At 42.4% G+C, this 133,437-nt stretch overlaps 3 protein-coding genes across 4 annotated transcripts; 1 reads left to right on the top strand and 2 right to left on the bottom strand.

Annotated features, from left to right (window-relative positions):
* The first annotated feature begins 31,344 nt into the window (after nt 1–31,344).
* On the top strand, nt 31,345–45,272 carry TMEM263 (transmembrane protein 263). Its single transcript, XM_004589574.3, has 3 exons — nt 31,345–31,705; nt 42,749–42,815; nt 44,384–45,272. Exons 2-3 carry the CDS (start codon nt 42,755–42,757, stop codon nt 44,668–44,670), a joined length of 348 nt encoding a protein of 115 aa, XP_004589631.1. The 5' UTR covers nt 31,345–31,705; nt 42,749–42,754; the 3' UTR covers nt 44,671–45,272.
* Nucleotides 45,273–51,325: 6,053 nt separating this feature from the next.
* Nucleotides 51,326–58,060, bottom strand: MTERF2 (mitochondrial transcription termination factor 2). Its single transcript, XM_012928283.3, has 3 exons — nt 57,960–58,060; nt 56,342–56,427; nt 51,326–52,636 (listed from the first exon to the last, which is right to left on the bottom strand). Exon 3 carries the CDS (start codon nt 52,603–52,605, stop codon nt 51,421–51,423), a length of 1,185 nt encoding a protein of 394 aa, XP_012783737.2. The 5' UTR covers nt 52,606–52,636; nt 56,342–56,427; nt 57,960–58,060; the 3' UTR covers nt 51,326–51,420.
* A 2,249-nt stretch (nt 58,061–60,309) lies between these two features.
* CRY1 (cryptochrome circadian regulator 1) lies at nt 60,310–113,239 on the bottom strand. 2 transcript variants are annotated; one of them, XM_058673479.1, is made up of 13 exons: nt 112,205–113,239; nt 83,774–83,882; nt 71,605–71,747; nt 68,665–68,849; nt 68,155–68,243; nt 67,486–67,626; nt 67,089–67,400; nt 65,852–66,003; nt 65,071–65,273; nt 64,867–64,962; nt 61,841–61,912; nt 61,663–61,762; nt 60,310–60,938 (listed from the first exon to the last, which is right to left on the bottom strand). In XM_058673479.1, exons 1-13 carry the CDS (start codon nt 112,360–112,362, stop codon nt 60,875–60,877), a joined length of 1,824 nt encoding a protein of 607 aa, XP_058529462.1. In that variant the 5' UTR covers nt 112,363–113,239; the 3' UTR covers nt 60,310–60,874. The 2 variants fall into 2 exon arrangements, with proteins under 2 accessions (XP_058529462.1, XP_004589630.2); XM_004589573.2 differs by having other exon boundaries at nt 61,663–61,766; nt 112,205–113,235.
* Nucleotides 113,240–133,437: the final 20,198 nt, after the last annotated feature.

Raw genomic sequence — 133,437 nt, 5'->3', positions numbered from 1 at the left:
CTAATTCACTTTCCACACTGTAGCCTTGTGTAGCTTAAGGAACAACAGAACCACATCCCCTCTCTTTTCTTTATGATTTTTTATTTTTATTGGAAAGGCAGAAACAGACAGAGAGAAGGAGCGACAGAGAGAAAGATCTTCTGTGTGCTGGTGCACTCCCCAAGTGGGTGCAACAGCTGAAGCTGAGTTGATCCAAAGCCAGGAGTCAGGAGCTTCTTCCAGGTTTCCCACATGGGTGCAGGGTCCAATGCTCTGGACCATCCTCTACTGCTTTCCCAAGTCACAAGCAGGGAGCTGGGTGGGACGTGGAGGAACCAGGACACAAACTGGTGTCCATATGGGATCTGGTGCATGCAAGGCAAGGATTCAGCAACTAGGCTACTGTGCTGGGCTCCACTCCATCTCTCTAACAAGGACACTGGTCCTGCTCACAGGGGTGGAAACCTGCTGATGTGACCACTGCTAGGGTCCTGCCTCTTCCTGCCAGTGCAGGGGGATGTGGGTCCAGCACACACTTTAGGGCAGTACCAACACTGGGACCAAGGCAAGGTGATAAAAGATTAAGCAGCCCAATAATGAAGAAAAGGGATTATAACTGAGGCTAGCAAGCAGTTTGTAAAGACACTGGCAATTTTTCTGAATTCTCTTCATAATACTGGATTTTTTAAAAAAGATTTATTTATTTTTAAAATTATTTATTTTTATTGGAAAGGTGGATATACAGAGAGGAGGACAGAGAGGAAGATCTTCCATCGGATGATTCACTCCCCAAGCCACCACAACAGTTGGAGCTGGGCCAATCCGAAGCCAGGAATCAGGAGCTCTTCTGGGTCTCCCACATGGGTGCAGAGTCCCAAGGCTTTGGGCTGTCCTCGACTGCTTTCCCAGGCCACAAGCAGGGAGCTGGATGGGAAGCGGGGGCCACCAGGACTAGAACCAGCGCCCGTATGGGATCCCAGGCATGCCAGGTGAGGTCTTTAACCACTACACTATTGGCTATCGTGCCAGGCCCATAATACTGGAATTTTTTTTTTTAAAGATTTATTCATTTTATTACAGCCAGATATACACAGAGGAGGAGAGACAGAGAGGAAGATCTTCTGTCCGATGATTCGGGTGCAGTGTCCCAATGCACTGGGCCGTCCTCAACTGCTTTCCCAGGCCACAAGCAGGGAGCTGGATGGGAAGTGGAGCTGCCGGGATTAGAACCGGCGCCCATATGGGATCCTGGGGCTTTCAAGGCGAGGACTTAGCCGCTAGGCCACGCCGCCGGGCCCAATACTAGAATTTTAAAAACTGTGTTTAAGCATTCCCTTTCATGTCCAACTTTGTATTCACGCTAGGAGAACCACCAATTACATATGTTATCAGATGTGTCCTCGGTATCAGAAGGGCATGACTTGCCTGTTAACCTTTCACCTCCCATCCCCCATCTAGCATACAAACCCGCCAGCAACACTCTGGGCACTTGGTGAATGTCACCTCACCGGGTCATCAGACAAACCTTCAGAGCTAGGTTCTACTTTGATTCCCAAGGAAGGGATTGATGCGGACTTTGACCCCAGCTAGTTAGAGAAGAGTATCCTACTCCTACCCACAGCACTTAATCACCTGTCCATGTTGACCCTCTGGTCTTAAACTTGACACAAGAGCTTATTTCCAACAGGGTTAGAGGCACAGAGGCTAGAGGGTAAGGCTGCCAAGGTTGGCATGGGGCCTCACTGTGTTAAGAAAGCAGACCTCCCATCCAAGCACTAACCAGGCCCGACCCTGCTTAGCTTCCGAGCTCAGACGAGATTGGGCGCGTTCAGGGTGGTATGGCCGTAGACCATCCACGGGTCTTTTCTATCTCAGAAACCCCTCCCGTCAGTAGGGCGGGAGTCTCCTTTCTTAGCTTTTCTAATAAATCTTACTTTAAAACTAAACAAAACAAAAAAAAAAAGTAAAGAAAAAGAAAGCAGACCTCAGCAAACACCACCACGTGGAACAAAGCCCAAAGGAAGCTGACGAAAGTAGAATGCAAACGGACCCCTGGCGCTGGGGGAGGGATGGGCACAGGTGGGACACCTGCCTGAGAACTCATGTATGGGGGAGTGGGAAAACCAACAAGGAGGACCACGGGGAAACGAGCACCTCCCATCTTAGGCCTCTCTGGGCTGCTGTGCCAGCATGGCTCCAGCTCCTAACCGCAGCAGACACAGCTTGGGTACCTGCCCTACCTGCACCTGGCTCTCCGTCCATCTCCACTCAGGACCTTCTGGTTAGACCTGTACACTCAATGCCGACCCAGTCAAGCCACCGCAGAGATGAGTGCGGACACAGACACCACGGTGGCTGCAGATTCCAGGACCTCATGACCTTTGCATTAATTTATTTTGCTCTCTTTTTTTCTGCTTAAGCCAGGTGAGTGGTTTCTAGCAATGTTTCTTGACCTTCCTGGCAGCTCATTCTAGGCATGGTAAGGGGACATAAAGCCATTCCACAGAGAAAGGCACATGTGTGCATACAGTGGGACAGCCAGGGTTGACCTTTGCAGCCCTCTGAGAGAACAGCTCAGGGAATCGGAGACAACACCATGGTTGAGAATTGGCACAGTGGAAGACTCTGGGAGACCTGGGTTCAAATTCTGGCCCCATCTCACAATAGCCAGGGCTAGGCACCTCAGAATGGCAGATTTGGGGGTGAGAAGGTAGAAGGAAGACCACCAAAGCAGAGAAAGTTGGTTCAGCCAATCATCACACACATCCCTGGAATACCAGGAATGAAGAGGGCATGAGGAGTATTTCAGAAACTCCCTCGGACCCCTCCTGTGAATCACACCTCCTCCGGGGTCATCACTGACATCCCAAAACCCCACCCACTGCAGCTTGCTTATAGTGAACTTTGTATGAATGAAACAGCTACAGCAGATTCTTTTTGGTCTGGTTTTTTTCCCTTGTTGGGACTCTGGAAGCCACACCCCAATGTGATGGCCCCAGAAGTAGAGTTTCTCTCTTCTCCTCCAGGCCTGTTTCCTGGACCCTGGCTTTCTTCTCCCAAGTCAGACCATAGCAAGTAGGATCTCTCCTCTCTGAGGCAGTTCCTACAAACCCAAGGCCCTGGGGCCCCGAGCAGCAGCATGATTGGTAAATCTACCACCTGCATCTCTGGCATCTCCGGTTGGCACTGGTTCGAGTCACAGCTGCTCTACTTCTGATTCATTTCCCTTCTAATGACCTGGGCAAGAGCACAAGATGGCCCCAAATGCTGGAGTTCCTGCACCCACATGGGAGACCTCGAGGAAGCTCCTGGCTTTGGCCTGGCCCAGACCTCACAAAAGGATGGAAGAGCTCATTTTTTTCTACCTTCAGATAAATTAGCTAAAAATAGAAAACATCTGAGTCCCTTTCCACAAACCATCCACAGAGCCTTAAAATACTCTTGTCATCCTCTAGCTTTCCATCTCAGAGCTGACCATAAAGCAGTCCTCTCGTTTACCATGTCTGATTGATCATCATTTTGGAAGGGGTCCTCCCACCCCAGCTCCTGCAGGACAGCTGGGCCTGGCTGGGCTTCACCACTGAGCCTGTTCCTCTTAGGTCATCATGGAAGCATTCATGCTGGGTCTTGAGAAGGTTCACTGTAATGGCTAGTGTCAGTCTACGAATGAGTGGTGCGTGTTGTGGCACAACAAGTTAAGCTGCCACTTGTCAATGCGAGCATTTCATATCAGAGCAGTGATTTGAGTCCCCACTGCTCTGCTTCTGATCCAGCTTCTAGGTGATGCATCTGGGAAGGCAGTGGATGACAGGCCAGGTACGTGCAGCTCTGCCACCCACGTGGGAGACCTGGCTTCAGCTTGGCCCAGCCCCAACCACTGTGACCATTTGAGGAATGAACCAGGAGATGAACGATCTATTACTCTATCTCTCCCTCTGTGTCATTCTGCTTTTCCAATAAAATATTTTTAAAAAACTTATTAAATACATCTTAGTGTGATTCTCTTGTTAACCTATCTTTTTGTTGTAGAGACATTGGTTGACCTTGAGCCCCGATGATGAGGTTTTGCAGATTGGTGTTAACAATACTTGTGTAGCAGAGTAGATAATGGCAGATGATTTTCCAAAGTAGACGTACCTTCTAGGACAGAGGTACATTCAGCAGGGAGAGTAGGACCTGGCTTCCTGCAGACACGGGGGCTGCCATCTGGCCTAGTACCTCATACCTCACTTGGGTTGCCTGCCTTGGAGTGCCCAGGTGGAGTCCCTGTTACACAACTCACGCCAGGGTCCTGCGCCGGAGTTTCTGCCAGCCACACAGGAGGTCTGGATGGAGTTCCTGACTCCTGGCTTCAGCCTAGCCCAGCCTTAGTTGTTTTGTTTTCTTTCTCTCTCCCCCTGGCTCTGCCTCTCCCTCATTCTGTTTTTCAAATAAGCACAATTTAAAAAAATACACAAACAAAACAACCCATTCTTTCATCTCTCCCTTTTCAGAAACGTTCATGTTCATGAACTCTCGACACTGACGTGTGCCTGATTAATCAAGGCGGGACATGCTGTCCTTGGACACGGTGTCCCTGCACACACGTGCTCTGTGTTGGATCACATGCACCCAGCTGCTTTCTGGGGTTGCCAGAAGCACAACCTCTAGTGGAGGAACTTCATCTCCGCAGCAGGGCATGGCCCGAGTCCCGGCTTGTTCGCGAGCATCTCCACCCCCGAAGCCCAGTGAACGGGGATACGGCGAGGGCTGCACAGAGCCAGCACACAGGAGGTCTGCGTGCTAGGTCTCGCTCTTTCCCGCAGGCTCTCAGAGCTGCTCCCTGCTATGGTATTCTGTTGTTCACACCACCTGTGGCCTCATCCTGCACATGTTGCTATCCTGGCATCCAAGAGGCATTCTCCCTAAACTGAGGCCTCTTGTTTGCTTCTGCTTTGTAATCTGCCATCTCAGCCCATAGGAGCTGGGGCCCGAGGAGGGAGCAGTGGTAGCGGTGGCAGTCGGTGTAATCACTTGCAGGCTACAGAACCCTGCTTTGTGATTAGGGCCTCTCCAAGCAGGCAGCATTGTCTCTGTTGCCCCAGGGTCATGATTCAGGGCCCAGGTGTGGCTCTGCCAAGCTCTCAGAGAGCTTGAGACCTGGATCCTTGGCCCTCACTGCCTGCTGTGCCTTTTGCTACAAAGCATCAGTTGGTCTCACTCCTAGCTGGAACACACTAAGCTCAGGAATGGGAAAAAAGGATTATTTCCTAAACTCCCCATCCCGCTTCCTGACCGCGCAGCTGTCTTCAACCCAGATGAACACATAGCAACTCATCTTGGCCACCCCTGCCCCCAAACCCTATCCTTACTCCTGTTCACCTGCCAAGAAGCTCTGGCCTGCAGGTGCTGGTGGAGGCCCATGAGCTGCCAAGAGAGCTCAGACCCATTCATGCCGGTGGCCAGCTCCGTGCCAAGTTCCAGCCTTGGCAGCTCCATCTGAGGGCCTGGTTCTTGTTGGCAGCACCTGTCAGTCCAGGGTCTCAAGCACCATCTACCACTCCCACAGCTTCCACCAAGGCAGGGGACTCTGAGACTTCTCGGCTAGTGATATTTTTCAGTATTTTGGGATTCTCAGCTTTTAATGATCTCAAATTGGTTCTATTTCTACCATCTCTAATTTTCTAGATTCATCATGGCATCCCAGCACTCAAGCTCATATTCCTAAGAACGGCACAATCCAGCTCCAGCTTACCTATTCAGGAATACCACCCTCATCCCCTGCCAAAGGGGCCACTGCCTTTGTCCCTTAACTTCAGAGGATCACCCAGGTCCATTGTGGCCATAGGGTGAGGGATCCCTTGGGTGGCAGAAGAAATGCTCACTTGATCCAGCCCCTCAGAATAGGCCAAGTTCACCTAGAGAGCAGGTGCGGGCCTCTTCTCTGGGTCTAGACTTCCAAAAACACATCCCACCAACCCCTCACTCCAGGCCTGAAGAGTGGCCCTGTGGCAGCTAATCTTGAAAGCTTGAGGAAGAGAGGGAAGGTGGGAAACTGGGCATGGAGGATGGGCGCCCACACCCTCTTGAATACATGCTTTAGCCTGGAAGCGGGTCCCTTTAAGCTTAGCAGCATCCCTGAGTTCTAAGCTCACATGTTGCTTTCTTGTGGCCACCGTGGCACAGGTGTGAGGATAGCACATGTTCCCCTATTGAGTTGTCCTAAATGGGCCTCCATCTGAGCCCTTGTTTTGACCCAGTTTGGGGTAGAAAGGTGTCATTTGGGGTCTTGCCCACTCCTCAGCCAGACTCCTCTAGGGGGAGGCTTCAGGTCTCCGGCTCCCAAGCAGTGCCCACAGGGCTCCCAGAGGCTAGTGACCACTGTGTGACTCCAGTAAGGACAGGAGATGGACAGTCTTTCTGATGGAAGCCAAGTGGCTCGGCTCTGCTGTCTGTAGGAGGTGACTCTGGCTATGCCCCGAGGGAGTCAGGGCTGCACTTGAGTCAAAAAGAAAGTCTTGGCATGACATGGCACTAGGAAGTAGAATCCCCACATAGGTCTGTGCTTCCTTCCTGCTGTGCACTTTTCCCAAGGTCTTTTGGAAGTTCAAGTCCAAAGCTGCAGTCTCTTTTCAACAGGATTTCTGTGGAACTTGTAATGCGAACACCAGGAACAGGACTGCTGGGTCTGGCGTATCTCAGATAATGATTTGCCTAAGTATTCCTAGATGGTTCTTTGGAACAACTGCACCTGTCTAGCTCAGCGCCCTGCCTATGCTAAGAGTCCCCCATCTATGCAGCCTGCCCATCCTGGATATGATTTTGGGCTCTTTGTTTCAGCCAGATCACCAGCAGGAGAGTTCAGTTTCATTGCTGCTCCAATTTGTGATTTTTTTTAAATCACTGACGGTTTTGAAGCTGTCCTCCTGTGCTTGTACGCCTGCCTCAGGCAGCTCCACGCTCTCTCACCTCTGTCACCCAGCCCACCTTCCTTAACACTTTCTCAGCTGGGACAGCTGGGCACACAGGCACCGACCTGGCCTGTGACACTGAGCCGAGGATGACCGGCTGACCATCGCGTTTGCCATTCCTGTTTATTCTCGTCTCTACAGGGTTCCCTGTCTTTGCTGTTCCCCTCCACCTCGCTGTCTGTCTGCAGGAGCCTGTATACCCACTGCTCTCGCCTCCTGCTCCCCACCCCAAGGTCAATGTGTCCCCTCCCCGCCTTGAGTTTCTGCTCGAGTTTGCTCCATCCATGAGTTCTTCCACCTCTATGCCACTGTAACTCCCCATACCACCTTCAAACTTCACACCCTCACCACTGGCCACCCATGCTGCCTCCTGTGTCGTCACTGGCTTGCTTAAATATTTCACCCTCTCTAGAAGCCACAGAGGCTAGCAGTGTATGTGTTCATGGCTGTGTCTCAGCACATAGTAGGCACACAGTAACCATTCATTGAACTGAATGAATTCTTAGTAGTTGCCCACCCTTTAACCTACTTGCACATGTAAACATGTAGACATTTATCCATTTTCTTTTTTTTTTTTTTAAGATTTATTATTATTGGAAAGCTGGATATACAGAGAGGAGGAGAGACAGAGAGGAAGATCCTCCGTCCGATGATTCACTCCCCAAGTGAGCCACAATGGGCTGGTACGCGCCGATCCGAAGCCGGGAACCAGGAACCTCCTCTGGGTCTCCCACACGGGTGCAGGGTCCCAATGCCTTGGGCCGTCCTCGACTGCTTTTCCCAGGCCACAAGCAGGAAGCTGGATGGGACGTGGAGCTGCCAGAATCAGAACCGGCGCCCATATGGGATCCCGGGGCGCTCAAGGCAAGGACTTTAGCCGCTAGGCCACGCCGCTGGGCCCCATTTATCCATTTTCTTTGGGAAGTTTTCAGATCCTTGGAACCATAGACAAGCATGACAGACAAAACCAACAAGCAGATGACCAAGCTGGTGGGGACTGGCTTATTTCCTGGAGGAAACATGTTAGCTTGCCACAGTTTTCTCAAACTTTCTCCAAACTCTCTAGCTCTACTGCCAGGTCGGCCTCCAGGGAAGAAAGGGCATTTGTGCCAAGTGCATTATTATTCCCTGAGCTTTATATGGCACAATGTACTGATATCTGTTTTATTTTGTGTTCACTCTATATTATGTCTGTCTTCAGCACTGAACATTAATTCCTTATTTATATAAAAAAATTATGCCATCAAAGTGAATCTTTAAGGTTTAAAATTTGATTCTGACATGACAGTTAGAGAAGCACCAGGCCTAAGTTCTATAAATGTTCATAAAAACCACCACCACCACCACAACAAAAAACCCTCACTCTATTCGTTTTTACCAAAACTGGCCTGAAAAAAAGAAAGTCCTTAGGAAATACTAGGGCTAGAATTTAGCCACGTCCTTATAAAAAAAAAAAGGCAATTGGAGTGCCAATTGTATAGGGCCTCGCCTTTGTTTAGGGGGAAGAAGGTTTCAACTTCCCAGTGGAAAAACTAACATTGTCACTAGGATATGGAGAAACCATGGAGAAGCACTAGGGTCCGCCAGGCCTCGCAGAGCCGTCGGCAGCATCTGCTCCGAGGGCCTTTATCAGCAGCCTCGTATGCTCTATTCAAGACTCTCAGAACGATTGTTGGCATGATGTAGACAAATTGACGCAAATTAGTTTAGCACGGGCTATGCAAAGTTTAAGCTTGTTGAGCAACACACGTGGACCACATAGCAACAGAGCCCCAACACCATGCAAAAAAAGTATGAGATGCAAAGCAACTAACCACCCTGGTAAGACTCTTCTTTCTCAGACTGAGAGCAGAATTTGCAAACTGCTGGTGGGGGCTGGGAAAGATTGTAGGATGGGAACGGGGCAGGTGGGGGGTGAGGAAGGGGATAGGAAGCCAGCAACAAAGGCTGGAGCCCCATGCTGTCCCTGAGGGCCAGTGATGGCTAAGGATGCTTTCCTAAAAGTGCCCCTGGCTCTACCCTAAACCCCACTGCCTGTTACTTCACCGTCACAAATCCTCCAAAGACTGCCCCCCAAGATGAAGGGGATTCCGCCACTTGGCTCTTTACTTGTGGTTCAAATCTCTCAGAACAATTCCTTTGGGGTTGGTGTCACACAGACCACCTAGCAGGACTTTCTAATTGTATTTACAGTAATTTAATTACAGCAGTCCAAGCGAGCTTCAGAAGGCAGGATTTACCAAAATCGATACCAACGGGTGCTCCCAGCAGAGCCCAAGCTGTTGAATCAACAGAGAAAAAAAAGAAAGCCACTCCAGGCTTTGGAAACCACTTCGTGGATTTTTTTTTTTTAATGGGAGACTGGGAGGGTGAAGGAGATATTTTCCTGGGGTCCACAGCTCAGTAGGATTATTTATGTGTGCATTCTATTCATCTGGCCAAATGCACATGTACACACGGTTTAGATACTGGAAATGCACCACAACTGTGTGTCATTAAAATATTTCTGGGTACTTGTTATTCCAGAACTTGATAGTGAATGTCCCCTCTGAGAAGACCTGTGAGGGAGGTCGGAAGGGGACCGACTTTTCATCTCATTTCCCATTGCTTTGTATTGCTGCATTTTCCACCTCCTAGACATTTATTAATACAAAAAGATTTGAAATACTTTTTTATAGGGTGTGTCCTGAAATTACAAAAAATCAGAGATCAGCGACTATATACAATTCCATTTTAGATCGCTTAGCCAATTATTTATCCAGCCTTGACGCCTTTGCGGGGGCTGGGGAAGGCAGGGAGGCCTGCTCTACTTTCCCATCTGTAAAGTGGGAGGGAATAAATCAGCCCCTTCTCAGATTTGCTAACCTGTGCCTAACACTAGTATGTGCTGATACTGCCCTCTGGCGGTCACACAGGGGCTGTACGGCTCCAGTTTCCCTGGCATTGAGAGATCAAGCAAGGGTCGGTGAGCATACCACAACCCTGTAAGTGCAGTGTGACAGAGTAGAAATAGATACACGGATCCCTAGACAGTTAACAAATCAATTTGGAGCCTGTAATACCTTACAAGGTAAAATCATCATTGTAGATCTGTGGTGACATTCCCAGGCTGCCCATTATCAAGGTGCTTCCAAAAGTTTCCAGAAGTTGGAAATAGAAGTAAATTTTGGTACCAAAAAAAAAAAAAAAAAAAAAAAAAGTTGAAATCCATGAACTTTTTGAAGATCCCTCTTGTAGAAGGTAAGCGTTGGCTGTCTACAGTGTGGTGAGACATTGCCTGGGTGTAGGGTTTTGCTGTCACGCAGCTCAGACTCTAGGGCCCCATGAGGACAGAGGTTGTGACCTTCTGGAAGCAAGTTTCCATGCGCTGTTGGCTTGTGTATTCCTACAGGTCACCAAGTACAGGTACCTGACAAGTGAATGAATGAACCAATACTCTGGATCTGAATTCAGACAGTGGAAACCCTTAGCTGTGCTGGGAGAACCCAGGGATGTGACAACGGCTTCTGTACAGGGCAAGTACTTGAAATAGGGGATGAGGGCAGTCTGCACACTTAGAAGCTCATCAACCACTTGTTGTGCATATCTGGATCTGGGAGTGGGTTCTTTGCTCTCCAAATTAGTACTTCCATTTGAGAACTAGAAAATGTTTTCTTCCATCTGGAGGGATGGGATCACTAACCACAGAGTTACATAATCCATTCATATGGATAACCTTTCAAAGGTGTTTTTGAAAAAACCATTATATTCTAAAACTATGCCATGCTTTCCAAGAGCACTTGGCTGGCTAAAAGGGAACTTGCAGAAATAATGCCAACTGAGCAGGAAGCACACAGGCGGTCGATCTCCACAACTCTGCCCCGAACATGGTGGATGCCTGACCATAGAGCGTGCTCTGATTTCACTTCATTCAGGATTCCCTACATGCAGGTTGAAAGAGCTGGATCCCATAAACTCTAAACTCTCATCTTTTTGAAAACAGATTCTAGTCGCCTGGAACCTAGGTGCCTGAGCCGTGTGTGGGCAGGGGTAGTTCAGGGGTGCTGCTGCTTGTGCCCCCTCCAATTCCCAGAGCCTCTTCACCCCTCCCAGGAATCCCTGTCTTAATCAGATCTGCTCTCAATCCCACTGCTGACCTTTGGCATTGGTGATTAGCCCACACTTTCATATCTGGTTTACTTGAGATGTGTAGGGATGTGGCTGCCCCAACGTCAGCGCACGCAGTGTCATGTGGGGCCTCAGCAAACACTTGTGCAAAGGAGAGGAATATACCCAGTGTATAGGAAGACAAGCCTGCCTACTCCAGTGAACTGAGCAAAGACTTCAAATACCTCTCTGAAAGGCGAAAAGAATCCAGCAACTTCCCAGAGTAATGAGGACCGTATATGGTGGCGTAATCAGCCTGTCGAGCAAGTTCTTCCGCAGACCCAGATTCTGTCTCACCAGTTTGCATCAAAGACTAAGCAACAGCGCTCGACTGGTCCTGCCTCCTTGCTCATAGTCTGGGAAAAGCATCAGAGGATGGTCCAAGTGCAGGGCCCCTACCACCCAGGTGGGAGACCAGGCTGAAGTTCCTGGCTCCTCACTTCAGCTTGGCCCATCCTTCTCTCTCTTTCTTAAACTCTTTCAAAGCAAAATCAACCAACCAACAAACCAGATTCTAACAGGTAAACCTGTCCATGGACACAATTTGCCTGTTAAAAAGAAACTACAACATACTGCCACCTATTGGTGATGAACTAAATTATTTTAAATTTAAGCTAAAGTGGTTTAAGCCTTTAGATATTAATGACAACCCAATTATATTGCACATCTTCATACTAGAAAGTACATAATATCAAAAGCAGCCAATGTTTTCTCTAAAGCTAGTCATAATAAGAGTTCACAAGCAATCACTAAGACCACATGAGTAGCTCACTTAATTTTAAGAAGCAAAAGGCTTATTTGGTCATCCCCAGTTTATAGTCCAGGAAACCAATGGTCAAAATTAAATAAAGACTTGCCCCAGGTTGCATGGGTGAGGAGCAGCAGAAAACTCAGAGCCATTCCTTCTGATTAGTAATGATGCTCCCAGTGGAGTACATTCCACAGGGTTGATTTGGTTGCTCTGATTTGAAAAGTACTTAATGCACTTGCAAAATTTTTTTAAATTATCAAAGGCATAAAAATAACCTGAGCCCATCAATCAAATGAACTGAATGTGAACATTTTGTGCACATCTATCCAGTATCTTCAATGCTTCTCTTATTTGTACACTCAGATTTGGTCTTTTAAATACCATTTTTGGCCAACAAAAGAACTCCCATTCTTTTTGAATCCATCCATTTCTCCATTCATTCATTTAGCCAATTCAATTTAGTAAATGCTTAGTTTGTGCCAGGTAGAGATGCAATGGATGAACCTGTTTTTAAAAAGACCCAACAAGAATGGATACATAGCCATGAAGCAGACAAATACTCCATAGGAAGAATAGTTTTAGAAGAGGTCATCAGCGAAGCTCATCTACACTGGGCACAAGGAGCGTCCTGGAGAAGCAGAGGCTGCGAAAGACAGACAGCTCAGGTGTCTCTGCTTCTCACACCCACCACCAGCTTTCCAGGGAGTTTCAGCTTCAAGAGGGAGGAGCCTGTCCTTTTCACTCTCTTCCTGCTGCTCATGCAGACACAGACACAGATAGGTTAGCCTGTCTGAGCAGGTGGGGGACTGGGAGGACGGCATCACTCTTAGGGCGGACACACAATTCCAAGTCCCAGCTGCACATGAAGATCATCTGCTCTTTGGTCCACATCCTCGGACAGTCTGATCTGAAATGTAGCCTTGCCCAGGACTGCCCTGCGCTCTTAAAAATACTGTCAATGTGCAAGGCATGCTGACATTATTTAAAACTTCTCCCTTCCTTCTTTCTCCCTCTTAAAACTTCTCTGGGTTTCTTATGTGGCATGACTTTCTGATTACGTGGCACCTCTCTGACTACTCCAAATTGTATATTGGTTGCATTTGCACTCTCCTCTTGAAATCTCAACATAAGCATTCCCCATGGCTTCTCTACTTTCTCTGTTCACACTTATTTCCTGGGACTCACACACATTTCCAAGGCTTTGGGTATCTCCTTCTGATACTAGTCTTTTTGCCCAAACTCAAACTCATTTCATTTAACCACCAGACAACAAAAGCTCAGAATTCCAGAATTGTGACTTCTACCAAAAAAAATGTCTTTTTAGCATGTTTTCCCAACGTTGCTTTAGTGAATGACCACAAACTTAGTGGTATAAGCCAGCACAGATTTATTCTCTTATATTTCTAAGGGTTACAAGTCTAGATTGGTCAGTTGTCAGCAGGGTTGTGTTCCTCCTGGACACTCTAGCTCTTGCCCCCTCCAGTTTCTTGGGGTTGTTGCATTTGTGGCCAACCTTGGCTCACGGCTTCTTGCCAAATAAAGACCAGCAGTGACCTACTGGGTCACTTGCCCTCTTCACTATTTAAGGAAGCTTTGAACACCTTGGGTTCATCCAGAGAATCCAACCTAATCACCCTATTTAAGGCCAGCTGATGAGCATCCTACTTCTGTCTACAACCCAGTTTGCCATGTAACAGAACCTACTCCCAGGTTCTATAAATTAGGGTGTGTGCATCTTGAGGAACATTATTCTGCCTCCTGTAGTCCTTTTCTCTCCTCGCTGACATCATAACTTTCATTTCAGTCTTTAATATCCTGCAGTCCTTCATTATTTCTCCTCTAAATAATTGATAAGGAGCCTCCTAATTGGTTTCTTTCAGCTTCTCCTCCACCTAGCTTACAATGGGCTCTAGCATTTGTTTCTGAAAATAGATTCACCAATGCAATTAGGTCGGCCAAACTTTTCAACCAGATCAACTCCAGATAATTGCTTCAGCTTTTTTTTTTTTTTTTTGGCAAGACAAATTTACTGATTCTTTCCCTTTGCTTTCGTCCCCAATTCCATCTTCTTCCCTTACTCCTCAAGGAGAACTATAATCCATACGCCCTCTGCATTAACATCCACGACAGCATATATAAATATAAGCATATCATTTACCTGTATGTACCAGCACACATAGTGCTATGGTTTGAATGCAAATCCACCACTGCGGACTCAATCCTCTGCAACAGTGCTGGGAGGTGAGCTTAGTGAGAGGGGTGTATTAGGTGTGTATTTTCACCACTAGAAATAGCGGTGATGGAAAGAAGGAGGTTTATTTTGGCTCACAGTTTTGAAGGCTCACGGTTGAAGATCTGGCAGGTCTCAGTTGTCCAGCTGTCTGGTGGGATCAGAGGGTGGAGATGACGGGCACGTACAGAGGCAGGATCCCACAGTTAGCCAGGAGACGGCCAGCAGCTAGGTCCGAGTCTTCTAGAACAAGCCTTCTGCGCGCCACCTTCTGAGGGCAGACAACTAACAACCTAAGGCCCGCCCTCTAGGCTCACCTCCTAAGCATCACAATTGGATCAAGTCTCCACCCTCCCAATGCCACTAACTCATAAACCTGGGGGTTTAAAGTCCTTGAGTTCCAGAGCCAAATCTGGGATAAACTTCATGGTATTCCAGCCCCTGTCTCCTCAAAACACACATCCTTCTCCCTTACAAAATACACTTATTACATCCTCGATAGTTTCAAAGTCTGAACTTAGTCCAGTGTGATTAATGCAAGGTTCCAAATCCTCATCAGGGAATCAAGGCAAACTCCAGCTGGGAACCTACAAACATCCAGGTTCGAATCTTTCCAGCTGTGTAGGTGGGACAGGCAGGGAGCACGTGTTTTCATTCCTGAAGAGGGGGTGTGGAAACAGCAAGACAGGAGTCAGCAGAGCCCCCTCCGCTCTGGTGAGGAATGGGTTTCTGGCAGCCCAGAGAGTCTGGCCTCTCCACTTACGCTGGTTGCACACCACGCCTCAGTTCTCATAGATTGGTCTCATCTGTGTGGCTCAGCTAGGCATTGCCCTGGTTCCTAGGCTTTTCTTTGAGATATTGGGGGCAATCAGCATGACCTTCTAATTTCCACATTTGGCATGACTGTAAAAATAGCATCACGTGGACGCCATAGTCCGCTACCAGCACAAGCCACACCTGACCCACTTGCACCACAGCTGAAGCCCTGAAGAGCAGTGTCTGTGTGAGAAGTTTTGCTCTCCCTGAGGCCAACACAAGGAAGGTCTCAATTGTTAGTCTTTTTCGGTGGTAAATACTGTTTTTGAAGAGACGTTTTACATGGAAGTTTGACTTTTAATGCATGTCCATAAAGTTCTTTACATTTTTTTCCTGAAATTGAGTTTTAATTAGCTTTCAGATGATGAATTTAACACATCAAACTGTCTACTCATTTAAACTAAGCTGCCAGAAATGTGGCTTCAGGCATACATGAGAATACATATATTTGTTTATATCATACACAGTATGCAATCTGTAGAGATATTAAGTTTTATCACTCAGTTTTATATTTGTAAACAAAGACAAATGCTGCCTGCATAAGCAATTATGTCGGGAATAGGCTATGAATCTGACACTTGATTATTTTTAAAGGAACAAACACTGCTTTGCTATTGTGTTATCCTCAAAACACTACTTATTTATTCAATTAAAAAGATTTATTTATTTTGAAATTCAGAATTGAAGAGAGGGAGGAAGGGACAGAGAGAGAGAGAAACAGAGAAAGGGAGATAGATAGATAGATAGATAGATAGAGATAAAGAAAGAAACAGAAAAATCTTCTATCCACTGTTTTACTCTGCCACAATGGTCAGCTCTATGCCAGGCCAAAAAGCTGCAACAGAATCTCCTATTTAGGTGGCAGGGTCCCAAACATCTTCTGTTGCTTTTCCAGGCCATTAGCAGGGAGTTGAATTGGAAATAAAGCAGCCAGGACACAAACCAATACCTATATGGGATACTGGTGTCACACAGGCAGGGGCATTTCCTGTTATGCCACAATGCCGGCTCTGAAACCATTCTTAAGAACACATCCTGGGGGCTCAGCGGTGTAGCCTAGTGGCTAAAGTCCTGGCCTTGAATGCCCCGGGATCCCATGTGGACACCGGTTTTAATCCCGGCAGCTCCACGTCCCATCCAGCTCCCTGCTTGTGGCCTGGGAAAGCAGTCGAAGACGGCCCAATGCATTGGAACCCTGCACCCGCGTGGGAGACCTGGAAGTTCCTGGCTTCGAATCAACGCAATACCAGCTGTTGTGGTCACTTTGGGGAGTGAATCATCAGACGGAAGATCTTCCTCTCTGTCTCTCCTCCTCTCTGTATTTCTGACTTTGTAATAAAAATAAATAAATCATTTAAAAAAAAAAAGCCATTTCCCCCTGAGCAACTTGATTCCAGAAACTTAAAAAAAATAAATAAAAAACTAAAAAAACAATAAAAAAACATATCCCGGGCTTAAAACCTGAAGGGGGCAGGCTTTGGCACAGTGTTTAAGACACAGTTGAAGTGTCTGGGCTTGAATGTTTATTCTGCTGCCAATTTTAAGTTCTTCCTATTGGTCACAAGTGATAGCACAAGTGGTTATGTCTCTGGCATCACTTGGAGACCCAGATTGAGTTCTGGCTCAAGCAACTGCAGATACTTGGGTCTAACCTAGCAGATAGAAGATCTTTGCAACTCTCTTTCTACATTTAAAATATGAAAAAAAATTTTCAAAGAAAATACAATAGGAAGAAGTTCTCTTTGTCACTCCAGATCCTAAAGTTTCCTTCTTAATTTTATTAATTAGCAGAAACTTAGAAGTTTCAATATAATTCCATTTGTTTAATTTTGCTGCTGTTGCCTATGCTTTTGGAGTTTACCCAAGATGTTATCACCTTAACTGCTGTCTTGAAGTGTTTCCCCTATGGTTTCATTTCTCAATTTCAAGCTCCCAGTCTTAGTTAGGTTTTAATCCATCTTGGGTTGATTTTTGTATCTGGTAAGAGGCAGGGAAATAATGTCATCATTCTTTTACAGTTTCAAGTTTACCTTGCACGTCCCAAGCAGGTCCCCAGCGAGGAAAATGACCTAAAAGAAATGTGGGGGGGAAGAGCTCTCGTGAGTTACTGACAAAGTTTATTTCCAGGGTTCCAGTTTATATACACTTAAAACAACTGCTCAAACACAACTCAGACTTAGGTCACGTCTGTAACCAGGGAGTTCAAGGAAAGTTAACAAGGCACCATGGTCAAAGCACTATTGAAATGGGGAACAGATAAGGAAAACTGCCTGTCGTTGGTTAGCTGACTAGACAGAGCACAGATGTTCGCCTTTCATCGAGGAGTGCACGAAAACAGCTCCCGGACTTCCTGCAGGCAGTATGCACGCTGGACGAGGGCCCTGTGTCTCCTCTTCCCAACAGGTTCCCAGCCCTGCATCTGTCACACTAGCTTTTCTTGTTGGATGTGTTTCAACAACACAATTATACATTCATTCTCTTTTGCCAACACCATTAATCAAACATTATTCTTTTGCCAATATGTTCCTGGCAGCTTTATCAAAAATTAGCATATGGATTAATTTTTGGACTCTCCAGTCTGGTCTATTGATGTGTGTGATTTTTATACCAGTATACGCTGTTTTAATTACTACAGCTTTGTAGTATGAAATCAAGAATCATAATGCCTCCAATTCAGTTTTTTTCTGCTAAGATCACTTTGAATCTTCTGGGTCTTTTGTAATCATACATGAATTTTTGGATTTTTTCTAATACTGCTAAAAATGTCATTTTGATAAGAAATGCACTGAATCTGTAAATACTTTTACTACTGGCATTTTAACATCATCGATTCTTTCAATTCATGAGCAAGAAATAAATTTCCCTTTTAATGATATCATTGATGATTTATTTCAACAAACTAAAAAATTATTATGGATATCATTTACTTCTTTGGTTAAACTGATTTCTTAACATTTTGACTTTCAGGACCCTGCACGATGGCTCAGTGGCTAAATCCTTACCTTGTATGCTCCTGGATCCCATTATGGGCACCTGTTTGTGTTCAGAATGCTCCACTTCCTATCTAGCTAGCTCCCTGCTAGTGGCCTGGGAAAACAGTAGAGGATGGTCCAAAGCCTTGGGACACTGCACTCATGTGGGAGACCCAGAGGAGGCTCCTGACTCCTGGCTTTGGATCAGTCCTCTCTGTCTCTCCTTCTCTGTATATCTGCTTTTCCAATGAAAGTAAAGAAAGAAATCTTATTTATTTATTTATTTAACTTTCTGTACCTATTGTGAATGGGATTTCTTTTCTGATTTCACTTTTAGCAAGATCATAGTTGGTGCATAAAAATGCTGTTTTTGCATGCTGATTTTATATTCTGTGACTTTACTGTATTGGTTTATCAGTTCCAACAGCTTTTCGGTATGCTGTTTTAGGGTTTTCCACATACAATATCATGTCATCTGCAACTGGATATTTTTATTTTCTTCTTTCCAATTTTTAAAAAAGATTTTATTTACTTTATTGGAAGTCAGATTTACACAGAGAAGATGACATAAAGATCTTCAATCTGCTGGTTCATTTCCCCAAATGGCTACAACAGCTGAGCTGATCCAAAGCCAGGAGCCAGAAGCTTCTTTCAGATCTCTCCTGTGGGTGCAGGGCCTCAAGGTTTTAGGCCATCCTCCACAGCCAAAGTAGAGAGCTGGATTGGAACTGAAGCAGCCGGGGCATGAACCAGCAATCATATGGAATGCCGTCACTTGCAGGTGAAGGATTACTCAATTCAGCATCACACTGGCCACTTGTTTTCAATTTTGATGCCCTTTATTTCTCTTTCCTAATTGCTATTGCTAGTGCTGAAAGTGCACATTTTTATCTGGTTGCAAGTATTTCACTTTTGCCTTGTTCGGTTCTATATTGGTTGTTGGTTCTTCAATTTTCAGGTGCATTCCTTCTTATTCTTTAACATGAACAGATGTTGAATTTATCAATTTTTTCTCTGCACATATTTAGACAATCATATGGTTTTTGTTCTTCATTCTGTTGATGTGCTTTTTGATATTGATTTTTTTAAATGTAAAATCACCTTTGGAACTGTGAGATAAATCATAGTTGACAGTGATGTGTGATCTTTTTATGAATTATTTGATTGGTTTGCTATAATAAGAGAAGAACATCATTACATATAAAAGAAAGCCAGTTGGAATAACAGTAGACTTTTCAGGAGAGAATCCTAGAGGCCAGAGGAGTGTGATGACATATTCAAAAGTCTTGCAGGTCTCTTCTAGGTCTCACAGAGTATTTCCTGATGACTCTTAGGAATATATCACTAATAGTCACAGTCCTGGTCATAGGATACAGCGGTGTCCCTAGTCAGGTGTCACGGTGTGTGTGCCAGTTATTTCAAGGAGTATAGACTGTCAATCACCAGTTTGAACGAGATCCCAGAAGTGTGACTTCTAAGGATACCAGCACGAGCAGCAACAATCCCAGAGTGGCAGGGTATAGAATGGACTGCCTCTAGTTTCCATAGGGTATTCAATGATGACGCTGGGGTTTGTGCTCTGGGCTCTTGGGAGCAGAAGAGCAGCAGAAGGGACTCCTTCAGGTCTGGTCCTCTGGGATTGTGTATGAGCTGCTGCTGGCATTTGGCTGTTTACAAGCGAAAAGCAACTGCCCTAGTTGGCACCGAGTGAGTGTAGCTTGGAGCTTGTGTCCAGAACTTCAATGGCTGCAGGATTCACAGCAACCTTCTTTCTTCCTTGGGAAATGCCCTTGATGTCTCGCGGGGGGGGGGGGATGTTGGGGGGATTTACTGCTTGCCTCCTAAGACAAGGTGGCATTTAGTTGCTTCTCAGCAGCATCTTGGGTCTAGCACTGTGGATTCCTTCTTTGAAGTCCTCACTCAGACCCCTGTCAGCACCCCAGATTTGATGTAAAGTCAACCAAGGACTGTGGACTTCCCTCACATTTAGGGATGTTCGTGACAGTGGCAGGGATCATGTTGCTCTCTGCTTATCATTTCCTAGCAAAATGGTGTCTTTGGTAGTGGAGCTGGAGGAGCAGTGCATTGTGGCAGCATGTTTTGCTCCCCTCTCTATTGGCCTTCAGTCACTGTGCCATTTGCAGCTTTGTCACTTCTTGAGTGCTCCTTCAGCCAGTCTCCTCAGTTCTAATATTTTACTTGTAGAACTCTTTTCCGAGTAGAATGGTATACCCAGAATCAGGGGAGCCAGGATAGGACTGGACAGATGGAGGTGGCAGGCAATGGCGCTGGCTGTCTCTCTCTATATACTGGTTTTCAGTCCCTGTGTCATTTGCAATTCTGATTACTTCTTTATGAAGTGTTCCTCCAGTCACTCTCCTCAGCTGTAATGTTTTAAATGTAACCTTTAACCTGTGAATTTGCTGTCCCTTAGCTAGGGTGCTGGGGTAGGAGTGGTGGCAGCCTCCTTGTTTCTCTTTCTACAAGCACCTTGGATAAAGTATAATATATACTGTAGGTCCATTTTAAGTGTATGATGCAATAATTTCTTTTTTTAATGGAAACTGGTTCTAATTTAGATTTATTACGTTTTACACTCATGAAACTAGGTACAGAATTTTCTGACTTTATCTTTTATTTATTATTCTTATTATTCTTATTATTTTATGATACAGTTCCATAGGCCCTGGGATTTTCCTTATCCCCTCTCCAATTCCCCCCCGCCGAGTTCCCCTATATCATCACTAAAGAATAGTTCTTCTTACACAGTCATATGTCCATTATCGTGAGCTTGGACAATGGCAGAGAATCCAGCATCCTATTGTCAAGATATAGTAAGCAGTTTCATTGGGACTCCATCTTTAGTCTGAAGTAGAGATGCATACTGCATTGTATCCTCACAAGTGGATATGTTAGTCTCCATTTCACAGTTACTGTACATCTCTTTAAATGAAAAGCCACAATACAAAATCAAAACAGGGAGAAAAATAGAAATTTACAATGCCGTGAAGTAACATTTTACTAGATATGAGTCTCCATTGCACAGCTACTATACATCTCCTTAAACGAAAAGCCACAGAACAAAATCAACAAGAAAAAAAGAAATTAACAACACCATGACGTTAAATAACATGCTACTGAATGACTAATGTGTTGCTGAAGAAATGAAAAAGGAAATCAAGAACCTTCTTGAATAAAATGATGCTACTGTATGATCTATGAGTCACTGAAGACTTTAATCAGAAGTATTTTGAAGAGATGAAACTAACAACCAAAAAAAAAAAAAATCAAAATCCATGAAATATAGCTTCCACTGATTTTTGTTGGTAAAATGTGTCTCCTGTAGGCAACAGATGGGTTTTGTTTTTTAATCCATGTTTTTTAATCCAAACATCTATGATGTTTGATTGAGCTTAAGCCATTGACATTCAGGGCTACTATGAATGTGAGGTAATTTGGTCCTGTCATTTTAGCAATGGGTTGTTCATTTAATGTTCTGTTGTCATTTTACTGGGATGTTCTTCACATTTGCCTTTGGTTTTTGTGGGTGCTATTCCTCTTCTCTGTCAAGAGAACATCTTTAAGTATCCTTTGTAGGGCAGGTTTGAGAGAGGTAAATTCTTTTAACTTTTCTTTACTGTGGAAGAATTTTATTTCATTTTCAAAGACAAAAGAAAGCTTTGCTGGATATGTTATCCTGGACCAACAAATTTTTTCTTTTAGAATCTGGAAAATGTTGTTCCATTCCCTTCTGGCCTGTAGAGTTTCCTGTGGAGAGGTCTCCTGTACAGGAGTTTAATTGGCACTCCTTTATATGTCAATTGATTTTTTTCACATGCACATTTAAGGATATTTTCCTTATGTTCGTTTGAAGAGAGCTTGATTATCATGTGTTGTGAAGATCGCTTTTGTTCAACCCTGTTGGGAGTTCTGTGACCCTCCTGGATGTTGTTTCCCAATTCTTTCTTCAGATTAGGAAAATTTTCCCTTATTATTTCATTGAATACATCTTTAATCCCAGTATCTCTTTCTGTGCCTTCTGGGATTCCCATAACATTGATTTGGTCTTTTAATAGTGTCTTTCAATTCTTGAATACTTTTTTTGGCCTGATCCATCTCTGCTTCCATCTTGTTGTTTGTTTCCCCCTGTTGACAGAAAATATCTTCCAATTCTGAGATTCTTTCTTCTGCTTCTTTCATTCTATTTTGGAGACTCTCCACTGTACTTTTAATTTGTTCTACTGTATTCTTCATTTCTAATGTATCAGCTTTCATTTGATTCATTTCCAGTCTGTCATATTCCTTGAATTTTTTGAATGCCTGCATTACATACTTCTCGTTGTTGATAAGAAGTTTAATAACAAGTGTTTTGAATTCTGTATCCCCTATTTTCTCGATGTCTTCCTCAGTTAACTCTGGAGTTGGCATATGGTTTGCTCCTTTGCAGGGGAGTCTTCAGTAATATTCATTTTGCCTTTGTCTCTTCTTTTGCTGTTGGTCATTGTACTTCTGGTTAGTAGAATCTTCTCCTTGGGGCAGGTTTCTAAGCTGTCACTCACAGGTCTACAGTTTGATTTTACTTATTGCAGTTGGTATATGGCTCTTTGTTTGCACTCAGTTGTGCCACTCCCTCCAGCGAGTTCCAGGTCTGGGTTCTTATGTTAGATTTCCACCATGGTCTCCGTAGCCCCAACTCCTGCCTCGCCACTCTCCACCTCCTGTTATACTGTGCCAGGGCTGCACCATTGTCTGTACAACTTTTCCTCCCACTTCCTGTTTGAGCAGGTCCCAGGATTAGGGAGATACCAGGAGTCCTATTTAGCTAGGTTGTTGTTGGTGGTAATCGTGCCAGAACCTGTTGGCTGTTAGGTCTGAGGGCCACATGGACCAAAAAAATATTTTTCGCCACACTAATATCATTTGTAAATGCTTATCTTTTTCAAGTATAAACCCTTCAAGGTTTAGCTAATTAAAGCTGGAGAATATACTAGCTTTTAGCCACTTACAGGTTCCTACATGCATTCTGCTACTTTTTGCTCAATAGTGAACTTGCAATTTTATTCAATTATTTTGCTCAATGTTAACAATTACCTTGCTCAGTACTGTTACATACATTACATTAATTCGGTTCAATAATGTAATTACTATCTAGTTCTGTATTTGTGGACTTGCACATTTCTTTAGTACACTGACTCTAAAGTTCATCCCTGTTGTAGCATGTTTCAGTAGTTTGACTTTTTTGTTGCTGGACAGTACTTCATTGTATGATTATACACCTGATTTTCATTATTCCCAATGTTATGTTCAGAATTTGTTGTGAACACTGAGTTAGTAAATACTGAATTATTGCTTCTGGGGAAATACAAGGTTATAATACAGCAAAATTGCATTTTTTAATCAACCCATCAATACATAACCTCATCATTATTTACTTTTGTTGAGTCAATAATACTGACCTCATAACCAATGGCATTGATTGTGTACCTCAATGAAATGTCTCCAAAACATTCATTTTCTCTGTAAGGCACATCATAATATTCCTGTCCTTAGAAGACTAAGTATTTCAGGTATTTCAGTGTGATGCTTAGATGCCATTCTAAACAATAAAATCAATGAAAATGAAAAAAATTGTTACACTAAGTAGACTGCAAAAAGGACAGCTGTGTGCAGTATAAGAGCTGAGACAAGAATATAGAGCATTGCGGTAACCTCAGCTGGGAACACATGTTGGGTCACTCAGTTTCCTTTTTTTTGCCACTCTGTACATGTGTATAAATGACACAAAAGAATATTATTGATTTGAGGTTACAAATGTTAGCTAGTAGGCAAATATGGAATCTGTAAATGAGAATTGCCTATCCTGTATTTTATCTATGCACCAAATGTTAGACATTCAAGTTGTTTCTACTTCTGGTATAATATTGGTATAATAATGATAATATAATAATACAATATAATAATAATATATAATAATATTATTATAATATAATAACATTGGTATGACTGCTATCTGTATAGCAGTCTTTGTGTAGATTTCTTTTTTTATCTACTTGAAAGGTGGAACAAAGCAGAGTCATAGATTTTTCTGTTTGCTGGTTCCCTCTGAAAATGGCCACAAGAAGCTGAAAATCCCACCTGAGTGGCAGCCTCCCTTGATTCATGGGTAGGAAGCAGATTAGTCAGGACTTCTAATGGCACTCTGCTATGGGATGTGGGAGTCACAGCAGTAGCTTAGCCCACTCCGCCACAACATCCATTCTAAGCATTCATACTCTCTCCAGAAATAGTTTAGGATTCCACTTTCTCTGTATATTTGGCAATATTCACTGCATTTTTAATTAAGAGACTCTAAAAAGGCACTATATGTTAGAAAGAGACTAAGCCAGTTACTGACAAATTTAGAATTTTACTCCTCTTGTCAGTAGTAATGTCCAATTATAAAAAAATGTTATTATACATTTTTACACATTTGGCCAGAGATTGCAAAATTTGTATTCTGTCACACTGATCAACATTTATCAAGGATATTCATGTTCCTCAGCTCTCCAGGAAATTCTAACAGTCTCAGCAAACCCAACGTATCCTCAGGCATACAATTCGCTACTGTACATTGAGTGCTGACTCTGTGAGTGACCAGAATAATACATTGTTACTCATCATCACCACAATCTTAGGAGGCAAGGGTTGTTAGTTCACATTTCAGAGATGGGAAAAAAAAAAACCCATGTAAGTTAAAGAACTTTACTAACTTTACATGATTCAAATGCAAGTCCTGTCACATGGCCTGGGCTTTGAGCTGTATCATATTGTCTAGTCATGTTACCTTTAATCTGCTCATCTCCAGACATCTTGAGGCAGTGGCCCACGATTAAAGTAACCTACCAGACACCAACTCAAAGGCACAAAGGCAATCCTGTTCAAAATTTACCATTCCCATAATCTGTCCTAGGAAGCAACTGACAGCAGGACTAATGCATTTAGGGATTAAATAAAAAATAATTATTTTATAATATAGAATAAATGATTAGATCTATGAAAGGATGTGCCCTGAAAGCAAGGAAAAGTGGGTCAGTCAAAGATAGAAATTTTAGTTTGGCAATTATAGGTGTAGGGAGAGATTAATGCTGGCTGAATTACAGTCTGATAAAGGATTGGTTCCTACTTCCCTCACATACATTGTGACTAGAAAGGATATAATTCAAAAGATTCCCTAAAACAGGCTCTATCCGTTTTAGAATTTATTTGCCTTTTCAACGTGTCTCAGGTCACTGTTCCAAATTAGGAGAAACCCTGCTATGTTGGTAACAGAAGCCTTGGTTTTTCTCCTGGAAAAGAAAAACCATGCTTCTCACCGTGCATACAGTATCATCTAGGGGGCAGGCAACTGTTCCGAAACACAAACCAAGCTAAGAAACTCTGTTATTTATAGTTTGCACAAATTCCAAACAAACCCTATTGTGCTGTGGGGACATGTGGAAAATTACTCATTTAATCCCACCTTTCTATGGTAAACATACATTTTCTTCCATTTAAGAGCTTTGGGATGTTTTTTTAAAGCTCTACCTTGCCTATCATTATTAATCTCCATTTAACTCTGTACCCGTGAATAAAGGTTTAGGTGGGTGAGCAACTACTGTGGGTGTTTTGCTCCAAAGTGAAAAAGATTTATTATTAATCCCCCTCCTGGTTTTAACCTTTGGAAAACAGTAATTGTTCCTTTCCAATAATTTATAAACTTCCAGCTCAAGTCCTTATAAAAATATGCACTCAATACTTGTGAAAAGGTCTTCCTGCCCAGAAGCCTTCCCGTGCCTACATATGCACATCTTTCCTTTCATGCAGCCTTCATTTTTGGACTACTTGCTCTGGCATTTATTTGTGTTGTTCTTGTAAATACTTAATATGAATACTTGCTTAAGTACAAACTGCTTAAGGTTAAGATTCATGTAGTTTATCTTCTGGCACTAGACACATGGTGGTAATAAAAGCACCTGGTGTAGTAGTAAAATTCTCCCAATTACAAGAAATGCTACAGATCCAAGCAATGGAGGAAACTAAGGGGAAAAAAAAATCCAGAAAAGCCAAAAGCCCTTAGGAAAAATGGGAGTTGCAGCATATTTAGCTTCCCTGATTTTATAGGACAAAATCAGGGGAGAAAACAAGACTCAAGCTGAAGTACTCATGTGACTCGACTGATTATACAGAGGGAGGGATATTTGAGAGTTAATAATCAGCCAGCAGTAATAGTGTGAAGAGCAAACTGACAATCTTTAAACTGAGTTGTGGGAAGTGCTACCCATTAGGAGTGTTGAGTGGCTTTAGACCAGTCCACCCATTTCAGGGTACAGGGGGAAAAACTTCATCTCAACATTTTTTTCTCTCATTTCAACATTTTTCTTTTTTTTTTTTTTAAGATTTATTCATTTTATTACAGCCAGACATACAGAGACAGAGAGGAAGATCTTCCATCCGATGTTTCACTCCCCAAGTGAGCTGCAACGGGCGGTGCACGCCAATCCGATGCCGGGACCAGGAACCTCTTCCGGGTCTCCCACGTGGGTGCAGTGTCCCAATGCATTGGGCCATCCTCGACTGCTTTCCCAGGCCACAAGCAGGGAGCTGGATGGGAAGTGGAGCCGCCGGGATTAGAACCGGCGCCCATATGGGATCCCAGGACTTTCAAGGCGAGGACTTTAGCCGCTAGGCCACGCCGCCGGGCCCTCAACATCTTTCTTTTTAAAGTCAGACCTATTAAGGTATAATTTATAAATGTGCAAAACATGCACTAAAATTACAATTTTTAGTGCACAATTTAGTGGACTTTGCCAAATGCATGCAATGATTAGCCCATGTCATAATTAAAATTCAGAATAGTTCTATCATCTACTCCCCCAATTTTTTTTTTAAAGATTTATTTTTATTGGAAAGGCAGATATATACAGAGAGGAGGAGAGACAGAGAGGAAGATCTTCCATCCAATGATTCACTCCCCAAATGACCACAACAGCCGGTGCTGAGCCGATCCGAAGCCAGGAACTTCTCTCCGGGTCTCCCACGCGGGTGCAGTCTCAAGACTTTGGGCCATCCTGGACTGCTTCCCCAGGCCACAAGCAGGGAGCTGGATGGGAAGCAGGACTGCCGGGATTAGAACCAGTGCACACACTGGATTCCGGTGTGTTCAAGGTGAGGACTTTAGCTGTTAGGCCATGGTGCCGGGCCCTACTCCCCAAATTTATTAAGCTCCTTTACAGTCAATCCTTCCACCTACCAGGCAACCACTGGTGTTTTCTCTCCCTGTGGTTTTGCCTTTTTTCAAATGTCACATAAACGACATCTTACAGTACGTAGGCTTTTGTTTTGCATCCTTCATTTACCATGACACATTGAAGACTTACTTGTGTCTAGCAGTAGTTTGTTCCTTTTGTGGCTGACTAGGTTCTACTGCATGTACAGACCACTATTTGCTAATCCATCAGCCAACTAAAGGTCCCTGCATGTTCATAGTTTCTGGCAACTACAAAACGTGTGTCCAGGTCTTTATGTGAATTAGTTTTCATTTGCCTTGGTAAATGTTTAGGAGTGGAACTCCTGGGTCATGTGGTAAATGTCACTTTGCAAAAATGTGCCAAACCATCTTCCCAAGTGTTTGTATCATTTGGTATCCCCACCAAGCACATCTGAGGGTTTTAGTTGCCTAAAGGCAACTGAAAATATTTTAATTTTAATGAAGCAGTAGTCTTCCTTATAGTTTTAATTTCCATTTCCCTAACGACTATGATGCTCAGCAGTACTTCAAGTGCTCATCTGCAATTCATGTATCCTTGTTAATGTGACATCTCAATTGTGCACATATTTACAAAGTGGATGGTCTGAATGAGTTGTAAGTTTTTTCTAAAAGCTTTATTTATTTTCTTTTTGAAATGCAGAGTTGCAGAAAGGAGACATAGATCTTCTGTCTGCTGGTTCACTCCCCAAATGGCTACAAGGCTGGAGTTGAGCTGATTAGAAGGCAGGAACCAGGGGCTTCTTCCTGGATTCAGCTAGGCTCAGCTCTGGCTACTGTGGCCCTCTGGGAAGTCAGCCAATGCATAGAAGATTTTATCTTTCCTTTCTCTATAAAATTTGCCTTTCAAAAGAAATAAATCTTAAAAAAAAACGACGTACATTAAGACTTGGATTCATGTTATGTGATTGAGTGGAGGGTTTAAGGAAGGGAACTTTGCTTTAAAACCAAATACTGAAAGAAAGTGGAAGTAATTCTGTGATTGGGTGTTTTAATCTTATCTACAAAAAGTAAAGATTAGAATGAGGTTAAAATATCTGGCAAAGAAACAATAGCTGCTTCCACAAGTTTTGGGTTTCCTTTCTGTCTATTCCATTTGGCAGCCTGGACAACATTCATAACTTTGTCTATGTCCTACATTATATTCTTATTTTTGTTTCCATCCATCAATATCATGGAGTGGCCTTGCCCTGATGTTGGTGTTTCCACACTGTTTTTGCTCAATGGAGCCCCAAGGTCTAGCTATGCAGGTCAATTCACACCCTCCCTAAGGCATGGCTGTCAGCACTAGGTCATTGGCTGTTTTTCTTGCTCAGAACACAGTGGTTAAGAGCTTGTGATTGGGCATTGTAGCACAGCAAGTAAAGTTGCCACCTGTGATGTTGAAATCCCATATGGACTCTGCTTCATATCCTGGGTGCTCCATTTTGATCAAGCTTCCTGCTGATACCCCAGGAAAAGCAGTGGAAGATGGTCCACATGTGTGGGCCCCTAGCACCCACTTGTCAGATCTAGATGAAGCTCCTGGTTCTAACCTGGTTCTGTTCTGGCCATTATGGCCACCTGGGGAGTGAACCAGCACACAAACGATCTCTCCAAATATAACTTTTGAAATAAGTAAACACACACACACCTGTGATTTAGAATAAGACAAAACTGTGTTTGGCTCCAGGGTCTGCTCTTGAATAGGTACAGGACCTGGCATAAACTACCTAGCTCTTTGCGCCTCAGTTTCTTCATATGGACACTAATAGTACTTGCCTTTACTGGACTGCTATTACAGTAGGAACAGGAGGCTGGCACTGCAATATTGGTATCCCATTTGACCACCTGTTTATGTCCCAGCTGCTCCATGTCCTATCCAGTTTCCTGAGATGGCTGGAAAACGCAGAAGTAAATGACCCAAGTCCTCGGACCCCTGTACCCACATGGGAGATCTTGAAGAAGCTCTTGGCTCCTGGCTTCAAACTGGCTTAGCTTTGGTCATTGTGGTTACCTGGGGAGTGAACCAATGGATGGGAGATCTTTCTTTCTCTCTCTCTCTCCTTCTTTCTCTCTAAATCTGCCTCCCCCGCCCCAAATTCTTAAAAAAAAAAAAAAAAGAGTTTATTCTGTTAAAGTTCAACCTGAAGGCATTAAGGATTTGCAAAGACGCAAAATTTCCTAAAATAGATGTGTAAATAGAGCTTCATTTTAATAATCTAAGAAAGGATTTTCACTAAATGGGACATAAGAACTGTGATGAATTCTGCTTATAAAATAATAAGGCATGTCTTCCTGAAGCTCCTTTTGTTGCAGCAAGATACTCAAGATAGCACCCCTTTATAGAGGTCATTCCATTGTGACTACCACATTTGTTCTCATGTTAGCCCTAGAAGTGGGTGGGCACTGAGTTGTGCTATTTTTATAGGTAAGACATTTGAGGCAGGCTCAGACTTACAGGAAATACATGACTATCTATCTATACTGGCAGTATCAAATGGTTCTGATGAACTCAACACCTTCCAGAGCTTCCCTGGGACTCCCACATGGGTGCAGAGGCCCAAGCACTGAACTAGCTTTTGCTAATTTCCCAGGTCATAAGCAGGGAACTGGATCTGAAGTGAAGCAGCAGACTCCAATCTGTCTGCAAAGTGGGTGGAGGCTTGACATGCTATGCCAGGCTCAGGCACTTACACTTTTAGAAATTCTCTTGCAGGAAAGAACTGCAAAGACAAGAGGAAACAAAGTGTCATGGTATACCTAACAATTCTGCCTAAATTTCAGCTCTGAAAGGTCAGTCACATGCTAAGAAGTACTGAAGAAAAGTTTCTGTTGTAACAAGAAAATCAACGAAATATGCATCACTTTCCAGGCAGGAAAAACAGAACTTAATATACAGATTCTGTAAGTCAATGACTCCATATACTGAAGTAACAATATTATTTTGCCTTTAAATTCGGGAACGCTAAATTATCTGCATAGTCTTAGTACAAGTGGGCTAAGTGGATTCACCCCTGATTTTATAAATGATGGAATGAAACTATCAACCGTATTTACTCCATGCTATTTCAGAACTGGATCAAAGCAGGCTTCTCCAGGATGCGCTCTTTGGTTAGAGCCTCCCTCCGTATTGTTCAGTTACACCACTTCATTATTCTGAATTACAGAAAACATCTTGTGAGGAGTTTGCTTCACGCGTGTCTGTTTTGACTTGCTGATTAGGTTGCGAAAGAAAAAAAAGTCACCTTTGTAAAAGGCCTTTCTTCCTTTATAAAGCCCCCTCACCTCCATCACCTTCTGAGTCTCTCAAAAACAAAACACCAACTCCAAGGGGAATCTGCTGCTACCTGCATTATACAGATGTGCAAACAGTCCAGGGAAAGTTCCTAGCATTTCCTTAGTTAGGCGGCCCCTGCACAGTTTAGTCTCTAAAGGACCTCCCGAGGTGGCGGTGGGCGCCCTGTCCCGATGCCAGCTGCCCCACAGCGCAGGGGGTCTGGGCACCTCGTCCTTCTCGGCCCTCCGGGACAAGGAGCGCCCTGGCCAGGGCAAGAAAGCCTCCGAGTCCGTAAGCCACGCAAAGTCTCATCCCCAATTCTCTTTTTACTACTCAGCACTGACGCTGCTCTTCAAGCAAACTTCGCGCGCCGGGCTCTGGGCGACCGGGACGAACCAGAGGGGCTTTTATTCCCTCAGAGAGCTCAATTCTAGGACATGGAAGAGTAAAAATAGCCAAAGACACAGAAATCGGCAAAGTCGCTCCTCACCCCATCACTCGGTCCACAAGGGCGGGTGGAAGGCACCGACGGGGAGGGCTGGGAGAGGACCCGGCTCGTGGTCAGTGTCCTGAGGGCGGCAGGTAAGGGGAGGACGCTGCAGCTCCTGGCCGAAGAACGAGCTGAGCTGGAGGAACCGGCGACCACCTCGCCTTGCCAACGGCGAAGGTTCTGGATTGCGGTGCCCGTTACTCGGCGGGCGGCAACCAGCACCTCAGTCAGCCCGGGCCCAGCAAGCTCTGGGCTTCAGGGAAGACGACTCGCGGGCTTCGCGCCCCTCGCTCCATCCGATTGGACGACGGAGGAAAAGGGGCGGGGAGACCCCGGCAGGAGGCGCGCGCGCGCACACAGGCAGCCCGGCAGGGGCTTCCCGCGGAGATACCCACGAGTCCGGAGGGGGTGGGGGTAGGGCGGGAGCGGCGCGCGTGCGCACGTCGGGAGGTGGCCGCGAGGTGCTGCTGGGAGGGCTGGGCGGTTCGAGAAACGGGTGGGCGAGTGCCGGGTGGGCACAGGAGGGGGCCTCGGGTGCGCGAGCGCGCGTGCGCCGGAGGAGCCGGAGCAGCGGGAGGAGGCGGGGGCTGAGGAGGCTGCGGAGGGGGCGGGTCGCGCCGGGCGCCACGTCCGCAGCCAGAGGCCGTCGCTGTCGCCAACCGAGCCTTTTGCCTCTCGAGCCTGAGGAGAAAGTCTTCGGAGCCCGCATCTGCCCACGGCTGTGTCAGCTGCCTCCGCTGCCAGGGCCGCTTCGGCCCTCGTCCGTGGTCCGTGCTGTCCGCTCTTTCCGCCCGGCCCCAGCCGCAGGCGCCGGCCCGCGACCCCGGCGGTGAGTCGGGATGGGAAGGCGGGGGGCACCGCGGCGGCTTCCTGCCTTCCTCCCTCGCCTCCTTCCGTTAGCTCCCCGCCACTTCTCTGCCAGCCTCGCGGGCCTGGCTGCTCCAAGCCGGGCTTTTCCGGGGGCGGGGGCGGGAGACGCCGAGCGGAGTCGGGGGCGGACGAGGGGTTCGCTTGCGGGGGATGCTCCTCGACTCCCCTTGGAAGCCTCCGCCGGGGTTCTAGTACCTTGGGGATCAGGTTAAGAGGAGTTGGAGGGTCTGCAGGCGTCCACGGCCCGGGAGAGGGATGCGGCTGGGGTGGGGGGGTTGGGTGCAGGGCTTCCTCATCCCACTCATTCCTGACCTGTTGATAAGACACCCTCTTGGGCATTTTCCGGGTAAGAAGGCACCCAAAGGCTCCTCTCCTACGCCCGCCCTAAATCTCTAGTATGGAGATGGAGAGGGGGCGTCGGCGGTATCTGGGGGTGTTTGGGGAGCGCTGGAGCACCCCTGGGGTGCCGACAGTGTCCGCCTCTTCAGTCTCGAGTAAAAAAAAAACAACAAAAAACTGCCTGCCTGCTTGGCTTATGCAGCTTCGTGGCTAGTGTCCAGGTCCTCACTTCCAGTCGGATCTCGCCCTCCCCCAGCCAGCCCTTCTCACATAGAAATTCTGGAACCCCAGGGAGTGGGGGTGTGCGGGGTGTCCAACGTGGAGCCGAGGAAGGCGGTGCCGGGCGCAGCCCTGGACACACGGCGCCTCCAGGGTCATTTTCTGCCTCCTGCCACGTCACTCCCTCTGCCAAAGGAGAAAGACTTGCTAGTCGCCTCTGCAGGGACCAGTGCTTGGAGGACGGGCCCCGCCTGCAAGGGTTAAAGACACCTAGAGAAAGCACAGAGTTGCTTTTGCATTTACTGCATCCTTGTGACAACGTGCCCAATTCCAAGAGAAAATGCTTTATTTGCCTCTCGGTGGTTTTTGTTAGATGCTGTTGTTTAACCTTTAAGACGTCCACTGGTGCGGGTGCGAACCCTCAGGTCACACGAACGCGTCTGTGCGCCCTCCCAGGCCTGCTCTTGATATGGAAGGGCTTAAGTCATTTTTAATAAACCATATGCATCCTGTTTTTGCTTTTTCCGCTGTCATTACTTTAGTCTGTTACAACAAAAGTACCAGAAACCAAGCGCAATAGAGAATTTGCCCATACGTAGGAAGCATAGTAGGAAAAGTTTTGAAGTGGTTGCTGCATTAGGAATCAATACACAGATATGTGTGTGCGCTGTTTTTTTTTTTTTAAACTATGAGAAAAGCTTTCCCTTTCTTTGTTTCAATCATTGGGTATTTGCTCTTTTCCACTTCCTGAAGACACCTGACTGGATTTTGTGTATAAACACTTTAAGAATAGAGTCTTTGTGTGCCTGTCTGGCATACCTCTGACCTAGACAGTAGTCTGTCACCTGATGGGAGTGCCAGTGTTGTTGAACCAATGAGTAATGTAGTGAAGCTGATGGACTTATTGGTCTTCTAACTATTCTTGTAATTCTTGATGTTTCATTTCAAGACAGCTCTTAAGACTTGCTATTTGGACACTGACAGGTGTTACTTGTCACTGGATGTGCACTTACATGGACCTTATACTGGCAGATTGCCCTGTCTTGTTTCTTGCAAGTCAGTTTGCTGTTGACTTAATGGGCATGGGCGTTTTAAAAGTAGCCTGTTCCGGATTATAACTTAACTAACTAGAGAAGGCTTAAAACAGTGAACTGGTGTTCTGATGGGCACTGCTTACTAGAGTAAGAAAGAAGTAAGTTCTGTGGACATACATTCTTGAGTTTCCTTACAGTTTTGTAGCAAAGAAGCTAGAACATGAGAGTGAGGATGTGGCAAGGTTCCTGTAGATAGACGATATAGAAGAACTTAGTGAATTCATTTATAGTCCTTTTTCCTTACCTAAGGACATTGGTACAATGTTGTCTAATGACAGATTGTGAGGCAGCTTAGAAGGCATGCTGTTGTGCTCTGTACTTTGTAGTTAGACCTTAAAAGCGTGTTATACCTTATACCTTATTTTGATACACGTGAATAAAGCCTTTTAACCGACACTTACCAGGTGTTTGTTTACTGACTTTTAAAATGAAAATGATACATTTCTGCTATGTATGGGTTTCAGTTATTTTTTAAATTTTATTTATTTTTTAAAAATAATTTATTTTTATTGCAAAGTCAGATATACAGAGAGGAGGAGAGACAGAAAGGAAGATCTTCTGTCTGATGACTCACTCTCCAAATGACTGCAGTGGCCAGTGCTGCGCTGATCTGAAGCCAGGAGCCAGGAACTTCCTCCAGGTCTCCCACCTGGGTTCAGGGACCCAAGGCTTTGGGCCACCTTGACTGGTTTCCCAGGCCACAAGCAGGGAGCTGGATGGGAAGCAGGGCTGCCAGGATTAGAATCAGTGCCTATATGGGATCCTGGGGCGCGTTCAAAGTGAGGACTTTAGCTGCTAGGCCACCGTGCCAGGCCCTCAGTCATATTTTAATATAGAAACTTAAAGGTTTTATTCACAATGACAACAGAATAATACAAATTTGCCTATGGGTGTTACCCCTCTATGTACCAAAGGAATTTATTCAACACTGACACATTATATAAAGCCTAACTACAAAATACAGAGCACCACAGTTTACCTTGAGAGTTGCCTCAAGAGCTGTTGTTAAAGAGTAAGTACCAGTTTTTTTTTTTTTTTTGTAAGGAAAAGACAATAAGGATTACATAAATTCTTCTATCCATTCTATATAAACTTGGCCACATTCTTAATGCTCATGTTCTAGCTGCTTCATTAAAAAAAAGCTTCAAGTCTCAAAAAAGATGTTTATACAAAACTATAATTGGAATAAATTGCCCCTTTGGGAATAGTGTTGGTTATTCTTGCTTAATATATTTACCATCATATTTGTACCAGACAAGAATTATTTCTCCTTAAAAAGCTAAAAGTAATTGCTGATGAATTTATAGTTATGCTGTTCAATCTGTAGCAAAGAAGTGTTATATCTTGTAATTTCTTAAAAAGCTGCTTACAGCTAGTTTTAATTGGTATTGTAATAGAGCTCATACACCAGCACCAAAAGCTAGAACTTATTTATGTCCATAGACTGTTGTCCTGGTCTAGGACTACTTATCTGTAATTATTGCCTTTCTTGGGAGTTTATTTGTGTACACACACACAAAAGTTTATATATAAACTTGTGAATATTATGAGCTTCTAGATACCAGATATATTTTGTTACTTGAATGAGTGAATGACTGAACTGGTAAGTACTAAACGTATACTCATGCCCTGTGGTTTATAAACTTGTTAGGACAGTTCCTCTGTATGTTTAATCACACTGAAATTTTTAGTGTAGGACAGGGTAATAGTACAGTTTAAGTATATGTTGAAGTAATGTTTCAATTGATTGCAGATAGTTTGGCATATATAATTTAATCTGTTTAATGTATCATTTGAAGGTGACATTTACAAGTTGTTTTGACACTTTCACTGTCCATTGGCACTTGTCCCTCACCTATCATTTTAAGTTTTATTATCTGGTTGTTTACCTTGCACAGTTTTAGGACACTGGGGTTGTATCGGTCTTCAGGATCTCGTTGAGTGGTGATGAGCAGGGTGGTAATTTAGTGGTCCCACCTTACTCTGGACTTTGCTTCTCATAGTCCCTATTGCTATCAACTACATTCAGTGGAGGCCTGAGAATATGAAATGCAAAAGTCAAGAAATAAAAAAAAATAAGTTTTTTTTAAGATTTATTTATTTTTATTAGAACGTGTGATTTCTAGAGAGAAAGATACACCGAGAAAGATCTTCCATCCACTGATATACTCCTCAAGTGGCTGCAATGGCCGGAACTAAGTCAATCCAAAGCCGGAGCCAGGAGCTCCTTCTGGATTTCCCACACAGGTGCAGAGTCCCAAGGCTTTGGGCTGTCCTCGACTGCTTTCCCAGGGCACAAACAGGGAGCTGGATGGGAAATAGAGCAGCTGGGACATGAGCCAGCGTCCGTTTGGGATCCTGGCACGTGCAAGGTGAGGACTCTAGCCTTTAGGCTACAGTGCTGGGCCTTAAAGTCTGCAAGTTTTAAGTAGTTATTCAGAACAGTATAGAGATCTCATGCTTTCCAGTTTTTTCTCATGATCCAGCACATCCTTGCTTTATACACTACCAACCATTAGTCACTTAGCTGCCTCAGTTACCAGGTGGTGTGTTGTGTAGATTGTTGACTGTCACAGTGCTTGTGTCGAAGAACCTTTATTGTCTTAATAGTGATCCCAAAGCACGAGAGCAGTGATGCTGGCAGTTTGAATATGCCAAAGAGTGTTCTTTAAGCGAGGGTGAAAATATAATAAGATGGCTGCAATAGCCAATGATGGAGGTTCATCAGGGTCTCCCATGTGGGTGGCAGGGCTTTTCCCAGGCTGTAAGTAGGGAGTTGGATTGGAAGTGGAGCAGTGGGGACACGAAGCACTGCTCATGTGGCATGCCCACATTGTAGGTAGCAGTTTTACATGCTGTGCCGCACTACTGGCTCTTCAGGATGACTTTTGATCTGGCAGTTAAGATACCTGCGTCACCCAACAGCTCCACTCCTGACACCAGCTTCCTGCTAATACTGCAGACCCTGGAAGACAGGACTGCGTAGGGAACTGGGTTGCTGCCTTCCATGTGGGGGACCTGGATTATGCTCCTGACTCCTGGCTCCCAGCCCTAGGGGTGGCCCAGGCCTGGTTTCTTGGGCTTTTGGTGGCAGTGTACAAGTGGATGGGAGTATTTTTTTCTGTCTATTTCCTCTTCCCTCTCTCCTTCTTCCTCTCCCCACTTACAGTAATTCAAAAAGATCAGAAAAAGCCATTTGCTAATTTATTTTATAGCATGGCTTTGGCTTAGTATAAAAAAAATTAAAATTTGGGCTGTATATTAGATAGATGTTTTTTTGTAATGCTTCTGGGTAATGTGGATGTAGACATTTTTTATTCCACAAATACAGCATGGTAGCTTACAGCAAAGTCATACACCAGCAAAACTGTATAAATAAGATATGCAGATACCAAATGAGTAAGAGTGGACGGCATGAAGGGGTGGGTGTGAAGGGACAGAGGGACACAGGTTGTAAGATTCCTGGAAGCCCAAGGGAAATACCAGATTTTAAATTTTATTTTAAAATGTTTATTTGGGGCCCGGCGGCATGGCCTAGCAGCTAAAGTGCTTGCCTTGAACGTGCCGGGATCCCATATGGGTGCCGGTTCTAATCCCGGCAGCTCCACTTCCCATCCAGCTCCCTGCTTGTGGCCTGGGAAAGCAGTGGAGGACGGCCCAAAGCTTTGGGACCCTGCGCCCGCGTGGGAGACCCGGAGGAGGTTCCTGGTTCCCGGCTTTGGATCGGCGCGCATCGACCCGTTGGGCTCACTTGGGGAGTGAATCATCGAACGGAGGATCTTCCTCTGTCTCTCTTGCTCTCTGTATATCTGACTTTGTAATAAAAATAAATAAATCTTTAAAAAAATGTTTATTTGAAAAAGTGGCAGAGAAAGAGAGACACAGATCTCTTTTCTGGCTCACTTCCTAAATGACTCCTGCAGCCAGAACTGGGCCAGGTCGGAGTCAGGAACTCCGTTATGGCAGGGGTCCAAGTGCTTGGGCCAGCTTCTGCTGCTCTCCTATATGCACTAGCAGGGAGCTGGATTGGAATTAGAGCAGCTAGGACTTAGATGACACTGATCTAGGATGTGAGCATTGCACGCAGTAGCTTAACCCACTGCACCACAGTGCGGGCTATACTTTTTATGTGATTAAAAAAAATCTCTGAAAGAAAACATGTAAAATATTTGGGAGCATTGAGTTTCTGAATAATTACCTTTAAAGAAAGATTTCTTATCAGAAGTATCAAGTGATGGAGTGGGTAATGTCCTTAATTCAAGTAAATAACTTGTGTAAGGCTGTTTGTCAGGGTGTCCTTACCAGTGACAAGCTGAAACACACTGCTCTAGCTTTCAAGTAAGAGCAAACCTAGGGATGTCATTTTCTTAAAGCATTATGTGACGGAAGTATATTAGTTTTGGGATAATTAACTTAATCTGCAGATAAAAGCCTAGAATAGCTAGGACCAGATGAACTGCATAAATTTTTAAAATGCAATGTATGGACCAGGCATTGTGCAGTGGGTTAAACTGTTTCTTGAGATATCTCTGTCCATGGGCCCAGTGCAGTAGCCTAACAGCTAATGTCCTTTCCTTGCACGCACAGGGATCCCACATGGGTGCCGGTTCTAATTGTAGACGGCTCAGAGCCTTGGGACCCCGCACCCACGTGGGAGACCCAGAGGAGGCTCCAGGCTCTGGGCTCATGGCTTCAGATTGGCTTAGCTCCGGTCATTGGGGCCACTTGGGGAGTGAATCATTGGACGGAAGATGTTTCTCTGTCTCTCCTCCTCTGTGTATATCCAACTTTCCAATAGAAATAAAATAAATCTTTAATATATATATAATGAGATACCTCTGTCGCATGTTGGAGTTCCTGGGCAGTCCTGGCTGCTCTGCTTCCAATCCACTTTCCTGGTAGCACACCCTGAGAGGCAGGAGATGATGGCTAAAGTTACAGGGTCTTGGCCTCTCGTGTGAGGCAGTTTTTGTGAACACTTTGGTATACTTCTTCCAATCTTTTTGTCTTCATATTCCTTAAAAAATTAGATCAGTGTCACATGCCTTTTATACTGGTCTCTAAGTGTAACATTAGCATTTTTCTCTAGCCTAAACATTTGATCTTTATAAGTTATAACATTTTCACTGTATACATCTTTTAGGAAGCTTATAAATCTTTTGTTTTCTGTGAAGCTATTCCTTATTTCACTATTAATTCTCAAGTGTTACATTTTTGCTTTTTTTTTTCTGCTCACCTTAAAAAAGCAGTCTAGCTGCGGTTTTTTGATTACTGTTTTTCTTGATCCTATTAGATACTAGTCTGTCCAACTCCTCTCCCTCCACTTCAGACCACTCTCAGACTCTCAACTCTGGCTGGCCCCTTAAGTCCACCTGGATGCTCTGAAGGCATCTTAAAAACAGATTGTTCAAAAACAAGTCCTTATCTCTTCTGATGTCTCATCATCATACTCTGTCTGCTCTCCCTTAAATGTCTGCCATCCTAGAGTCTCCCTTTCTCACATTAATACTGAGGTCATATTCTAGAATCAAGATGGCGGCAGAGTGCAGACACGTTTGAGATGATGGAGAAACATTAGGGTAAAGAACAGAGAGCAGATTACAGAAAAAGATAGGAAGTCAACAGGGAGGTACCTGGAGAACCCCTGGACACAGAGAAGAGGCGATGACAGCAGAGTGGTGTTACAGGGAACAGAAGGCTCACCAGCCACCAGTGAGCTGTGGTCCAGACTCCAGCGACAACCAGGGATCCAGTGGCAGCCACAGATCAGCCCTTGCAGCAGCCAGGTGGGAGCTTGGGTTCCTGCGGGGAGCTTAGGAGGTGAAGGCAAGCTGGCCAGCAACGAACCCAAGGGGAGCTGCGGACTCCATGAGGCGGACTGGTGGCAGGTCGGAGCTAGCAGCACAAGGATCAAGCGCCAGAGTGGGAGCGTTTCCAGCTAGTCACAATGGATGATCTCATGGGGAGGACAACACCAGCCTCGTGTCCTGCAGGATCTGTGTGGTCCACGGATGGAAAACCAACAGCCCTGGCTCTCTGGCAGTGCTCCGCTGGGCACCATTTCGTGTGTTTAGACAAGATCAGTGCCGCGGATAAACCAGTTATCTGGGACAGTTTGTGTCTTCCTAACCCAGTACACTGACTGAACATAAAAACTGACTTGTAGACCCGCAGGTAATACATCTTAGAAATCTGCACTAAGGAAAAAAAAACACACCATACAGGATTGCAATGTCAAATGTTAAAAGAAGAGACAGAGGCACAATGAATGTTAGCAAAGACTCCCCCGTAAAGGAACAAAAGTCTCTAACACCCTCAGAGATAACTGAGGAAGACATTGAAAAATGGGGAACACAGAATTCAGAAAACTTATTATAAAGCTTCTGACCAACAATGAGAAGCACACAATACAAGAATTTAAAGAATTTGTTACAGGAAATAAATCAAATGAAAGCTGACATTTCAGAAGTTAAGAATACAGTGGAGCTAATTACAAGTTCAATGGAGAGTCTAAAAAGTTGAATGAAGCAGAAGAAAGAATATCATAATTGGAAGATATTTCCTGTCATGGGGGAAACAAACAAAATATTGAGGTTATATTCAACTTTAAAGAAATTCAGGGAATGATGGTCACACATCAGACATTGATTAGGCTCTGGAAATGGAACAGTAAATGAGACAAGCCCTTGTTTTCATGGAGCTAACATTCTAATTGGGAACACAGAAAGATAAATATACAGGAATTTAAAAGACTAATGGAAAATTGAATTAAAAAGTGTATTTTTTGCCAAAAAAATCCATGTAGTTTTTTTCATCATACGCATTTTCATGAAAATTTTTAAGACCCTTGTATGGATGGACTGTATCAAGTGGTAGCGAAAGCTAAAAAATCATAGGGATCTTAGAAGATACTCATTACAGGGTCACCAGGAAATGTCCTCTAACGGGGGGTATTTGCCCAAACACCTGAATGGAATTAGGAGCAAGAGCATCTCAAAGTATAAACAAGGAACTCTATTATTAGATTGGAATGGTAGATGACAACATCAGAGTGGAAAGGAAGATTATGTGTCTGTGGCCAACGCCAAGGTGCAAGGAGAGCAAAGGTGGAAATTTGGAGACCAGTTCGGAGATTTTGCAGTAATACAATAGTGTGTATTTGCCTAGACGGCTTAAACCGAAGTGGTTGTAGAAGTGATAAGTCATATTATAGGTGCTGGTATTTAGTCTAATGGTTAAGATACCCACGTCCCACATATGAGTCCCTGGATTTGATTCCCAGTTCTGGCTCCCAACTTTAGTTTCCTGATCATGCAGATCCTGGAGGTAATTGTGAATACTCAAGGTGGCCTGAATTGAAATTGGACCTTGGGCCCGGCGTGGTGGCCTAGTGGCTAAAGTCCTTGCCTTGAACGTGCCGGGATCCCATATGGGTGCCGGTTCTAATCCCGGCAGCTCCACTTCCCATCCAGCTCCCTGCTTGTTGCGGTCACTTGGGGAGTGAATCATCGGATGGAAGATCTTCCTGTCTCTCCTCCTCTCTGTATATCTGACTTTGTAATAAAAATAAATAAATCTTTAAAAAAAAAAAAAGGAAAGAAATGGGACCTCTGACTCAGCACATCCTAATCTGGTAGATGAACCAGTAGATAGGAGCTCTGTCTCTGAAGTGAAAGTTTGAAAGAAAAAAAAACACAACACTCCTTTGCTGACCTTTTGCTGGCTGCCTTATTCACTTAAAAAGCAGCCCCCATTACTACTTGCAATGATGTGATCCAGACCTCATTCTTTGAATTCCTCTTCTGCTGCCCTTTGGTGTGGCCCCTGCCATACTGTTTTCTTGGTGGTTTTCACTGCTGCAGGTAAGGTCAGACACCCGGGACCTTGCTCTTGCAGCTTCTGCTTGGGGAACATCTTTGCTTACCACCTTCTGCTTTGGGGTATCATAGCAATGTCCTAGGCTTCACACACTTACCATTTAAAATACTACACAGTCTCCTCCCTCCTGTTTTCCCATAGCATTTAGCACCATTTGAGTGTCATGATGGCAGGGATTCTTGGATCTATACTGATCAATTTTTTTGACTAATGCATTAAACTCCAGTGTTGGTTTTCACAGCATCTTTTATGATTTCTGTTGCATATGTAGAGATGCAATCTAAATTTCAAGGATGTATGACTCAGAAATACTCAGATGACTCCTGGGGTACAGTCCTAGTTTTCTGACCTAGCAAGACAGATTTTGAATTGATCTAAGAACAACAAAAAAATCATTGGAATCTTTTACTGATTCAGATAGATGATGTCATCTGTGGTAAGAGGGATTATCATTTGTTTTTCTCACATGGAATACCTTCTTTAGCTTCAGAGTTTTATATAAACTTTTTTTTTAAATTTTTTTTCTTGAAAGATTTATTTATTTTATTACAAAGCCAGATATACACAGAGGAGGAGAGACGGAGAGGAAGATCTTCCATCCGATGTTTCACTCCCCAAGTGAGCCGCAACGGACCGATGCGCGCCGATCCGATGCCGGGAACCAGGAACCTCTTCCAGGTCTCCCATGTGGGTGCAGGGTCCCAATGCATTGGACCGTCCTCGACTGCTTTCCCAGGCCACAAGCAGGGAGCTGGATGGGAAGTGGAGCTGCCGGGATTAGAACCGGCGCCTATATGGGATCCCGGGGCTTTCAAGGCGAGGACTTTAGCGGCTAGGCCACGCCGCTGGGCCCAATATATAAACTTTTAAAGTAAAGTACAAGTTAACCAGTATTCTATAGGAGAAAACACATTTTTTCTTCTGACCTCCTTACCAATGAACTTTATTTCAGTCGGTAATTTTCAGTTTAAATAGAATTATCATAGTACGGTAGCTTACACAGTACATAGCTTACATGATATTTCAAATAAGATTTGTCTATTGGTGTAATTTAAAGTATTTCTTACAGATTACAATTTCAAGTAGGAGACACAAGATAATGTTTATAGGCTTGTGATGGGCATTTTAAAATGGTAAGCTGAAGGGGCCAGCCTCCCATATAGACACTGGTTAGAATCCTGGCAGCTCTGCTTCCCATCTAGTTCTCTGCTAATGGTGTGGGAAAGCAGCAAAGGATGGTCCAGGTTCTTGGGTTCCTGCATCTGTGGGAGACTGGGTGAAGCTCCTGGCGTTGGGACCTGGCCCAGCCCCTGGCTGTTGTAGGCATCTGGGGAGTGAACCAGCTTGCTCACTTGCTTGGACTTTCAAATATATGAAAGTTTTTTTAAAAATCATAGCAGTAAAGCCTTAGCATGTGATAAGAGACTTACATGCTCAATTTAAAATGAAATATGTTTATATGGTTTCTTTAGGAGATCATGAATCAGGCAGATAAAAATCAAGAAATTCCATCATACCTGAATGATGAGCCGCCAGAAGGTAAGTATGCATTTTTACACTAAGAATGTAAAAAAAGTCTGAGTGAATAAAAAGTGATTTTTATTAACTCTAAAGACAGGTAACCTAGTTATTTTGTTAGCAAATATGTTCTAAAAACAATTGAAGATAAACATTTTTTTTTTACCTCTAATAAGAGAGCAATATATATTGCTGGAGACACAACTTGATTTTATTATGTGAGGAATTTTCCTGTCACTCTTACTCTTTGAAGACTATTTCACAAGTAAGAATATCATTTGTAAGGGGTGGGGTGGATACAGAGGATGGACTGTTTTGTTTTTCTGCCCTATGTACAAAACCTATATGGTGACATTTGAGATTTTTCAGCAGGATTCAATTTAATTTTTTTTTCTCCTTTGAGAGGCAGGAACAGACAGATCTATTTACTGATTCTCTTCCCAAATGCCCTCAACAGCTGGGGCTGGGCCAGGCTGGGAGCCAGAACTCCATCTAGGGCTCTTCTGGGAGGAGTAGGGACCTAACTGCTTGAGCTATCACCTGCTATTCCCCAGGGCATGCATCAACAGGAAGCTTAATTGGAAGCAGAGCTGGGACTCAAACCAAGGCACTCTTAGTATGGGATATGAGTGTCCTAATTGCTGTGCTAAATTCCTGCCCCCTGAATAAAAATGATTTTAGATAGGCAATAGAATTTTAAAGATAGATAGTATCCTGTATTTTCATAGCATTAATTCTTTAAAATTTTCACCAAGAAATGCATATAGTAGAGATCTAAATATATATATATGTAAATCAGTAGTTCTCAAACTTCTTGGTTTCAGGATGGTTTTAAACTAAGAGAATGAGGTTTCAGAGTTTGTGTCATTGTATTAGGAATAAAAATGAAATTTGAATATTCAATGAAAGAACCAAATGTTAATGTATTTTTGTGAAAAGTATCTTTCCCAAAATAAAATAGGGTGATGTTTATATGTTTTTGAAAAACGCTGTAATGTTTGCATTAAATGGAATACAGCAGATTCTTACAGCTATGTCCTCATTTGGTCTGTTGTACATCATTAGCTTCTGGAAAGCTTTTCTGTAGACAGTAACAGAATATAACATCCTCATATTATTAAGAAGAGCTGTCACTAGGGTGAAATGATCTCAGGGATTCCCAGGAGTACTACCAGACCATACCTTGAGAACCACTGCTTTATAGGAGGACTGCTTCAAAAATGATTAAACTGTAGCAAGGAAATGAAAGCTAAAATTTTTTTCATGTTCTTTTTTTTTTTTACATGTTTTAAGATTTTTAGCAACAAAATTAGAAATCAAGAAAACATGTAAAACAGATCCTGAAGTTTAGTGCTCTATGAAAGGTGTCCAGTGTTTAAAGCTTTTATTTTCCTAGATACTAAGAGTTAGCATAGGACTAACATTTGTAAATATGTGTGTGCAACTGTGCTTTTGAGGGAAGCGCATTTCACTCTTACGGTCAGTTGGGGTGGCTGGCCTTACCAAATCAATCTCCTAGTTGTGAGGAATTCTGAGGTTGCTTTAGTTAAAAAAGAAATGATATTTGTTTCATATTTTTCTTTCATTAGGTTCAATGAAAGATCACCCACAGCAGCAGCCAGGCATGTTGTCCCGTGTGACTGGAGGTCTCTTCAGTGTTACAAAGGGAGCTGTTGGTGCCACTATTGGTGGTGTGGCTTGGATTGGTGGAAAGAGTCTGGAGGTGACCAAAACAGCTGTTACAACTGTGCCTTCCATGGGAATAGGGCTGGTCAAAGGGGGTGTGTCTGCAGTGGCTGGAGGTGTGACAGCTGTTGGGTCTGCTGTTGTAAACAAAGTGCCCTTAACAGGAAAGAAGAAAGACAAGTCTGACTAAAGCATGGAGGTATTTGTACTCTCCACAGCACTATGATGCCAGTGGCATTGAATTGCTCAATTATGGACTACAACCAGGTCACTTGTTTTGGACATTTATCTTCTAAACTGCTGTGTTGAAAGTATTGACTGGCCTTCGTCTGCAAAGAAGAGACCAATACTAGCACAGTGTATGAAGGTTTCTCGTACTTAAATTCCAGCTTTTTATCTGGTAAAATGTTACACTCACTTGGTTGTAACCGAAGATATGGTATGTTGAATATTTACTATAAGTCTCTCAGTTTGACTGAAAATGTGAAAGTTGAGTTTAGTAGATGATCTTTACAGTTCCATATGTACGATGTGCCAGGTGACTCATCTGCCCCTTAAGAAGGGCGTCTTAAACTACATAAACTGTACCTTTGATGTGCCTAATAGTTTCAGATGTCTTAGTTTTTTATAATCATAGTTGATAAGGCCAAGAGGCATTCTTTTCTTATTTAAGCTGGCAAAAGTAGCAGGAATTAGAAAAGTGTAATAGAAAAAAATGGTTTATGATGCTGTTAGCCATCTTTCACTAGAGAGTTCATTTTATTCATTTAATCATTGATGCCTTACCAAAAACATGTTTTCTAACACCCTAAATATATTGTTATTATTATCTATGGATTCGTTTTAAAGATTGGTTGCAAAATTATTTTTCCACCTTAAGGGTCTCAGGAGTTGTGAGGTAAGGCATTTCTTGGCTGTCAGCTGGGTGAGATAGTGCTTGTTAGCTGTCTTGTTAGAAGTAGTTAAAAGAAAGTTGTGTTTCAGCTGGCTGCACCATTAATACACTTCACATGTTTAACGAACGTTCGTTCCTGAGCAGAAGCTATGTAGGAAGTGTTTTAAGAAGAAATAATTGAAGAGTTAACTTAAAGCATCCAAGACATAAAAGAATCTTTTGAAGGACTTAAATTATTAGCAGTTTTCCTTTTTAAAAACAATCACAGATATGTGAGGATTGACTTTTAAATTGAATGAAATGGGCTCTGTAGATTAGGTTTGAATGTAAAAAATAAAGTATGCTCAAAGACTTATGTAGGCTTTCAGAATATGTTATATTACAGTCCTTTAAAACATCTGTAGTCTATCAGTTTTTCAAACCCGTTTCAGGCAGGGAATTGAAGTTTTTGATTACGGAAGATAGGCATGTCATATCTTACATGTGTCTCATTCATTTTCAAAGAGTATGAATAAGCTGGAGTTCATTTTTGTTTCATGTTCAAGTTTCTTAAAAATTTAGCAACAGGCATACATATATTTGTCATTCCTTTTAACTAAAGGTTATAATTCAAGTGTGGAAAATTTTAGTTTTTCCTGTACTTAGGTTTAGAAATGTGTCTCCATTCTGTTGATGTGGGGCAGCAGGTAACCCTGTTGTAAATAAAGCAGTGTCCTTGAGAGCTTCAAACAGGTTGCTCCTAACACCACAGCTCAAATGCTTGTTAACTACCAAGAGGACTACAGCAGATGAACAAGAGAGTAACAACTTTTAAAAACTCTCATAGATACCAATGGGTTTTAAGCAAGTATATAAACGTTCTTGAATGTTCTTACCATACAGAAACTGAAAGGTCATTAGGGAGTTCAGCTCATAAGGAATTAAGTAGTAATTTATTTCATGTAATAGGATTTAAGGTGTATTTGCTATGTCTGTGGTCACTTGGCCCTATGATTAGCAAAAAGTTTTTTATTTTTTTCTAAAATACCAAAATTAATCAACACTAAGTCTAAATAATTGTGTGAGAGAACTTGTTTCCTGCTGTTTGGAAGACGTTACTACTTCATTGCTAGATCTGTCTTCTAATTTATCTTTAGTCATGGGCTCTGCTGTGCATTGTTCCTGAATTTCTAAGTATAGATTTTTTTGCCTATTTATTTTCAACTTTGTGTCTTTAATATCTCTTAGGGAAAAATAGTTATAATTTCTGCTACAGAAAAGCCACCTGGCATATGCAGTGTCCTCAAGATTGTTCCAAAATACGTTTGTCCACAGGAGCTTTGGCAGCGAAAGCCGAGAACTCTGCAAGCATACAGCTACCACAGGTTCTTGTGGAGATGGACTTGCCGTTTGACATGTACAGCTGTTTGAGACTTTTTATTTACATAGACTAGCAGTTTGACCTGTTAAACAGGATTAGTTCAGTTTAAGAAACTAAGGTTGTTGTGTACACCTGGAGACCTCTGTTATTCAGTAGTCTTCTGAGTGGCGATTTGACACAACCAGTATAAACTCGGTTGGCCCCCTTGAATTACTGATCTAATTATATTGTTATTATGAGTACTGTCATTAGTGAAAATGTCAGATGAAAATAACTGAATTTTTTTTGTATTAAAGGGATGGGAAAACATGAATCTGATAATAAAAGCACTATGATCTGCAAAAAATGGAATGTTTCATAAAGAAATAAATGATACTTTAATACAGGGTCATCTGAAAAATTTTACTGTAGTAGTTCAGAAAGTGCTACAGCCAATTAAAAATTTTATGGTAGCACTATACAAACATATATCCTCAACACAATGGTGAAATACAAATTTGTTAAACACCTGTAATAAAAGTTTAAAATGCAGATTTCTTCCTATGTTTTACCCCAGTTAGATGAATCTGTGGGATGAGGCCCAGGGCTGTACTTGACCTTCCTCTGCAGGTTATTCTTGTGCACATTTAAGTGTGAAAACTAATGAATTGCAAAGTAAGGAGCATGCAACTATTGGACCTTGTGTGGCCTCTGATGATAGGGAGGAGGGAGGACACAGCTATTTAGTGGGCACCTGCTAACCTGCCAGATCCTATTTAAACATCACCCAGTGGAATCAGCATGAGGTGCATATGAGGAAAGTGTCTCTTTTCCTTTTTGGAAGATACAGATCAGCCTAACTTTCAGTGCAATTTCTTGTAACACTTTAGAATCAGCATTCAGTCAGTTTCTCCAGTGTATGTCCAGAAGTAAAAGGTGGCTGGTTGGTAATTCATTCTTTTTTTTTTTTTTTCAAGATTTGTTTATTTTTGTTGGAAAGTCAGATATACAGAGAGGAGGAGAGACAAAGATCTTCCATCCTCTGATTCACTCTCCAAGTGACCGCAAATGGCCGGAGCTGAGATGATCTGAAGCCGGGAGCCAGGAGCTTCTTCCAGATCTCCCTCGCGGGTGCAGGCTCCCAAGGCTTTGGGCCGTCTTCACCTGCTTTCCCAGGCCACAGGCAGGGAGCTGGATGGAAAGCGGGGCTGCCGGGATTAGAATTGGCACTCATATGGAATCCTGGCACATTCAAGGCAAGGACCAGCCGCTACCCATTGTTACTCTTAATATTGACACTCAGCCTCATCTTGACTCACTGGGCTGTTGGACTTGAAGCTCATTAGAAGTCTTCCAGGTGGTCATATTTACTTTGGTAGTTAATTACAGTTTGTCACAGAAGTGAACTGTGTATTTATACATAAGTTGCCTGATGAAAATTTAATCTTGTTGCTAGATTCCTTTTGCATCCAGTGTTATTTGTAAAGATATTTCCCCCTACTATATTACTAATTTTGAAATTTTAAGATTGTTTCACAAGGGAGATCAGAGTGAGAATGTAATGGAAAAAGGCAAAGCAGAGTACTTCAGATGCTCAGCACTGTACTGAACTCTCTTTAAATGACTGCCAAATTTGGCCATTCACACTGACACTAAAAACCTGTGCCAGGTGCGGGTGCATGGCCTTGTTATGAAAAATGCAGGCAGAGTCCTTCCTTGTTCTGTTTCGCATTGTTCACAGGTAACTAAGAAGTCACTAATAATTTCTTATCAACCCTCCTCTTCCCCCCCTTCTATTCTACTGTGCTCTAAAAAAGACCACTTCTTTGCCATTCATACCACCTGCCTCTTCCCTATTGGACCAAGACCAATTTTATGCTTTTAACCCATCACCCCACCTTCACATCCTCAAGGATGCTTTCCTGTCTGTTTCAGAGGTTGTACCTATTAGCATCTATGAACAGGTTCTTTAAACAAAAATCTCTCACTGTCTCTGCTTTTCTGACTACATGTACCTTCGGTGACGTCTCAGTGGCATTCAGTGCGTTACCAGCTGTGTCGTCTTTTCTTCCTCAGGTTGAGTTCCTGTGATCGTGCTCTCCTGAGTTGGACCAGTCATCCTGCTTCAAATGTACACATTCTTTCTGCAGACAATTTCATCTGGAGGCATGGCTTTAAATACCAGATACACAGATGAGCCTCAAAAATGTAAACCCAGTCCTGACTTCTCACAACTCCAGACTCTGCCATTTGCCTGTTTGTCAGAACTGCTGTAGATACCCTGTAGACATAGCAAAACTGACTTCTGTCAACATGACAGTATGTTTTCCTGAGACTCTTAGAAGAGGGGGAGAGAACGTTACTGATCTATGTCAGGACAAAATCCTGACACAAACCAAGGTTTTAGTTTATCCAAAAGCATGCATTAAAAACCACCAAGGTTTTCCATCACTTAGAATGAGATCTTGCCCCTCAGATGGGCCTGTGATGCTTATCTTACACCAGTCCCATCATTCAAATCCTGCTTCCACTGTATTGGCTGCTACTTTTTTTTTTTTAAAAGATTTATTTATTTTTATTGGAAAGGCAGATATACAGAGAGAAGGATATACAGAGAGAAGGAGATACAGAAGATCCTCCGTCCAATGGTTCACTCCCCAAGTGGTTACAATGGCTGAAGCTGAGCCAATCCGAAGCCAGGAGCCAGGAGCTTCCTCCAAGTCTCCTATGCGGGTGCAGGGTCCCAAAGCCTTGGGCCGTCCTCAACTGCTTTCCCAGGCCATGAGCATGGAGCTGGATGGGAAGCGGGGCTGCAGGAATTAGAACCGGCGCCCATATGGGATCCCGGCACGTGCAAGGTGAGGACCTTAACCACTATGCTATTGCGTCAGGACCTGCTACTTGTTTTTTAGAACATTCCTGCATCACCTTAACTTCTGGGATTGTAGAGCACCCAGTTGGCCCAGCGTTTAGCAGGTGCTGTACAGGTAGGGTTGTCTCTCACTAGCCTAAGGAGTAGTGAGGGTTACTTGACTGGCTGCCTTTGGAGTTAGCTTTAGGTTACCTCTCAGTAGAATGGTGAATGAATGCAGATGTGGAGGACATAGAGCACAGATATTTACTCAGTGTCACAGTCAATTGTTTGGTCATGCATTTTTTTTTTTAAACAAACTTCTTAGCCAGTATTTGAGTAGTATTGATTTTGAATCAAGATTTGGAAATGGAAATTTGAAACCCTACTAAATTAGTGCCAGTCATCACAATTTCTTTTACAAGTAGACTTGGGATTTGCAGAACTTTGTAAAAAGTCGGATTTACTTAGAATGCACCTAAATTAGGGGCTGGTCCTATGGTGTAGTAGGCTTAGCCTCTTCCTGCGACGTTGGCATCTTGTATGGGCACCAATTTTTGTCCTGGTTGCTCCACTTCTGATCCAGCTCCCTGAATTTGGCCTGGGAAGGCACTGGAGGATGGCTCAATTCCTCGGAACCCTACACTTAGTTGGGAGACCAGGTGGAAGCTGCTAGATTTGGTAGGCTCAGCTCTGGCTATTTTGGCCATCTGGGAAGTGAACCACCAGATGGAAAATCTCTCCCTCTCTCTGTAACTCTGTCTTTCAAATAAAAATTAGAGTATATAAATTAGATAATTTCAGGTTAGTAGATTTTATAGAAAAGTTTTCATAATTGTCTCCAAATTTGCTGTTACTAACGATTCCCTGTAACATGTCAGGCACAGTGACCGCCCTTAGGCCAGCTCATAAGTAATCCTTTGGATTCAGAAGGCATAGATAGGTCAGTGTTAATACATCTGCTGGCAATTAAGTGGCTTCTCTGAGCTTCTGATTACTCATCTGTAAAACCGGAAGATCATGTATGTACATGTTTTAAACAAATTGATCACACAAGTAGGCTTCAGTTATTTTTGAGTAATATTTTGTCTCTGAAATCACCATTGATGCCAGGTGTGATCTGAAATTCGTTTTCCCTAAAAAGATGTTAGTTTGCTGATGTTTTACTTAATACTAAGCTACAGAATACAGACCACAGAAGAGTGATGTTTGAGCTGGTAATATGAAATGTGCTATATTGAATTATGGTGTGTAATGGTTAGCTTAAAAATAATTCATTCACAGAATATTACACTGATGTGTCATTTAAATAGCACATGTGTTTTAAAAAATATTTTTAATTTTTATTTCAAAGGCAGATTTACAGAGGAGAGACAGAAAAATTATCCACCTGCTGGTTCACTCCCCTAAGGGCTGCAATAAATGGAGCTGAGCCAGTCTGATGCCAGGAGCCAGGAGCTTTCTCTGGGTCTCCCACATGAGTGCAGTGTCCCAAGGCCTTGGGCCATCCTCTGCTGCTTTCCCAGGCCACAAGCAGGGAGCTGGATTCTAAGTGGAATACCCGGGACAAAAATTGGTGGCCATATGTGATGCTGGTGCCACAGGCTGAGAATTACTCTGCTGTGCCACCAAGCTGGCCCCAGCACATGCATTTTTGACATAATAGCTCAGAGTTACCAACTTTGTTTAAAATTTTAATTTTAAAAGAGTGAATGAGTTAGAGACTATTTCGAGATAATGCAAACAACTCAAAAAGTAGGTATTTTCTTAACACTACTATTGTTTATAAATTACATGAATTGCTTAAGTTTCTACTGATCAGTTTCACTTTGTATTGCTAGAAAAACATCAGTAGTCACTCTTCAACTTTTAATGGTGCAACAGGATTAAACAATGGTCGGGTTTTCTTAGCTTGAATTTTACCAAAGTTAGACTCAAACTCTTGTTTTGTTCCTTTTAGATTTGCTAGATGCCCATTTTCCATTCTGTAGCCTAAGGTATTTAGTTTCCTCATCCGGTACTGCACTATCTGTGGTGTTAGCTCAAGAACCATAGGTGTCTCCCTTATCTGAGCTAAGGAAATTCCTTCTGTTAATAATCCCTGAATTCTCTCTTCTAAAACTGAAACAGAGTAATATAAAAGGGCAGGGCATTTCAAAACCAACTGCCTGAGGTCATCATCTGTGCACTTGAAAGTATTTTTAGAGAAAGAAATGCTGTCCTGTATACTTTCAGGGCAAAGCTGAAAAAGAAGACCTTTGAGTTTGGACAGAAGTTGTAGAATTTCTGAGTTTGTAAAACCTAGCTGCTGGAGGAATTCCAGTGTTTCCTTTACAGCTGTAGGAGAATTTAACAAAATAAATGGATTTTGGCTCAGTAATTTCAGTAACCAAACGTTCATGTTGGCCTTCGAGCCACCCAGATTTAGGTAACTCTCCTGGAGAATCTGTATCATCTGCTTATTCTTCCCAACAGGATTATGGAAGATAGGTGACGCAGTTGTCAAGAACCTGCTAATGACAACATTCTTGAGTCCCAGCTCTTGAAAGAACTCAACATTGAACTTCTGGAGCTCCTGGTCTTTAACAGTAAAGAAAGATTCTGGAAACCGCTCTATTAATTTGATTAACTCTTCCTCATTTTTGCAGACCAGTTGCCAGAGTTTCCTCTGGGTGTCAACGGCAGGTGGACTACAGATAATTGCTTCTGGGCAGCGTTCCAGAATACTGGCTATCACAGTGTCACTGGCACCTAGTTTTTGTAAAATACTGGCAATTTCTTCGACATAGGTTTTATCTTCCAGAAGTACCCATTCTTTTACTCTACGAATTTTGCTAATATCAACAGAAAACTGACAGAGTTTTTCCACTGTTCTCCTGTTTTCTTTGTTTGACTGTCTATCAGTTGTATAGGTGAAGCATGCAAGAAAAGGTCTGTTCCCTGGAACTGACTGCACCTTTCTGAAGGAAATCAGCCGGCGGGGCTGGGACCACAACAGCAACTTGCACAACAGGCCTGTAACCCCCTGGCTCAGTCCCATTGTCCTGGGATTCAGAATATATTCATTATACCTGTAAGAGAAAAAAAAATAAAGGTTTTTGTGACAAGGGGTGTTTACTTTTAGAACATTCAGTTACAAATTTTGAGTCATGTTAAGTTGTAAGTGTAGAAATCAAATGGATATAAAATAGAAAGGAAAAGTCATTTGGAATAATGAAAAATTCCCTTATATACTCAATATGCCTCTTCATAGTTTACCCTCCTTATGTTTCATAAATCCATTGAGTTTTGTCAAAATCTTATGAAGTAGTTTTTTTTGTTTTTTTGTTTGTTTTGGTCTCTGGTAATGCAAACATGACTAGTTTAACTTTTTTAATATCCCAGATTGTTAAGTGTCTTAGCCCTGTCACAAAAGCATAGTCCTGTGCTAAGTAGCTAGTTGGCATTAGGCTTTTGAAAAGAAAGCTGAAAACAGTCTTCACTAAGCCCTCTTCTTGCAGTCCTCTTGCCCTATATGCTCAGCACTCCTCACTTCGTTTTTTAAAGATTTGTTTATTTTTACTGGAAAGGCAGATTTACAGAGAGCTGTAACAGCCAGAACTGAGCAGATCAGGAGCTAGCAGTTTCTTCAAGTCTCCCATGTGGGTGCAAGTCCCAAGCCTTTGGGCCATCCTCCACTGCTTTCCCAGGCCACAAACAGGGAGCTGGATGGGAAGTGGGGCAGCCAGGACACGAACCCACACCCATGTGGGATCCCAGCACTTGGAAGTGAAAGATAAGGCAATTTAGGCATCATGCCAGGCTCTGAGCATTCTTCACTTTCAAGCCTAACTAATGCATATAAAGGGTTGTTCTATAAGGACAAATAAATAACAAAGTTAACATTTAGGTTTAACTTTTTTAGGAGGTGAGGAGGTCAAATTTACAGATTTAGAAAGACTGATTTTCCTTCTGCTGGCTTACTCCCCAGACACCTAAGCACTAGGTGAAGTAGCTGACGTGGTTTATGGGTTATGTTATACAAAATGACAGGTCATTAGGAATTAGCACCATGTTGTCAGTGGCAAGGTTTCCCCTCTTACTGACTGAGGGACTGAGGGACTGTTGCCCAGTGAGACCAGCGGAAAAGCAAGCCATCACCATGTCCTGCTTGCTGTAGGATGAACTGTGTTCAGGTAAGTTGTTTGAACAATTTGTAATGAGCACAGCTAATTGTTAAAGTGAAAAGCAGGAATGTTGAAAGGAACATTACATATGAAATTTATTTTCTACTTTTATCCACTTATTTAACTGAAATGACTGCATGATATATATGCTAGGTCAAATTTTATGATTAATTCCTAATATTGAACACAGGGGCTAACTGTAATTTTTGCTGTATGTTGAGTATCCATATATCATAGCTTTTTCTTTAGGATGAATTCATAAAATAATTCTTGGAGGAGAAATATGAACACTAGAGGTTGCTGTATTGTCAAGAAAAACTATGTCCATTAACATTCTCAAAAGCAGTTTGAGTGATTCTCTCACCCGTTTTAGTTTGTTATGTGAAAAATGACAACACCAATGAAGCTGAGCTTATCTTAATTATTTTGAACATTTTTCTGAATCAACTATTCCTGACCTTGCGGATTATTAAACTACATTTTTCCATTTTTTTAAAGACTTTCCATTTTTTAAAAAAGATTGACAAACTCTATTAGGAAAAGTAATTTTAATATATACTTACATTGCATTAAATTTTCAATTGCTGAAGGCTTATTTTAGCATACCAAAGTAATTTAAGATTTATTTTTTCATTTGAAAGGCAGATTTAGAACGAGACACAGAAAGATCTTTCATCAGCTGTTTCACTCCCCAGATGGCTGCAACAGGCAGAGCTGAGCTGATCAGAAATGGGGAGCCAGAAGCCTTGTGGGTGCAGGAAGCTGGGTGGGAGATGGAACAGCTGGGACAGAAACTGCCACCCATAGGGGATACCAGCACTGCAAGGTGGAGGACTAGCCTGTTGAGCCACCAACCTGATCCCCAAGGTACTTTTTTAAAAATGTTTAAGCACAAAATTTATCATTTTAAGTATTTACAAGTGTGTAACTCATGGGCATTAAATACATTCACAATTTGTACATCCAACATCAGAATCTATTTCCAGAACTTTTTTTCCTTAAATTTGAAAGGCAGAATTACTCCCCAACTGGCTGTAACAGGCAGGCAGGGCTAGCTGGCCAGGCTGAAGCCAGAATGTTGGAGCTTATTCAGGGTCTTCCACATGGGTGAAGGGGGCAAAAGTGCTTGGGCCATCTTGTCCTAATTTCCCCGACATATTATCCTTGGAGCTCAATTAGAAGCAGAGCAGCCTGGACCCTGCATCATGGGAGGAGGCTTACCTTGCTGCACCATATCCTGAACTATCATTCCAAGTACAAATTTGGTACCACTAAACAAGGACTCTACTACACTCTCCCCCAGTGCCTGGCAGCCTCTGTTCTATGAATTTGCCTCTTCAAGACCCTTCCCAGTAGTAGAGTATGACAGTCTGTGATTTAAAATGATTCCTCTTACAATTTATTTAATAATGTATGAAAGTTACCCAAATAACCATTCTACTTTTCACTTTATTCAATAAATCATGAAATATTCAACTTTATATAATAAACAGGCATTATATGGTTTTATCCAATTATGAGTAAATGAAGCATTCAAAGTTGGATTTTTCACTTACTGTATTTTTAACCTAATGATGTTATTTTTAAAGATTTATTTACTTGAAAGATAGAGTTACAGAAAGATAGGAGTGACAGGTCTTCCATCTTCTCATTAAGTCCCTAAATTGCTGCAATGGTTGGAGCTGGGCCAATCCAAAGTCTCTCACATGGGTGTCCAGGGCTCAAGCACAAATAGGATGTGGGTCCCATTTTACCCACCATTGTTCACAGGTCCTCTTAGCAGTGGTCTTAACATAACCTCAGTTACTAAGTTTGAAGAGTTTCTGTATCTGTCTGAATTATTTCACTTAATGTAATACTTTCAAAGTTTTCTGTATTGTAGCTTATGTCAGAGTAACATATTAGTTTTAAACAGCTAAAGTTTTCCTTTATGATTCCTTCTACTTTTTAAGTACCAGATAATCAGGTAAAAATTTGTATACCGTTTTGTATGTTGAATTTTAGAAGTTGGTTTTTTAGCCATTTGAAATTTTATTTTTAAATATTTATCTTTATTGGAAAGGCAGATTTTACAGACAGAAAAATCTTCTGTCCTCTGCTTTACTCCCCAAGTGGCCGCAATGACTGGAACTAAGCTCTGATCCAAAGCTAGGAACCAGGAGCTTCTTTCAGGTGCCCCCCGTGAGTACAGGTTCCCAAGGCCCTGAACCATCCTCTACTGCTTTCCCAGGCCACAAGCAGGGAGTTGGATGGAAACTGGAGCAGCCAGGACAGATCAGTGCCCATATGACCACTGGCAAGGATCTAGTCACTAGGCTATTACACGGGGCCCTCAAATTTCTTAATGTAAGAAAGAATCTAAATAAACTTCGTCAACAGCGTAGTTTTGTCCTTCAGCCCATGATGAATACTCTTCTGATTTCTCCACAGCTCTTCCACTCACTCTCCCCCAAGCCTAAATCCCATTTTTCTCTTTCCCTCAGTTAATTCTCGCAGATCTTGTTCTACTCTCTATTTCCTTTCTGTCTATTCACACAGCTCCCAATGAAGACAATGTCTATATGGTTAGAGCCCACAAGTGTTCCTTAGCTATAGACTTTCTCTTCTTACCTGGAATCTTCATCCTTGTTTTCTAGGCTTTAGCTGGTCCACTTGGGCTTCTCTACAGCTTAGCGAAAGTGTGATCTTGCCAATCACTGCAATACACTTTAAATTAGCATTGCAGGATAAACACTTAAACACAGAACTTGCTTACCACAGCACTGCGACCATCCATATCCCCAGTCTCTTCCTCGTACACCAGCTGGACCTGCTTCGTTTCAGTTCTTGTCTTGCCTCTAGTCTTTGAAGACTATTTTCCATGGCTACTGGTACTGACTCCCAGCTTTATGTGTCACTTTCTCAAGGATATTTCTCTGACCTTAATGAATGAAGCCATCTCCCTTGCTTTTATGGCAAATAAATCACAACTGTGTACCACTTGACATAGCCACAGCTGTTCATATGCTACTTCTGCCTCAACAGTCCAAATGGGCAGACTGCTCACTGACGTGTCCCACTGAATTGCTGCTTTGCCTCACCTGCTGGCATCGCAGTTTTCAGGAGGTGTTCCCCAGCAGGTGACTTTCTGCGTGCTCTGTGTAGCACTCTGCTTTTGCATCTGCTGTAACACCCAGGACGTTTTCATTCATTTCAGCAGCAGTGCTTTTTAAAAGCACAGGCTCTGTTGCTAAAATAAGGCATACCTTTTAATTTTTTCTTGCTCACAGCGCATCTGAGAGTAACTTTACAGAAAAAAGGCCTGTTTACCAGTAACATTTTATAAATTATTTTAGCAAAATTCATGGGATACTCCAGCACAGCCATGAACATCTTGCCATAGTTTTTTTAAAAAATACATTTATTTTTTATTTACCATGATACAGTTTTGCAGGTGCAGGGGTTTTCCCCTCCCACTATTATCTCTGGAATTATCACAGCAGTACAGTCCCTTTGTGAAAGTACTGGGAGGGCAGGGACTGAACACTCGCTAGCCAAGAACCTGGTCCACACAGGAACAGAACTCCTGTCTCTGCCCTGGAATTGAGTAAACAGTATGTTCATGAAGCAATTTAATGCAGGTTGTTGGCCTTAGATCTTGGTCAACTATTAGCTGTGCTGTGATTTAAGGCAAGAAACTTCATGTCTCTCTGCCTCAGCTTGAGGAAAATGAAGACACTCCTTCGGTTACTTAGAATATTCATTTCACATATGCTAACCCATTACACCATCCCAGCAAACCAGAGGCAGGTAAAGTAACTTAAAGTTGCTCGGAGAGTGACAGACCCGGGACACAACAGCTTGGCTCCTCGACCCTGCCCTGCGCCCCAACATAGGAATGCTCTTGGTGAGCACACTCGGCTAAGCGCTTTGCGTATCTAAACCTTTTTTGGGGGGAGGGAGGGGCAAATGGAACACATTTCTGGTAACATGCACATTTTTGTTTTCATAAGGTCCCTTATACAACAGCATTAATTTCAACAAAATTTTTTATACTATGATCTGAAATTTTAAAATTAGTCCCGATGTTTATCAGTAAGAAAAAATCAGAGTTTAAGAAAGATCTTTTGGACTAAGCCAAAGGTCACAAGTTTACCGAGGGAGACAGGCAGGCGGAGCCAAGCGGACAGCAGGGCCCTGGTGGGCCGTCACGATCACTCCCAGGGGGCCCAAGGAGCAGGCGACTCACCTGTCGGCTCTAAGCAAGGCGCAGCAGTCCCGGGCTTTGCCTCTTCCCTCGCAGACCTGTCTCTTCAGGTGTGAAGTCCGGGCTGGGGCAGGGTCCCAAGACCAAAGTCACTCTACAATTTTCCTCAGGTCGCAGACCAGGGAGCTTCACCCCTAGCCAATCAGGGCTTAAGACACAAGTGAGCGCGTAGGCATGGCCCCACACAGCCAATCAGAGCGCGGGACGCAGGCTCGGGACACACCCCTTGCCGGAGCAGCTTTGCCGGAAGTGGCACCCAACCCGCAGTGACTGCCTTCAGGATTGTTCACACCCTTTCCTTTCCAGGATTTTAGGAGACCTGGAATTTCAGTTACTTAGTCCTTTAGGGACTGTTACTAGCAGCTCAGAAATCATTATTTCTTTATTATCTAGCCAGAGTTCCCAAGATATTTAAAGGTAGAAGTAATTTTTAAAAAAAGTTTTAAGAAACTAAAGATCTTCTGGCTCCCAGCTTCGGCTCCTCCAGGGAGTAAACCAGTGGATGGAAGACCTCTCTTTCTCTCCTCTTCTCTTCTTGTAAAAATCTTTCAAACAAAAAGTAAATCTTTAAAAAAGAGCAATCACCTCTGCAGTGAAATGCCTGGCTCTGCCACTTACTAATTTTGTAATTATAGGCAAATCCTTAATGTTAGTTATTTAAAAAAGTTTAAGTTCTGATTCTTACGGTATTATTACGCATAGCTAATTCCCGCAACCTGGTTCTTAACCGTGAGCTCAGAACACCAGACACAACAAGCTATCTTAGGAGGTTTATTCCATCAGGGCAGGGGTAGGGTGGTGGGAGATCAGCGAGAAGGGGAGTAAGAGAAGGAAAAGAGGGGGGGGTGTCTGAAGGAGAAGAGAGAGACAAAGCCCAGCTGGGAGCCTGGGGGGGGGGGGGGAGAATGGGAGGAATTGAGGGCAGGCCCCAGGGGATTGGTGCCTGAGGCTGTCACAGGTGATGGCCTAAGAATGACAGGTAAGTGGGCGGAGTTGGGGATGGGGCTGGGAGATGGGGGTGGGATTCTCAGGTGAAATGCTGGGTTACATCTGACTGGTGGATGGCTAGACTTGCGCGAATTTCGTGAGCTGTGAGGAAGATGAAATGGCACTGGGTCCAGGGTGGGATATTCGAATAACTCCTTACACTTAACTGCACTTTTTCCCTCCACATATAAAACAGGGAGGGGATGGTTTATGTTTCATAATCCTATTCCATGTAAAACAGTCATAACTGTGTCTGGTGTGGTAGAATACTCAATAAATGTTAACTACTTGCTGAATAATGAATTAACAATGAGCAGGGCTGTTGTGAAGCAGGTTAAGCTGCTGCTTGCAACCATAGCATACTATACCTCAGCTCCTCTTGCTTCTAGTGCCTGGGAAGGCAGATGATGGTCCAAGTGCTTGGGCTCCTATCCCCCATGCTGGAGACCTTGAAGGAGTTCTAGGCTCCTGCCTTTGGCCTAGTCCAGTCCTGAATGCACCATGTAGTTCAAGTTTTTTCCTAACTTTTTAAAATTATTACTTATTTATTTTTATTGGAAAGCCAGATATACAGAGAGGAGAGACAGGAAGATCTTCCATCTGTTGGCTCACTCCCCAAGTGGTTGCAATGGCTGGAGCTGAGCCAATCCAAAGCCAGGTGCCCCAGGGGGCACACGCTGGTGTAGGTTCCCAAGGCTTTGGGCCATCCTTGACTGCTTTCCCAGGCCACAAGCAGGGAGCTGGATGGGAAGCCGGGCTGCCGGAATTAGAACTGGTGCCCATATGGGGTCCCCACACAGGCTAGGCAAAGACCTTAGCTGCTAACTTTTTTCTTTTCTGTATCCTCCTCTAATTCCTCTTCCTGAACGCAAGTGAAACCCCTAGTTTAACCTGGACTCCAATTGCTTGTGATTCAGCAAAGTGTGCAATCCAAAAACAATGGAATTTTTAGATAAGGTCATGGAGAAAGGTTTCTGGACAAATGCCTCTTATTCATACACAGTGGCTGCTTAGTTAATTCTAGAATATCTTGGAAATCAGTCAATATTGAGATGGGGAGCCTAGATTCTGCCTGCCACTTAAATCCTTTCTTGTAAATTACTTTTGAAGAATATTATTTTATTAAATATATGGTACTTAGTCACGTTGACTCTAAGAGAATATACTTAATAAGGTGCCTCCTATAACACTACCCTCAGTCAAGATGGTGGCGTGTGATTTGCAGAACCATCTGCAGTTTGTAAATCACATCTCACATAGCAATGCTCTCCTCCTTACCAAATATGAACAAAATTTTAAAAATGAAAACAACAACAAAACAACCACCACCAGGTATACAAAATCCCATATTCACATAAACTTTAATAACAAGGTCACTTTGGCTATCAAAAACAAAAAAGGGAGACAGGACTTAACACACGGTCCTTCTACATGTTTGGGTCTAAACAGGCAAACATGAAGCTTGAAACATGTACTGGATATATTTAAGAGGTTACAGTAAGCAATATTTAATCATACACATTTTCTAAAACATTATCAAAGAATGTAAAGTTACCTCAATGATGTCAAGAAAATGTTTTTCTTTAACAAAGTCTTTTAAGAAAGTCTTAAAAACCTCCTATTTTCCCATACTGACTCTCAAAACTTTGAATTTTATAACAGAATATCAGCTTGCAACTTTAACTTTTACCATACATGAAAATTTATCAAAAATATATTGATGGATCTATGCTAATTGTGACTATATTTACATTAAGCAAACTGTTTTGTCAAGTTCTTTATATACAAATTATCACCCATCCTGTGTGAAATTCATTAAAAAGTTAAAAAGCACAGAAATGTAATTAGAAACAATGTATTTCAAAATGTAACTAATTGCTTTCCATCAATGAAGAACATTTTAGAATAATTTAGTGGAAAAGTACTGAAATACCCACAAAGTTCAGCTGCAACAGCATTCCTCCTGAACGTTTTCTGTGATTTAAGGGGAAAAAAACAAAACAAAACAAAACACTGAATTAAGCAAGATTATAAATAATTAAAAATTCTAAAATTCTGATTCATTTATTGATCGTCTCCAAGAAACTTATAGTTTAAATAGGCTGTCATTAAAAATTAACCAATTAAAAATAGAAGGTTAACCAGTAGTCTTTAAAAACTGGCAAATGCACTATATACTGTTCCCATTAACTTGGATCACATTGATAATATTCTGTGTCCACTTAAAATGAATACGTGTGTAGCTCTGATACTTCTATAAAGCGCCAGCATTTTTGAAAAATTCAAGTTATTTTTAAACAGGAAAGAGTTTATATTTTAGAAACATGACAACAAGTAAAAGAATTATAAATATTTAAGAGTCGAAGATTTGGGGAGAAGTTTGTATACATAAATATAAAATTAAAACACCATTTTAATTGTTTGAGACTCATTACATAGTGGGGTAATGAAAAAACTTTTTAGTGAACAATTTGATCACAAAATCTTAAGTTTTTCAAATTTAAACATTATCTTGTCAAATGACCATAAGACTGAGCACAGCACTTGTCCCCAAAAAGATGCATTTCTTTTGTCCAATAATTAACTTTTAATAACTGCTTAAGGATTCATGCCTCAGGATTTTCTGGCATCCATTTTAGAAATCAGTTTCTGTTAACATACTTTATTAAAGCAGCAAATAACTATTTGAAACATTTACCTAATTAGTGCTCTGTCTCTGGACCTTAGGACCGATACTTTGTGTGTCCTCTTCCTGACTAGGCCGCTTCCCACTGCTGATGCCAGTGTCCGGGGAGCCTCTCCCTGCCCATTGAAAACATGTATGTTTAAGATGGGAAAGGTAAAAAGAACAGTTTGCTCAAAAGCTTCATTCTTACCTTGTTTTAACAGGTGAGTTTGCTGACTGTCTCCATGACCACAATGTAAAATACCACTCCCTTGAGGGCAACCTGTTAGCATTTAAAACACAGTAAAAGTCCTCAAAATAAATCCAAGATTTATGTAGTAAGACTGTAATATACAATTTTCAGCGTTTATACTTAAGCTTATGTATATACTTTCTTTTTTTTTTTTTAGGTATCTTATAGGTTTATTCCAACAGAGTGGAGGGGGAGGGGAAGGGGAGGGGGGGAAGGGAGGCCGGAGGAAGAGGGGAGAGCAAAGAAGAGCAAGAGAGAGAAGAGAGAGAGCAGAGAGACAGAGACCAGAGGAGGGATGTATATACTTTCAAGATTAAAAGACTAAACTTCAATCCTCCTTGATAAAAAAAAATTACATTCCCAGATCAAGAAAAATGAAGTTTTAGGTCACAGAAATATTGGCACTTCAAAGGCAAAGTCTTAATGGTCACTTTCTAAAGAACAGCTCTTTACAGGTCAGGCCTGGCCGAGGACACATTCACCACTGAATGGTGCGACTCCTGAGCTTATCATCAGTATGACTTTTCCTTACTGTGAGACTTGTCACCCCATGGTACTCACTACAGAATGTTAGTTAAAGTTTCAAACAGCTATGGGGACATACTGAATACCACTGAAGTATACAATGAAAAATGATCAGAATGGTAAGAGTAGTGTGTATTTCACCACTGAATTAAATTGTATCTATTCATTCCTTCCACATTTTATTTATATATTACATATGTGCTGAATGTCTGTTTATGCCAGAGAATATACCAGGAACCAGGGATAAAATACTGCCAAGACATAGGGTCTGCCTCCAGGCACTCTCAGGGGAGTGGGAGCAGACAGCTACAGCAAGTTACTCCATACAAAAGTGATACAGAGGGCTCGGCGGCATGGCCTAGCAGCTAAAGTCCTCGCCTTGAAAGCCCCGGGATCCCATATGGGCGCCGGTTCTAATCCTGGCAGCTCCACTTCCCATCCAGCTCCCTGCTTGTGGCCTGGGAAAGCAGTCGAGGATGGCCCAATGCATTGGGACACTGCACCCACGTGGGAGACCCGGAAGAGGTTCCAGGTTCCTGGCTTCAGATCGGCGCACACCGGCCCGTTGCAGCTGACTTGGGGAGTGAAACATCGGATGGAAGATCTTCCTCTCTGTCTCTCCTTCTCTGTGTATATCTGGCTGTAATAAAATGAGTAAATCTTTAAAAAAAAATATCTGTGGCATTTACCTTTGCAGAGAAGGTTAACTATAACAGGAAACACTATGAGTTTTGAGGCTGATTTGACTTAGATCCAAATCTTAGTTCAATTAGTAAGTTACTATGGGATTTTGGCTAAATTACCAAACCTTTCTATGATATTTCCCAGTCACAAAATGAGGGTTCTACCACCATCTTCCCAGAAGGTTATTGTGAAGATGTATGCTAATATTCTCTACTGTGGGAACAAGGTAGACACTCCGAGTGTTACCGATGTCTTTCATCTAACTTTCAGAAGATAAAATACATGCTGTTCTCAAAAGGATGCAGGGTATTTCTAAATTGTCCAATCAGATTTTAGAAAAGGTCTTAATCTTACAGAGAATATCTGATCAAAAAAAATAACCATTCCTCAAATGTTGCTTATTTTTAATTACTTCATCTCAAACTGTGTTTGGCTACAACCTTAAAAACTGGCATGATTGGGCTCAGCGGCATGGCCTAGTGGCTAAGGTCCTCGCCTTGATCCCATGTGGCCGCTGGTTCTAATCCCGGCAGCTCCACTTCCTCTCTATCTCTCCTCCTCTCAGTATATCTGACTTTGTAATAAAGATAAAATAATGGCATGATTTAAGTTCAAATTCCCAATACATATCAACTTAACATTATTAATACATATATATCAAGAATTTATGCAAGGAGCTGGCACAGTAGCATAATAGGCTAATCCTCCACCTATGGCACCAGAATGGCCTATGTGACTTGGCTTGTGTCCTGGCAGTTCTGATCCAGCCCTTGCTGATGGCCTGGAAGGGTGGCAGAGCACTTCCCAAAGCCTAGCGCTCCTGCACCCAACCCAGGTAGGAGATCTGGAAGAAGTTCCTGGCTAACAGCTCTGGAATAGCCCAATGCTGCCTGTTGTAACCATTTGGAGAGTCAAACAGTGGATGGAAGATTTATCTGTCTCTTCCTCTCTTTGTAACTCTGACTTTCAAGTAAAAAAAAAAAATCTAAAAAAAAAAAAGATTTTACGCAATTGGGTTAGTAATTAAGCTGCCACTTGCAATGCTGGCATCCTATACTGGAGCACTGGCTTGAGTCGTGGCTGCTCTGCTTCTGATCTAGCTTCCTGCTCTGTTCCTGACAAGCAGATGATGGCTCAAGACTTGGGCCCCTGAGACCCATGTGGGGGACTCAGATGGAGCTTCAGGCTCCCGACTTTGGTTGGCCCATTTGCCATATGGGGAAATGAACCAGTGGATAAGTCTTCACTCTCTCTCGCTGTCCCTCATTCTCTGCCAGTTTGTGCTTTAAATAATCGCTTTTTGTTGTTGTTTAAACAAGGGTTACTTGGTACTAAACACATATCATTCAGAAAATTAGTACAGACAAGATTGGGAGGAAAAAATAAATGCATGTACAAAGTGATCCTCTGTACATAACTGGGACACATCTAAAGAGAATTAAAAATAATGAACATTCTGAAAATAAGGGATATAAATTTCATTTTACCCTTAAAATTCTTCTCATCACTCAGTTTGCAAGATCTTTAACTTGATTCAGTTAATTCAGTTAATTTTATTACATTTACTAATATTTTATTACATGTACTAATATTTTCCACCTCTAAAATGTCACCAGTTGAGTGAGGTGATAATTGTGTGTGCATGGGTATAGATTTATTATGCTGAGTTGGAAGACAGATTTTTACAGAACATATCATAGTAAGCTTCAATAAACAGTGTATCTGATCACTAATTTCTCTATGTGATAAAGTGCAGTAATTTCCTTTTCACTTACTCCCACTGTTGCTACAGCCGGGGATATTTTCTCCAGGAGAATATCCCATGAGGCCTCCATTCCCATTAGGATTAGAAGGTACTGATGCAAGAAGACCTGAATAGAAAAAAATCCTATCAAATTATGATCAAGATAAAAATTATGATAAATACAGAAACAGCTGCCTCAAACAAACAAAAAAATCAAATGCAACTACATACATACCTAGACCTCTGTACCGTGAAAGCTGCTGATAGATCTGTTTCATCCTTTCAATATTTAAACGGCTTGCCTCAGCATGGTTCACCATTGGTTTTGGATAATTAACTCCTATCAAACATTTGGCTACCTTTTGAATACCTTCTGGTGCATTCCAGGGATCATAGATATATTTTGCAGGAAAGCCTCTTAGGACAGGCAAATAACGCCTTTGGGGAGAAGGAAGAAAAATTATTAATAAAATGCACTATGAGCAAATGATCAGAAACTACCAGCTATGGGTGACTAAAATCAAGTCAATACCATTTAAATGATCTGTTTACCCTTCTCCTTATTTCTGCTACCCATCCTGAGAGGGGGATACTTATAGAGTTGCTTAAACATCAAAAGCTCTTCCGGATTAGCTATTCCAAACTGAGTAATAATCACCCTTGATTGGGCCCGGCGGTGTGGCCTAGCAGCTAAAGTCCTCGCCTTAAATGCCCTGGGATCCCATATGGGCACCGGTTCTAATCCCGGCAACTCCACTTCCCATCCAGCTCCCTGCTTGTGGCCTGGGAAGGCAGTCGAGGACGGCCCAATGCACTGGGACACTGTACCCGTGTGGGAGACCCGGAAGAGGTTCCTGGTTCCCGGCTTCAGATCGGCGCCGCACCGGCCGTTGCGGCTCACTTGGGGAGTGAATCATCGGACGGAAGATCTTCCTCTCTGTCTCTCCTCTCTGTATATCTGACTTTGTAATGAAATAAATAAATCTTTTAAAAAAAAAAAATCACCCTTGATTTACCTGATATAGTCTCCATTGGGATCTGTTCTCCTACCAAAACCAACAGGGCAATAGCAGTGAAAAAACTGTTGGAAAAAGGAGCTACAAGATAGCCACATCCAACTTCCAGCATTTATGCTCCAATCTGCATCAAGCAATAATTCTTCAAATACCTTCAGAAGTAACAATAACCAATTAGTTTGCACAAATATAACTCTCAAAGCAAGCATTTTTGAGGTCACTGTAGGTCAAAAGTCAAGGTAAAGAAAATTAGTACAGAACTGTAAAATTAAAACATCCCAAGTTAGCTTTTTGTGTATGTTCTATCTTATACTGAGGCATTTCAGGAAAAGAAAAATATTGGTAATGTAGATTTTTAAAGAAAATCTACTTTTCCAATCTTTGCAGTTTTAGTGGAGGTAGGATAAAAAAATTACTGTAGAATCACTGATTTAAGAGACAGGATATTAACAGATAAAAAGTAGTAACCCACTTTCAAAATAGCAAAAGCACTACCAAATAAATCAACAAAACTTAGAAGCTTAGTAAAGTGGCCTAAATAAAGGGTGCATATTCATATACAAATATACTTCAAAAATATTACAAATTTAGGTTTTGAATTCCTTAATTCAAATAAGGATTTGAAATAAATGATCATTATAAACTTATTAAATATGCACTATACATCTTTATGTACAATTTTGTCCTAGGAAATAAAGGACATTTTTAAAAAAGCTCAGAAATGGCCCTTGGATAGAGAAAATTTATATTATGGGCAGAGGGAGAACATATATATAAATCCTGTTACATAACACAATATATAATAAAACACAGTATGCTTCACTTTGTGTAACAGAAGTTATTATTAAAAACTTTAATGTTGGAATGAAGTGAAATGGTTTATATGTTAAGATTTAGAATATGAATTCACTATTTGAGAATTCTTAGACAACTTCTTTTTGTTACAGAATGATCACATATAAATATATCTATACAATAAAATACAGAGTGCTAATTTACTTCAATGATTAGAGTGCTAATTCTCTTAAATGATAGCCTGCTTAAACACTTCAATGATTTTAGATTCACAGCTTTAGACTGTTCAACATTTCTCCTGACTATACCATCCTGTTGTCCAAAAGTATGCCTATATTGTGGTGAGTCAGTGTTTCATTCACTGAACACCACACTACAATCTATCCAGTATACAGCACCTAGAATTTCTTCAAAGACCAGACTACATTACCAGAACACTTACCTTCATTCCTTCTTCCCAACTGATCCACAGGTCACCTCGTGTCAGGAAGCAAGCAACTGCATGTCTGGCTAGATGGTGAATCCAACCCTCCTGACGAAGCTGTGTCATGATGGCATCAATCCAAGGAAAGCCTGTCCGACCTTCAGCCCATTTGGCTAAAGCTTCAGGATTTTTATCCCAAGGAATCTGAACACAGATGGGGTTTCCTTCCATTTTATCAAAGCGTGGATTATTTGTTGCGGCTGTATAGAAAAACTCACGCCACAACAGCTGCCCATAAAGAGAAAGAGGAGGGGAACTGTTCTTTTTTACCTGTGATTAAAAAGCAAAGAAATATTAACAGCAATTTTTAACAATGAGTTTTGAAAAATAAGCTCTAATTGTAGACAATAAATACCTTCTTGTAGAGATCTGTTAGTTTGAAGTAGAACAGTCTACATGACAAACAACCAAATCGGAGATAAGGACTGAGTCCAGTGGGGCTTGCAAGCAAGGAATTTGCATTCATTCGAGGTCTTTCAAAATTTGCTACCCAAGCCTGAAAATACAGCAAGAATCACATTGTCTTCTCCTTTGTAACAAAGTATTCAAAATGGTGGTTTTTGAAAAAATAGCTACATAGTTCTTGGAGAACAACATTATCTAAGCCACAAATTACTTGTTTTAATAAACATAAAGGAAAGGTGAACTTTTTTTTAGTTCAATCATTCTCATGCAGCACATACTCATATGAAAAACATCATCTTCCAAGTCCCAACACATGGCTGAGAGCACCCTCTACCTGACACTGAGATTGACAGGAAAATTCTGCTCTAGCTTCAATGTTCTCATCATCAGAAACCAGCTTAAATAGAAAAGTAGGAAATAATCAAGAAAAATAATCAAAAAATAGGGGAAAGGACATTTAAATGTGGAGATAGTTCATTTTTAAAATTGGGTTTATGTAACTATTTCCCTAAATGCTTCTTTTCAACAGTCTGCTTTTTATTTTTAAAGGAGAATGGAATTGTTTTTAAAATGCCAGATTGGAAATAAAAGCATGGCTAGATGATCTAGATTGTCATACTTTTCTTTCCAAATGCCTTTCCAAACGTGTAAGTGCTTCAGTTTCTCCACCAGGCCACACTGCAGAAGATAAGCCATCTGTATCAAAACCTAGATAAGTAAATAAATATTCAATCAATTCTCCGGAATTAAAACAATTTTTATTTAACCACAGTTGAGAGAAAAAATGATGAAAACAGCACAGAAACCGACTGAGGGCCTGCACGGGACAGGACATGATCTCTGTCCTTTAGATGTACACCTGGTGACAGCATCGTCCCCCTCCCGCCTCTCTCTCTCTCTCTCTCTCTCTCTCTCTCTCTCACACGCACACCAACCCACCCACCCAGAGTGTGTGTGTGCACAACTAATGTACAGAATTATCACTTCTTGGCTTAGGAGTTTTTTCTCTCTCTCTCTCTTCCCCCCTTAATGCATTAATACTTTATGTGGAAAAATTAAAGAGTTGAATTTTCTGAGTGATTTATGGCTCAAGCTGTCAGGTCTTGTATTTATTATAGTTTATACCCACCCAGCTCTTCCAGAGAAGGGACTCCATATTTCTCATCATGGTCTTCAGACAGAGGAGTTGTGCATTTTTCTATTACTTCTGAAGTAATTGTCTCCTCTGGAATTTCTAGAGGTTCCATTTTGCTGATGAGAGTCTGGAATCTTTTGTAAGTAAGAGGTGGTTGTCCACCATTGAGTTCTATAATCCTATTATAAGAGTTAGTAAAAGGCAGTTAATAAGAAAAAAAAGATATATTTTGGTGTTAAGGTTGAAGATTTGAAATATAGTTAATCACTTAATAGTTCTTAGACATCTTCCTACATGATCATAAAATATATTCAAATGATTGAGTCTAAAACTCATTCTCTTAATTTTCTAGACATCTGCTAGGTATCAAAAATATTCACTATGCAATTATCAAAACCTTTAAGGTGAACAGTATTAAAGATTTATGGGTGAAAAACTCAGGGGGCTATACTAGCCTAAAGATAACACCAAAAAATTAATACACAGGTCATGTGAAAAACATGACAACTAAACTCAAGAAATCTCTCAAATATCAATAAAAGTTAAGTCACAGTGCAGTGTTTAGCTGAGCAGCCAAGACAGTGTAAGATTCAATGTGTTTCTGCTCCAGCTTCCTGCTGATGTGCCCTGCAGGCAGGAGGCGATGGTCCCTCCTAGGTGGGAACCGGGGTTCAGGTCCGGCTCCCAGATGTTTGGTTAGAGAGCCAGCTTTGCCAATGACACTTTTCATTAGACACTATTTTATGTAATGATTCTTTTTCATTGGCTTAGTATCTGGCCCTAAAAAAAGGATCAGAGGTAAAATTCAATTCCATTATTTTATACACGCACACACTGAAACCTACCAGAAAGGCTAAGCAAATTAGTCAAGCTCACATAATTGATAAATGGCAAACCAAGATTTTTTTAGTTCAAACACACCATAATTATGTATCAACTGTATGTATAGAAAACAGTCACTTGAAAAGCTTTTCCTCTCCTGCTTTGGGTAAACTTTGGATATAATATTTTGAGGATCACAATAACTGTATTAAATGTAATGATAGAGCAGCAATATTATGGGGAACACTATAACTATATTTTAGTAGCCAAAACTTAATGTAAGAAAAAAATTTTTAAAAGTTACATTTTATGAGTTATGACATACGACAAATATTCACATTCAATCCAATAAATACTAATAATACTAATAATACTAATAAATACTAATTTTATGCATAATATTGAATCTCCCACCTAAAAATCAACTGCTTTTGTACTGTTCTATCCCTTTCCTGCCACACACTCCTTAAAATCAAGCAAGCTGAAGCACTAGAAGGGAAGCTTCTTTACCAAGGATTTATGAAGGAACTCCAAAAGATGAACACAGAAATGAAATTCAAAGTGTGTTCTGGTGCAAAAAAATTTTCAAACCCATGCAATTTTTTCATAATATGCATTTTGCATGAATAACTGGAAGACTCCATATATCTACATGTGATATTTTTTGCACCAAAATAAACATCTTTTAATTACACTTTCTCACAAAGTTTTCGCACAAATGACTCCGCATATAACGGGGTGTTCAAGGCGAGGACTCTAGCCGCTAGGCCACACCGCCGGGCCCTAAAATGATTTTTAGAAGAACTAATTTTAGTCTGAGTGAAAGGCAGAGACACAGGCATACAGAAAGTGCTGGTTGACTTCTCAAATGTCCACAACAGTCAGGTCTGTGATAGGCCAAAGTCAAGTCTCCAGAACTCAAGTCAGGGTTCAAAACATGGGTATCAGGTGCCCAAGTACTTGAGGCACCATATGCTAGCCCCTAGGATATGCATTCAGGAAGCTGGGTTAATAAATAGTAGCTCTGAAATTGAATAGCTGAATATTTTTATCTTGTGCACTATTTTCATAGCTGTCAGCAAATAAAACACACAGCAGTTAAGTAAAATGCTAAAAGTTTAGCAAACATTCATTTAATTATTTTTTATATCCATTTAATTCTTGCACAACTGTATGATATATTTGTGCATGCCATTATTTCCATTTTAAAAACTTAAGATAAGCACCCGGCACACAAGCTATTTATAATCTAGAAATCTTACTGCTTCTCTAATTTTAGAAACCAGTACATTATTAGTCCACCAAGTTAAGCCATATCAAGTACAACCTTATACTTTTAGGCTTTAAAGGATTTAAAGGATATTATCTGTCTACTATGTTCAAAAGCATGCTGTCCCAGATCTATGAATAATTTTTTTGAAACCTAATAGGACTTACTTGAACTTTCAGAGAAGATTAACAAATGAAAATTAATTTACTTTCTATAAAGATTTTACTTATCTGGCTCGGCATGATGACTCAATTTGCTAAACCCTCACCTTGCAAGTGTACCATATGGGTGCCAGTTTATGTTCTGGCTGCTCTACTTCCCATCCAGCTCCCTGTTTATGTCCTGGGAAAGCAGTAGAGGATGGCCCAAAGCCTTGGGACCCTTGTGTCTGCATGGAGACCCAGGCTTCTGGCTTCAGACTGGCTCAACTCTGGCCATTTTGGCCATTTGAGGAGTGAACCAGCGGATGAAGGTTCTTTCTGTCTTTCCTTCTCTCTAAATCTGGTCTGCCTTTCTATAAAACAAATCTTAAAAAAAAAAAAGAAATCAAAATTAAAAAAGGAAATAATCAAATTAACTGTATACCTTTTATAATGTAGAACATTATACAAAATAAATTTTATACAAAAGTTAAAAAAACCAAATCTTTAAAAACTTAAGGTAAAACTTAACTAAGTACTTAACAGTATGAACCATGTATTTTAAAATGGTTAAGATGATAAATATTGCAATATATATATGTGTGCATATAATGAATATATTATATATAATGTATATAATATATACAATAAATATATAATAGATATATTCATTCCTATACTTTTTTTTCAAAAGCAGCTTACTTGTCCAGGTCATACAATGTGTGTGAAATTCGCACAATGACTTCCACTCCAGCCTCAGTGGCTAGTTTCTTGATAGCTGCATCTCGTTCCTTTCCAAAAGGCTCAGAATCATACTCAATTGACAGCTTGGTAATGTTCCACTCCTAAAAGAAGAAACAACAATGTACACTCATTCTAATAAGTAATTTTTGTTTCATAAGAAGTGAAAAGTCCAAACTCTACTTACAAATGATGTATAATACAACTTCAAATATTCAAGAAAACACACAATTTATGAATTCAAAAACTTACAAATAACAAATGTATGCCACTAGATTTCAGGCATCATACTAGACACTAGACAATCCAGTAATACACTTAGAACTAGATCTTACACTTATTTACTTATTTATATTGAAAGTCAGATTTACAGAGAGAAGCAGAGACAGAGAGAAAGCATTTCCATTAAATGGCTCACTCCCCAAGTAACCACAACTTGGGAGCTGAGCCAATCCAAAGCCAAGAGCCAGGAGCTTCTTTCAGGTCTACACATGGATACAGGGTCCCAGGTCTTGGGCCATTCTCCAATTGCTTTTTCAGGCCATACAGCAGAGAAGTGGGTTGGACATGTAGCAGCTGGGACATGAACCAATATGGGATGACAGTGCCACTGGGCAGAGGATTAGCCTGCTGTGTCATTTAGCTGGCTGTTACTTTTTTAAAAAGTTATTTATTTATCTGAAAGGCAAAGTGACAGAGAAAGGGACAGAGAGAGAAGGAGATTCTCCATCGTCTTGTTCACTTCTGTAATGCCCATAATGACCTGAACTGGGTCAGGTTGAAATTAGGAGCCAGGAACTTTTACCTGGGTCTTCCACAGGGTGGCCAGAGTTCAGGCCATTTGGGCCACCCACTATTTATTTATTTTTTATTTTATTTTTTTTTATGGCACAGTTCCACAGGCTCAGGGATTTACCTTCCTCAAATCCCCTCCCTGCCTACTGGTTTCCCCGCTAGTATTTCTATGGTAGTCCTTTGTAAACAGTCATAAGTCTATCACTGCGCTACTTTAGCATTTCCCAACACTGGAGGAATGGACAATGACAGAGTTCAGTATCCTATACATGCATCAGTAGCGAGGTAGATTAGCAGTGGGAGCAGCTGAGACTCAAACTGGTGCTCTGATATTTGGATGTCAGTTCACAGGCAGCGGCTTAATCAGCTGCAAATAATGCTGGCTTCAGCAACTATTTTTTTTTTGTTTTGTTTTGTTTTGTTTTCACTAGCAAGCATTTTTTTTTTTAAATCATTTATTTTACTTGAAAGACAAAGAGGCAAGCAGACACTTGCCTACATTGACACTTGCTATTCACTCCGCAAATGCCTACAACAATGGGGTAGGCTAAACTGAACTCAGGAGACTGCATCTCAACCCAGGCCTTCTCTGCGGGTCACAGGAACCCAACCACTTGAGCCATTACTGCCGCTTCCCATGGTCTGTGACAGCAGGAAGCTGGAGTGAGGAGTTGGAACTGGGAACCAAGCCCACATTCCAATACAGGAGATATTCAGGCCGAATGCCCATGTGTAACTTTATATAGGCATATATCATAAAAATTTGAATGGCACTAATGCCATTTTCCTTGAAACACAACTGATAGGTAAAGAGAAATATATTCAAAATATTCATGGGTTGTTAGCTTTTCTACTAGATAAACTGGTATATTTACACTCTGATGCGATGTACCTTACTGTTTGCCCTCCAACACTTGCCAACCACATATAATAATGATTTTTTAAAAGTACCTGATAAACTACTAGGAGGAAAATAATATTTCATTTACAAAATTTTCATTTCTTGAAAGTCTTGAAGAATGTACACGCTATTACATTTGAGGGACAGAATTTGGGAATACAAATAATACAACTTTTAAATTTTGTATACTGCTTCATTGTTCAGATTAATTAGTATAAGCACGTCACAATTTTGAAATTTAAGAACAAAATAAGAAAGCACACTTTATTTTATATTGAGGCAGCATACAGTGTTAAAGACTCAATCTAAAGCTAAAATTCTTGAGTTCAAAGATATGCTCAATGACATAGGTAACTGCTAAATTCTGTATGCTGTTTTCACTCAAAGTTTTTTAAGAACCTAACTAAGATGCTTATCAGTATCTAATGCATAATCAAATCTATATCTTTTCTATAAATCTACATATTTTCTAAAGTAAAATTTTTAAAAATACAACAGTATTATGTCATTAATAGCTAAAGAATCAAATGAGATTATGGGTATAAAGTAGGAAAGAGCACACTACACATAATCCCTTAAGGAATAACAACAACAATCATTATTAGACATTTACATCTATTTTGGGAGTTGTAACTTATACTCTTTGGCTTTTTATTGAAATTTTTTTCTATTGTGGATCTGTAAAAACGTTTTATATATTAAAGACAGCAACCCTTTGTTTGCCATACATGTTACAAACAATTTTTCAACATGCAATACAAGTCTATCATTTTGGCGATTCTTTTAGCTATTTCAGATACAGTATTTGAGATATTTTATAATTTACATATTATATAATTGAAAATGTGAGATAGTTTAGTGGTACTTTATTCTTTTTCTTTCTTGAATATAATCTCAAAAGTCAGAAAGCCAAAGTTTGAAACATGTAATGGGATAGCATTGTGGTTGCTGCAGGCTAAGTCACTGCTTGCAGTACTGCAATCTCATCCCGAAGTGCTGGTCCTGGTCACAGCTGCTTTGCTTCCGATCCAGCTCCCTGCTGCTGTGCCTGGTGCCTGGGCCTCTGTATCCATACGGGACCTGGAAGAGGTTCCTGATACTGACTTTGTACCCGCTCAGTTCAGGCCACGGTAGACATTTGGAGAATGAGCCAGCACATGGACAATCAATCTTTCTCTGTGTGTGTGTCTGTGACTCTTGTCAAATAAATAAATGAACTTTAAAAACTAAAAAGGCAGCTTGGCTTGCTAAATTTCCTCACTGAATTAAATGTATTCACCTACTCATAACAACAGCATCTTCAAAGTAATGTGGACTACACCTATAACTTATTACATCAAAGAAAACAATGTGTGCTCTGTGACTAGAGAGGAGACAATCACCTCAATTCTACTCACCCAGCTTCTTCTCCTAAATTTATCACTTTTACTTTTCTATGAATAAATTAATGAACACTTTCTCTCTCTCACACACACAGGGAAAAGGAGGTTCTCCCAAGATTAAATATATTTATGCATATGCCAAATTTTTTATGATTTTCATTAAAATATTTGATGCTAGGTTCTCTCTTTCTAGAGCTTCCTGAGGAATACTAGTGATAACAGACATATTATATGTAAATAATAATATTTATATTAGAAAAGAATGGGAGCCCGAGATAAGGTGGTAAGCTTGTTGTCTACTTTCTTTTCTACGATTTGGCTGGTCAGGCCTCCAATCTGGGTTGAAAGCAGTCAGCCTTGATTTAATCTCTGGGTTGATTAAATCTATTGATTTAATCTTACATCATTAGATAGAATTTTGAGGAATTGTTTTTGTAGATCTCTTTAACGAACTGCCAATTAACATAATTTTCTTCCTAGTTAGTTAAAAAAAGTGTTTTTCATCATAAAAGGTGCTGAATTGTGTCAAATGCTTTTTATTCATCTAGTGAGAAAATTTATCTTTTCCTTTTCTTTTCATTTTTCTATTAGGATTGATTTTTAAAATGTTGAACCAACTTTGATTTTTCTGAGATACAACCCACTTCATCAAGACGCATTATTTTAAAATACTGCTAGACTCAATTTATTTGTATTGCATTGTTAAAATGAGTTTACTTTAATTTTTTAACATACCATCAAATGTTTCATTATTTATGTAATTTCTGTTGGACACTCCTGCTCTGAAGTGTCCTCCCAGCAGCAAGCGGAAGGAATAACAACTCACAAGAGCCAACGCCCTCAGCAGCTTCACCTCCCTTGGTCAAGGGTGCCACCATGGCAAAGTACAACTTCCCTGAGGAGCAGAAACTGCCAGAGGGCAGTCATAGGAATAGCTTACTGACTAGCTCAAAAACTTCCTGGCAAGTATGAATCAGGTGGAGTTGATCTGTGTAAGAGTGGTCGACTGGGTGGCATAGAAACTGAGACGCGTATTGGAGGCAGGGGAGTGAGGGAAGTGTGACTATCTTCCTGAACTATACAAATAAACTGCATAAAACCTGTTTCAGATTAAAAAAAATTTTTTTTCAATGAACTCCTGAGTTTTCCTCCCACAATCTTTCTCATCTCATTAAATGGTACTCTTTCCTGCCAAGTGTGCAGACAAAAATCCTAGGCAACATCTTTGATCCTCACTGACTTCATGTAAACATACCTTAAAGCCTCTATTTTAAAAATATATCCAGAATCTCACCACCAACAGCAGTACTGCCACCCTAATCCTAGCCCAGACTGCCTTGCTCACAGCTGCCATGGCCTCTTAACTGATCTTCCTGCTTCCTTTTCCAACATCTATACTCCTCCCTACCTTTTCTCCACAAAAATCCACAGTGATTCAACTTTCAACACATGAGTGAAGTCACATCAGTTCTCTACTCAAAGCTTTTCCATTGGTCTCCCATTCCCCTCAGGGTAAAAACTGTGTCTATAAATGGCTGATAAAGTCCTAGCATCTAGCTCCACACAATCTCTCCATTTACTTTGCTCTAAACATGGATCTTCTTGCTGGCGCTGAACAAAGCATGTATATTGGTGATGTCAGGTCCTTTGTAACTGCTGTTCCCTCTGGATAGTATGTTCCTTCCCATGTTGCAGTTATTTTCAAGGCTTAAAAGAACTGATTCTCTTGGGCTCGGCGGCGTGGCCTAGCAGCTAAAGTCCTCGCCTTGAACGCCCCGGGATCCTATATGGGCGCCGGTTCTAATCCCGGTAGCTCCACTTCCCATCCAGCTCCCTGCTTGTGGCCTGGGAAAGCAGTCGAGGATGGCCCAATGCTTTGGGTTCCTGCATGCACATAGCAAACCCAGAAGAAGCTTCTGGCTGCTGGCTTTGATCATCTCAATGCCAGCCATTGCAGCCATTTGGGGAGTGAAGCAGTGGATGGAAGATCTTTCTATCTCTCCTTCTTTCTGCAAATCTGCCTTTCCAATAAAAATAAGTAAATCTTTAAAAATACCTCAAAAACATGTTTTTAAAAAGCTGCAACTCATTCCTGAATCTACTCAGTATAAACAGATTAAAATGTGTGGGTGCTTATACAGTTAAAACAGACCAAAGAGACAACCACCCCAACAAACTAAAGGCACTGTTACTGGGTCTACACCAGTTTTACCTCTGATATGGGAAACAGAATTCATTATCTAATAAAAATTCTCACTACCTACAGTAAGAGAATAAAAGACAGAAATATTACTTTGCATGAGCCAACTAGTTACTGATAAAAGATTGTTCTCCCCAAAAGAGACTGTGGGTGTGAAGGTTAGAAGTAGGAGGGAGGCTTGATTTTAATTGCATAACCTTTCAGACTTACTTTTGGGGAGGGGTGGGAGGAATCCCAGTGCCTATAAAACTGTGTCACATAATGCAATGTAATTAATAATATATATATATATATATATATATATATATATATATATATATATATATATATATACTTACAGTCCCTCTAAACCAAAAGTAAAAATCAAGACAATAATTTTCTTTGTGGTCCCAAAGTAAATAAATTTGTAAGTTTTCATAAATGGCACTTTCATACAGACTACCATACACAGCCAGAGGAAAAGAATATGCAATTTATGCGTATGTGTTCATGCATTTGCATTTTATGATTCATGTAGAAACCCATAGCTCTCTGCCAGACTGACAAGATAGGAAATCATCTAAATGCAAAAGAGAGTTTAATCTATTAACATGGATCAGTGTTAAAGAACAGCAAAGATTTATTCACTTGAAAAAGGTTTTAGAGAAAATTAAACATGATAGGGCTAGCAGTTAAGATGCTCACTGTCATTCCACAGTCTCTCCATTTGACACGTGGCACACCACGGCAGGCAGTGGTAGAGCTCTCAAGTAACAGGGTTCCTGTGCAGGCTTAAGCCCAGTCGAACCTTGGCTGCCACAGACAATCGAGAAAGTAAGCCAGGGGATGAGGGCTTTTTCTCTGTCTCTGTCTCTCAAATGAAATTTTTAAATGAAATTTAAAAACTGAAGTAAGGGCCCGGCATGGTAGCCTAGCAGCTAAAGTCCTCACCATGAATGTGCCAGGATCCCATATGAGCGCTGATTCTAAGTCTGGCGGCTCCGCTTCCCATCCAGCTCCCTGCTTGTGGCCTGGGAAAGCAGTGGAGGACGGCCCAAGGCCTTGGGACCCTGCACCCGTTTGGGAGACCAGAAAGAGGCTCCTGGCTCTGGATCAGCTCAACTCCGGCCATTGTGTCTGCTTGGGGAGTGAATCATTGGATGGAAGATCTTCCTCTCTGTCTCTCCTCCTCTATATATCTATATTTCTAATAATAATAAATAAATCTTTAAAAAAAGTGAAGAATTCAGTTATGTTAAAGTGACTTAACTCTTACATTAAATAGATTTACAGTTAGGGTTGAGGCAAATGCCTCCCACTTTTACACGCATGAGTTGGGGACTATACTGTTACTATTGTTTCCAATATAGTTTCTTGTCATAACTCTTCCAAATATCTAAATTAAATTCTAAATGGAGGGGCTGGCATTATGGCAAACAGGTTAACCTGCTGTTTGCAATGCCCACATCCTAGAATGGTGGTTGGCGTTCCAGCAGCTCTGCTTCCCATCTCCCAGACAATGCACCTGGGAAAGCAGTTGAAGATGGCCAAAGAACTGGGTCCTTTGTCACCCACACAGGAGAACTGGATGGAGATCTGGGCTCCTAGATTTAGTCTGGGCCAGTTGCTGTTGGCATTTAGGGAGTAAACCAGAAGAATCTCTTCCAGGGGTGCCAGGGCCTGACTTTGCCAGCACGGACAGGCTTGTGGGGACCTGCAGGTATAGGCTTGTAGGCAGCCTGGAGGTTGGCTCTGGCAGGGGCATGCGGCGACCTGGGGCTCATGCCCAGGCAGGTGGAGCAAACCTGGGGATTTCTGCATGTGCTTGATACCAGGTGGCTGGAAGGAGGCGAGAGGAGAGCCCTAGGCTAGCATGCTGGCATGGTGTGCTTGTGGACCGGGTTGGAGAACTGTGAATGTGCTTGGATCTTGGTGGAGGGGTAGGGTCCCAAAGGCCAGCATGTGTGCCAGAAGCTTGGGTCCCTGGTGGTTGGCTAGAGCTCCAGGCCAACACACCACCCCACCAGAAGAATGGGTTGGGGAACCCATCTACTTCTGGGTGCAGGGACTATGAAATGCTCAGGGAAGGGGATATGTATGGGAGGGAGGACCACTGAGGAAGTATGTTGCAGGTGAAGAATGACTTCTGGGGGACTTCCACCACTGTACTTTCAGATAAGCAAGGGGGCTGAGACGCAGCGGTTTGGAGGAGGAAAACTGGGGGACCTTTCCGGGTCAGACAAAGGATCCTGCCCCCATGGAAGACCTGATCTGGGTTTATTAACATTGACCATGGCCAGCTACCAGCACACATTAAAGCGAGGGTTGAGGGCCTACCAAGCAAGGCTAGATTACAGTCCCCACCAGTGAGTGTCAGAACAAGGATGAGTAATGCTGGGCTGGGCCATGACCCTAACTAGCATGTGAGAGAATCAGGTCTGGGGGTCAGATTCTGTGGGGGATAATAGGGCTCACTTCTGTGGAACTGCAAGATCTACTCATTTGCTCAAGATCTGAAGGTAGTGACAGGCTGAGCTAGGCATAACCAGGGAACCCCAGGACACTAACTGGTACTGGCATTGTGATCAAGCTAGGCTAGTACTGGCTGGTAGCACCCGCAAGTGTACTCAAGAATAGGATGTAGGACAGGCTGGGTTACAACATCCACCAGCTCACATAAACAGAGCAGACTATGTCAGCTAGGAAAGGCTTACCTGCTTACCTGCAAGTACAGTGGCCTTGTCGGTGGAAGTCCCTCAGATGTAATTCCTTACCTGCAACATGCTCCCTCAGTGGTCCTCCCCAGGAGTGGGCCTAGTGGGGCATTTGGGGAACTCCCCTGGTGAGCATGTGATTCAAGTCTGGGTGTTGGTCAAGCCAGGCAAGGTAGCCCTACTTGTTGGCAAGTGTGTGGATTGATTCTGGGGACTAGAGAGGGAGCAGGTTGATCAGAACTGGGCCAAACCTTAGCACACTGGCAGGCAGAAGAGCCAAGATAAAGTGAGAGCAATGCTGGGCTAGGCTATCAAACTTGCTTGTTTGCTTGAAAGCCAAAGATGGGGGCAGACTGGGCAGAGCTAGGCTGCAGCACCCACCAGTGAGAGCTGGGACTGGGGGTGGGCCAAGCCAGGCCAGGCCAGGATACAGCACCCAATAACAGCAAAGGCCAAGACTGGGGATCGGCTATGTTGGGCTGTGTCAGAGCAACCACTGGCACACAACAGATCTGTGGCTGGGAATAGGCCTGGTCAGGGAGCTAAGGGGACAGCGAAGTGGACTGAACATTACTTCAGTACAGCTCAGCATGGGTGTGAACTGGGTCTGTGATGTGCCATACTGGGCTAGACTCCAGCACCTGCTGGTGCTTGCAAGACCCCGGGTGGGTGGAGGATGGGTTGGGCTAGCCCGCTGGTGGGGAAGTCAGGCTGGGCTAAGTGACTATATCCACTGGTGCATACATGAGCCAAAGTAAGTGCAGGCTGGGTAGGCTCTGTTGCAGCATCAGCTGGCAAGTGCTGGGAATGGGGACAATTCCTGATAAGCTAGACTGTAGAACCACCTGGAAAATGCAAGATCTGGGGCTCGGAGTGGCTTAGTAGGGAAACTGTGGGCACCTCTTGGATGAGTTGTGGGTTCCACCAGTGAGCATGATAACCAGGGCTGGAGGCAGATCTGGCTAGACAGGCAGTAGCACCCACGAGCGTGGGTGTGGACTAGATAGTGGGATCAATTGGACTGAGCTAGGCTGCAGCACCCATTGGTGTGTACAAAAGCTGAACAGGAGGCAGACCAAACAGGACCACATACTGTCATGCACAGCAACCAGGGCCAGAGTCGGGTCTGGTGGGTGTTGTTGGGGGTCATTCCAACTGGGCTGCAGTTCCCACTGGTGTACATGAGGGCTAAGTGTGTAGTGGGCAGGATTAGGGCTGGGCCGCATCATCCATTGGTTTGTGTTACAAGATAGGACTAGAAACAGAACTGGCCCAACAACTGCAACCACCAGTGTGTGTGTGTGTGTGTGTGTGTGTGTGTGTGTGTGTGTGTGTGTGATGATGTGGGTAATGGACTGATCTGGATCCAATACTGACTAGCACACACAGGAGTCAGGTCTGGGTCACCTCAGATGAGGTTTCTTTGGAGGCCCCCCAACTAAACCACTGGACTCCAAACTCCTACCATGGGGAGACTCTCAGGATCTTGGTCTGACTATTGAGTGCACATGTCTGAACTGGGCCTCCTCAGTTGCTGAAGACAGTGCAGTACACAGCATGTAAACATGCACATGGAGGATATGGCAGTCCACTGGGGTCTGCAGAGGACATCTAGTACCATAGCAGAGGATGGAGGGCAGAATGAATTGGACAACTCTGTCAGCTAAGTGTTGACAGTAAATATCTGGGTGAATGGAGACTCTAAGGTGGACTATGTCAGCCAATGGACCTTGGAAGGATTTCCTCCTTCTTGGGGGCAACAAAGTCAACAGCATTCAGAATTACCAAATCACTTGAGCAGAACCCTCAGAGCATGCTCCACATCAGGGACCCTGTGATGATGTTAGGTGGCTGTTTCCCATCCCTGGATATCGATGTGGTTAGAATGCTGGGTGCAGCTTCTCCTCTTCTCTTCCCCCTTCCAGACATAGGAAGGAGGAAAAGAAACTTGGAAACAATGGTTTCATACACCTTTCCCCTATTCATTGGAACTTCCCACCCTAATCAGTGGTCCACATGGACATGCACCCTTTTCAACTATGTAAACATCACCAAAGATAAAATTTTTAAAAAGAAAAAGAAGGATCTCCTCCCTCCCTTTTTCTGTCATTTTGCCTTTCAAATAAACAAATCTTTAAATTAAAAAAATCAGAAACATTGCTGTTGCTAAAAATAATGTTAATCAGGGTTGGCGTTGTGGCTTAGGGGTAAACTCACTGCCAAGTACCTCAGAATCCCACAGGGGTGCCAGTTCAAGTCCTGGCTGCTCTACTTGCAGTCCAGCCTCCCTGCTAACAGCTGGGAAGTGCAGGGGAAGATGGCCCAAGTACTGGAGCCCTGCCACCCATGTTGGAAACCTCGAAGAGCCTCCTGGCTCTTCGCTTTGTACACTGTGGTCATTTGGGGACTGAGCCAGATAGAATATCTCTCCCTTTCTCTATGTAACTCTGATTTTCAAGTAAATAAAAATAATCCTCTAAAACAATATGATGGTCAAACAGTTGCAAGAGAATCAGGGAGATGTTAGGACTTCTAATGACAATAAACAGGAAGGATTAATACAAAAAGGTAAACGAAGAAACAGCTTCCAGTTTAAGCAGTTCCATGAGCTACCTGTATGATCTTGAGCAACTTATTTAAACTCTCTAAGTCTAATTTTTTCAATTATAAAAGAGGATGAAATGAGATCAAGAGAGTTTGTAAGGTTCTATCAAGTTAAAAAAATTACAATTTTAAACTTGTGATAAAATGTAATTGTTTTGACTCAGAAAATCCTCTTCCAAGAATTATCTCACAAATCTATCGGCACATGTGACCAAAGACATATTCATTGGGATTACTGTATTATTTGTATTAGCAAAAGTTTTGTGGAAAAAAATTACTAATGTTCAGTAAAAAGCTGGTAAAAGAGATTACTGTAGATCTATACAATAGAAGACTATGGAGCCACTTAAAAATTGAATAACTAACATGAACAATCTCCAAAATACATGTCTATGTGAATAAAACACAGAATAGAATGGTATACACAATGTGGTCTCACCTAGGTTTTTTTAAAAAGCAACTAACTCAAACACATAGACGCACATGTAAATAAATGCACATACACATTCTTATACAAAGAATACTTCTAACTGGATATGTAACGCATTAATAGCAGTTACTGCTTCTGGGAGGGAAACAAGCAGTTAAACTTGGGAAAAGAAACAGTTTCATTGTAAATTGGTTTTTGATGATCATAACTTCACTATGTACAATTTTCTTTTTCATGTACAATTTTTTGTCATTAAAAAAAACTGCATAGGGGGCCCGGCGGCGTGGCCTAGCTGCTAAAGTTCTCGCCTTGAACGCTCCAGGATCCCATATGGGTGCCAGTTCTAATCCTGGAGGCCCTGCTTCCCGGCAACTCCACTTCCCATCCAGCTCCCTGCTTGTGGCCTGGGAAAGCAGTTGAGGACGGCCCAAAGCTTTGGGACCCTGCACCTGCGTGGGAGACCCGGAAGAGGTTCCTGGTTCCCGGCTTCGGATCAGCACCGCACCGGCCGTTGCGTTCACTTGGGGAGTGAATCATTGGATGGAAGATCTTCCTTTCTGTCTCTCCTCCTCTCTGTATATCTGACTTTGTAATAAAAATAAAAATAAATCTTTAAAAAAAAACTGCATAGGGACTGGTGCAATGGCCCAACTGGCTAATTTTCCACCTTCAAGTGCTAACATCCCACATGGGAGTCAGTTTGTGCCCCGGCTGCTCCATTTCCCATTCCATTTTTTGCTTATGGCCTGGGAAAGCAACAGAGGATGGCCCGCATGGGAGACCCACAAGAAGCTCTTGGCTTTGGATTGGCTCAGCTCCGAATGTTGTAACCTTTGTTTGGGTAGTGTGCCAGTAGATGGAAGATCTTTCTCTCTGTGCTTCTCAATCTCTCTATAAATTTGCCTTTCCAATAAATATATTTTTGAAATGCATGTAATTTTTACTTAAAAATACCTATGTATCTCACAGTTGAAGTTAACATTATTTGTTATAAGATGAAGTTAATAATCTAAAATGATTAAAGTTGCATAAGTTTGAATTAGATAATCTAGAAAGCTTTATTCCCTATGTATGTTGTCTTCTCTGTGAAAAAATATTATTTTATGGAAATATTTTCCAAATTACCTTGAAAAGTCTGGGAAATACATCTGCTGGCTGTCCACGAATCACAAACAGACGAGAGTTTAATTTTCGCAGATTGGCATCAAGATCCTCAAGACACTGCAGCAAAAACCTACAGAAAACAAACAGAATGCTTAAAAATATTTATAGTGCAAAATTACGTTATCTTAAAAAGTTGAAATACCAATTTCATTACTTTATTACATCTTACATGTGACACATAAACAATAATTTTAGAACATTTATAAATGTTTTAAAATTACAGTACAAGATTCTCAGTATTTTAGTACATTCTTGAATTAAGTCACAAATTTTCATTAAATAAAGTGATAGCAAAAAATGTAATTTGTATACATAAAAATTACAGAAATAACTATCAATGCAATTAAAAGAAAACTGATTTCACTGTTTAAATTTGATGAAATAATCTTGCAAAATTATAAGAGAAAAATAAAAACATCCTTTTAAAAATTTTATTTTACTTACAAGTCAAAGTTAGGGAGGGAGTAAGGGAGGGAAGCAGAGAGGAGGAGGGAGGGAAAGAGAGAAAAGGGTCTTCCATAAGTGGAAGACAAATGGCCACAATAGCCAAATTAGCCAATTCGCTGTCAGGAGCCAGAAGTTTCTTCCAGATTACCCATGTAGGTACAGGACCCAAGGACTTGGAGCCACCCTCTGCTACTTTTCCAAGCCATAAGCAAAGAGTTGTAATAAAAGTAGAACAGCTATGGCTAGAACCAGTGTCCACACGGGGTGCTGATCCTGCCAACAGATTAGCCCACTTCAAATACAACCCCCCTTCCTGCCTCATTAAAAATTTATTTATTTGAAAGGAAGAGTGATAGAGATATATTCCACCTGCCAGTTAATTTTCCAAATGGTCTTAACAGCCAAAGCTAGGACAGGAACTCCATCTGGATCTCCTGCATAGTTTGCCAGGTCTCAAGTACTTGTGGCTTCCCAAACACATCTGGATAGAAGTGCAGCTGGGATGCAATCTGGCACTCTGATATGGAATATGGGCATTCCAAACATTTGCTTATACTACTGTGCCACAATGCTAGCCTTAGAAAACACCCTATTTAATGGCTGTGAGTACAAAAATAATTTAACATCAATATTGAGAGACACAGAAGTTATCTAAGAGGAATCATAGCACCCATTTTCTTCGTTTCTAATCTAACAAAAAAAAGCCAAAAATAGAAGGCTGTTTACTCTGTTCCTTCTTTTGTGAAGAAATGGAACATTTCCCAAAAGCAAATTTGAAGCAGCTATCATAATTTAAAAATTTAACCTGTTTGCTTCGTGTAAATTTTCATCTGGATTCTGTTTTTCTGAGCTAGATAAAACTTAGTTCCTTTCTACTTTGCTTCTTTTATGTCCTATATTCTTAAGGTTAAATATATGTCTGCCTCTTCTACAGGCTACATGTTCTTTGAGAATAGTGATTATGTCTGTCATTGGGAGAAGTGATTTAGAAGCCAGGGAAAAACATATTTCAGAAATACATATTCCAATATGGTAACCTAAATCTAGAAATAACCATTTAAACTTACATTAATTCAAACTTAAAATTTAGTTCCTCAGTCACACTTGAAAACAATTTTTCTTTACTTTTCATTTCTTTTTTTCTTTTCTTTTCCCTTCCTTCCTTCCATCATTTTCTTTCTTTCTTTAAGATTTATTTATTTTTTATTGGAAAGTCAGATATACAGAGAGGAAGAGAGACAAAGATCTTTCGTCTGCTGAATTTTCACTCCCCAAGTGACCACAACGGCCAGAGCTGAGTTGATCTGAAGCCAGGAGTTCCTCTGGGTGTCCCACACAGGTGCAGGATCCCAAGGCTTTGGCCCATTCTCGACCACTCTCAGGCCACAAGTAGGGAGTTGGATGGGAAATGGGGCAGCCAGGACATAAACTGGCTCCCATATGGGATCCTAGTGCGTGCAAAGCAAGGACTTTATCCACTTCTTCCAGCCTGCAGCAGACACTGATGGGGCCCCCACTTTTGTGTACCAGCCTAGAGATGTTGTGAGTTTAAGAGATATAACCCACAGACTGGAGAATCTGGCTGAAAGGACCTTGCCTGGTAATTCTGAGCTTTTCCATGGCTGTGAAGATGTCAGGAATCGACCCCTGGATTCACCATTCACAACTCAAGAAGGCCACATCTGAGCCGGAAAAAAAATGGACTGTTCAACATGCCAGAGGTCTCTTAAAGATAAGACTCTCTTGTTCTCTGTCATAATGCTTTTACCCTGTATGAGTGGGAGCTCCAGGATAGATATTAAGAAAACCAGGGTAAATGGTAAACTGTATCAACGAGATAGGGTGTCCCTGGATAACAGATCAAGTCAATGATCTGACTCAAGTGCTAGAACCTCAGTAGGAAATGTGATGGGATGCAGCTGGTTGATAGTCATCACCCAATAGCAATCCACAGGCTTGCTGGGTTAATTGACAGCAGTCAGTCAGTCAATCAGGAAATGTTTCCTGAAGTTCTGCACATGCTATGCCCTTCCTACCTCCTCCCGGGGCCACTCAAGTTAACTGATAGCACAGAAATAGCTCTGGGGGCTCCCAGCACCGAGCCTCTCCTGTCTCCTACCATGCTACTTAGGTTAATGAACTACATGGAAACTTTAGGCCCCAGCAGCTCCTTTCCTGTCTCCTACCACTTCATTAACTGCATCATTTATACAATGTATGTAAACTTTGTACTGTGCAGCTCTCAAGCGATTTGGACAAAAACTTAAAACCCCCTGATTTTGGCTGGCCGGCACAGTGTCTCCTGGAGTGTAGCAGGAGCTGCTATCACCAAATGTGGCCATAAAAACTCCTCTCTATAAGCCAAATTTTTGTTTGTTTGCTTGTTTGTTTACAGGATGATATAAACCAAAGTTAACATGTTACAAGGGGAAAAGTTGTGCAATCTAAGAGTTAATTTTGTCTTGGCACTTGAGGAAACAAAGCAACAGAAACAGTTTTAAGTATGGCATTTTTCTTCCACATTGTTTTCTTATACAGATATTGTTATTTACAATTTACATGTGATTATACATAAAATTAGAGGTACAGTACCCTCAAATATATGTACCTGAAATGATATGGGTACTTTTTTGCTCAAATATTGTAAATAGAAAAGATCTGCAAAGTAACAAAGAAGAAAAGGATGGAGTGAACTCTTTGATGTTGTTCATTGTCATTGTATCCAAGTTGCTGTCCAAGATATTGTGTCATGACATTTGAAACGATATATACATTTGTTGGGTCTAGTAAAAAAATTTTTAAAGAAATTTACTTATTTTTATTGGAAAGTCAGATCAGATTTACAGAAAGAAGGAAAGAAAGAAAGATCTTCCATCTGCCTGTTCACTCTCCAACTGGTTGCAACAGCTGGAACTGAGCTAATCCGAAGCCAGGAGCCAGGAGCCCCTTCTGAGTCTCCAGTGCTCCTCCAGGCCACAAGCATGGAGCTAGAAGGGAAGTGGAGCAGCTGGGACACGAACTGGTACCCAAATGGAATCCCAGCACATGCAAGGTGAGGACTTTACCCACTAGGCTACTGTGCTGGGCCCATAAAATTTTTTTTTAAGATTTGTCATTTTTGGGCCCAGCGGCGTGGCCTAGTGGCTAAAGTCCTTGCCTTGAACGCACCATGATCCCATATGGGCGCCGGTTCTAATCCCAGCAGCTCCACGTTCCATCTAGCTCCCTGCTTGTGGCCTGGGAAAGCAGTCGAGGACAGCCCAAAGCCTTGGGACCCTGCACCTGCGTGGGAGACCTGGAAGAGGTTCCTGGTTGCTGGCTTCGGATCGGCGTAGCACCGGCCGTTGCGGCTCACTTGGGGAGTGAATCATCAGACGGAAGATCTTCCTCTCTGTCTCTCCTCCTCTCTGTATATCCGGCTTTCCAATAAAAATGAGTAAATCTTTAAAAAAAAAAAATAAAATAAAATAAATTTGTCATTTTTATTGGAAGGGCATAATTACAGAGAGAAGGGGAGACATAGAGAGATCTTCCATTTAGTAGCTCACACCTCAAATGGCTGCAATGGCTGCAGTTGAGCCCATCTGAAGCTAGGAAGCAGAAGCTTCTTCTGGGTCTCCCATGCATATGAGATGCCATGCTTAGAGGGGGAGGATTAGCCAACTGAACCAATGTGCCAGCCCCAATCTAGTAAAATTTGTATTGCACATATCTATTTATGCTTAGGTCTATTATTTTCTACATAAAATAATAGAAAATACACTTCCCAAGCTATTAACAATATCTATTTTTGAGAATAGCAAATCATAATAAGGTGGGGAAGAGTGAAACATATATTTTTAATTCATAAAGGTTTAAAATTGATCATTAGTGCAATTCATTAAAACTAAAACACAAATGAGACATTTTGCATTTCCTGTTAGCCTGGCTTAGTTTGTGGCAAATGTGTTTTCAAAGCAACAGGCATCTTTCTATGCCATTAGTTTTCACATTGCATAGATGTTTCATACTTCAGTAAGTCCAGTGATAAACTGCTATCCTTCAACCAATACTGAGAGTTGTATTTAACTTTCTTGTCTGTAACACTGGTACTTACAATAGAACCCACTCCCTACCACTGTTTGTGAGAATTAAATAATAAATAAATATATACGACACTCTTAAGAACTCAACCTGCCCACAGTGAGCACTGCTGTCAGTATTGGCTATCACTTTTTGCTCCCCTTCTTCCTATCCACTTCTATTTTTGTTATAGTAATTCTAGTTCTTATCTCTTGCTTGTTACTTTTTACTGCAATATCTTTTTTTTAACATTAATTTTATTTTTATTGGAAAATCAGATATACAGAGAGGAGAGACAGAAATATCTTCCATCTGCTGATTTACTGCCCAAGCGGCCGCAACAGCCAGAGCTGAGCCAATCGGAAGCCAGGAGCCTCTTCTGGGTCTCCCACACAGCTGCAGGATCCCAAAGCTTTGGACTGTCCTCGACTGCTTTCCCAGACCACAAACAGGAAGCTGGATGGGAAGTGGAGCTGCTGGGATTAGAACTGGTTTTACTGCAATATCTTAAAATAGATCTGCCTATCAACAGTCTCAGCATTCTAATCCATCTTACACAGAACATCAATCTTCATGACTCATGTTGTGCTGTACAAAGGTCTTTCAAGATCCACTCCCTATACAATAAAGAATAATTACTTTCCTTGGCCACTAATCTGTGGTTTCAGGTTCATTTCTTCCCCCACTTTCCCTTTTGCCTTCTATCAAACCAAACTACTTTATTTTCAACATAATCTCCTGGTTACTCCTACTCTACCCAATTCTTCAGGGGAATTTTCCTTGTCTCATCTCTTCAAGTTCATATCTTACTAGCCTTAAGGCTTCTAGCTAAAGTAACTTCTCTGGAGGCCAGGGCTGTGGTACAGTGTGCTAAGCCACTGTTCACAAAGCTAGCATCCCATACTGGAGCACCCAGAGAACCAGTTTGAATTCTGACAGCTTTGTTTCCATCTAGCTCCCGGGTCATGTATGCAGGAAGGTAGTGCATTATGGGCCCTTGTCAACCAGGCGAGAGACCAGGATGGTTTACTGGCCTTGTCTTTGGTCAGGCCTGGGCCCATCTCCAACTGCTGCAGCCAGCTGGGAAGTGAACCACCATATGGAAGATTTATTTCTCTGTCTTTCCTTCCCTTACGTTGCCTTTTGAATAAATACTTTTTTTTTTTTATTACAAAGTCAGATATACAGAGAGAGAAGGAGAGACAGAGAGGAAGATCTTCCATCCGATGATTCACTCCCCAAGTGAGCACAACGGCCGGTGCTGCGCCGATCCGAAGCCGGGAACCAGGAACCTCTTCCGGGTCTCCCACGTGGGTGCAGGGTCCCAAAGCTTTGGGCCATCCTCGACTGCTTTCCCAGGCCACAAGCAGGGAGCTGGATGGGAAGTGGAGCTGCCGGGATTAGTACTGGCACCCATATGGGACCCCGGCACATTCAAGGCAAGGACTTTAGCTGCTAGGCCATGCCGCCGGGCCCAAATACTTTTTTTTTTTAAGTAATTTCTCTGGGGCCCTGTGCAATGGTTCAATGGACAAATCTTCACTTTGCAAGTACTGTGATCCTATATGGGCATCAGTTTGTGTCCTGGTTGCTCCATGCTTATTGCCTGGGAAAGCAACAGAGGATGACCCCAATGCCTTGGGTGCCTGAACCTGTCTGGAGACCTGGAAGAAGCTCCTGGTGCATTGCTTCAAATCAGCCCAGGTATGGCCATCGCAGCCTCGAGGGAGTGAGCCAGCAGATGGAATATCTTTCTGTCTCCCCTTCTCTCTGTAAATCTGATCTGGCTTTCCAATAAAAGTGAACAAATTAAAAAAAAAAAAAAGCGATTTCTCTACTCTGCACTGTCAAAAGAAATCATGTCTATCTCACCTTAGAGAAATGTTTAGATTATAGCTGAAAGGACAGCTATCATGAATATATATAATATTTAGTCAGTCCACAGTATTCACTAGGTCTGCATTCATAACCCAATTAAATGCAGAGGAAAAATTAGTTGGGAAAAACCCAAATGCATCTAAGGGAGGAAGTTTGACCTAGCAGTTAGAGGCTGCTGTCAGTGTCTGCATCCCATATGCAAACACCTAGGCTCACATGCTGCCTCTGCCGCAGACTCGAGCTTTGCACTGCCACGCACACTGGAAGGCAGCAGGCTAGTACACAGCTCAGGGAGTTGCTTCCACCCATGTGGGAGATCTGGATTGAGTCTCAGGTTCCCAACGTCAGCCCAAACCAGCCCTGACTGTGACAGGCATTAGAGGATTTCTCTTTCATCTCCTCTCCCAAATTAAAAAACAAAACAATACATAGAAATGTTTCTAAAAGATATCCGCACTAAACACATAGATGTATTAATAACAATTATTTACATAGCACTATGCTGCAATAGGTGATATGAAATAATCTACAGACAATTTAATGTTATATGTAATTATAGGCCCTTGATCACTTGCACATTTTGGTATCCACATAGGTAGAGGGATATCTGGAATCTACCTCCCACAGAAAAAAGGTATGACTGTGTGTCTGAGCACATATTATGCCCTTCCAATGGATTTCAAATTATGTATCTGTATGATTCCAAGCTATAGCTTCCTCAACCTGTGTTTTGGTTTCTGTATCTGGCAAATAATCTCATCATATGCCTATACAATCTGTTGAAAAGATTAGAAACAGGATAAAATGGCCAAATAGAACTGTCTTGTTGAAAGAATTAGAAACAGTGGAATCTTTAGTATTTACAATATTCATTAAGTATATTATTATTACTTTTCCTTAATTTCTATCTTTGAACAAAACCTCACTTGTATGTATTCCCATAAATACCTAATTATGACAGAAGAAAAACAATGAATTAGTTGGATACCTGCACATACATTAAAAAGAAAATCATGGGCCCAGGGCAATAGCCGAGCACCTAAAGTCCTTGCTTTGAACATGCCGGGATCCCATATGGGGGCTGGTTCTAACCCCAGCAGTCCTGCTTCCCATCCAGCTCCCTGCTTGTGGCCTGAGAAAGCAGTCGAGGATGGCCCAAAGCCTTGGGACCCTGCACCCACTTGGGAGACCTGGCTTCAGAACAATGCAGCTTTGGCCATCATTGTCACTTGGGGAGTGAATCACTAGATGGAAGATCTTCCTCTCTGTATATCTGACTCTGCAATAAAAATAGATAAATCTTTTTTTTTTATAAGCTATACCAACTGTTCCTATCTTTTTTTTAAAAGATTTATTCATTTTATTACAGCCAGATATACACAGAGAAGGAGAGACAGAGAGGAAGATCTTCCGTCCACTGATTCACTCCCCAGGTGAGCCGCAACGGGCCGGTGTTGCGCCAATCTGAAGCCGGGAACCAGGAACCTCTTCCGGGTCTCCCACGCGGGTGCAAGGTCCCAAGGCATTGGGCTGTCCTCGACTGCTTTCTCAGGCCACAAGCAGGGAGCTGGATGAGACGTGGAGCTGCCAGGATTAGAACCGGCGCCCATATGGGATCTCAGGGCTTTCAAGGCAAGGACTTTAGCCGCTAGGCCATGCTGCCGGGCCCTAGACAAATCTTTTTTAAAAATTACTTAGAACTCATAGCTTCATCTGAATTATGACTTTGAAATGGTTGAAGGCCACTTTTCTCAGGGATAAAGAAGTGTAAATATGAATATATTCATAAAAGACAGTGAAATTAAGACTAAATCAATTGATTTCTCAGCATATGATTTCTCCATTGTGCAGTCATTTAAAAAACCCTCAATAGAACAGATTCAAAGAGCCAACTCATTTATAGGTCTTAATTCTTTTTAGCACTAAATAATGATTTTTTTTAAAAAGATTTGTTTATTTTATCACAAAGTCAGATATACAAAAAGGAGGAGAGACAGAGAGGAAGATCTTCCGTCCGATGATTCACTCCCCAAGTGAGCCGCAATGGCCGGGGCTGCACCGATCTGAAGCCGGGAACCAGGAACCTCTTCCGGGTCTCCCACATGGGTGCAGGGTCCCAAGGCACTGGGCCATCCTCGACTGCTTTCCCAGGCCACAAGCAGGGAGCTGGATGGGAAGTGGAGCTGCCAGGATTAGAACCGGCGCCCATATGGGATCCCAGGGTGTTCAAGGCGAGGACTTTAGCCACTAGGCCACACCGCTGGGCCCTAAATAATGTTTCTTAAAAACTATATAAAATCTAACCCTTCCTCCTTCATCCTCAACAGTGTACCGGGTTATAGTTACCAGAGCTTAGATTCAGTCCAGTCCAGAGAACACACCAATTTCAATCTTTCACTCTTACAGATACACGTGCTTAGGCATTCAACATCCAGTGAAATTAATCATTAAAGATAAAGCTCAATTTTAATAAGTCTATTTTCACATCTTCTCTAACCTGATGTGCATAATATTTTCTTTAAGACTTAAAACTGCTATTAAATGCTTGTAATAGGTTCATCATTAAGCAGACCAAATAGTAGTTAAATTCACTACATCCTTCACATACCTATATTGTGTACATAGAAGCAATTCTCATGTTATTTAATTACAATACTCACTGGGCCATTAAGTAAACCGAACTACTATTAGCAAGAAAATACAGTTCACTTTAAATTTTTTAAGGATTTTTTTTTATATTCAGAGATCACTACCTATTGCAATTATATAAAAAACTATACTCATTTAACTTTCTTATACTACTTCCAAAGATGATTTCAGCATGAATCAACAGTATTAGTGTCTTAAAGTAGGTCATTGCTATAGCAACCAGTGGGTGGTTTAGTATACTCCCGTCAGAATGACCTACATTCTAGCCTGTGCGAGAACAGTTTTATATAACTACAATTTCTAGTTCTGTCTATATAGTCTAAAAAAAGGCAATGGCAAATACAAAATAATCCTTGCTATTGAAAATAAGGCATCATGAATTAACATGTGTCATACAAGAACACAACCATCTGGTCCTATACTTCAGTTTCTAAAATACAGTCTATCATATGGTCAGCAATGAAAACAAAGTACTCTTAGCGCATAGAAACCAAAACATTCAATGTTGACACTCGAGAACAAATTTAAATATAACCTAAAATAATGAAACCACATGGATGGTAAATCCTTTCCTCCACATGAAGCAACCAAGATAAATTTAGAAGAAAATTAAATTCTATTATAAAAACACAAAAGGAAGAATTTTTTAGTCATTAACAAAAGTCTGTGATGTTTAAGGTTCTAAAATTACAAATCACAAGCTATGTGTTCATAAGTTTAGCAAAATTTAAATATGTTTGTTTTTGTGGATGTTAAAATTTTTAGTATTTTCATCAAACTTGTCATTCAAATTATTTAGATATTTACGCTACTCATTTTCATGAAGAATAGCTTAATGTTCAATAAAGATGAAACACATTTTTAAAAGAAAATTTTGTATCTACCAGATTTTAAATGCCATTAGCAAATGGACCAATCACATGATATAGTATGTTTACATGTTTTCCAATGCTGTTTAAAATACTGAAATAAAATTCACAAGTACTAAATTCATATATATCATTTTAATGCATTGATAATAAAATTTTCTTTCTGTTACATAGAGAGGAAATTGAAGGTCATTATTATTTTTAAAAAAGAATTATTTATCTTTTATTGGAAAGTCAGATTTACAGAGAGAATGAGAGACAGAAAGATCTTCCATCCACAACAGCCAGAGCTGAGCCGATCCAAAGCCAGGATCCAGGAGCTTCTTTAGTCTCCCACGCAGGTGCAGGGTTCCAAGTCTTTGGGCCATTCTCGACTGCTTTCTCAGGCCACAAGCAGGGAGTTGGATGGGAAGTGGAACAGTCAGGACATGAACTGTCACCCATATGGGATCTTGGCTGTTGCAAGGCAAGGGTTTAGCCACTAGGTTACAATGCCAGGCCCAAAGGTAATTTATGTTTTAAAAAGAAATAACATGTACTTCTATTCCTAAATACCTGGACATGACACAAAAAGACAATGAGATGAGCCGTCTGAAGCCAGGAGCCAGGAGCTTCTTCTTGGTCCCCCATGTGGGTGAGGAATCCCAAGGCATTGGGCCGTCCTCGACTGCTTTCCCAGGCCACAAGCAGGGAGCTGAAGGGAAGCAGGGCTGTCTGAATTAGAACCGGCACCCATATGGAATCCCAGTTAGTACAAGATGAGGACTTTAACCACTAGGCTACCATGCTGGACCTGCTTTTTTTTTTTAAACATTTATTTCTTTGAAAGGCAGAGTGGCAAGCAGAGACACAAACACAGAGACACTGGTTTGGTCCCCAGATGCCTGCCATAGCCAGGCCCTAGGCCAGGTTGTAGTAAGAAGGTAAGAACTCCACCCATGACATGTGATATGACCAGAAGATCTAGGGAAATGGACGTGTCATACAGCCTATTACAGTGTCTTTGGTGGGCAGGGGGTCTGCAGGAAGGCTCCCTCCTTCCCTCCACCTTCCTTACCCTTTATAATCTGTAACCTGTGCATAATAAAGCGGACATGCCTCACCAGGTTGTCTCTGGTGGTTCTCGCAGCTGAAGGCCACCGTCTGCCTCACCCTCGGTGACCTCGGGGCCTGCTGGAAGGCCTATGCCCTGAGAATTTGAAGAGATGGAAACTCTCTGTCCTTGCAATAATGCCTTTCAGACAAGTAAATCTTTTAAAAATTGTGGTTGCTGTGATTCACTTCATTCACAGAATGAAGGAAGAACATTATATGATCAGGTGCAGCAAGAGTAACAACAAAAACTCAATTTCCATGTAGCCTCAACAAAATTAGGACTAGAAGGTAACTTCCTCTGTCTGAAACAGTATCCACAAAAATGCAGAAACAGATTAGTGAAATGCTGAAACTACCTTCTTTACAACTGGCAAGACATTAAGGATGCCTGCTACTGTAACCAACGCTCCATTCAGTGTTACCAGGAGGTCTAACCAGTATAATAGCAGAAGAACAATAAATAAAAGATACAAAGACAGAAAAATAAGAAACAAAATAATGGTTACTTACAGATGGTTGGTATATTGATACCATTACAGAGACAAGGGAATTACATAAAATGTAAGTGATAAGGGGTTTCAAAAAGTTACCATAACTTAACTTCTAAACCGAATTACACCAACAATTTATATAACTTATGTCTCTGATCTGAAAAAATACAAGCTATTTATAATCTAGAAATCTTACTCCTTATCTAATTTTAGAAACCAGTACATTATTAGTCCATCAAGTTAAGCCAAACCAAATATAACATTATACTTTCAGGCTTTAAAGGATTTTCATACAATTAAATAACATCTGCCTAAAATGTTCAAAAGTATTCTGTCCCAGATCTATGAATACTGTTTTTTTTTTTCTGAAATGTAATAGGTAGGCTTATGTGAAATTTCTTTCAGAGAAGACTAGTAGAGATTAAAATTATTTTTTATAAAGATTTAATTATCGGGCTTGGCTAGATGGCTCAATTGGCTAAATTCTCACCTTGCAAAGGCTGGGATCCCATGTTGGCACCGGTTCATGTCCCAGCTGCTCCACTACCCATCCAGCTCCCTACTTGTGGCCTTGCAAAACAGTACAGGATAGCCCAAAGCCTTGGGACCCTACACCTATGTGGGAGACCCGGAAGAAACTCCTGGCTGCTGGTTACAGATTGGCTCAGCTGCGGTCCTTGCGGCCATATGGGGAATGAACCAGTGGATGGAAGATTCTTCTCTGTGTCTCTCCTTCTCTCTGTAAACCTGACTTTCCAAGAAAAAAAATCTTAAAAACAAAAAAGAATTTACTTATTTAATTCATTTGAAAGGCAGAGAGACAGAGACAAGGAAACTTCTCATCTACTAGTTCACTCCCCAATTACCTGCAACAACCACAGAGGGGCTAGGACAAAGCCAACAATCAGGAACCGGTCTGGGTGTGCCATCTTGGGGGCAGGAGCTCAATTACTTCAGTCATCACCTGCCGCCTTCCCGTATGTAATCTAGCAGAAAGCAGGAACGGAACTGAAACTAGAATATACGCCCTCAACAACAAATGCAGGTGTCCTAACCATTATGCCAAATACCCATTCCCATTCCCCTTTTTTCTTTTTTCTTTTTCTTTTTTTTTTTTGATTTATTCATTTTATTACAGCCAGATATACACAGAGGAGGAGAGACAGAGAGGAAGATCTTCTGTCCACTGATTCACTCCCCAAGTGAGCCGCAACGGCCAGTGTGCGCCGATCCGATGCCGGGAACCTGGAACCTCTTCCGGGTCTCCCACACGGGTGCAGTGTCCCAATGCATTGGGCCGTCCTCGACTGCTTTCCCAGGCCACAAGCAGGGAGCTGGATGGGAAGTGGAGCTGCCGGGATTAGAACCGGCGCCCATATGGGATCCTGGGGCGTTCAAGGAGAGGACTTTAGCCACTAGGCCATGCCACCGGGCCCCAAAAATTTTATTTTAAAATGTTTAAAAATTATTCTGAGTTTTTTGCTCTGTGATGTAAATTATAAACAAATATCCCAAGTTTAGCAGAGTTTTCCAATTGTAACCTCATAAGGATGACACAGGTATAAATCAAGAAGCAACAGGTCACAGGTCTAGTACAGCTAGATTTATTATTTCTATAATGACAGCAGCCCCTTTTCCACAATGGCAATTTCTTAAACAAGTTATATAATAAATTATTTATTGAACAAATGTTTATAAGAAACTATTAGGTACTAGTGACTGTATTAGATGTTAGAAATATTGCTATGCTCCCTTTAAAGATATTTATTTGAAAGGCAGAGCTACAGAGAGAGAAAGAGAAGGAGATCAATTTTCACCCACTGGCTCACACCCCAAATGGCTGTGACAACTGGGACTGGGCCAGGCCAAAGCCACGAACTAGGAACTTCTTCCAGGTCTCCCATGTGGATGGCAGGGACCTAAAGACTTGAGACACCTTCCACTGCTTTCCCAGGAGCATGAGCAGAGTTGGACTGGAACTGGAGCAGCTGGGACTTCAAACAGTATGCCTACGGAATGCTAGCACTGCAGGTGGTAGCTTAACCCGCAATGCTACAATGTCTGCCCCAACATTTTCAAAAAGGATATAATTATTGCTGGTTATGAAAAAGGATTTTTAGAGAATAAAGAAGTGGAGCCTGATGTTTAAGTTAAGATAGGAAATCCTGAATGATAAAAGAATATTTGTGAGGAAACCTGAAGAAAAATGATGGAGTAATTATGCTGGTGGAAAAAACATTACGTTCACATGAACAGCAAATGAATTTTTAAATAATATTTAAAGATCCAGTATGGCTGCAATTTTGAGAATGAAAAGCAGGTTCTGTGAGGTTAGATTAGGAAGATATTAAATTCCAGTTCACATGATATCTTGCTAATTCTGGCAAGACTTTTCCTTTTATTCTGAGATGTTGATTTTACATTTTGGACTGTGCCAAAGGGGTACAATAGACTGATGGGGAAGAAGTGGAAAACCAATAAATCCCTGCCACTCTGCTTTCAATCCAGGTTCCTACTAATGTGCCTGGCCTGGGAAGACAACAGAAGTTGGTCCAAAGACTTGAGCCCCTGTGACCAAACCATGTGTAAAACCAGGATGGAGCTCCTGGCTTAGATTTGGCAGTGATTTGGGGAGTGAACCAAGGAATGGAGACCCTCTCCCTGCGCCTCCCAGACCCCCACTTCTCTTTCTCCATTTTTCAAGTAAGTAAATCTTAAATAAATCCTAAAGCAAAACAAAAACACAAGAACCTAAAAGGAAACTATATTAGGTAATGGCTTGAATCAAGGAGTAATAAAGAACACAGAAAGTAGTCATATGTAGGTAAATAAACACAGGCCTTATAAAACAACAAAGATAATGTATCTTCATCTCTTAAACAAAAATTGACAAGAATTAGACTATGTAAGTCAGAAACGGGTTAATTGAAGGGTTTTAAGGGACAAAAAGAAAAGGACAAAATAGTCTTCTTAAAAGATTTATTTATCTCACAGCAAGTGCAGGAAGAGAAAGGGCAGAGAGAGAGATCTTCCACCTTCTGATTACCCTCCCCTCCTCCCAAATGATGACAATGGATGGGACTGGTTGAGGTTGAAGGTAGGAGCCTGGAATTCTGTCCAAGTCTCCCACGGGGGTGACAGGGGCCTTCCTAGGTAAATTGGCAGGGAGCAGAACTGGAAAAAGTACAACCAGGACTGAACCTGTCACTCCAGAATGGGATACTGGTGTCGCAAGTAGCACCTTAACCATGCCACATTATCAGCCTGGGACAAAAATCATTGCCCCAATAAAAGGACAAAATTTTTGATCAACTTAAGACATTACCGTGCCTCTGGAAATTTCGAGAGTAAACACTGAAAGAGCAATTAAAATAATGCGTAACTCCAAGCCAGCTGGGGGAAAATTAATGAAATTCACATTAATAGAATTTACAAAAAGATAAAGAAATAGAAGAGAAAGAACACAAATGAAACACAAAATAAGACGGCAGTTAAAAAGCCAAATGCTCTGATAATTAGAACGAATGTGAATAGGGTAAAGAAATGCTCCAATTCAAAAATTAAAGCTGGGTAGGTGTTTGGTGCAGTGAGTTAAGCAGCCACATGAGATACCCACATTTCATAGGAGAGTGCCTGCTTTCATAGCCTGGTTCTTCTCTCCATTTCAACTTCCTGTAAATGAGCACCCTGGCAAGCCACAGGTTCTCAAGTACTTGGGTTACTACCACCCACATGGGAGACCTGGATCGGCTCTAGACTCCTGGCTTCAGCCTAGCCCAACCTTGGCTATTGCTGGCATTTAGGGAGTGAACCAGAGGATGGGAGACCTGTCTTTCAAATAAAGAGTTCAGTGTTATGGAGTAGTGGGTAATGCACCATCTGTGACTCAGGAATCCCATATGGGTGCCAGTTAAGAGTGTAGCTGCAGGGTCCGGCGGTGTGGCTTAGCAGCTAAAGTCCTCGCCTTGAACGCCCCGGGATCCCATACTGGTGCCGGTTCTAATCCCAGCAGCTCCATTTCCAATCCAGCTTCCTGTTTGTGGCCTGAGAAGGCAGTCGAGGACGGCCCAAAGCCTTGGGACCCTATACCCGTGTGGGAGACCTGGAGGAAGTTCCTGGCTCCTGGCTTTGGATCAGCATAGCACTGGCCGTTGTACTCACTTGGGGAGTGAACACTGGATGGAAGATCTTCTCTCTGTCTCTCCTCCTCTATATATATCTGACTTTACAATAAAAATAAAATAAATCCTAAAAAAAAAAAAAAAGTGTGTAGCTGCTCCATTTTCCATCTAGTTCCCTACTTATGTGCCTGGTAAAGCAACAGTAGATGGCTTAAGTACCTGGGGTTTGGCACCTACATGGGAGACCAGAAAGAAGCTCCTAGCTCCTGGCTCCTGGTTCTCAGCTTTGGACCAACCTAGCTCAAGCTCTAGTGGCTATCTAGTGAGTGAACCAGCTGACTGGAAGAGTGCCCTCTCTAATTCTGCCCTTCAAATAAATACATGAATCACCAAAAAACAAACAAACAGACAAAAAAAAAACACCAAGGACTGGCATGAGGGCTCAACAGGCTAATCACTACCATCAAGCACCAGCATCCCATTTGGGCACTGGTTCTTGTCCTGGCTGCTCCACTTCTGATCTAGCTCCCTGCTTATGACCTGGGAAAGCAGTGGAGATAGCCCAAAGCTTTGTGACCCTGGACCCATGTGGGAGAGTCAGAAAAAGTTCCTGGCTCCTGGCTTCAAATTGGCTCAGCTTCAGCCATTGTGGCTACTTGGAGATGGAACAACTTTGTCTCTTCTTGTTTCTGTAAATCTGCCTTTCCAAAATATAAATAAACAAATAAATCTTTAAAAATCACAAAGGAATAAAAACCTATCAGACCAATTAGCCTGCCCCCCCCCCCAAAAAAAACACCAACAATCCACAAAGCACAAATATATGCTGTTTACAAGACATTATCTAAAGCAAAGGTTCCAAATGAAAACCAAAAAATTTTGCATAGTGGGTGCTTGGTCTAGCAGTTAAGCTGTCCCATGTCCCACTTGGATACCTGCTCTAGCTCCTTCTTTCAGCTTTCTATTAACTCAGACATTCAGACCTGGAGCCAGCATGATTACAAACTGTTGGGTTCCTGCTACTCATGTGGCTCCCAGCTTTGGCCCACCCAGCCCCAGACGGAATGGACATCCAGGAGCTCCCAGCATGCACACACACAGATGCATACATACACACATAGCTCTCTCTCTCAAAAAAAAAAAAAAAAAAAAAAAAACACATAAACGCTTAAAATTTTTAACTTCGAAGAGACAGAACTATGATTAAACAAAGTATTTCCCCATCCTTTTGATAACAATTGAGACCAAAGACCAAAAATGAATCCAAAATGTTTAGAAAACACAGGAACAGCATCGACATAATTGGAAAACAGGAAATACTCCAACTAGTAGCAGTTTTTCTGTATTTCTGTCTTGAGCTGATCCTAAACTTTGCCTTCTGTCTCCTTGTACTGTGTGGCCATCAAAACCACTGGTGAGGAGCACAATCACTATCCAGGGCAGCTGCTGGGGCACAGCAGAAAGCACCACCCACCTTGGTATGCTGATCTGAGTCCTGAATGCTCCACTGTCAATTCAACTCCCCGCTAATGCGCGTGGCAAACAGGGGATGATGACTCAAGTACCTGAGTCCCTGTCAGCCACATGGGAAACTGAGATGGAGTACCTGGCTCCTGGCTTCAGCCTGGCCCAGCCCCAGTTGCCACCATTTGAGGAGTAAACCAGTATATGAAAGGTATCTATCCTTCACCCACCTCGCACCTTCTCTGCCTTTCAAATAAACAATTAATACACCGTTCAGTCTGGGACCAAAAGATAGTCTAAGGACAAAAGTTTGATTCTGTCATCTTCAAAAAGTTAAAAAAAAAAAACAAACAGGTATTATAAAAATCCATGCATGAATTTGAAATTTTTCTATACCAAATTAAACTTTTTTTTAGTTTCCATTGTTGCATGAATCTTTAAAAATACCTTCATACAGGTTATTAAGCACTGTTCAGTCCTTTGGGTAGATTTGTAGCTAAATTCAAATTATCGAGGTGCCAAAAGAAAACTCAAACCATAAATTTAAAATGCCTTAATGGTATAGTGACTTAATGCCACCAAAAAGTGCAAATTTTTCTGAAGAAATACTATTTTTTCTAGGCATTTCAGGTACAGAATCATTTCACCTAAAAATAGCCATAATGTTACTTTTCCATTCCATTTTTACGCTTCTAATAATGCATTAGTTATTACCTCAAGCACAATGACAGTAATAGTGACAACCTTTTTATCTTGTTCCAGACTGCAAAACATCTTCTAAAATGTAGCCATTAGGCAGGAGACTGACTTGTGAGCTAATTCTACATAACTACATTAATGAGGTGTCTCCTATTTCTGCTCAAGTACCACCTTTCATTAAGAATGGCTACTGGACTTCATCAGAAGTCTTTGCAGCATCAATGGAGCCATGATTTTTCTTTGATCTATCAACTGAATAATTCTTGTATTTTCAATATGAACATAGTTTTAAAATGATTATATATCGACTTGAGAAAACTATATATAGCTTCCTCTTCTTTTACTATGTCCTAGAACAATTTCTACAGTACTTAAGTTATGTGTTCCTTAAAACTTTTACAGAACCTAACTTTGCAAATATTTGAGACTAATGGTTTTTGCAAAGGTAACTCTTTAATAGCATTATTTATCTCTTCCACAAGATCAGTGCTTAGAAAAAACTTCAGTAAAACACAAAAACATCTGGCACTTATTAGTAATATGAGAAAGGGACTGTAACAGTAACATTGGTGATTATTAAAATAAAAGAATGGGCCAACGCAATGGTTCAAAAGGTTAATCCTCCCTTGTGGGCACTGGTTCATATTCTGGCTGCTCCACTATCCATTCAGCTTCCTGCTTATGGCCTAGGAAAGCAGTAAAAGATGTCCCATAGTCCTGGGACCCTGCACCCACGTGGGAGACTTGAAAGGAGCTCCTGGATCCTGGCTTTGGATCAGCTCAGCTCCCGTCATTGAGGCCATTTGGGGAGTGAACCAGCAGATGGAATATCTTTCTCTCTGTCTCTCCTCCCTGTATATCTGACTTTCCAATAAAGATAAATAAATCTTGAAAATAAAAGAGTTATCATACAACTTTAGCAATATGTATGAAAACTATATTAACTGGTTAGATATTCCAGGAAAGTATGAATTAATAACAAGTTCAATTATCAAACTGACTGAAAAAGAAACACAATAAATGATCTAGGTCAAGAATAGTTTCATTTCAGACCTGGTGCAATAGTGTAGCAGTTAAAGTCCTTGCCTTGCACGCACCAGGATCCCATATAGTCGCCAGTTCTAATCCTGGCGGCCCTGCTTCCCATCCAGCTCCCTGCCTGTGGCCTGGGAAAGCAGTTGAGCACGGCCCAAAGCCTTGGGACCCTGCACCCGCTTGGGAGACCTGGAAGAGCTCCTGGCTCCTGACTTTGGACTGGCTCAGCTAGTTGCCGTCACTTAGGGAGTGAACCATCGGGTAGAAGATCTTCCTGTCTCTTCTCCTCTCTGTTCATCTGCCTTTCCAACAAAAATAAATAAATCTTAAAAAAATTTTAAAAATAGTTTCATTTCAATAAATAGAAATCTAGCCAAACTAGGTCAAAGACAAAACACTGAAAGAGTAAAGAGGCATTTAATAGACTCTGCGAACTGGATGCTTGGCAGACATTCCAAGAGGTATGTAAAGCAGAGGACCCCATGTGTATATATGCAAGAGCTGTGCACAGGCCTAGAGCCATGGAAGACCTGACCCTAGTTAGTGTTTATCCCTTGGAATGTTCCTTGATCCTTTACTTTCCACAGTAGAGCTACTTACCTACCCTGTGCTTGGAACTGTTACAGGCTCTTCTGACCTTGTGGAAGCTTAGCTAATTTGTACTTCACACACCTGCTTTCCCACCACTTGCACTATGCCTTTTTTTTTTAAGTGTTTCATTATTATTTTTTTAAATTTTATTTTTTTTTATTACTAACATGTTATGATACAGTTCCATAGGTCTTAGGATTTCCCCTATCCCTTCCCCAATTCTCTCCCCCTTCACCGAGTTCCCCTACATCATTACTATAGTATAGTTCTTCATACACAGTCATATGTCCATCATTGCAGGCATGGACAATGGCAGAGAATCCAGTATCCTATTGTCAAGATACAGTAAACAGTTCTATTGGGAGTCCATCTTTGGAAGTAGAGATGCATACTGCATTGTATTCTCACATCTGGGTATGATAGTCTCCATTACACAGTTACTATACATTCCCTTAAATGAAAAGCCACAAAGCAAAATCAACAACAGGGAAAAAAATGGAAATTTACAATGCCATGAAGTTAAAGTATATGATACTGAATGACTAAAAGAAATAAAATGGGAAAAAAAAGAAATGAAAAAGAAAATCAAGAACCTTTTGAAGAAAATGATGCTACTGTATGATCTATGAGCCACTGAAAATTTTAATGAGAAGAAAGTGTTTTGAAGAGGTGAAACTAACAAAAAAAATCAAAATCCATGAGATACAGTTTCCACTGATTTTTGTTGGTGAAATGTGTCTCCTGTAGGCAACAAATAGATGGATTTAAGCCATTTACATTAAGGGTGAATACGAATGAGTGGTAATTTGGTCCTGTCATTTTAGCAATGGGTTGTTCATTGATTTAGTCTTCTGTTGTTATTTTAACATAAGAATTAATCATGATTAACTAAGCATATGTTTATATATTGGTACCAATAAAAGGCTTGGCGAGCATATTTTCTAATACATATATATTAGAGCACAGTGATTTTAGTATTGTTTCTATTACGGCTTTTTAATGGCAAATGATCTGTTTTACTTTAAATGACCAAACTAAAGAAAAACACAAATGCCACTAAGAGATTTAGTTTGCTGTTGCTGCTACTCAGTGGATAGTAGCAGGGTAAGATAAAACTGACCAAAGTACCTGGAATCAATAGAATTCATTTTTTTTTAAATAGCATTATCCCCCTTTCATCTCCAGAAAATCCTAATATCCAACTGTTATAATCTGTTTTCCATTGCTCTAGCAGAATACCTGACACTAAGTGCTCTAAAAACAGAAGAGGTGTACTCACCAAGTTCTGGAAGATGGGCAAGGACTATATCTGCTTAGCTTCTGGGGAAGGCCTCATACTGCCTTCCATCATGGTAGAGAAGCAGAAGAAGAAAGAGCATGAGTGCCAGACAGATGGCAAGGAAGGATGCCTGGCTCATAACCTACTCTCTTGAAAAAAGCAATCCACGCCCACAAAACCTAACTCAGTCTGGAACAAGATAAAAAGGCTGTCACAGTTACTATTATTGTGCCAGAGGCAATAACTAATGCAGTGTCAGAGTAGCAAGTGTTGGGCTCAGCAGTTTCGTACCAGTGGAAGGAGATCTCTGCCACTTTTCAAATAATTTTTTTGGGAAAAAAAAATATATATATATACACAAAAGGAATTCTGTACTTCTTTGTTTCACAACGGTCTTGCAGGTTTTAATCCATACTAAATAAAATGATAGATAATAGCAAACTTACAGATGTAACTTTTGCATGAAAACTACTTTGAAACTCCATCAATGAAATCAGCAGAACTATAAACATTTAATCCACAAAGACATATTGAACATTTATTTTGGCAGTTATTGTTCTAAAATTATGATACTTTATATAGATAAAAATCATTAACCCCAAGGAGCTTTTTTTATAGACTATATAAATATTTACTATGTGAGAAATTAAATCTCAAAAACAAAAAACAAAACAAAAAAACCCATAAAACATAAGATAGAGTGGGTATGTAGTGCAGTGATTAAGCTGTAGCCTGGGATGCCTAAGTTGTACATCAGAGTGCCAGCTCAAGCCCTGGCTATTCTGCCTCGGATCCAACTTCATGCTACTGCACATCCTAGGAGGCAGCAAAGGGACAGATCAAGTCTTTGGTTATCTGCACCTGCCACTCACTTGTGTGACCTAGGTTTTGTGCTGGACTTGCACCTCTGGCCTGGCCGAGCCTAGGCTCTGGATGTTGTGGCAGTGAGCCAGTAGATGGAGAATCAATATAACATCTCTTGCTCTCACTCTTGTGTTCCTCCTTTTCTTCTTTCATCCATTCCTCCCTCCTTCTCCTTCTGTCACTTTGTCTTTCAAATAAAACAATCTCTCTTTTTAAAGCATTGTGGAACTCGTTAAAACTCCTCTCTCAATTTCATACCCTCCTCCCCAGCACATACATATCACCTTTTATTTATTTATTATTTCAGGAAACCACTCAGACTGCATCCTCCGCCTCTTCCTCTCCTACAGGAGAGAAGAACATACATATCACCTTTATGTACTCCTTTTTTCCCAGGCCCCTGGAGCTGTGATCCCATGTTAGTTTTTGCATATTTCTACAGAGGCCTACTTAAATTTTATATTGTAATTGTCCATAAGTTTCCTTATGGACAAGGCCCGTGACCTTCATTATTATACATACCCTCAATCTCTTGCAGGGTGCCTGGCAGGTAACAGGTTCTCACTGAATGTTTCCTGAATGAATAAAGGAAGGGGGAGTTTTACCTAGACAGTCCCAAACCCACTGCTCTTTTGTAGAAAAGCAGGAATTAGAACCAAAGTTTCAAAACAGCCAGATGTTCTAAATTTATTTTAGTCTATCATTCATTCTTCATTCAGGCTTTATCTATAGAATTTATTTTCTATTTATCATTTCCCAAATCCAATATGTTTGATCTTAACTGTAAGCCTGGTAACTCTTCCAAAATTCACTTTCTTTTAATTTGTGCAGAACCTATGCCTCCACTTCATTTCTGCCTCTCCTACTAAAAACTCTCCCTCACATCCCAGTCTTAAATCATCCTCCCCTCCATCCCTTTACACAACACACACTTTTGGTAATCTATACAATCTTATTTATATCCCTAAAACTAAAAGTGTTCTTTTAAAGCTCACTAGAGGTACAGTAAATGCATGATTTCAAAATGGTAAATTCATTACTCTCATATAAATATGAAATGAATTTATGTGATGACAATTTTACTTAACTCATTAAACTACATGAAAGAGACAATAAGATATTACAACTGGTTAAATAAGAATCTGATGTGTAGAGATTTATATTTTCCACTATAAAATTCATTTGCATGGCATGAACAGGAAGAATTATAATTGGTCTGGGCAGGAAATATTTGTATTGCTATCAGTTTCTACCACTTTTACACCTTTTTACAGAATTGTAAACAGGCTGGTAAATTAAAACCAAAACTACATATCCCTTAATCAGACTCATGTTATTTCTGAAGTTCTGTAGACAATGTTTATTACTCCGCTACGCTGTCATCTGCTTTTCCCACTTTCAAGTGTCCCACAACCTTCTTCTTACTGCCAAAACTCATCCCAGCTGGTCTTCTCTAGCACAGTGCAAATATTCTAGCCATGTTCAGTTTCTACGATCCAGCATTTTCCTGGATCCTCTCCGTTCTTCATCTCAATTGACTCTTTTTTTTTTTAAATAAATAGCCTTTCTTGTCATGTTTTTTTTAAGATTTATTTATTCTTTTTTATTGCAAAGTCATATATACAGAGAGGAGGAGAGACAGAGAGGAAGATTTTCCATCCGATGATTCACTCACCAAGTGACCACAACTGCCGGTGCTGCACCGATCCAAAGCCAGGAGCCAGGAACTTCCTTCCAGGTCTCCCATCGGGTGCAGGGTCCCAAGGCTTTAGGCCTTCCTTGACTACTTTCCCAGGCCACAAGCAGGGAGCTGGATGGGAAGTGGAACTGCCGGGATTAGTACCGGTACCCACATGGGATCCCGGGGCATTCAAGGCGAGGACTTTAGCTGCTAGGTCACCCGCCGAGCCCCCTAGGCAACAATTCTAAACTCAGCAGCTCACTTCTGATGCAGCTCCTTGCTAATGCGCTTGGGAAAACAGTACAGGATGTCCCAAGTGTTTAGGGCTCTGCTCTTACATGGGAGGCCTGGAGGAAGCTCTGAGCTCCTGACTTTGGTCTGGCAGAGTTGGCTTTTGTGGCCATTTGGGGGTGTAAATGAGCAGATGAAAGTTCCCTCTTGCTCTGTTTCCATATCCCTACAGTCATGTAATGATCCTAGCTGAACCAGCAATGTTGTAAGACTTGCCAAGCTAGGTGCATAAGCTTTTAGATGCTCTAACCGCTACTGTCATTGCTGTATTTTACCACCAGAGGACAGCCAGTTTAAGAAGCTAGGAAAGAATTAAAAAAAAAAAAAAAAATTCAGAGAAGCCAAGAAACTTAATGGATTTCAGCCTAGCAGTTAATTTAGGACTCTGGGTAAGATGCCAACACGCCACATAAGAATATCATTTCTGTTATCCAGCTCCAGCTCCTGAATCCAGCTTTTTACTAAGGCAGTCTGTGTGACAAAGCATGATCAGTGAAGTAAACAGGTTCCTGCCACTCATGTGGAAGACTTGGACTGAGCTCCTGGCTCCCAGCTTCCACCTGGTCATGCCCGAATCATTGAGATCATCTGGAGAACAAACCAGCTGATGAGAGCACTCTGTTTCTATTTGTCTCAATCACTCTTGGCCTCTAAAAAAACTTAAAATTAAAGCACAACAATAACTAACCTCTAAGGTCTCTCTCTAAGAGAGAGAGAAAGGAATTTGATCCAGTTTAAGTCAGTTTCCCTTGGTCTGTCCCACTACATCTGCCAATAAACTCTCCTCTGTGAAAACCTGTTTAACTCAGGCAACCAAATCGCAAATTACAAGAGAACATCTCCTCTTTTGGCTCATTATTCAGCTACACCTGCCTCCTCACTAGTACCAGAATATGGTGTCTTTCCCTACGCTGTCCCCTTATGCAATTTGGAATGCTTTTCCTTCTGCTATAAATTCCCTTTCCTTCATTCTTTGGTTATTAAGATGCACTTCATATTTCAAGGCTCAGCTCAAATGTGTCAATGAAACAGCCTAAAATGGGAGAAACAAGCAGAAAGCCTGATTATAGAGATTCTCACAAATGCTCTGGCTTTCTCAAAGTAAACCTATGGGTAAAGGAATCTCACTGAAGGATTCTAAAGCATAAATGGCATGACTGAATCTATAAAAACTAAACTATCACCCTGGGTACTGTGCAAAAAAGAATTATAGAAGGTCAAGGGAGACAATGATTTGTAAATTAGTAAAATAATTTAGGCAAGGGTGACTGCCACAGTCATTGGGACTAACTGGGAATGTCCAGATTCCATGTCCTAGGGGCTACATTTAGGAACCAGCAACGCTTCCAACTTTAGTTTCCCGCTACTACATACCCAGGGAGGCAGCAGAGGGTGGCTCAAGGCTTCACTCACCTGGGAGTCCTTTATTAAATTCCCAGCTTCACTGTTGGTGTTTAGAGACTGAACCAACAGATGGAAGCTTTCTGTCTCAGCTTCTCAAACAGTAATTTAAAAAAAAAAAAAGTTTGGCTATAAAAGTACTGAGAAATACTAGTCTTAAGAGAGGGCAGACAAGACAAGCATTTTTCCTTCGTTCTGGGGTTTTTGTTTACAAAGGCTGATTTTAAGCTTGTCTAAATATTGATTGGAGGAACCTAAAAATTGAAAAGTGAAAAGGTAAGGGTATAGCCAAAAAAAAAAAAGCAAAGTCTTTGAAATGCAGCACACATTTGAATTGAGGCAGCAATATCTCTTCCTCTGAAGCAGAAAATTAAGAGGGTATTTTCCCCTAGAATTGAGGCCACATTATAAATAGTAGGAGATAAGATACATAGACTGAAGGTAGATCTTGAAGGCCAGGCCAAATAATTTGAGATTAGGATACTGAATAAGGAAATTAGTAAGGTCATTTAAACATGAAATTATTGACTCCAGGACACTACTCATTCACCAAACTACTAGTATAAGAAAAATTTGGGTACTATGAGTCATTTTTTCATCCCCTTAGGATTTATTTCTTTGAAAGGCAGAGTTACAGAAAGGGAAAGAGATCTTTCGCCTCCTGGTTCACCCACTAAACGACCACAGCACTTGGGGCTGTGAGTTGCAGGAGGTGCTGGATCATGAACCAGCGTTCTGAAACGGGATTAGGTATCCCAGGAAATTGGCTTAAGCCTCTGCACCACAATGCCAGCCTGTTACTCCGAGTATTGATTACAACTCTTGCCTTTGATATGATCATTGCTAATATTATGAATGATGTTGAATTCAGTATTTTGAGAAACTATTTATTTATTTGTTTGTTTATTTATTTAACAATATACAGAGGGACATACACAGAGAACTCCTATCCACTGGTTCACTTCTCAAACAATTGCTCTGGCTGGGCCAGACAAAAGCAAGGAACCTGATCCAGGGCTCCCATGTTGGGGGCAGGGACCAACTATTTAGGTCAACATCTGCTGCCTCCCAGGCACTTCCTGCACTAACAGGAAGCCGAAACTAGGGCCAGGGACCAGAGTTATGGCAGTGTAGGTTAAACCATCATTCTCAACATTGGCATCCTTATAAGTGCCCTAATTCCAGTCACAGCCACTCCATTTCCAAAGTCAACTTCCTATTAATGTGCCTGGAAAAGCAGTAGTAGAATACGATCCAGTGCTTAGAACCCCTGCACCCATGTGGCACACCAGAACAAAGGTACTGACTCCTGCCTTTGGTCTGGCCCAGCCCTGGTTTTTCAGGTTATTTGAGGAATGGACCAATAGATGGAAGATGCCCGTCTATCCCTCTCTCCCTTCCTCCCTCTAACTTCTGTTTCAAATTAATAAATAAATCTCAAAAGAAAGAAGGAATTGAGAAAAGAGCCAGGACTTGAACCCAGTAACTCCAGTATGGGAGGTGGGTGTCGTAGCCACTGGGCCAATGCCCACTCCTAAATCCAACTTAACATTTTCAGTCTTCATCTTATGCAACCTATCAACAGTACTTTGAAGTAAGCAAAAACACTCTCTCCTCTTTAAAATACTTTCTTTACCTGACAAATAAGTTTCCTTACTTTGCTAGCAGCTTCTTTAGTCTCCTAAATCCAAATTTCTATACATTATGGATACTTAAAACTCAATCCTCAGATCAACTCTTCTTCCCACATTTACTCTTGACTTCCCTAGCAAGCAGCTTCAACAGGGTGGAGCTTTGCAACTATTTTGTTTCTGCTAAGTGCCCCCACGGCTCCCTCCCGGCTCCCTCCCCCTTAAAACAGTATGTAGAAGATGCTTAACAAATATCTGTTGAATAAATGAATTGGTTATCAGACAGCTTTACAGACACCCATAAACTGATAACTCTCCAATTATATTTCCTGCCTGTATCTCTGTCCTGAATCCGGATATATCCATCCGCCTGTTTTCTATCTTCACTTAGATGTATATTAAAAAACAAAAACGTTTCAAACTTAAATTCCAAAGTCTTCCTCAACTGATTTACTTCCATCCTCCTAACATCTCAAGCCAAAAAGTTTGAAATCATTTGTTTTATTGTCTCATAACACACACCTAGCCTGACAACAAACACTGCATATTCTACCTTCAAAATATAACTAGCACCTGGCTACTTCTCACCACTTCTGTTACGAAGCCACTGTCATACTGGCCTTGATAAATGCAATAGCTTTCTAACTCGTCCAATCAATTCTTATCTATCTCCACTCCGCCAATAGTTTATTCTCAGAGCCACAACCAAAAAAAAAAAAAGGTTTTAATCAGATCACATCACATCTGTTATGACCCTGTAATTATTCTATTCCCACCTCGCTGAGCAAAAGCTCACAACTTGGTAACCGCTTGCAGAGCTCCCCTCAGTCTGGCCTCTATGACAACCCTGACCTCATCCCTACCACCTTCCCCTCCATGTGCTCCGTTCATTCCAGTTCTGCAGCCCCTCCCAAAGGCCAAGCACCCTCCCACTTCGTCACACCTGTGTCCCATCCAGCTCTTCCAGTCAGCCTGTCCCCTTCCCTGTGCTTTCTCCCTCAATGAACATCACACCACACCCCTTGCTATTGTATTCCTTTTCACTTTTCTGTTTTGTTTTTCTCCACAGCCCCTAAAATTTTCTATATTTTGCCTCCCTCCGCTTCTGAAGAGGACAAGAGGTTCCACCGGCTTCGCTTAGGGGTCCTGCACGTGTCAGGCACGCAGGCAGATTAACATTCCGTCCCGCACCGAAAGCTTTCATTCTCACCAAAGGGTCCAAGGACCGGACCCATCCTGGTCTATCAAGAGGTTCTAAATCGACCCCAGCATGGCTTTCAGCGCACTAATCCCTAGAAGGACTGTATTTTACCTAGAAAGAAAAGCTGTACTTTGTCTTGTCCACCACAAGGAGGAGTTGAGAGGAAGAGCTAAGAGAAACCAGACATTTCTTTCCGTTGCTTTTCCCGCAGTAACCTCAAGGTGGAAGAAAACTGCATTAGGATCCGATACTGAATGAATGATCTTTTTCTCCTTACTACGAGTTACCTAGGCACACACAGCGTAAACGGTGAGGGGCGCTAGCCTTTCGAAGGCCACAAAAAGGCTACGGGGCTCCATCCACAGGCCACACTAAAGTGAGAGGGCGTTTCCGTAACTCCGCCACTAATTCCTCTCCAAAATGCAGGCGAAGACTTCCAGGAGGGCAGACACCTAGGTGAACAACGAGGGCCAAGGTGCCCAGTTCGTCGGCACCCCTCTGACTGGAGGACGATGAAGTTCGTACTATTAAGACCTAGAGCATCCTTACTGCTCTGGACCGGCACAAGCAACGCGGTCGCTGGTCTCAATTCTCAGATTCGGCCGATCGCACGTAATTCACCGCCCGCGGGGCGCCCACTCACCTCCACCTGTTGATGCCCACGTTGGAGGAGCCGGCGAACCAGGGGTCGAGGATGTAGACGCAGCGGATGGTGTCGGCGCCCTGAATGCACTCCTTCAGGGCGGGGTTGTCGTGCAGCCGAAGCCCCTTGCGGAACCAGTGCACGGCGTTCACCCCCATGCCCGGGCCCGGAGGGCGGCGCGTGGCCGCCGACTTCCTCCACCCAGAAATTCAAGGGAAGGGAGTCCGGTTCATAACCGACACCTCCGCTTCCAAGGGAGAACAGCCGCACACGAGGGGTAGGGGCCGGGCGGCAAGAGGGGGACAGGAGTCCGAGGAGGGGACCCGAGAGGGAGAGGGCGCTGGAGGCGCAATAAGACGACCAATGGAGGTCGCCCGGTCGGCGGAGCCTGGGTGTGACGCTCTTTAGGAGCTGGCGTCCACTGCAAGCACCCGGAGGACACGAATAACTTCGTGGGCCTCGGCCCCCCGGAGCGTGAGAAAATTCCAGAAGCTCCAGCCGCCACGACGGCCCGAGCCGGCCCCCGACAGCCCCAGGAGGTTCGTCACGGAAACCTCGCCCCACCGAGGCGGCCGCTGGGGAGAGAAAACGACCCGCCTGAGGTGAGTCACCGAGAAGCACGAGAGGGGACTCAGCCCCTGTCGGCGACGCGGCCTGTCGGTCCCAGAGAGAGCGAGCGAGCGAGTGAGTGAGGGTGAGGGCCGATGACGGAGGGCGAAGGCGGGGGTCGAGGCCGCTGGACGGCTGCCGGCCGGTGACCGGTCCCGAGGCTGCCCGGGTGACTCCGCCACCACCGCGCCGCGTCAGCGGCCTCGGCCCGGCCCCCCGGCTTCTCATTGGAGGGTGCGCTCCCCACGTGAGCACCGGCACCTCACGTTTCTGAAGTGTGTTTACTACACTAGGGCTGGTTGGGGAGTCGGCTCGCACTTGAGACGCTCCCGGAGTGGCAGCGGTCCTTCGACCCCAAAACTGCCACCTCTAACGCAAACCACGGGCTCCCAGCCCCTCCACCCGGTTCCCAGACCGAGTGGTTTACAGCCTTCTGGAAGCTCCAGAGGCGGCCACAGGCCCCATGTGACGGGAGGCTCGACCCCGCCTTCGGGGGCCGTGAAAGGCCACCATTGGCTGAGGCTTGCTGAGACCCGGATGAGCACGGGGCTGCGGGGAGCTCGCGGGCGCGCGCGCGCTCCTCTGAAGGTGCGCGTGCGCTCTCGCCGCGTTCTAGAGGGGAGGAGGGCGGAACCGGCGAGCGGGAGCGCGCTCGAGTGTTCTCTTTGGGGTCGGTAGGGTTGAGGGCAGTGGACTGTTGTGCTGCAAGAGTTAAGTGTGGTTCCGAAAAGGGATGCCGAACGGGGTGAGGGTGGGAAGGTGACTGGATGGAAGGAGTGCTGACTCCGCGTAGGTTTCAAGCCCAAACCCATGTGCTTGGCTCCAGCTTTAGCCAGGGAACACAAGGCATGTGCCCAGTGGGCACCCCCACCGTTTTTCCAGCCCTCCATCGCAGCGTGTTTGCACGTGGCTCTGAAGCTGCGTGTTGACTGACAGAGGAAGATGCTAGGCATTCCTGAGCTTCACGGCATTCAGCAACATGTCATCCCTAAAGTGGGACCTTCGTTTACTGTTTCAGGAGCAATGACCCGCCAGCCATGCTGTGCACTGTGACGCGCTTCAGAGCAGGCGCTGGCCAAAGCACTGGAGAGATATTAAAGTAAACAAAAACCACAACCCTCCCGGTGTTTTCAATTTGTCTCTTAGCCATTATTTGTGCTATTTTTTTTTTCCTCTAAAATGCTCTTCCTTCCGTTCCCTGCGAATGCCTTTGAGCTACCTAATGCATTTCTACACATTGCTTAACAGTCTCTGGTGAAATGTGACCTAATTTGTGTGAATACTCCAGTTGGCTAGAGCAGATATTAGAACTTCCCTGAGCCCTCCACATAGGCCTCTCAGATATGACACAGCTCAATATAAAGATTAAATCAACAGTGCTGGTAAGTGGTAGTCTTTGTGTCTCTGAGTCCCTCCAAAAGTGGATTCCAAGGACAGAGACTCTGTCTAGTTTATATTTTGCATCATCAGTAGCCAGTACAGAGCCTGACACACATCTCTTAAACATTTATTGAAGAAATGAATGAACCTTGTGGCCAACCAAGTGTTTGGCAAGGTTTATGTTACCAGCAAAGTTCTATAGATTCTTTCCTCAGCTTAGTATAGAAATTAAAAGCTGGGAATAAGTTGTTGACAGATAGTTTTATTTGCAAAGTGATCAGATGAACTGGGAAAGAAGAGCGGAGGGGAAAGCGCTCCTGAGAGAGGGCTGGGAGGTGGCGTGCCTCTTGCAAGAAAAGAGGGAGAGACACCAAGGTTTGTGCAAGGCTGTTTGATTCTGAAGCTTCTGACTCCTTGCCTGGGTGGGAACCTGTGGGGAAAACATTTCCCGTTGGTCTCTCCATCAGTTAGGAAATGTCTGGGCAATTCCCGTGCCACCCACTTGAAGGTGTGGCCAAGTTTTAGCGGGCTTAGTTTGAAAAAAGTAAGGCCGGGCAGGCATTTGGTACGGCTATTAAGACTCTGAGTTCAGTATCAGCTTGGGGTTAAGACCTGGCTGTACTTCAAACCCAGTTTCCTGCTAATGTGCACACTGGGAGGCAGCGATTGGTGGCTCAAGCGCCTGGATCGTTGCCATCCTTATCAGAGACTCAGTAGACTTCCAGGTTTCTGGTTTGGGTCTGCCTGAGCCCTAGCTGCAGTGGGCATCCTGGGGGTGAAGCAGCAGATGGAACATCTCTGTCTGCCTTCAAGTAAAAATCTTAAAATGAGGTACACATATTGTGACGCAGCAGGTTAAACCTCTGCCTGGGACTCCCACACCCTATTGTGGGGGTGCAAATTCAAGTCCCAGCTAATTGGCTCCCTGCTAATGCACTTAGGAAAACAGTGAAGAGTGAGATGGAGATTTGGGCCTCTGCCATCCATGTGAGTCATCTAGATGAAGTCCCTTGCTCTTAGCTTGAACCTGACACACAAACATCCATGGCAGGCATTTGATCAATGAGCTCATGAATGGAAGGTCTTTGTTTCTCTCCGTCTATATTAATCTGACATTAAAATAAATCTTTTTTAAAAATGTAATGCAGCTTTTTCTGTTCATTTTTGGTGGTTTGAAAGTAAACAGATTGTGTCTAAAGACACAGGATTTGTTTCATACATCCAAATGAAATGGTGGGAGGCAGAGACTATTAATCGATGTTGAGTTAACTTATGGTTGTAGATTGTTCATTCAGTGAAGATGGATTTTTTTGACAGCTGTGTGTGGGTGTGTGCGGAGCTTCCATGTAAGCACAGAAGTACTGATTTATGATGAAAGCGTTAGTTCTGTTGGCCACCTTTCTCAAATACCCATGAGTTCATATAGCACATAGATGGTAACTTTAGCATATCTGCATTTAGAGGGAGGAGATTATTATTTAATGACCATAATTTACAGAGTACCTGTTATGCACTATGTTCTTTCTATGGATCATTATTCTTTAAAGATTTAGTTATTTTTTATTTTACTTCGATTTTTATTGAAAAGGCAGATTTACATAGAGAAGGACAGAGAGAGAGGCCGATCTTCTGTCCAATGGTTCACTCCACAAATGGCTGCAATGGCCAGAGCTGAGCTGACTTGAAGCCAGGAACCAGGAGCTTCTTTCAGATCTCCTACACAGGTACCTAGTCTCAAGGCTTTGTGCAATCCTCCACTGCTTTCCCAGGCCACAAGCAGGGAGCTGGATGGGAAGTGGAGCAGTTGGGACATGAACTGTCACTCATATGGGATCCTGGTGCATGCAAAGTGAGGATTTAACCACTAGGCTGTTGCACTAAACCAATGGATTATTATTAATCTGCTCTAGCCAGCAGAGCCAGTTACATGGACAGGAAGAGAGTCTGGAGATGAAGCACCGACAGGAGACCAGTGATGGTAGAAATCTCTCTGAAGCCTTCCTTTATTACTCCTTGTATATTCTTTCCCCCAAGTCCTTTAGCCAAACGATAGGATGCCAATGAGTCCAATTAGTCCAGGTGCTCTTAGCCGCAAGCCTATTTCCTTGTACTGCTCAGTTTAACCAGCACTAGTTAACTCCTTAGCCCACAACATTAATTTGCTTAATTTTATGCAGTTTGTCTTTATTTCACAAGTATTACTTAAAAGTATCTATGTCCACCTAGCTAATGAAGAAACTAAAGTTCACAAGCACAAATAAGTAGTAAAATCAGATAAAAAGCCAAGATTATTTCTGAATCAAAAACCCTTTCCCTAACATATCCCTTGTGGATATGCCCTCTTCTTTACTGAGTGAATATTATATATCAAGGGGGAAGGAAGGGATGGGAAGCATGATCAGGAATTGCTTGTGAAATTCTTTCTTGCTCAGTCGTCATGGTGGAAGTAGAAAGAGTATGGGGGACCTGGTGGCGTGGTCTAGCCGCTAAAGTCCTCTCCTTGAACTCACCATGATCCCATATGGGCCCCAGTTCTAATCTCGGTGGCCCCACTTCTCATCCAGCTCCCTGCTTGTGGCCTGGAAAAGCAGTTGAGGATGGCCCAATGCTTTGGGATCCTGCACCCATGTGGGATACCTGGAGGAAGATCCTGGCTCCTGGCTTTGGATCGGCACAGCACCGGCCATTGTGGTCACTTGGGGAGTGAATCATGGATGGAAGATCTTCCTCTCTGTCTCTCATCCTCTCTGTATATCCTACTTTGTAATAAAAATAAATAAATCTTTTTTTTAAAAAAAAAAGAGTATAGGACTATAATGAAGAGACTAGGTCATGACTCACTAATAATTAGTTTACGATTTTGAACAAGCCATCTGCTCTTCTTGGTCTGACTAAATTCTGTGTAAATGAGGGACTGAGCCAGGTGATTTCTAATTTTCCCATGTTACTTTAAATTTTTGCAAATATGTGGGGCCCATGCGAAGACTCAACTGACTAAACTACCATCTAGAAGTGCCAGCATCTCATGTAGGTGCTGGTTCATGTTGCAACTGCTCCACTTCCTATCCAGCTTATGGCCTGGAGATGGCAGAGGAGGATGGCCCAAAGCCTTGGGACTCTGTACCTTCGTGATAAACCTGAATGGGGATCCTGGCTCCTAGCTTTGGATTGACTCAACTCCAGCTATTGTGGATATTTAAGGAGTGAACCATTGGAAGGAAGATTTTTTTGTTTCTCCTCTCTCTGTAAATCTGATCTGCCTTTCCAATAAAAAGAAATGAATTTAAAAATTTTCTGCAAATATAGTTTTACCTGGGGATCAAAAATATCTGAGTCCTGTGAAACATTCTTTGAACTGCCAACAATGTTAGAAAAATCAATATCTATGATTTCATGAGAATCCTTGATAAAAGTACCTCAACCTCTAAATTGAAAACTAGTGTTCTTTTTTGATCCCATCTCATAGAGGTGATTTCTGATACATGTTAACGTACAAATAATGGGATAGTCAGCCCAGTCAATTCAGTCTTGATATACAGAAATATTGAGTGAGTGCCCCAAACTGGAGTCTTTAGGGTATTGAATTTAAATGTGTTAAAGAATAGTTATTTTTAAAATAAAGGCCTTCAAAAAGTTCATAGAAATTATGCAGTATGAGAAAAGAAACTAAATGAATTCCAGAATGGTAAAATAAATGGTAAAAAATGGTTAGTATATGTCAAAGATTTTACTTAATATCTTTGACATTTTATAATAGGTTAAGGAATAGTTACATATTTAAATCATGCTATGGCTTGGATTTTTAAAAATTAATTTATTTAAAAGGTATAGGAACACAGAGAGGGAGATACACAGAGAGGTCTTCCATTTGCTAGTTTACTTAATAGCTGAGGCTAGACTAGGGCAAAGCCAGGGTCTAGAACTTCATCTGGTCTTCTCTATAGACGGAAAGAGCCCAGTTACTTAGGCCATCTTCCACTGCTTCGCTGAGTACATTCACAGGGAACTAGGTCAGAAATAGAGCAGCTGGGACTTGAACCAGTGTTCCAATATGGGATGTGGCATCACAAGCAATGGGTTAATGCAGTGTGCCCAAAGCTAGCCCAGCTTGAGTATGCATTGTGATTGTTGAAAATCAGATTATAATTTGGTCCCTAGTGGAAAAGTGCTGAGAGGTTGTATGTCACTTCAGGGTGTTTCATTCTGAGGAAGGGACTAATGCAATTCTTGAGGGCTATCTCAACCTTATTGTGATAAAACAAACGTATTCTTCTGTCTCTTCCTCATATGATGCTCATATGTGCTTTCCTATGCTGTCATCTGCCATGCTATGGCATAGCATAAAGCCCTCACCAGGTACAGCCACCCAACCTTGAATTTCCCCGTCCTTCAGAGCCCTGAGCCATATAAACCCATTTTCTTTGTAAATTGCCAGTTTCAGGTATTTTGTTACAACAGAGAAAATCAGACTAAGACTGAAGATTGATACTGTGAGATAGAGTGTTGCTGAAAGAATGCTTAAAAATATAGGAGTGGATTTAGAACTGAATGATGACAGAGGCAGGAAAAGTTTGGAGGGGCAGGTTAAAAATAAAGTGTAGAATTTTGTGGTGGGCTGGGCATTTGTCGTGGTGGTTAAAGTGCTTGCATGTCATGTCAGAGTACTTGGGTTTCTAACTCCAGCATTCTTGCATATGTGTCCCCTCTGAGGCACTAGGTGAGTAAATACTCAAGCAGTCTGGGAGACCCAGATTGAGTTCCAGCTCCTGTCTTTGGCCTGTCCCAACACCAGAAGTTACAGACATTTGGGGGCTGAGTTGTGCATGGCTATTCCGAGTCTACCTCTGGGAGAAAGGGAGAAAGCGAGTGAGGGATGGAGGGATGGAGGGAGGATGGAAGAGAGGGAGGGAGGAAGACCTAAAATGTAAATATGGCACTAGGTGGTCATTCTGGTGAAAGTTCAGAAGCCCAGAAACTCAGGAAAGTCTGAAACTTATTGCATACTTAAGTGTCCAGATCAGTATTTTGTTTGTGTAAGATTTATTTATTTTTATTAGAAAGGCAGATTTAGAGAAGGAGAGAAAAAAATCTCGCATCTGCTAATTCACTCCCCAAGTGGCTGCAATGGCCAGAGCTGAGCCAGGAGCCAGGAGCTTCTTTAGTGTCTCCCACACAGGTTACAGGGTCCCAAGGCTTTGTGCCATCCTCTACTACTTTCCCAGGCCACAAGCAGGGAGCTAGATGGGAAGTAGAGCATCTGGGACATGAACTGGCATGCATATGGGATCCCAGTGCATACAAGGTGAGTACTTTAGCCACTAGGCCACTGCGCCAGGCCCCGATCAGTGTTTTGATAGAGCAATGAACCACAGAGGCCATGCTCATGAGGTCTCAGGTGGAAATGAGGAATCATCCAGAGTTATCCTTTACTGTGTGGCAGAGAACTTGGCTGCATCATGTTCATGCCCTAGGGGGTTATAGAAGGTGAAACTTCCGAGTGTTGAACTAGTATAGGTGACAGAAGAAAGTTTCTAAGCAAAACTAGAAGGGACTGCATGATTACTTTCAAGAGCTTACACTGACACTCAAGAGCAAAGGAATGACCTAGAGGCAGAATTTATAATGCAAAAGGAAGCTGAGAATAAAAATGTGGACAAGTTGGAGGCAGGCCATGTAAGAAACAAAGTCATGCTCAGCCGAGAATGCTAAGTGTGACCAGTGACCAGTTACTGAACAAGTGCGGGGAAGCTGGGTGCTCATTATCAAAACTACATGGAGAAGACCCTGTGGGCTTCTTAGAGATCCAAAAGGGCTGCTGTTCACGTCAAAGTGAATGTTAGGCCCTCAAGTGAATGTTAGGCCTGAATGTTAGGCCCTCAGGGGAAGAAAAGGCTTGATGCTCACACTCGCCTGGGGTCTCGCCTCCCCTTATCCTGACTAGGCTCAATCAGTCCCAAGTGCAGCTTGACTCCAGCGGACACAAGCAGTAAGACTTGGTGGCCTCTACTTACACAAAGTGGTAATTCTGCCAGCATGCACAAATTCAACAGAAATTCACTCCTTAAGTGACCACAATGACAGGTGCTGAGCCGATCCAAAGCCGGGAGTCAGGAACTTCCTTCCAGGTCTCCCACGCAGGTGCAGGGTCCCAAGGCTTTGGGCCGTCCTCGACTGCTTTCCCAGGCCACAAGCAGGGAGCTAGATGGGAAGTGGAGCTGCTGGGATTAGAACCGGTACCCATATGGGATCCCGGTGCGTTCAAGGAGAGGACTTTAGCCAATAGGCCACGGTCACTTGGGGAGTGAATCATCGGATGGAAGATCTTCCTCTCTATCTCTCCTCCTCTCTGTATATCTGACTTTGTAATAAAAATAAATAAATCTTTTAACAAGCAAACAAACTAACAAAAACCTGGTGTGGGAGCAGAGTTGCCATAGAAGTTCCTAAGAGATTACCATCCCCCAGCTTAGCATAGCTAAGGGATATGCCATAGCTGGGGGATGGGGCTACCAATAGGACCCCATTGAGCTGCCACCAGTGTACAATGCCAGTCTGGAAATATAGCAGGCACTGGCAGGCTACTCTAATTCAAGGCAGCAGTCATGTGGGCCCTGGGCCAGCAAGGAAGGACATGAGGGCATGGCTGTCTCAGAGGCGCAACTCACCTGTCTAGTTTGTCCAGGTGGCAGTAGATGGAGTGAAAGATCACTTGCCAGCTTAAAGATGTAGTGTTTTGGGGGTTTTAGCTCATGCACAGTTAGTTATTCTTTTCTTTTAACCCTCTTTCCCCTTCTGTACTGGTAATATTTATCCTATGCACTCTTGTACATTGGAAGTAGATACTTGTTTTCATTTTACGTACTCATGACTAGAAGGAATTTGCCTTGAGTCACAGATGTAACTTTGGACTTTCAAGTTGGAGCTGGAGTTAAGACTTTGGGACTGTTGAATGGAATGACTGTATTTTTATGTAAACAAAACAGATACTTTGAGAGGCCAAGAGTGGACCTCTGTGGTTTGAATACAATTTGTTCCTTCCAAAATTCATGCTGAAATGTGGTTCTCAGTCTGAATGTTGAGAATTGGTGTGGTCTTGAAGATGTGATTAGGTCACTCACAGGGATTAACGTCTTTTTAACAGGACCCTGTTACAGGAGGAGAGACAGAGAGAGAGCTCCCTTGCTAGCTTGTTCCTAGGTTTTAGTTTCCATGCCTTGAAGCATTTAAAGAGGTGGCATAAATAAAGTAAAATTTATTAGACACAGAGGAAAGTACACACTCAGATGGGAGTATGGATAACATCAGGAAAAAACAAGTATTGCAGGGTTGGTTTTTTTTTTTTTTTTTTTTTTTTTTTTTTGGTAAAGATTTAAGATTTCCTTAAGGGATAGGCATAAAACCCTTAATAAGATGTTTAAAGAGGAGGAGTTCGGGGCAAGGCTGCAGGGAGTGTGGTAATCTCTATGAGTCTCATGGTGTCTGCTGTGCAAGTGCCTGTAGAGCTCCCATGGGAACCTAGGACACGCCACGGCTTCTGTTGTGTGATGGGCAGTGAGGCTCGGTTACATAATGGGGAGAGGGTATGCCACATCTGCAGCCGTGTTGGAATGGCATGAAAGTGGTGGAGTTTGAGCAGCAGAGTTCTCAATTACTCTCCCATGCCTCCTTGCCTATATTAGAGTGAATTCCGTCTTCTAGGATTGGATTAATTACTGTGTGAGAGAGAGTTGTTACAAAGCAGTTACCCCTTGTACCAGCTTGACCCTCTCTCACACACTGCCAGCTCCTATTTTGTGGTGCCATCCACAGTGTTTTGATGCAGCGAGATGCCGTCTCGTGAGCTTGAATTCTGCTGTCTACAGAACTGGAGATTCAATGAACCTTATTTCTTTTTAAATCACCCACTAATAGATATTCTGTGTAGCAGAAAACTAAGAATATTAAAAATTAATTTTTTATGATATGCAAAACTGATTTTCCTAAAGAGGTGGAGGAGGGAGATCAAATACACTTTAACAGGACATAAAACATTTGCATGTCCATGAAGGAGATTCATTCCATTGCTATCAATTGTTTACAAATTACAGAGTTGCAAAACAACTCAAAGACGGCATTAAGCAGAAAATAATTTGAAGGGTACACTTGATGAAAAAAAGCTAATAATCTTTTCAACCCGTTTCAAAAGGATTCACAACTTTCATCACCTCCTCAGGGCGGTCATCCATGTCTGCCTATCTTAGCTTTTCATTACTTTAACTACAATACCTGATCATGGCAACTTAGAAAGGAAGAAGGTTTATTTTGGTTTATAGTTTGGAGACTCATAGTCCAAATTCAAGTGGCTCATTGGTTTGGTGTCTGTTAAGTATGGTGGGTGGCAGGATCCTTGCAGAGCAAGGTTTACATGGCAAACCAGGATGCAGATTCATCTGATGATGGATACCTAGGTTAATTCCAAATTTTGGCTATTGTGAACAGCACTGCTATAAATATGATGGTGCAAGTCCTTCTGGGATTCATCGAATTGGAGCCTTTGGGGTTTATACCCAGTACTGAGATTGCTGGACATATGGAAAGTCTATTTCTAGTTGTTAAAGAATTGTCTACACTGTTTCCCACAGTGGCTACATTAATTCACATTCCTACCAACCATGTAAGTGTTCCCCGTTGGCCACATTTTCACTAGGGTTTGTTTCTCTGTTTTGGATTTTAGCCGTTCTGACCTGACATTCTGAGGCTCTGACCTGACATTCTGAGGTTCTGACCTGACATTCTGAGGTTCTGAGGTTCTGACATTCTGACGGGTGAAGTGATAGCTCATTGTGGTTTCTATTTGCATTTCCTTATAGTGATGTTGAACATTTATATATATATATATATTTTTTTTTTTTTTTTAAAGATTTATTTATTTTTATTACAAAGTCAGATATACAGAGAGGAGAGACAGAGAGGAAGATCTTCCATCCGATGATTCACTCCCTAAATGACCACAACAGCCAGTGCTGCGCCAATCCAAAGCCGGGAACCAGGAACCTCTTCTGGGTCTCCCACATGGGTGCAGGGTCCCAGAGCTTTGGGCTGTCCTCGACTGCTTTCCCAGGCCACAAGCAGGGAGCTGGATGGGAAGTGGAGCTGCTGGGATTAGAACCGGCGCCCATATGGGATCCCGGGGCGTTCAAGGCGAGGACTTTAGCTGCTAGGCCACGCCGCCGGGCCCTAAAAGGTTATTTTTATTATAAATGCAGATTTATAGATAGGAGAAACAGAGAGGAAGATGTTCCATATGCTGGTTAAGTCCTCAAATGGCCACACTACTGGAGCTGAGCTGATCCAAAGCCAGGAGCCAGGAGCTTCTTCCAGGTCTTCCACATGGGTGCAGGCCTCAAGGCCTTGGGCCATCATCAGCTGTTTTCCCAGACCATAAGCAGGGAGGTAGATGGGAAGTGGAGCAGCCAGGATACAAACTGACCCCCATATGGGACCCCAGCACTTGCAAGGGAGAGGATTATCCAATTGAACCATTGCAATGGGCCCATGTTTGGATTTTAAAGTAAGAATAGTTAGTGGACAAGCCTAAGAAGCACGTTAGGGAAGGTGAGATACAAGAACGTACTTCAGAAAACATTAAAAAATTGAAATTAGGGCTCGGCAGCGTGGCCTAGTGGCTAAGGTCCTCGCCTTGATCCCATATGGCCACTGGTTCTAATCCCGGCAGCTCCACTTCCTCTCTGTCTCTCTTCCTCTCAGTATATCTGACTTTGTAATAAAGATAAAATAAATCTTAAAAAAAATTGAAATTAAAAGACTTTTATTTTGGTGCAACTTTTTGAAACCCATGCATAGCTTTTTTCATAATACACATTTTCCATGCAGTTAAAAATTTATGTGATTTTTATTCAAAGGTAGGGAGAGACAGAGAGAGAAAGGACAGTCATAGAGGAAACGTCTGTCTATTATTTCACTCCCTAAATGCCCATAACACCTAGGGCTGGATCAGGCAAAAGCCAGGAATCCAGAATTCAATCTGGATCTCCCACGTGGTTGTCAGGGACTAAAATATTGCTGCCATCAACTGCTGCTTTTCAGGATATGCAATATCAGGAAGCTGGATCAGAAATGGAGCTGGAAATTGAACACAGGCATTCTGATATGGGCATTCCAAGCAACATCCTAAACCTCCAAATCCCCTCCCCTTTAGGCACTTTTTAAAGAACTGTTCTTATAAGTATATGCTAATTAGGAAGACAGACCCTTGCCAGCCGCTGCTTTACTGCCCCAGGCTCGTAGGAGAGTTAAATTGTCTGGTGCCGATGATGCCATCTACTGGCGAGTGCAAGAAGTGCAAGAAATTCTACAAGGATCTATACTTGCAGAAAACTCCCACTCTGCAAAGATGCCTTTAAAACAGGAAGGCTTCTAGAAAGCACTCGGTTGGGACAGGCTGTTTAAAATGTGTGCAACTTAATAGATGCATCACTAACAAGATAGCAACACTACTGAAATGTTACAATTAACACTAAGTTTGATTCTCATTAAATAAATATTAAATGTAAGGCTTGACTTTCAAAATGTGAGGCAAGCTTTAAGTAAAGGTTATAGCAACAAGTTGAGTATACTGACTTATGAAGACAAGAATTCCATAAAGAGGGGACTAAAGCAGTGCACTCATCTTCTTCCTGCACTTCTCAGCATACCAAATGGGTGCCGGTTTGTGTCCCCACTGCTCCACTTCCAATCCAGCTCTCTGCATATGACCTGGGAAAGCAACAAAGGACGGTTCAAGGCCTTGAGACTCTACAGTCATACAGGAGACTCAGAAGAAGCTCCCAGATCCAAGCTTAAGATTGGCTCAGTTCTGACAATGTGGACATTTGGGGAGTGAACCAGCGGATGGAAGACCACTCTTTCTGTCTCTTCTCTTTCTGTAACATCTGCCCTTCAAATAAAAATTAAATCAATGTTTAAAAATTTCCATACACAGGCCTTGGCACAGTGGCTAAAGTCCTTGCCTTGAATGCACCAGGATCCCATATAGGCACTGGTTCTAATCCCGGCAGCCCTGCTTCCCATCCAGCTCCCTGACTGTGGCCTGGGGAAGCAGTCGAGGATGACCTAAAGCCTTGGAAACCTGCACCCATGTGGGAGATCCGGAAGAGCTCCTGGCTCCTGACTTTGGATCAGCTTAGCTCTGGCTGTTGTGATCACTTGGGGAGTGAATCAGTGGACAGAAGATCTTCCTCTATGTCTCTGCTTCTCTCTGTATATCTGACTTTGCAATAAAAATAAATAAACTTTTTAAAAAATTCTATAAACAGATCAGCAGAACTCCACTTCAAGACAGAGCACATAGCTAAATTAAGAAAAGAGAATAGCATGGGGTGAATCATAGCACATAATAACTGTATCCCTCCAAGGCTTGCTATGTGTGCAGCTGTGTGTGTCTACCATTCAGCTTGTTGCTGCTGGAACAAATTTAGCGGAACAGAGCAGTCATGCATTGGGTAAAATTGGGTATGAGTCATCACAGCTTTTGCCTTTTATTGACATCATTGTTGTATTAACCAAACATCTTGAAGCTGATTTGCCTATCTAATATCATTTGAAGTAGTGGAGCTTGTCTGTCACTTTCTCTCCCCAGTAATCCTGATCTACTGAGCATTCCACACCCAACTCTCCCCCCAAACCTGAACTTCCAAACTCGTATTTCCTCTAGACAGTGCAACTTCATTCCATTTCAGGCAAGCTCTTTTCTGCATACCAATTTAGTTTCTCCTGCCATTCCCTGACTCTGTAAATTGGCGAGAAATTTACCTCTGTCATTCATGGAGTTTCCCTTCTTACTTTCTGAGAGTCACATCAAGAGAAGGTGGCTGCATGTAGAGCACACATCTGGGGGCCTTTTGTCTGTCCCTGTTGGTTTCTGCAGGAATGGTCATCGGCTCTCCCACGTGGTCTTTTCAGATCTGTGTGCAGCCTACAGATTTGGTGTGTCACCCATCAAATAAAGGCTTTTCTGTTTTGTGTTGTGTGTTTTGTGCCTGGGATATCCCCCCTTTTCTGGTCATGTTACCACCTTTCTAAGTCACTGCTTTATCTCTCTGGGGACCTGCCATCTCCTTGGGGCATTGCCACCAAAAAGCATGTGGTACCCCTGCATCTCCTCCTTTGCTAGGGACTGCTCCTCTTAGCTTTTAGTAATTGGAACCCCATTTCTTGCTTCTTTGACACTTTAATCTTGCCTTCACAACCTGATCTTCCTCCTATTAGTTAATATTCTTGTAATCGTATGCTCCAGAAAACACAGCTCCGACTGACTTAAAAGGAGATATATTGGCTCAAATGACTGAACATCTAGATGTGGGGCTGGGTTAAAGCTGGCAGTGATTTGCGCAATCAAAAAACATTTTATTGCAAAATATTCCAGTGTTCTAGGCCATGTTGTGAGCACTGGAGACCCAGTGGTGAGCAGCTAGTCAAACGACCACATGGTGTGGAGAGGCACTAGCCTACCCATAGCCTGAGAAAATTCACCAGCATTGCTGTCTCAATCCACTGAATGTTGGAGTGTTTCATTCTGTAGGAGTGGAACATCACCATAAGCCTTAAAGATATCTGGGAATTAGTCAGTAAATGCAAGATGAATGTAAATGAAACCCTTTTTGTAGGGATAAGGAAAGGTGTAGATTTTGAAATTAGTTAATAACAACCGGCTCTGACTCCCATTGAGCCACCTTTCCCAGGCTGCTTGCCCTCAGGCTGCCAAACAGGTCCCACTAGAAGACACTGGTATTAGACTAAAGGCAGCTGGAGAGGAGAAGACACTGGTATTAGACTACAAGGCAGCTGGAGAGGAGAAGACACTGGTATTAGACTAAAGGCAGCTGGAGAGGAGAAGACACTGGTATTAGACTACAAGGCAGCTGGAGAGGAGAAGACACTGGTATTAGACTAAAGGCAGCTGGAGAGGAGAAGACACTGGTATTAGACTACAAGGCAGCTGGAGAGGAGAAGACACTGGTATTAGACTAAAGGCAGCTGGAGAGGAGAAGACACTGGTATTAGACTAAAGGCAGCTGGAGAGGAGAAGACACTGGTATTAGACTACAAGGCAGCTGGAGAGGAAAAGTCATGATTTAGCTCCACCTACTCTCTCTCCATCACTACAATTTCTGTGACCATCATTTCTGGCAGTGGCTGCTGGAAAGTTCCACCTCAGGGGTACCAGGTCCTACTTATTAAGATGGCTGGGCAGTTTCTTCCTCCCATTTCTCCTGACCTCGGGATGGTGGCTCCTTTCCTGCCGACAGTGATCTTTGCGTTGTGTCTCTGAGCTGTTGGACTCCTTCACCCTTCCAATATCACCTGCCTTTGCTGGGGAGGCCGCTGGGTCCTGGCTGGGTCCTGAAAGACTCAATAGCTAATCTTGGTTGTACGTTCTGTGAGTAACCCTGCCAGGAAGCTGCTGTTTATCCTCTCCAGTTCCTAAGTGAAGGAAATGAGGCACGGAGAGATGCAGTTTCCACAGTCACACTCTATGCCACTAATGTCTCCAAGACGTGCTGTGCCGTCATAAGTCAGTTTTTGAAATCAAAGTTTAAAACACACAGACGTCCTGTCGGGGGTGCTGGGAGTGGGCTGGCTGCGTGGGAGCACTCACTTGGTAAATGTTCATGGAAGTACGTGCACTGAGGAATTGTGTGCGTTTCTGTCTGCAATATTGGCGGGAAAAGTTTGTCCTTTATGTATGAACATGGCCATCGAAAAATCTTCAGAAATCTTCCTTTTACTCTGCAAGAAACTTGCTTTTTTCAAACCGTAACTTGCAAGACACAACAATGATCTCTTGTTTACCTTTAGAGAGGAGGGTTCCAAAGTCTAATTCAAGGGGTCTTCAGAAAGCTCACAGGAAAGGATTACTATGGGAAAAAGATCTGTCCATGGACTACTCTTTTTTTTCTAGATTTATTCATTTTTTATTGCAAAGTCAGATATACAGAGAGGAGGAGAGACAGAGAGGAAGATCTTTTGTCCAAAGATCTACTCCCCAAGTGACCACAAGAGCCAGTGCTGTGCCTATCTGAAGCCGGGAGCCAGGAGCTCTATCCAGGTCTCCCACGTGAATGATGAAGACCCAAGTACTTGAACCATCATCTGCCTCCTCCAGGGCGTATTGACAGGGAGCCACATCATTTATGGAGTGACAGGGACGTGAACCATCACGCTGCTGTAAGGTGCAGACATCGCAAGCAGTAGCTTATCCCATTGCATCAGAAGGCCCAGTCCATGCTGAGTGGACTTCAAAAATCTTTTTGCATCAAAATGAATTTATATTTTAAATTCATCTTCAAATTGATTTTCCACAGACTTTTGAAGACCCCTTGTACATTCTAATTTTTTTTAATGATTTATTTGCGTATTTGAAAGGTAGAGTTACAGAAAAAGAGGAAAGGGAAATACAGTACTCTTCCGTCCACTGCTTTACTACCCCAAATGGCCACAATGACAGGGCTGGGTCAGGCTGAGGTCAGGAACCAATTGCTTCTGGGTTTCCATGTTGGTGCAGGGACCCAAGCTTGCACTGGTTTCCACGTGCCTTGGATTGGTGTCCACATGGGATAAGGCACTGCATGTGGCAGCTTACCCTTTTGTACCACAGCACTGGCCACATACATCCCGAGTTTTTGTGAAACACTTTAGTGCCAGATGTATACTAGTGCTGGGAATCTCCCAGTGAACACAAGCACAACCCTCATCTTGTAGAGCCCCACAGGGACACAAATATGAAAAGATATTGTGGCCTGGATGTGCATCCCAGCCAAGAAGACATCCATTAAAATACAGGCATTTGTGAAGAAGAAGTTAAACCAATGCGCAGTGGAAACAAGTGAAGATCTGGAGGTTAAAGGTGAGGGTTGGGAAGAGGACAGGCAAAAGCAACAAAGTAGAGGTGCTGCAGGGAGGGAAGGCCACAAAGGAGTGAGTGGAGAGCAAATGGGGGATGGCAGAAGAGAAGGCTGGAGGAGGCCAACAGAGGCCACATTATGGTTTGGATGCTTGGGTGCTTGCCAAAGGCCTAAGTGGTAGAGCCTTGGTCTCTAAAGTCGCATATTGATGGGTAATAAGGGTGAAAACTTCATCTAGTTTTTGTGTAGGCAAGTGGGGGCCTTTGGGAAGTTGTTAGTGTTAGTTATTTAAAAAAAATGTGAGTTCTAGTTCATACGATATTATGATACTATTACTCGCAGCTAATTCCCGCAACCTGGTTCTTTACCGTGAGCTGAAAACACCAGGCAAGGAGGTATCTTAGGAGGTTTATTCCGACGGGGCAGGAACAGGGTAGGGGTGGTGAAGATCAGGAAAGAAGGGGAGAGAGAGAGAGGAGAGAGAGAGAGAGAGAGGGAGAGAGAAGAGGAGATAAGAGAGAGAGTCGCACCTGGGGGGGCCTTTTTGTCTGCCAGGTGTAGGGGGTGGGGATTGGGAGGGATTGAGGCCAGGCCCCCAGGGGATTGGCGCCTGCAGGTGAATGCCTAGGGATGATTGGCAAGTGGGCGGAGTTGGGGAGGGGGCTGGAAGATTGGGGTGGGATACAGGTGGAATGCCAGGTTACATCTGATTGGTGGACGGCTGGACTGGCGCGAACTTCATGAGCTGTGAGGAAGAAGGAATGGCGCCGGGTCCAGGGAAGGATATTGGAATAACTCCTTACAGTTAGATTGCGTGTGGTTGCTGAGGTGGCGCTCACAGAATCATATCATTGTCCTTTAGAGGGAAAGACCACTTAGGCCCCCTTTCTCTCTGCTGCCTGGCTCTATGCAGCTGCCCTGTGCAGGCCATGTTTCAGAACCCAGTGTTTGTTACTGTGGCTCTCACCTCTTTAATTCCTAGAGAGCAAAATCTACATTCCAGGGTTCCCTTGAGATGTCAGGGTGTCAGAAATATGTCTTCTCTGTGTAGCAATGTGATAAAACCTTACCCAAATGCCTTATTATCATAACCATCACACACTAGGGGGCAGAGATTATGGCAACTTGAGGAAAGGGTTTGGAAAGGGAATGATGAGAACATGGAGCAGAGAGTTCATGTTTGGGCCATGGTTATTATTTGCCTCCTTCTTAGCATGAATTTTTTTGTGTCCCATCTAATTGGTTTATTTCCCATTATACATCTCTCTCTCTCTCTCTCTCTCTCTCTCCCTGTCCCCATTACTGTTCCAAACACAATGCAATCTCAGAGGTGGGGTCAAGCAGTGGGTGAGGGTAGCTGTCCAGTGGTTGTTTCCAGATTAGTGTCCACTGGACAGGCACATGGCTTGACCTAGGATGGGACTGCCTGGCTAGCACAGACCAACAACTGGAGTGAAACTCCAAGGCTTTTTCTGCCTCTCCAGCCTGTTGCCAACCCCCCACCCCTACCGCCCTGTGGCTTCCTTAACTCTCCAGTGCGAATTGTGATTCTGTTCCTTTGTTGAAGTAAACACATACCATCAGTAAGACTTTAAAATCGCATGGAGAAGATAAACAGCTGAAAATAGGCTCTGTTCAATCAAGCAATAAAAGGATTAGTTGAACCCTACTAAAGTGGCAAAGCAACATGAGAGACAGAGTGTGTTATAGACTCAGACAGCAGGCAAGAATTAGATAATGGTGTAATTTAAACCTAGAAGGCAGGTTCACAAAATCAACCATTTCCATTCTAAAGCTTTACACTTAAACTGCACAGTTGGAATTAAGTGACCACATTTTTAAAAAGCCAAATGTATTCCATGTTGCAAAAATCACCCTGGAATTCACATCCTGCCTTGGGCCAAAAATCTGTGGCAAGAAGGAAATACAACTTGCTTGAGATAAGAGTAACAAGTCAGTTTGAGGTGCTATAACTATTCCTTTAGTTGGATAGAGACATACTCATATTCATACCTACTAAGAAAATACAAGTACGCATAGTATGTGTGTATTTTAATTTTGGGTAGATTTAGGATGAAATATAGAAAAAGCAAGAGACCAACTTTGTAGCAATAGCACTTTTATATTAAATTGAAGAGCAGTTTATATATATTTCACACTTTATAATATTTATGTTAAAAATAGTTTGGCAGATGAGAACATCTGTGAGATTAGCTTTCTGATTCCAAGTTGAAATGTATAGAAGGATAATTGACTTTAAATTTGTAATTTTTTGTTGAAGGCATAATAGGATTTTTGTGGTTTATTGAACAGCACAGTATTGGAATATTTAAGAGAGTCATTATGTTTATAAATTTAATCTACTTGGAAAGTGAGAATGTTTTGCTTGTCAGGGAAGGTAATTAATGTGCTTTAAAAAAGAAAATTGAAAATGTTAAATTCATGAATGCAGTTAAAATGTTTAAGGGAAATTTAATTAAACTAAGCTTGTAAATAGAACTGGTTGAAGAGAGTTTTGTTTTTTCAACTTGAAACTTGAGACTTTTAATCAAAAAGCCTTCTTGTTAAAATGTACAAGACTTACTAATAGAATAATAAGATTAACATATTGAACTTAAAAGGCTTAAGGGAGACTGGACTTTAAATTTTATTGCTTTAACACAATGAATATGAGTTTAAAAGTAATCTTTTCTGTACATATCACTAGCTCCTAACCTCTCCTCCACCAGGGACACCAAGCTAAAAAACAAAACTGGGCTTTTCATCCTTGCCCCCCTAACAGGTTAACAAGACCGGCCAAAAAGGGGCGGGGAGGTCTTGGTTGTGATGAAATCTAAGAGTTCAAAAGAAAAAATGTTGGGGGGCAAAGAGGGTGCGTGTCAAAAGGACGCAGAGTGCCTGATACCCCGAAGGTGAAGCAGCTGGATCAGCTGCTGCCCTGGCCCTGGCACCACACGCTTGTTGGCACCTGTACACTGGGTGCTCCCTTGAACACTCCAGCATCATTTCCTACAGTTTCCAGTTCACCTGTGATTTATTTCACTGCAAAATGAGTTAAATAGGCTTGGAAACGAACCATTGATAAAATTATTTAGATTGGAATAAAACCTTTAACAAACAAAACCTTTGTTAAGGTGACAATCAAATGTTGACCTTCAGAAATGAGAGACAAGTGCAGGAGTATCCAGGGGGATATTGTTAATTAGCAACAAATGATATTTCCTGAAAGATAATGATATACACCTTCATTTGTAACTCACTTCAGAGCATGTGATAGTGAAGGTGGGTTTATGTTGTAGTTTTTAAAGGATTAATCCTGGAGGTGGGTGCTTGATCTACCTGGGCTCATGCTAATGTGCCTGGGATGGCTAAGAAGTTGAGTCCCTGTGCCCCACGTGAATATTCAAGGAGTGAACCAATGAATGAGCACTCTGTCTTTCTGCCTTTCAAGCAAATATATAAAAACTAAAGGGATGTCATCTCAAGGGTTATTAATGATGTGATACTGGGCTATTGTGAGGCTTATCTCTTTGAACAAATTGGATCATTTAACTGTCCCACAGGGAAGAAGACACATCAGGACCAATGGAACACAGTCCTCAAATGCTTGATTTTTAGGTAAAAGCAGAACAAGCAAATAGGTCAGTCAGCAAATTAAAAGTTTCTCAGGTAGAAGAATAAAAGACGTGGCTAATTTCTGTTGAGTCATTTATAACATCAGCCCTCCCAACTACGTAAAAAATCACATGGCGGGGGGAGAGCGGGAGCTGCAGACAGAGAGAGGAGGAAGTTGGACAAGAAACTTCCATAGGACTTTCTGCTGACTGTGATTCGCTGCAGGCACCTGTAGAAAGGCTAAAACTGAATCCTTAGACTTGAGTGACTTAAGAGTGTTGGACCTCAAGCTTCTGTTTCTGCCTGTTGAGAGAGGCACAATATTCCTTCAGCTGCACTGACTAGTCTGGTTGTCACTGCCACCGTAGTTACTGAGCCCTGGCAGCGTGTCTCATCCAAGCTGAGACCCATGGTCAGGGTAAAACACACCTTATTTTGAAGTTTCAGAATAAAGCAAGAAAGTGTCTCCTTAATTTTTATGTTGATTGCATGTACAGATGATAGTATTTTGGAATATTATTGGAGCCAATAGACTGTATTATTAAAATTAACTTCACCTTCAGCCAGGTGGTCAAGGTTAGCATCAACCATCATAATCATGTTGATGATATGTGTAACATGAAGAACATGACCCTTTCTCACTATGCTCCTACTTACAAATGCCCAAAACTCAGATGTCATCATGAAGAAAGCAGACAGATTATAGAAGACAGAAATCCTACAACA

The sequence above is a fragment of the Ochotona princeps genome, chromosome 15 (assembly GCF_030435755.1).
Source record: "Ochotona princeps isolate mOchPri1 chromosome 15, mOchPri1.hap1, whole genome shotgun sequence".
Taxonomy (NCBI): Eukaryota; Metazoa; Chordata; class Mammalia; order Lagomorpha; family Ochotonidae; genus Ochotona; species Ochotona princeps.
This window is presented reverse-complemented; position numbering and strand designations above follow the sequence as displayed.

Coding starts and splice junctions, on each gene's coding strand:
- TMEM263 (XM_004589574.3), top strand. CDS start 42,755: ATGAATCAGGCAGATAAAAATCAAGAAATTCCATCATACCTGAATGAT. Junction 42,816..44,383: donor GAATGATGAGCCGCCAGAAG/GTAAGTATGCAT, acceptor TTCTTTCATTAG/GTTCAATGAAAGATCACCCA.
- MTERF2 (XM_012928283.3), bottom strand. CDS start 52,605: ATGGGACTGAGCCAGGGGGTTACAGGCCTGTTGTGCAAGTTGCTGTTG.
- CRY1 (XM_058673479.1), bottom strand. CDS start 112,362: ATGGGGGTGAACGCCGTGCACTGGTTCCGCAAGGGGCTTCGGCTGCAC. Junction 68,850..71,604: donor ACATTGTATGACCTGGACAA/GTAAGCTGCTTT, acceptor CTCTTATAATAG/GATTATAGAACTCAATGGTG. Junction 61,913..64,866: donor CGGCTGTAGCAACAGTGGGA/GTAAGTGAAAAG, acceptor AAATGCTAACAG/GTTGCCCTCAAGGGAGTGGT.